A 144,179-nucleotide genomic window follows, 5' to 3' on the forward strand; every position below is an offset into this window, starting at 1 on the left:
ATTTCACTTGCGAAATTGGCACGTAAACTGTAATCTGTAGGCTTTAGACCTGTAGCAACTGCAAACGATAAGGACGTAGTTGCAAGCGTCTCCTTAATATTCTTCACACAGACAGTTGCACTGTACAGATTCAGTCTTTATTAAAACACAAAAAAAACTTTCTGCTCTCTAGTCTACATCTTTTCTGCTTGCTCTTTCTAACGGTAGACAGAAGAAACAATGCATGTACATGCGTGCGTACAAAACTGTTTGAGTTGCTCTTTCATTTGATATAATATTTATAATTGTAAGTTAATTGTAATAGATACTACAAAATTTCAAAACCCAAATATTAATTTTGAAACACGCTGCATTACTTCAAATTGTGTCATCCTATATTCATGTCTTTTATATACATGTCATCAGGGCCGGTCCTAGTCAATTTGTCGCCCCATGCAATGGATTAATTTGCCGCCTTCCCCTTTCTCCAGAAAGAACAAATCTTAAAAGTCATGATTTTAAGTATGCTACTCCAGCATGAACAACAAAGGTGAGGGTAAGTGCAGTTGCACTCAGAATGGCTTAAATACTTACTAAAAATGCAATCCCGTTGTGTCTTTTTTTTTTCAAAAAAAATATTAATCTATTACGTTAGTGAAAGATAAAGCAAACACACCTGCAGAGGAAAAATGGTAATCCTTTTTATAGAATTCACTATCGAGCTTCGATCTCAATGTATCAGTTTGCAATTCCAGTGCAACTAGCTCTTTTATCTTTATTTCTTAATTTCTCTTCAATATCTGTTAACATTTTTTTTAAAAAACTTGTTTCTACCTTCACTGATAAGGAACTTGTTTGTGACAAAAACAAGACTAGTTGTCATATCAAAACTGTGATAACTTACTAACTGGAACAGATATTCACTACTATTCGAGAACTAAATTCTTCCATTTGGCAACAATCAAGCAATTTGTGCTGGAATTTATTTAACCATTTGCTTTAGCATTGTCCATGTGGCCTTGACCAAATGCAAACTAAACATAATTTATGAATGTAGTATTCAAATAGAAGGTCAGCTTAGTAAATGTAACTACCATCATCATGAAGTCTGTTTCCAACAAGAAATATTTAATTTAAATAATATACTTGTGACAGATTTTACCGGACCATCCAAACTTGCCGCTCCACGCAAATGCACATGTTGCATATATGGTAGAGCCAGCATATCATATATATCTAGTCCACAAGTTATTTATATATGACATTTAGAAAAATACTATTAGGCAAATTAGTATTAGTTTTTACCTTTAGACAAGTTATTTGAATTTTATACTGTTCGTGACATTATTTTCGTACTTATTAAAGGCCTGCTTTCACGAAAAAACAAAATTTCATTTCTTCTTTTATTTCTTAGTTGATATTGATGAAAACTGCTGAAACCCGAATTGTTAATAGGTATGGCATTCATGTAAATTGTAAAATGTTTGTAGCGTATCAGTATCTAGCGTTTAATTCATGTTGCATTTTACGGTGATTATGCCTACATAAAAATATTTAATACTTAAACAGACGTAAGATGCATTAGAAATGCCTATTTGAAAAAAAACGAAATTTAGAAAAAAAAACGAGAGGCAATGTTTTTTTTCTAAAAAAAACGTACATTTCTGAAAAAATACGAACGGTTTTTTTTCTATTTACAACACTAAGTAGGAGTATCTAACACAATGGTAGGCGTATAATACTTTCAGGAAGATCTAGTAACATTTTAAATATGGTTATCACATTTCCTTCAAAGTAAATATTTACAATGTCGCTTGTAAATAATAATCTATAAGATCATTCTGTGAACTCAGTCAAGCTATACTTTTAATAATAATAATAATAATAATAATAATAATAATAATAATAATAATAATAATAATAATAATAATAATAGGGGTTTTAAAGAAAAGACTGTATATTGACAATCGCAAATTTAAATGAGCATTACTCTGTCTTAAGAAAGTGTGTGAGTAAATGAATATATATATATATATATATATATATATACAAAAGTACTTCTGTATGCGACGTTTTGTATTTAAATTTATAGCACTAATACCAAAAGCAATTAACACTGTTACATTTCAAAGAATCGAATAGCTTGAGACAATAACTTTGCAATCGTAATTTATGAGTCAGTGGTTCGAGTCTATCTCAGATACTGATATTTGCTCGTTAGCAGAATTAATTTCTGTATTTTATTCCTTCCGTTACTCCTTGGCATAATCTTTCTTTACATCAGGTGCTGAAAAATTGTGATCTCAAATGAAGGTAATTATGTAGTGAACCTCGGACGACACTGTAAGAAAGTTAGGGCGAATTACGCGTCATCCAAAGGCTACAAGCTGTCTGAAACAACATAAAATGATATATAAACCTATATAGCTTGAAATATGTAACCTATCATAAGCGATCCAAATAATTACTTAGGGACTAGTATGAGGGATACCGAGATGCCCATGTTTTGAGAGTTCCACGGTACATAATTATAATGAATGTCTGAACATGAATGGGTAGACAATTTTTAAGGTACCCTAGCTAGATATATAATAATTTTCTAGTAGATAATATTTTAAAAAATTAAATAATTTCATTTCTGTGTGAGTAATCGCAAATTAGTAGTATTACTTATAATTTCAACGTAATTTTCATCCATGTAATATTAGATTTTTTTTTTTAAAAAAAAAGATATGCAACTACACGTATTTTCTGTTTAAATTACAATTTTTCTTAAGTGAAACCCGATTTCTATCTTATAATTTACTGATGTTGTTAACATTTATTTATTAATTTGTCCCTATTTACGATGTTGAACACTTGCTCCTTTTACTTTCGAGTGATGACAGGAGAAAAAAATACGGTGATTGTGAAACCAAGTCGAATTCGAGATTTCAATGAATTTACACGTTTTATGGCCACTACACAATGAAAAAAAAATGACCTTTTGATGGCTGCCTGTCTTTTCGTCCGTTCGTCCTGATGTACGCTCGCCTAGAGGCCATACTGTTCAGTGTATCTGGACCAAATTTTGAACTTAAGTTTTTTTTTTTTTTTTTTTAAGGGAGATTCTCCAGAGGTGTTTGCAGACCCCCTACTACAGTGGTCGGAGTGAGGTGGTATGCGGTGGTATGTCATACCGCCTCTGGTTTTTGAGTGATGAAGACATACCACTTCTGGTTTGTCAGTGATCAAGACATACCGTCACTGGAGAGTAGATGTTCAAATACCTTAAATAAATTCATTTTTACGCACAGTAATTGATTAACAGCTTTGCACGTAAAAAGATTTTATTTCTTACGTAAAAATAATTTCTAAGTTGACAACACCGATATTTTTGTTTTCTTTTTCTTATTTTTATTTTTAAAATGAGGTGTCTTCAAAGAAGTTCATCTAGTTTATATTTTGATGTGTCATATGCAGGGCCGCCCACAGGGGGGATGTATGGCGCAAGCTGCGCCATTGAAAAAAATTTTGGGGGGGATTTTACTCTACTTTCGAACTAGCAATTTTACTGTCGGAATAGCATTAAAACACGATTTTGAGAAGCTAATTTTCAAAAATTTTCCGGGGTGAACCCCCGTACACCCTGCTTCGATACTCGATGAATGAAATACCGCGCAAGTAGCCATATGAAAGGAAAGCTTGCTTCGTTTTAACAGAGAAGGGGCGCCCACAGGAGGGATGAATGGCGCAAATTGTGCCATCGAGAAAAAAATTGGGGGGAATAAAAAAATTGGGGAAGAATTTTACTCTAATGTCGAATAAGTAATTTTGCTGCCGTCAGAATAACATTGGAACACGATGCGATTTTTTTTAAAAAATCTCGAGAATGAATCCCCCTACCACCTGCTTAGAAACTCTATGAATGAAGTATCGCGCAAGTTGCTATATGAAAGGATGGGCTGGTCGGTTTATCGCTTTGTGTAGGTAATTTACCCATTTTCTGCTGGGAGCATTTATTTATTTCTTATTTATACCATGTACGACACTTAATAAGTAATGCTGTTCAATTGCTACATGATGTATAATAAATGAATTAATGATAATATTTTGTATAGTTTTCTGTTTGTGCGATTACATTTTCCAGGGCCTGCGGGAAACTGAAAACCAGCTCAAAAGTGGCATCACTTTGGGGGGGGGGCAGTGCGCCATCAGCTTTGGAGGGGGATGGGCACCCCTGGTCATATGGATTTTGTTTGTGTGTGTGTGTATGTCGTCTTACCTTAATGCATATAAATGTCATGTTTTGGGTATGGATGAATTTAGGGATTGTCTGCTGTGGGAGGCGGATCTTCCAGGAGACGAGTGGAGGGTCCGGTTTTCCCGCGGAAATTGTTAATATAAAAACATCAGTTCTTGAGCATTTTCGTGTATAATTCTCTATAATACAATATAAGATATTTTATTTTTATTTTTTATTTTTTTTTGAGAAAGTTGTTGGTAGGGGATCATAGTCTCTCATGTCTCCCCCTGTAACTGCAGAGAAGCTTTTCAATAGTCCTTAGTCATTATGTAAATAGACATGCAATCTTTTAGGCAACATACCCTCACTGTATCTCAACATTTAGATAGCCGGTATGTCGAGTCAAAATCGAAATAAAACATACCGCCTCTGCTTTTTCCCACTTCGAACACTGCCCTACTACCCCCAAAATTAAGGGTAGTCCATTGAAAGGTCAAAATTCTACAACATTGTTAGCGTTTAACGGGGTCAAGGGATGTCCAAAGATGAAACATATATCAATGGATAGGTCTCATTAAGCTGAACAAAATGGTATTCCTGAGCAGTTGCGGATCCAGGATATGATCAAGGGAGGGGCTAAACCATAGTTTGCCGCTTTATCCAGTGTAAAACAGGTTTGAAGTTCATTTTATCCAGTGTATACCTGAGCATCAAGGAGGAGGCTATAGCCCCTATAGGCCCCCTTGGATCCGCCCCTTTTCGTGAGTGTAAAAGATCATGCACAGTTTTCGAGAAAATAATAATAATAATAATAATAATAATAATAATAATAATAATAATAATAATAATAATAATAATAATAATAATAATAATAATAATAATAATAATAATAATACAGAACAAGAACCATGCCGCTTATGGAGGTGAAATTGACCCTGAAACATGCTCTCATCAAATTCTTCATTATGATGTTAGCAAGAAAACAACACGTAGTATAGTTAATGAAATATAGCCCAAAAATTCGTTCATTGCCGGTAGGTTTCAGTCTGTTTGAAGTGATTGTTTATTTATTTATTTATTTATTTATTTATTTTTTTTTTTTTGCAGTATGGTGTATCTAAAAACAGGGTGATAACTAGTAGATTGTATCTATCATTGTTTATCTCCTGCTAATGGTAATACACACAGCCTATTTCTAACAGTAATACATACCATACTTGTAAAAAAAAAAGAAAAATGTGATTTTCTCCAAAATTTTAATTTTCATAAATTAATATTTTATTAACAACTCTATAATGTACATCTATAAAATTTATATAAGTATACTTTTATGTTTTTGTGTTATTATAATTATATTATTTGTATCTGTGTGTGTGTGTGTGTGTGTGTGTGTGTGTGTGTGTATGTGTGTGTAAATTAGGAATGGACAAACTTTTGGAATCTGGATTCCAGAAAATTTATTTCCCGGAATATGGAATTTCATTTTCCGGATTTCGGAAAAATTCCGAATTTTTTCCGAATTTTACCGACATCGGAGTTTTTCGATTTTACTTTCCGGATTCTGGAAAGTAAAACTTCAGAAATTGGTCATCCCTAGTGCAATTAAAATGAAATAAAATATGGAATGGATAAGCCGTTTTCTGGGAAAAGATAGGGTAACTTATTTTTGGAGGTGACTTTTTCTCGATCTGTTTTCTCAAAAATGTCTTAGACAATTTTGTTCATATTCCATAAATAAGTATTCATTAACAAACCTAAAATACGGTATAGTCGTATAGATCATTTTTCATTTAAAAATCCAATAGGGATAGTTTACCCTTCAGGGTGTTTTTGATTTGATTTAATTTTCAGTTTAGCGTCCCTTTCTGCAGCAAGGCTATATGAGACGTAGACCTACAGCTTCGTGGAATCCGAACCATGAGCTCCCACCGGGAATCGAGACTGGGTCTTCCACGCCAGAGGCGCGTACGCTAACCGTTTAGCCACGAGGAAGCTTGGAGTAAGTTTTTCTCGGACAATTTTCTCAAAAGTAACTCAGGCAATCTTGTTCTTATTTAATAAATAAAACTTTCATTAAAATACCCACAATATGGTAAAAAATTGTAAAGAAATCTCAAGAGGTAGTTTACTCTGGATGGAGAGTTTTTTTACGGACGATTTTCTCAAAAATGACTCGACGATTTCGTTTATATTTGATAAATAAAAATTTCATTAACATACCTACAGTATGGTATAAATCAGTTTAATTTTTATTTAAAGAAATCACAATTGGTAGTTTGCTCATGGAGTGAATTTTCTTCGATACAAAGTTTTCCAAGTCCCGGGTTCGATTCCCGGTGGGATCACTCGGTCGAAAAAGTGTAACCCGCTTTTTCAGGCCAGCCACCCTGAATGAGGTTTTCCTGGATTTTTCTCATTCAGACTAGGCAAATGCCGGAGTGATACCTAACTTATAGGTCCCAGGCCGCTTCCTTCCTTCCCTTTCCCCCTATTGTGTGCTCGCCGAGGGACGTCGTCCTTCAAATCGTGAAGGGTTAAATGGCCTTAGATGCCGAAAGCCCAGAAACCTAAATCCTAAATACTAAAGTTTTCCAAAAACACTTGTTATAACTTTGTTCATATTTCGTAAATAAATTTAATAGTAACTACAGCATGATACCATCCAATTTAAGAAGTGAGAACGAGAAAGCTTAGTGCGATGGCCCATACTCTTTATTCTTCCTCATTTTTTTTAGACCATTAAGTTACAAGAAGTATTACTTTGGTATTTTCTTTGAAATGAACTGGAATTTTATTCGTTACATTTTCTGATTTTTTCTGTAAAGCAAGTTAAATTTATTCCATACTTTGTGAAAATTAAATTTTGTTATGTATAATTTCAATATTTAATTAGTTAAATTAAATTGAGATAATATTAAATTTATATGTAGTGTAAATTAATTGAAGAAAGTAAAGGATTTAACCAGACTTTAAAAAGTAACCAGTAAAATTACGTAATTAAAATTGCAGTTCATTTCAAAGAAAACAGAAAAGTAACTTCCCATATAAATCAATGAGTTAATAAAAGTAAAAATTATGTAAAATACTCAACACCATTCAGGAGTAAAAAAATAGAATAATGCATGATATTTGATTAAACAGTTCGATAGTTATTTTTGTGTGGAAACAAGATCGATGGGAAATAATTACTTAATCATTATAAAACATGTACATAAAGAAAAGTAAGCATCCAATTGTTGAAGCGTTAAAGAATTGAAGGCTGCTCTACTACAAAGTGGAATAAAATTTCTAGTTTATTTCCCGTAGTTATACACTTTAGGTTAAAATACGTGGATGATTAATGAATATAATTTATATAAAGTTATTACTGAAATGAGAATGTAAAAGAGAACGGGAAAACCCTAGAAAACTCACAGGCACGATGTTGTCTACAACAAACTCCGTAGCAGGGGATCGAACCAAATACTCTTCGCACCATAGTTAGCACTCTTCGATTTAAAAAAAAAATAACTTCTTTGGCTATTACTTTCTCTTTTTCACCTTTTTCAGGACTACCGGTAACCGGATTCAATTGCGATACGAGCACTGAAACTACGAGAATAGTTAAAAATCCGACTATGCTATACAGAGAAACTTGAAACCCCAATGATTTCGCCTTATGATCATTAACCTAACACAGAGTTTCTCAACCTGGAGGTCCCGAAGGGAAATGAAAAAGACAAATGTAATGCTATAGCATTGAAAAGAATAGTCTTAAAGATTGTTCTAAATTTCTTAGGTATATTTAGATAGACATATATTTATGTTCATACGTATTGCCAAATATAGCAAAAAATGTTAAACTATAGAATGATCCAAAAGTAGGTATATAAACGGCGTGACAAACATCTTGGCATTTGAAGGCGGCGCTTCAAGTTTCCTTTAAATACTGCTAGCAAATGAGATGCCAGCGGTATTTCCACGTTTATTTTGTACACATCCACGTCTATCCCCTGTCACCTGATCGCGCTGTAGATTGTCTGCTTAGCCATAGCCACACCCCTTTACCACTTGGCCAGAGCTTGCATTTTATTCGTTTAGCTGAAATGCCAAGATGTTTGTCACAGGCTTTAGTATCGTACCGATCAGCTCATTTCATTTTATATGATTTCTCATTGTTGTCCATCAGTTAGACTTAGTTTCTTTATTATTTGTTCTTAAGGTGTATTTACATACATCTTAAGTTCAGAAGAGCCGAAGCAAATAAACCCGTAAACTAGAATGTTATACTTGATCAATGCAGAGATGTGTACCTGCTTTTGGGCTACCCTGTATTAAAGAATGGCTTAGAAAGTAATTGGAAATCGGTAAAAAAGAAATACATACTAATATACAAGAAAAATACAACAAAAACAGCATTTTAAAATAAATTCAAAATCAAGTTGTTATATACAATTTTAAGCAATAAGCATAAAACCTTTTACAAACCGGAAATTACTTATGGGGATCACTGGTAAGAGGGTAGGATAAGAAGAGATCGATCGACTACCACTAAACCATCGTGTTCCCAAACTCTACTTGACAGTTGATAGTGATATCGATATAACTGTCAGAAGTTGTATGGATAGTTAGACTTGTGACGTAACATTCACGTGGAAGATAGCTGTTTCGTTAATAATCCAATAATGAGAGATTCGAAATCCGAAAGACTCCACTTCAGCTTTGCAACCTGATTGTCATGTATTTTTCAATATTCTTTCATATGCACGTATTGTGTAAATATAAATCAATTGTATGCGTATATGTTTGATTTACAGATAAAAGAACTGATCAAATAAAATATCCGATCGATTCCATCCTATGCTTAATCTGGAACATTATATTTGGGAACAGATAGTACTGAAGAATAGCTACGACATATAATTTAAAGAAGAAGGAAAGAATCTTAGAAAATAAGATCAAATACATCAGAAATACTTCCATCATTTTTAGGATACTGGAAATTCAATGTCATCAAGAAATCTTATTTAAGAATGGAATATATATATATATATGAGAATAGGATCCTGAGTCAAATATTCGGACCCAAGAGGTACGGCAGGAGTGCCCACAAAGGGGGGCTATGGCGCAAACTGCGTTATTTAAATATTGGGGGGTTAAAAATCTATATAAATATGTTTGAGGGGGTGTAAAAATCAATGGAAAAGATTTTTTTTCATGGAAGAACACCTACGGATAGACAATTGAGGGGGGGCATCATGGACATGAGGGGGATGGGCACCACTGGGGACGGGAATGAGGAATGGCGGAAACATCATAACGAGGAACTATATCGTTTATCAAACATTGTTAGGATCATCAAGTCTAGGAGGCTCAGGTGATGTAGCCAGAATGGAAGAAAGTAGAAACGCTTTCAAAATTTCGACTGGAAACCCAATAGGGGAAAAATACTATAATGTCCTGAAGCGCAGATAGGAAGACAATATTAAGATGGATCTCACATAAATAAAGCAGTAAGCAATTTACTTTATTTTTTTAAAAAAAGCTATTGTTCAATCTAAGAGGAGCAATTTTTTTTCCCGATGGAAGTTCGTATAGTTCGGATTCCACATTAGGCTCTAGATCCGCGACTCATAGACTATAGCCTCGCTGCTGAAGGGGATGCTAAATTCTAGTCTACCCATCCACAACTTGTAGTCCGCGGACCACAGTCTTATAAATGTTGTATAATATATCCCTTAGTCCCATAGGGAATGTCCAATGATGACATTTGTATTGACATCTGTATTCGTCTATATTGATTTCAATAGACGGTGTGCGTCAAGAAGCATATGCCACATTACCCCTTTCCCATATATTCTTCTTGCGCTAATTCCAACACGGTGGCTTTTCAGATGTCTTCCATAATTCACATTGCGCCTACTCAGTGGAGGTCTACATTCATTCCTCATGCCCAACATTTGAACTCAGTCCCTCTATTCGTTTCAAAATTAAAATGGTATTTCTAGACACTTTGCACGTTGTATTTTCGCACTTTACCCTCACTTATCTCCCACCCTGTATACGGTCTGCCACTAAAAACCCTCTATTTCTCTATTTCTTTTGGTGCTGAATCCAGTGCTAGCAATCATTTCCAGCAATTGAATTCACCAAATCGGAATGTTCCCTTGTTAGATGCTTACAATATCCGTCAGAGATAATGTGTATTGTTGTATCTATTTGATAAAGAGGATTTTGAGGCAACTGTAATACCTTTTGCAAGTATTATTTTACATATATATGCAAAAGGTATATATATATATATATATATATATATATATATATATATATATATATATATATATAATACTTGTGAAGTACTTTTATTAATATTAGTACTTCGTTGGCTTGCATTCACATGCCAGCTGAAGTTAGAAAAACACCGTGGCGCTGTTCCTATTTACACATTTCTTCGTTCATTCACCTAGTTCTTTAACATCGCCGCGGTGTTATTTTTACACCGGCTCTATGTCAAACCCAGGTCTGTGTTAACCGCAACTCCGGACTCTTAGTGCTAAAATAACAAACGAAAATGGTAGTAATGCTGGGCCCACTGGCCCGTATTAAAATTAAGTTGTCTCTTAACATATTTTTTTTCTGTGTAGAAACGAAAACATACGTATTTTATCCCGTAAAGGAGCATAGCCTAGTAAAAAATATCATTTATATTTCTAATACTACAATGGATCATCCTTAAATCCTTATTTTCAGTAGGTTATTTTTCATTTGCAGTTATATTCGATATTAATAAATGATATTTAAAAAACACTCTTAGTAATATTATGCAATAGAACTGGCATTTTCACTTATATTCAACGTAAAAGTCCATTTTTGATGTGGGTTTTTTGTCGTAATATATATGAGTTCTATTCTCATCAACGGATTTGCATTTACAAATCTAGATGTATAAGGTTTACTTAGAACCTATCTGCACAATTTCTTAATATTTTATCATCACTTATATGCATCTATATCATTTTAAAAAACAAAAATTATGTCACATTAATTTCGATCAATTTTAATTCATGAAGTTAGATGTTTAACAATTAATAAGAAAAACTACTGGTCACTATGTCTTGTAGAAGCGAACGGAACTTTTTTCCTCAATTTTACATTTACATCACCATACCGTTCACCAATTGCCATTCCAATCAACCGATGTAATCCTTATTATTTCAAGGAAGAATTCGCTTTGCTCAATAATAATAATAATAATAATAATAATAATAATAATAATAATAATAATAATAATAATAATAATAATAATAATAATAATAATAATAATAATATATTTATCTATTTATTTATTTATTTATTGATGACAAAGACCATAGCCGAGGCCAAAATTATCATATATATACAATAATATACAATAAAATATTACGAGAAAAATACAAACAAAACAAAAGAAATTAAAAATACATCAAGTCATCACGACCAAATAAAAAAAATAAGTAAATAAAAATTTTACACATAAGTTTGATACAAACTAAATTATAAAATAAAATTACAACATAACCTTGATTCAATAACTATTAAATTAAGCAGGATGTATTATTAGGAATTTAAATATATTGAACGTAATAAAAATAAACAAATTAGAAAAAGATTTATAATAATACACATGAAAACATAAACAATGTAGGTAAAAGAAAAACAATGAAAATTCAATAGACAATATACCAAACTATGGTGAATTTTGTATATTTATTAAATAAAACATTCCAAATATCGTTTTTTGAGTATTGTAAAATTCGGATCAAATAAATCAATTTTAAGAGATTTTTTTATTTATATTGTCAACACTAATAAATAGTGGAGAACCAACCAATTGATTATTACATAATATGGAACGGTAAACCCTAGACTTGTACAGAGGAACTTTGATATATATATATTCAATTAAATTCACTCTAGCGTGTATTATATAATGAACAAATTTGATTTGCCTTAAATTTCGCCGAACTTCAAGAACTAATAAATCCAGTTTAGCAAGAATCTCCCTATTAGTCATATCGTATAATTTAAATTTATATTTTAACCAAGCCAAGAAAGAAATCTGGACTGACCCTAGAACTTGAGTGATACTAGTAAGATTGCGATTACAGATTAAACTAGCAAATTCCAAACATATGCATGTTGCAATGTCTTTAAAATCTCTAGCAATCCATTTGATGAGTCCCAGATTCCTTGTAGTCTTGAAAACCATGGTAGAAACATGATGATCAAATAGTAACTTAGAATCCATCATAACACCCAAGTCTTTATTGATTGAAACAGGTTGAATTGTATGCTGATTTATTGAGTATGAAAAATACGATACATTTGTTTTCCTAGAGAACGATATAATTTTTATTTTGTTCATGTTCAAGGGGAGTAAATTTTGTACGGACCATTGATAAACCGAGTTAATATCGGCTTGTAATTTAAGGTGATCCTGATTACATACTATTTCTGAAAATATCTTCAGATCATCCGCGTACAGTAAAAAGGGACATTTCAAATAATTAACAATTTCATTGACATATATTAAAAATAATAATGGACCCAAGTTGGATCCTTGAGGAACACCCGAAGAAATCTTGTACACAGATGACTTACAACCCATATATCTAACTACAAATTTACGATCAAACAAGTAGGAAGCGAACCAATGTATCAAAGATTTAGGAATCTCAAAGGAATGAAGTTTCTTAAGAAGAATATGATGGGATATTTTGTCAAAGGTTTTAGCAAAGTCAAAATAGATAGTATCCACTTGACCACGATTATGCACAACAGGAGAAACTAATGTCAAAAATTTATTCAAATTTAGTTCAGTTGATTTACCCTTCAGAAAACCATACTGTTCGAATATAATAGAGTGTTCAACGGAATTATAAAGATAATTGTAAATAAGCTGATCAATATCAAGAATAGAAATAGATCTATAATTAGTTACGAACCTTCCATCAGTTTTCGGAATTGGAGTTACAACAACAGTTTTCTATACATTAGGATAGAAATGAGATGCTAAACTCCAATTAAAAATGATGTTAAAATTGGTGCAATTATTTCAGATATACCTTTAATTATAAAAAGGTATATAATTATTTCAGATATACCGATTGACATCACTAACCTGCATGAGCTCAAAAATTCGACGGTGCACGTCTCAGCCTTGATGGTAAGAACTACAGTATATACCTATGTAATTATATTGATGATCACGACGTTTGACTCTGTCTCTTTACAATACTCTATTGTTGTCTTGTTATCGAGACGAGACGAGATGCGAGTAGTGTCCCTTGTCATGAGCAACATGGCACATAAAGTATTCTGCATTATTGCTTACATTTCTCATGGTTTTTGTTTTCCAGTTTTATCAGACTATGATTTCAAAACGAGTTAAAACGAGCTGGACGAGCGAGCCATTTATCAAACTCGACTCGACTCGAAACTCGACCTCAAAAACAATGATTCGACTCGGAACTCGACTCGAGTCCAGTTTCGAGTCGAGACGAGTTTTAGTTCGAGTCGTACCCATCCCTATTCCTCAGCATCTTATGTTTCCTACATTTATTCGTTTTACTTTATTTTACTCTTTTCAGTCACTTTTACGGTTTATCCACTAACTCTTTAAGAACAGGGATAAGAACACATAAACATTGAGAACAGTTAAAATCACACAGATTCTTCACGTGTTATTTTCTTTCTTGAAGTAAAACAACTAAACATGGTGAAAATGCAGTTTTTTATCCTCCATCTTCTATATGTTATCAAATCTGTAAAACCAAACCAAAGAAAAAACAATATTAACACACGAGCCGCTCAACTTCTTAGCTGCTCATGACATAACAATTGCATGGATCCAAATAACTCTAGTATATCCACAAATCATCATTTGTGATATTTTACCAAAATACGTCATGTCTTTTCCGAAAACCTGATACTTTAGATGTTGTTAATACGCGGAGTTCATTGACCTTGTTACTTATTCACTTACTCTCTTATGATCATCAAAACCTTTAGGGTACTTCAGTAGATATAAAAAGTTGAAATGTAGTATCCAGGCTTGGTTTAGCGTGCAAGTAACAAACAAATAAAAATCATGACAATATTTCCCTCCCCTAATTCCTTATAATGGAGTGTAGTGATTCTTCAACAAAATGACTTGAAATTGAATCAGAAACTTCATAAAATATAAAGAATGTTGTTTCGACCATAAAGTATAAAATATGTTATTTACAATATATTGTTGTACTTAAAGTGTCAAGTTTGTAATAATAATAATAATAATAATAATAATAATAATAATAATAATAATAATAATAATAATAATAATAATAGTAATAATAATAATAACAGAATTACAATACAAATTACGTAAACAATACCTTCCAATAAAAAAAATGATTGCCACGACGTGATTCGAATACGGGGCTTTGCTTTAGGAATTTCCTGCTTTACCATTCTGCCACAAGTTCCTCATACAAAGGTAAGAAAATAAACTGCAGTTATGGAAGATAAAAATAGAACTTTATATTTCTACATGTATTCAAAGAATGTGAAAATAATGTCTGCCGTCTTTTTTTTTCTTTGGATATTAGAAGTTAGGATGAGGGAGAATTGTAATGTAAATCGGAACCATCGTTAAAAATGATGAGGTATCCTCAACTTGAAGAACATTTCGTGATATTTTCCTCATTGACGAAGGTCTATATAACTTGTTTTTGAGCTAAAGAAGGAAATCTCGAGTAAGTCATTGTGACATTCACATAAGCAAAGTCTTATACGAGCATTAGTATCTTGTGTATAGTCCTCCATGAAACGATTTTAACTAGCTCTATTGCTTGAGAATGCAGTTAGTTCAGAACTGATGTCTCTGTCGTTAAAACGCTTCAATGTAAGCCAGTTTTCCAGTTGAAGAAAATGTAAGAAATCGCTAAGGGCAAGGTCGGAGCTGTAAAGGGGATGATTTAATAATTCCCACTGAAATTTTTGAATTGTCTGAACAGTACGAGTATCTGTACATGGGAGGGCGATGTCATATAGAAATATCAGAAAAAATTCACAGCGTAGCATTCCTCTCCTCTGATTTTGTATAGCACGTATAGCAGATTATTCAATATTTTACAATACATATTTGCTGTAATTGTTCGTCCTGGTTCTAAGAATTTCACAAGATTCACATCCCTTTGTTCCCAAAACACGATTGTCATGATTTTTAAAGTGTATGTGTTTGTTTGAAATTCCTTGCTTTAGAAAATAAAACAGAATGCTGCCATTCTATTGACTGCTGCTTCGACTCCCCCGAGACGTACGATATCCAGGTTTCATTCCCCGTCACTATGTCAGAAAATAGGTTATCTCCATCTTCTCCCCAGCGGACCAAAAAGTCACGTGCAGTTGTTATTCTTTGGTCTTTGTGAGTGTTTGTCAGAATTTTCAGCATTCACCTAGCACAAAGTTAGTGATAACTCGGCTTGTTAATCACAATTCGGTGCACTGTTTTCGCAAACACTTCTGGAAACTCTTTGAGGAGTTCAGTTATGAATGGCAATTGGATCGCACTTTATCGTTAGCGTGTTCCACTATATCGATCGTCTGAACACTAGACATACCGCTCTGCTTTGTGAATAATACTGCTATCTAACATAGGTTCAAATCCTGTTCACCCGAATGTTAATTTTTTTACAAAGTGATTGTGAAGAATCGACTTATCATACTGGACAAGCAATACGTAAGAATGTGGAAGCAAACACTTGCATCATGATAGAAACGTTTTACGAATGTTGGTTGGGAAAGGGCAAGGGAATTACCAGAACATTCCAAAGACATCATTGATCTGCAGTATACACTTTTCGTGTTATCGTTCTGAGAAAGAAACACTACACCATTTGTTAAACAGTTTGACTAAAGCAATAAGTAGTGTAGTGGTAGCGTGCTAGACTTCCAAATGGAAAATCTTTATTCGATTCCCCATCAGATAGTACGATTTTTTCGCATAAAATAAACTGGCTGCAAAAAGAGATTCATCTTCTGATGGAGAACTTGCAAAGCATCACTGGTGATAATTTGAGTAAACAGTGTGTGCGTTCTACATCACACACTGCAATGATAAGATGTTTCATATTTATATTCGTCCCCCTCCCTCTCTCTCTTTCTTGATGTTTTCCTATCCTGTCTTTGCATCTTTCACTTCTCCCCCTCTCTCTCTCACGCACACACGCACTTCATATTCCAAAGTTAAAACGGAACAAGAGCTCGATATACTTGGTATGAAGAATCTAATTAACTGGGAACTTCGGCGTCGTGTTTTTCGTGCTCTGGGGATAACATCTCCAGTCCTGGTCACTTCTGACAGAAATACTATTTAAACGCAAAGGAATAAGTAAAATCTCTTTTTTATCCTCTGGGTTACCGAGTCTCAGTCGAATTACGGATTTGAATCCTCGACCCAGTGGTTGTCTACATCATCCGACTGACACGATGATCCGTTTGAGCTCTTAACGTGTTCATTATATCTGTGCAAATTATGTTATATCCGGAAGAGATGGAATCAATGCTGGATGTTCGGAAGAGATAAATTTTCGGAAAAAAATAGAAAATTGGTATCTCTTTGGTTATTTGAAAACAGAATTTTATTTATATTAGTTCGACACAAAATTGGTTTCCATCCTATAACTCAATGTGTTTTATTCACCTTGAAATTTGAAACATGCTACATTTAAGAGGAACATAAACTTTTGCTTTCAAACATTTGTAACTTTTCATTACGATACAGTTTGGACTTTTAATATAGGGAATTTCTGATAGAAATTTAGCAGTAAAATATCATTCTTCAATGTTTTCTTTCTTTCTTTCTTTCTTTTTTTTTCTTTCTTTCTTTCTTTCTTTTTTCTTTCTTTCTTTCTTTCTTTCTTTCTTTCTTTCTTTCTTTTTTCTTCTTTTTTGTTGTTGTTCAGTTTGCATTAATAGTCTGAAATGGAGGATATGACCAACTCTATTTACTGGGTATATTAGAATGTGTTTTTGGACCAGTACGTCCAGTAAACACTACTGAATTTGCAATCGAACCACGCGAAAACAAACAATGTGTGTTAAACTTTTGACATTATCCTAGATGTGTCTCGGAGTTATACAGTTCTGCTGGAAATTGAGTATGCTATCCATTATGAAAGTGACATAATGAATGTTTGAATCATCCTCTATATGTTCGAATACTTCTGAAAAAATATGTGAAAACAAACGTTATTTCTATATTATTGTTGGATTTCTGGAAACGGAACTTTATAATGTTAGGTTCTTTTCTTACTACGTTTGTTCCACCGTTTTATCTGTTCTCCTTTCCTTTTCCTTTTTCTTCTCTTTTTCTTCTCTTTTTCTCTCTCTCTGCTTCATTTTTGAATCTCTGTGTAATAGACATCCATGGGTTTCAACTTTTCATTGTGTGTGTTTCAGTTTCCCCCTACATCAACTTATGAATCTTGTTTCGTCTCGGTTTTGTTATTTCATTTTATCGAAACTAATACATGTGTAGTTTGAAATCAGAATTGCGCTCACGTTGTTAGCTAATTTTAGTATGGGAGAGAAGAAAGAAGGAGAGAGAAGGGGTCTCTTTACCTGACATAGTTATGGGATAAGAAAGTGTATATTGGGTGGCCTAACTGCACGGCGTTAGCTGTCGCAATTTTTTGATGCGGAGTGTACAAATATACGGAATCTTCTTGTTTACTACAGAAATCAGGATGGAGCATACGTTATCCACATGCTACATACGCGCTGCCCTTTGTTGTTACATGGGGTCCCGGGTTCAAACCGTGCTCCCGCCAAGTGAACTTTTAGGTGGACAAACACCGTGTGCGTGGGTTTCCTCAGGGTTCTCCCGTTTCTTCCCACTTTCTTCATTCCACCATTTCATTCATTTCTCATAATCACTGTCTCCTTTAGCCTAACCGGCATAACCGTTGGACGTAAAACTCAAAAATTCCATTTCATTTTCCTTTGATGTTGCATCATGCCGTTGCATGACGTCTGATATCTAATGTTTTCCGTATATCACATGCACATACTTATGTTACATTCCTCAGGTGATACATCTCCATCTTCTCCCCAGCGGACCAAAAAGTCACGTGCAGTTGTTATTCTTTGGTCTTTGTGAGTGTTTGTCAGAATTTTCAGCATTCACCTAGCACAAAGTTAGTGATAACTCGGCTTGTTAATCACAATTCGGTGCACTGTTTTCGCAAACACTTCTGGAAACTCTTTGAGGAGTTCAGTTATGAATGGCAATTGGATCGCACTTTATCGTTAGCGTGTTCCACTATATCGATCGTCTGAACACTAGACATACCGCTCTGCTTTGTGAATAATACTGCTATCTAACATAGGTTCAAATCCTGTTCACCCGAATGTTAATTTTTTTACAAAGTGATTGTGAAGAATCGACTTATCATACTGGACAAGCAATACGTAAGAATGTGGAAGCAAACACTTGCATCATGATAGAAACGTTTTACGAATGTTGGTTGGGAAAGGGCAAGGGAATTACCAGAACATTCCAAAGACATCATTGATCTGCAGTATACACTTTTCGTGTTATCGTTCTGAGAAAGAAACACTACACCATTTGTTAAACAGTTTGACTAAAGCAATAAGTAGTGTAGTGGTAGCGTGCTAGACTTCCAAATGGAAAATCTTTATTCGATTCCCCATCAGATAGTACGATTTTTTCGCATAAAATAAACTGGCTGCAAAAAGAGATTCATCTTCTGATGGAGAACTTGCAAAGCATCACTGGTGATAATTTGAGTAAACAGTGTGTGCGTTCTACATCACACACTGCAATGATAAGATGTTTCATATTTATATTCGTCCCCCTCCCTCTCTCTCTTTCTTGATGTTTTCCTATCCTGTCTTTGCATCTTTCACTTCTCCCCCTCTCTCTCTCACGCACACACGCACTTCATATTCCAAAGTTAAAACGGAACAAGAGCTCGATATACTTGGTATGAAGAATCTAATTAACTGGGAACTTCGGCGTCGTGTTTTTCGTGCTCTGGGGATAACATCTCCAGTCCTGGTCACTTCTGACAGAAATACTATTTAAACGCAAAGGAATAAGTAAAATCTCTTTTTTATCCTCTGGGTTACCGAGTCTCAGTCGAATTACGGATTTGAATCCTCGACCCAGTGGTTGTCTACATCATCCGACTGACACGATGATCCGTTTGAGCTCTTAACGTGTTCATTATATCTGTGCAAATTATGTTATATCCGGAAGAGATGGAATCAATGCTGGATGTTCGGAAGAGATAAATTTTCGGAAAAAAATAGAAAATTGGTATCTCTTTGGTTATTTGAAAACAGAATTTTATTTATATTAGTTCGACACAAAATTGGTTTCCATCCTATAACTCAATGTGTTTTATTCACCTTGAAATTTGAAACATGCTACATTTAAGAGGAACATAAACTTTTGCTTTCAAACATTTGTAACTTTTCATTACGATACAGTTTGGACTTTTAATATAGGGAATTTCTGATAGAAATTTAGCAGTAAAATATCATTCTTCAATGTTTTCTTTCTTTCTTTCTTTCTTTCTTTCTTTCTTTTTTTTTTCTTTCTTTCTTTCTTTTTTCTTTCTTTCTTTCTTTCTTTCTTTCTTTCTTTCTTTCTTTCTTTCTTTCTTTCTTTCTTTTTTCTTCTTTTTTGTTGTTGTTCAGTTTGCATTAATAGTCTGAAATGGAGGATATGACCAACTCTATTTACTGGGTATATTAGAATGTGTTTTTGGACCAGTACGTCCAGTAAACACTACTGAATTTGCAATCGAACCACGCGAAAACAAACAATGTGTGTTAAACTTTTGACATTATCCTAGATGTGTCTCGGAGTTATACAGTTCTGCTGGAAATTGAGTATGCTATCCATTATGAAAGTGACATAATGAATGTTTGAATCATCCTCTATATGTTCGAATACTTCTGAAAAAATATGTGAAAACAAACGTTATTTCTATATTATTGTTGGATTTCTGGAAACGGAACTTTATAATGTTAGGTTCTTTTCTTACTACGTTTGAATTCCACCGTTTTATCTGTTCTCCTTTCCTTTTCCTTTTTCTTCTCTTTTTCTTCTCTTTTTCTTCTCTTTTTCTCTCTCTCTGCTTCATTTTTGAATCTCTGTGTAATAGACATCCATGGGTTTCAACTTTTCATTGTGTGTGTTTCAGTTTCCCCCTACATCAACTTATGAATCTTGTTTCGTCTCGGTTTTGTTATTTCATTTTATCGAAACTAATACATGTGTAGTTTGAAATCAGAATTGCGCTCACGTTGTTAGCTAATTTTAGTATGGGAGAGAAGAAAGAAGGAGAGAGAAGGGGTCTCTTTACCTGACATAGTTATGGGATAAGAAAGTGTATATTGGGTGGCCTAACTGCACGGCGTTAGCTGTCGCAATTTTTTGATGCGGAGTGTACAAATATACGGAATCTTCTTGTTTACTACAGAAATCAGGATGGAGCATACGTTATCCACATGCTACATACGCGCTGCCCTTTGTTGTTACATGGGGTCCCGGGTTCAAACCGTGCTCCCGCCAAGTGAACTTTTAGGTGGACAAACACCGTGTGCGTGGGTTTCCTCAGGGTTCTCCCGTTTCTTCCCACTTTCTTCATTCCACCATTTCATTCATTTCTCATAATCACTGTCTCCTTTAGCCTAACCGGCATAACCGTTGGACGTAAAACTCAGTTATTCCATTTCATTTTCCTTTGATGTTGCATCATGCCGTTGCATGACGTCTGATATCTAATGTTTTCCGTATATCACATGCACATACTTATGTTACATTCCTCAGGTATATGTTATATACGTCCATATGTATGTGAGATCCTGACCGCTTATATTGTTTCATACGGAAAGTACGTATAGATGGTACACTTATACATATAAAACATGCGTTTTCAGTTATACGTCTGCCAAAAACTACACGAATATGGATGCACGCGAGACGAGACGAGACGAGAAATGGAAAAGTCTCGTATCGTCTCGTAGCCTCAAATGTTGGTTCCGTCTCGCATAACATTTTGAGTCTCATCTCGCGTCTCGCACGAGACTTTCTCGCATGGTCTCGCATTCTCGCATATATTCTGGGTCAAAATTTTGCAATGTGTTATTCTATGGCTGTTAATGAATGATGATGTGATATTCTGTCCGAAGGCAGGTATTTGACCTAAAAGTTTCTTGGCAAGGTGAATCCATAGTGGTTTGCCATTGCTTTCCATGTAATGAATGTTCATAACATCCTAAGGAGACGGAACCTAGAGTTCAACATGGTATCCGAACTTGTGTCCCCTCCACTCCAAATTAATAGAAAAGTTGTGCTGGAATTGCCCAAATCACTTTTTTGTTCCTAGAGGCATTAACGCTCAACTTAGAAAACTCAATAAATGTAAAATCACTAAATATACTCGTACAATTAAATGTAATCCATAAATGTTGCGAGACTGCGAGAAGTCTCGCGAGACTTCTCGTGCAAGACTTAACCGAATCTCGTCTAGCGTCTCGTCTCGCATGCTTTAGTCTCGTCTCGCATGAAATTTTCACCCTCGTCTCGTGTCTTGTCTCGCAAATGCGAGACGAGACTTCTCGGGTCTCGCGTGCATCCCTATACATGAATTACGCATGTAACATATCTTTTTAAGTACGCCACCTATATTTTTCTCAGCGTAAGGGTCTCTGATTTCCATTGAGAGCTATAGGAGTTTGTGGTCAGCAATATAGTTTTCGTGAGTTTCCTCGGGGATTCTCCCGTTTCCTCTCACATTATCATTCCACTAATTATTTGATAAAAAAATATTTTCTTTAATGATCTCTCCCCTGTCATAGCTTAAAGGGCTAAAGTGGGTAGTAAAACTACAGATCTAATTTCGGTTTAATTCTAAGATTTCAATATGAGAATTAGAGAAGTCCCTTTAATTATTTTCCTGCTTGTTGATAATTTCATCTCTCAAAATTCTTTCCCATTTAGCAAAACAGAGAGCGTTTTATTAATACCATCCGCCATTTGTATCTTTCACCTCAGATCATAATTTTCTTACTAATAAATCTCAAATTTTTCAATATAATCCAGACCTCTCTTAACCGTAGAATCACGTTGGTGTTCCTATTAACATCAGCATTTACTGATTTGTAACTACAGAATACATAAAGTAATAGTAATTAAAATGAGAAAGTAAAGATAAAAGCTGTTATCACTAAGATTTGATTTCGACTTATATAGAGTTCGACTTTGTAATATTTGTACTAGTAGGTTCATGGTATGAAACATATAGATGTGTTATTAATGAATTTGTGAATAGAGCTTGAAATAATTAGAAGATAGAAGGGCAGAAAAAGGGGTACTGGAAAAATCCTATCTCTTTCGTAGTCATATATATGTATAAAACTGGATTCTTGCATCTCGGGATAAGCACAGGCCATATATATATATATTTTTTAAACGCAATAACATGTCAACAATGTCTCTTTGTTGTCACTATATGGCCAGTTTGCAGTGATGTGCTGTGTAGTTTTGCAGTTAATTAATATGTGTTGTTAAGAACTTTGAAAACAAAGAAAAGAGATAGAGAGAGAGAGGAAAGAATTTTACTTAGGTAATATCGGATTTTCAAGAAAACATCTCTCTCCCAACTTTTACTATTTTGTGAGATTATAAAATAAAAATTGTTCTATCATGAAGAAAATTGCTTTTTGATGTAAAAAATAATTCATTTCGATAATATATTATTTGCTTATCATTTTTTTAAACTTTTTGTAACAAACTGCGACGCGTTACCGCGTACCTACTCTTTAAGTTTATTTGATAGAGAGAGAGAGAGAGAGAGAGAGAGAGAGAAGAAATGATGAACAGAAAATAACTATCGGGAAGAGCTTTTGATTATAACTGACGAAATTAATTAAGAAAAAAGAAAAAAGATCTAGAATAGAATTTAAATTTCTTTATCTTTTGTTCTTTTCAGTTAGCCATACTACTTTTCTTTTATTCTGATTGGCATATGATATATCCTGACTTCGATTCTCCACTGGAGTTAATAATGTAATTCAAATCTCACATTAACATATGTACCACTGTTGCCAAGACGTCACGACTAAAATGGTCTTGCTCTTGAAAGTAATTTTGGTTCATCCCGTTAAATTGTCTCCCAATGGACAGCTGACCTTACCTCTTTTTTTTTCTTCATGGCTTGTATACCGTCTTCTCTCTGACGTCAAGCACGAAACAAAATTTGAACTTTATTGATCAATAAACGACGCAGAAAATGGGGACAATACAGACCAGGGACAGGAATTGAATAAAAATATGCGCAGCACACACACATATATACCCATATTCATGTCTATATAAAGCAAATGGAAATGTCAGATGTGGTACATTACTCTCAGCAAGTGCACCATAAGAAAGAATTATAATCGAGATTTACTGTTCCGTCTTCGAACTTACTTCTGAGTGTATTGTGAACGTAGCTCCCATACTCTCTCGCTCTCTCTCTCTCTCTGTATATACCCATATAGTTACTGAAGTTGCCTATGAGACGAGACGAGACAGAGTTCTTTCAATAAAAACATACACGGCTTCCGAGACGAGATACAATTTTCAGGAGACATTACAGCCTCAACTCTTGCCTCGTAAACAATTCTAATGGTTACCAAATATAAAGTAAACATTCCATACTGATAACTATAATTTCTCTGCGTTACTAACAATCAACATAGTATAACTACAGATAACACTTCAAAATATCTTTGTAAATTTTTGACGCGATGCTATGAGACAGAACTACATTTCCCTTTCTTTTTTTTTCTAATTTTGAAGCTTGTTTGAGAGAAAAAAAAAAAAAACATTTAGACCATAAAAACTTCTAACTTGATTTTGTCAGTTCTTTGTAATCCGTTATAGATTTTCAAATAAACAAAAATTTATGTATTGAAAGACATTTAGAATACTAGGATAATGTTAGATATAACGCTTTTCTTTAGAACTAAAGACACTGGTAGGCTTGCATTTAAGTTTTTACCAATAATAATAATAATAATAATAATAATAATAATAATAATAATAATAATAATAATAATAATAATAATAATAATAATAATAATAATAATAATAATAACATTTTATAGTGTATACTATTGTGCTTAATATAGGGGCTACTCGTATACACCGCTGAATGGAGACATGAATTTATTTCATGATTACAACCTCCAAAAATTAATTTTCAAAACGTACTTGTCTGGGTCAATATAAAAGTTTGAAAGGTCCTGGTACGACAGAATGAAAGTAGTGATTACATGTGTTAAGGTTTGAATTCCACACTATAACCGTAATAATAGTTAATCCCAATCTCAATTGCCTTTTATTTTAGAGGCTAAATCTACATTGATAATTCACGTAAGCAATTATCTATCTTGACCAAGAGTCTTATAAAATAGAGGATCTGCAACAAAATTTTGAAGGCATACGTCACAGTTTCGCCACCTCTACTCTGCCCACTCCGCCCAATAGGATCGCAATGTTTTGAGCCAACAAACAGGGCGGAAACAAAAGTAGCCAATCAGACGATGGCAGAAACGAGAGCAGCCAATCAGACGTGCCGATGCTTGTTTGCTTTTTGGCTTCACCGATATAATAGGATGAAGATACATATGGGCAGATCCTCTATTTATAACATCCTTGATCTTGACACTAATCAACAACAATATCAATACATAATTATCACAGACTCAAGTCGCAACATCTTTCAAATTCATTATCTAGTGATCCTGACTAATAGCCACGTTGCCCATATCCCTTATGTTTACTTTCCAACAATATGTATTTAATCTCTTTCTGGACATCAATCAATTGAGGCCGAAGAACAGTTGGCACCATGTAAATTAAAAAAAAAAAAAAATCACACAACAAAAAAATTACGGTAGTGTTAAAAGAACTCGATTTTAACACATCAGTGGTATTAGTATGGCCACCAGTTAGCGTTTAATTTTAACATCAAGGGTCGGGTGTTGAGGTTAACACAGGCCAGATATTACCGGTTTCCCACAAAGTCGATGTTAAATTAGTCGGCGGTGTTAGTCCTGCAGTGTATAAATAACATCATGGTAGTTTTAAAGAATTAGATGGATGAACGTACGAACGAACGTGGAAATAGGAATGTTGCCATGGTATTATTTTAATACATACACTGTGTTAGTAGTAGCATTGTACCCAAGACGAGACGAGACAATTTTAGAGACAAAATTCGAGACGAGACAAGAGTTATAGAAGCAGATACAATTTTCGAGAGGAGATGTCGTTTTCACGACACATTTTTAAGATGAAACAGCCTCAACTTTTGTATCGTGTTCTAGTTGATAGCAGCTACCATGGTGAATGCAAACCCTTGGTGTACTAATTTTGATGACTATAGACCCTATTATTCGTTACTAAGCTGCAGCGTCTTTCATATGCTAAAGATTAATAATTAATTATTACTATTCACTCAATTCTAAATTTTCTTTAACGCTGCTAAAATTATATTATTTTTTAAAGTTTATTCCGTTTTGTAGGAAGTTACGGTACATGAGAAAACCTGAATCACTTCTCTTCCATTTGTATTTTTCTCATGGGGAACATTGGTGAGCAATGGGTATGAAAAGCCCGGATTTCCATTTGGAGAAGCTAGCTATCACCTAAATAAGTATATCCTTAGAATCACTAATGTTCTTATTAGATTTTGAATGAACGTGAAACGCATTAGATTAAATAATCAAGCAGACTGAAGTTAACAGAGCACAGGTTGTAAGCTGTAGGAGTATACACTAGGGAGCCGTTCATAAGAGTATGTCGCACAAACATGCATAGAAACAGGTGTAAAGACTGTACGAATTCCTGCGAGAAGTAAGAAGACATAAATATCCGACGTTGGCTTAAAATAAGAAAGGAACGCATACAAAGTGACAGTGCTCACATGACTATTTTTCACTTTAAAAAGAAAGAAAAAAAATCGGCGAGGAAGGAATTCAAGGTATTTTTCACTCGTACATAAGTCTCTTGCTTTCTTTCTCTGTTTTTTTCTCGCTGACTGTTAAAGAGTGTGATGTCGAAGAACGTGATCGATCCTCAGCGGCCACGAAAACAATGTAGCACGGACTCCAAGGAATCAAAACATGTTTACAGCTTCTGGCCTGTTTATTGCGTCTGTTACCATCACTGCTTGCGAAAACAAGACTCTCTCGATTAAAAGAGGCCCAGTTGACAGATTTTGACGTTGCTCGGCAATTATTCATCATAGACAATAAAATGGAGGGTGAAATGTTTTGACTCCTGATAGCCAAATAAAGAGAGCCGACCAGTCGCTTTATAAACTTACATGCATAATTGTTTTCTTTGTTGTGTGAGCATATATTCAGAAGGGCTTGTTTACAAGAACCATTAAAGTTAGTTCACCAGGAGCGGGGTATTTAATTATTAGTATTATCATTTGAGAAAGCTGACAATAGCAGGCGAGAAGCCACGAAATGCTGAAACAGCTAAAGAAAACAAAGGGCAATGGTTATTCATTATTCATTAGCACACTGCTTATCTACGTTACGTTCCCCCCTTTTTTCACGAAGTTCTTACTGTATCTCCTACCTATTTAGCGTCACACACATTTCATCTTTAGTTTTTTTCTAATTATTTTTTGGGAATAAACTTGGAACATAAAATAAAAAAGAGAAATTAAAATCTGACAAAAAAAAATGTATTTGAAACCTTTTGTAACAAATTAGGCAATATATCATTAGGCCTGTCAGAATCATTGCTTTCATAAGAGGGAAGGCAATGATGTAGAAACGAAACTGTGACAGAAGGTTGTTAATAAAAGGCTTTCATTTTGATCAAATTTTGATTTTTTACTTAAATTAGGGCCAGGGCTGATCCCCGGGATAGAGTTGGGGTGAAGGAGGTAACAATTTCCCCAAAAAGGCTCAGGTACTCAGTTGATTTTGTTATATACATACCACTCTTACTTTCGTTATCTATACTAGGGATGGCCTGAAAATTTCGGATACGGGTAACCTGATTTGAAGAATACCCGGTTCCGGATCCAGTCAGAATCGGATACTCGGTTCTAGAAACAAGAACCAGATATCCGGATCCAGAATTTAGAATCGGTACCCGGTTCCAGAACCAAGAATCGAGTATCCGCATCCAGAACCCAGAATCGGTTAGTCGGATCAAGAACTGAGAATTGAGTACCTAGATCCAGATCCCAGACTCCGAGATTAGAATTACCAATTCTAGGAGATACTATCTGGTTCGCTTCACTTCCTAAATTTTTAATGTTTATTACTTCTAAGTTATTCGCTAAAATTCAAAAAGTAGGGATATGCTCAGTAAAGACGCTCTGAATAAACTTATAGTTCGCCAGAAGAAATAGCTCTTCAGTGACGTCGCTGAAGTAGGGCCTATTATTATTATTATTATTATTATTATTATTATTATTATTATTATTATTATTATTATTATTATTATTATTATTATTATTATTATCAGGCACGTAGCCTGGATTTCGTAATGGGCGGGTAACATGAAATACTGAAGACCCAAGAGCTCGATCAATCTAAACTATTTTACTGGTAACATATATTGGTTTGTTAGGACAATAAAATGAGGATATCTTAGTAAGTATTTTAATAACAAACTATGAAGAAATCTCGAGTAAAAGAATATTTTAAAAAGTATTGAAAAAGATTTTGCAATATCTACGTTCCTTCATCTGTTCATTCAAATATTTTCCTTTCATTATGTCCTCAATTATTATAAAAAGTACATATCCAATAATGTTGTACAAAATATTTTTTAATATCTACGTTCCTTTCACTGTTGGATCAAATGTTAACAGAACTTTGTTTCCACGTAACTTTTTTTGTGTTTATTATTCCGTCAACTACTGTCCCAAATGACAAGTTAAAGGAGCAGTAGAAAACTGTTTCTAAAATAACATGTTTGATACTACAGAGAATCGATGACGAAAAATGATGATAAAAAATGTCTACATTATTACAGAATGGAGCTGTTTTCAAAAGCTTGATATTTCCCTCACTAGTAGCAGAAATTCTGAAATTCCTTAACTTTTCTAGAAATTTAAACTTTTGACGGTTATTCTTCATTTTCTCATTTCTTTTTGTTTCATCCTTCCTTAACTTTGTTATTCTTGATTTCGAAGGGGGGTTCCGGATCCCCCGGGGCTGCGTGCCTGTTATTATTATTATTATTATCTATTAAAATGCTAGGTTTATATGTTTGTCTCCAAAGAAAACTTTATATGTTTGTGTGAGCTCCTCCGTGGCTAAGTGGTTAGCGTACGCGCCTTTGGCGTGGGAGACCCGGGTTCGATTCCCGGCTGGAGCTCATGTGGTTCGGATTCCACGTTAATCAGTAGGTCCACGTCTCATATAGCCTCGCTGCTGAAAGGGACGCTAAACTAAAATCAACTCAACTCAATTTATATGTTTGTCTCCAATCTTTTTGACAATGGGATCTCGAAAATCACAAGTGTTAGAAACGTCAATTTTCGCTGGTCGATTCCAAATTTTGTATAGATTGTCCAGTTCAAATTGAATATTTAAAAAACGTGGCCGATATTTTTATTACATTTTTTTTGGGGCACACTGGAAGTGTTGAAATTTTAAAAAAGTAACGCATCATATCCTATGAGTTATACATTTCAACATATCGTTGTATACAGAGGTTGTATATCTCTCAGGCGTTACTTTCATGGCCAAATGATAATGAAAAACGAAGGATAGTCATTTCTCCAGTCTAAGACGAATCTTTATTGTTTGGAGTATTTTGCCAAATGAACATCATATATCACTGACATAAATATTTTGTGTGTGTAATGTATTTGCTTATTACGTACTGCATGCAAGAAGAAAGAAAACACTGGTTATACATGAATTAGAAACAACAAGCGGAAATAGGCTCAAATCTTGCAAACGGTGCAAGATATTGAAATCTCCCCTTTATGGTGCCCATTACTGATTTTTATCAAGATGTCAAGATAAAGGAACATGTTCAGATGTTGTGAGGAATGACAATGCTCATTTGTGAATGATGCGTTGTGTAGAGAGCGCAGATTCAGCTAGTCTATATATTAAAATGCTAGGTTTATATGTTTCTTCCCAATCTTTTCAACAATGAGATCTCGAAAACCACACGTGCTAGAAACGTGCCGTTTTCGCTGGTCGATTCCAAATTTTGTGTAGATTGTCCAGTTCTCATTCAAATTTTCAAAAACCGTGTCGTTATTGTTGTATTCAACATTTTAGGGGCCGTTTTGATCCCATAATATTAACATTGTTGCAGGCCGAAACTACGGTGTTAGGCAATCAGTAGAGAAGTTACGTATGGCAGGTTGACGGACATTGCAGGCGCTTTGCTTAAATCTGAATGGCAAAACCTATTGCATGCTGGCAACTTCAAAAGGCTTCACAAGACGCAATGAGGTGTACTCGGACGGATATGGATTTATTAGAAAAAAATAATTCCACTTGATATCGTGTTACTTCTACAAATTTGCTACAAGCTCCCTATCATCTATACATAGCAATTCACTTCTTTTGTGAATCTCTTATCCTTTACTTGTGTGAATGAGACATGCACAGTGGGAAGGAGGTTTATGGTCATAATAGAACTATGACCTAAGTAGGCAGCATAGTGTCAGCTAGTTCTTGATTAAAATATTAACTCTGAGATTTCTAAGGTAGTGTTTTGTAATTCGTGTTTCATTATATCCTTTAGTGTTTATTCTTTTTACTTATTCATATATTAATATACACTGTCTAAACTTAAAATTAACTTCATTTCGAGGGGAACACGGTGGTAGAGCGATTACTTCTCGTGCATGAGGCAGAGGTGGAGTGGGTCAGTGGGTCAAGTAGGTCAAGTTTTCTTAGCGGGTCAGTGGGTCGTAAGTCAACAGCATGAAACCCACTGTGACCACCAACCACCGTGACCTGCTGCAACCCACCACCCACCATGACCCACTGCGACCCACCGACTCAGTCTGATCTACCGACTTACTTTGCTCACTGCATTGTAGACAGTATCTTCTGAAGACTGGTAAATTTGCCTGTGTTTTACTTTTAAGACCTTCCTTCATTTCCCTTCCTTTTCCATTTGTTTCTGTCTTCATACCTGAGGTGAGTATAACTAAATAAAAAAAAAGAACTTCAGGCACTTTTGGATATTAATATTTGTAATTGTAAGAATAGGACTTATACTACTACTTGGCTTTCGAGGCCTGTCAGTTTTTAGATGAGCTAAGTACTAGAAAAAATACATTTTTGAATTACTGTAGTATATAAATTATTATACAAAAAATTGAATGTAACTATGTGTGCCTGATCATCACGGCCAAATTACAAAGTCAAATGATGACTTTTGGTATATAGTTAGGCCTTAATCTAAACTGGGATGTTATATTGCTTTCATTATAATACATATCCTAAGGAGGTAGTGAGGATCCGAAATTTTGAAGAAAGAAAAAAAAAAGTATCTCGCAAGCCGTTAAACTTACGGAGCTGAAATTCAGTGTATTAACTCGTTATTGAAAATAAACAGAATGTATCCTAGCATTTTTTAAAATTCTCCTTTATGGGGGGGGGGGGGGGACACTTTCTATACATGGAAAATTGGTAGTGAGTTGGTTTGTAAAAGTGATCGAAAACGATGGATATTAGTTAAGAAAAAATTCAGGAACAAAAAATACAGTGCTTCGCTTCATATATCCATTGCTTTTTACTATAATAATTGCTGAGGCTTATGTTTATTATATGGAGCGCTTACAGCACAGGACAATCAATCCAAGTTGTGAGAAAAATAGACATAAAATTTGTACTGTAAGCTTAATTACACGGAAATTTTAAGTTTGGATTGTACGCATAATTATATGGAAAAATTTACACTTTTTTTCTTTTACTGGTCTACTTACCTTTATTTGGAACTTCCAAATTTCATTCTTTTTTCCACTGAAGAGTATCGATAATTCAACAAGGAAATAATTATACTATGATAATTTAATTGAAATTCATCGTAATTTGGCACATGACAAACAGCAGTGTAGTAATTGAAGGGGAAGAAGGAGGGAAATTCCCATTCAACTCTGAACACTTCCCCGGAACCTTGTTCCCTTTTGCTTTCTAGATGGGAGGGAACTTGGTAATGACATCAAACCTTCATGTGTAATTACAAAGAACAAAATTATAAACAAATAAGAAATCATCAGTTTATCAGGCTTTAATTGATAATTTATGCAAGATTCCCTATCGAAGGTGTGGTAGAATGAAGTTTCTGTTCTCCATGAGTCGACATTGCCAATTGACATGGTCGATATGGAAAAGATGTATGGTGATAGAGAGGTGATACTTCTTGCTGTGTATTTCAAAATTGACCGAGAAAAATCGTTATCAGACTTAAGTCTAACAAGCAGATTGTCGATGAGAAGTTGCAGGAATTTCTACGTCGGGTAGAAGTATTATCAATTTCCACGACAGAGTGCGAACGGGGATTTCCCCTTATGAATTTTCAGATGACTGATGTTAGAAATACACTAAGTCCACAAACATTGTCTAAATCGTTGTTCATCAATGTTAATGGGCCACCACTAGACAAGCCCAAAGTAGACGAGCTAGTTATTTCTTGGTTGAAGAATGGATTTTATTCCGCTGCGGATAAAGTTGCCAACTCTGGAAAATAAAAAAACCGGCACCCCCAAAATTCCTCATAATATAGGTCTAAGTGTCAAGTATCTCTGTTGGGACCAGGGGAGGCAGGATGGGCAATTGCTTCCCCGTCCCTCCGAAGAGTTTGAGGAATACGTATACTTTAATCAATTCTCTACTAGTACAAAACGTGAAAGTCTTATGTCGGTAGTGCACTTGCGCCCCTTCAAGCGAAGTCTGAAATGACGCCCGTGATTCGGACCCACCTATAGCAAGGAAATATACTATCGTGAACAAAAGTACATTAGCACCTGTATGCTCCATATCATTAGTACATTCACTAATAATCTTAGTAGATACATTGTGCTATAAATGAGAAACTGAAATTGGCATTGATCATTTTATTGCATTTGTCAGTAACTGACACTTCTTTAAAATCATCGAAACAGATGAACAAAAGTATATTAATCTTTACTTGACAATTTTGGATTTGGAAAATGAAATTTATTCTTTAAAGTTATACTTCAATGACAGGAAATTCCTTTAAGAGGTTATTTTTTACTCTCAATAAATGTATAAAATTTCTTACAAGTCAATTTCAATTTTTCCCTGATACAGTCGCTATCATCTCTTTAAAATTGTCTAAACAGATGAGCAAAATATGTTAATCTTTGATAGATGGTGAAAGTTTTGGATTTACAGAATGAAAGTTACTTTTTAAATCCATACTTCGAACTAGATACATATGTGAAAGACCGGCCATAAAGGGCTTGGTAAGAAGATTGACCGGTCACCGGCTTTAATAAAAATAACAGCAATATATCCGTGAAAAACCGGCCAGTTGCCAACCCTAGCTACGGATGATTTACTACGAAAAAGTTCTGGAGGCCAACAGAAAATAAACCCGATTTCAGATTTGTTTAAGTTGGCAAATTACGAGTTATGAAAAATGTATACTTGTATTACTAATGGCTTATTTGTGTTATTCAACTTCGTACCTAATTTTGAATAAGTCTCTTCTTTGCTTTTCATAAACTAGAAGGTAAACTACTTTGAATAAATATTCATAATAATTGCAATTATGCTGTGCATATTTGTAACTTAAATTTAACGTGGTGTTTTAGTGATTACACGAATTACAATTATGGGCATACTTTATGAAGATGCTCTCACAGAGGGTACCCGAGTACCTTTATACGTTATGAAAAACTGATTTTTCCAAGTCTTTTGTGAGGAAAAAAAACTGTGAACTGAGAAATCATAACCTTTTCCATATTGTACAGGGGTATTTTCCTGCTAATATAAGTTTCTTTTGGAATGCGTTGAGAAATTAACACTTGCAAGAATACTCTCTTAGTACAAGTATATTTTAGGCACATACTAATTTTCCCCAGTTCGAAGTGCTTCAATTTCCTCACTGACAAACACTTTACCATTTTATATCGTAAAGGTCAGATCCACCGTTATTGTAACAGAGTGCTGCTTGAGTGATTGATCGTAGAAATTCAAACTCCGATTAGTGACAATTTCACAGTCTTGTTTTATTACAAGTGTAAACTCTTTAGTCAGTACAGAAGAGGCCGTGAATCGTGTTCAGAGTTGATGACGATGGATTTCGGTGAGTCAGAGTAGGTCACAGTGGATGAGAGTGGTTCATGATGGTGGTGGTTCATGGTGAGTCAGAGTGGGTCATGGTGGGTCAGTTGGTCATGGGTCAAGTTTTCATTGACCCACACCAACTCTGGCATGGGGCCCCTACCTCGATCCCCGGCCAAGTAAGTCTGTAGTGGACAACATCGTGTTCGTGGGTTTTCGCAGGGTACTCCTGTTTCCTCTTACTTTCTCATTCCATCACATATTGCATCATCATTCACTTGCCTTAATCATCCTCTCCCTTAACCTAAAGGGCTAAATTGTGGGACGTTAAACTGAAAGATTTCATTTCATTTTCACCTCATGTTTTATTCTGTGTGATTAAGAATTAATTTCAATTCCAGGCAAATACTCAATAACTCTTAATTCTCCCAATCTTCTCTCCTTTTATAGATTTGTGATGTATTCCTAAATATATAAAAGTAACCAAGAAATTTCTGTCGGTTTTTGTGGAGGTCTGTGTTCAATTGGCCCTCACACCGTCAGTTGAATGTGAATGGAAATAAGGTGAAGGTCAGTTATTGGTGTGTGTATATCCAACATACTACCTGGTTGCGGAAATTCAGTTACAGAGTGAACATGGGACCTCCACAGAGAGTCATAAGGGCGGGCTTGTATGCTCTACGAGTTCAAACTAGAGTCAAACGCCGCTGCAGCGGTACGGAAGATATACCAGGCCTTTGATGAGGGTGTCGTGAGTATGCGGACAGTGCAACGGTGGTTTAACAAGTTAAAGGACGGTGACGAAACACTCGAAGACGCACCACAAAAGATCAACAACGGGTACAAAATAAAGATCTTTAGGCAGCGTTTGAGGCGTACAGTGGCCGAACATGTCAGGAAGCGGGACTAAAATTCAGTGTGAGTGGAAAAACCATTCGGCACCACCTCAATCAACTTGGGAGCACAACAAATTGGGTCGATGGGTCCCACATGTTTTGATTCCAAGACAGAAGACAAGCGAACAGACACCTTCGTTTCCTTGCTGTCTCATCTGAGAAAGGAGCCATTTAGTCATTTCGGAACAGGGTGTTGACATGTGATGAGAAGTGGGTCTTGTACGAATCTCCACGGCGCCGTCATCATTGGTTAGCATCCATGTACCGGATTCTAAATAGCCGAATCCAGCACTGCACTAGAAGAAGGTCCTCCTGTCTGTTTGGTGAACTGCTCGCTGCATCATGCATCAGGAATTGCTACCAGCTGGTCAGAGCGTCAATGCAACTGTGTACTGTCAGCAGTTGAGCCGTGTTCAAGAAAAACTCAAAACTCTGTATTCAGCACTTTTGAATCGCAAAGGAGTCCTCCTGTCACAGGACAGCGCTAAGCCTCACCTGGCTAGGATGACCCGGGGCACCATTCTACGCCTTGGATGGGAAACAAAGTTGCATCCGCCATACTCCCTTGATATTGTTCCATCGATTATCACCTGTTTCATTCTTTGGACAATCACCTTAGAGGACACCAGTTCATATCCCTAGTAGAGGTGCAAAATGTACTAGATACCATAGCTACAGGACCAGTCAAGTTCTACCGCGATTGAATCCATGGCGTTCCAGAACGTTGACAGAAGGTCGATGCTGCTGGGGACCATTTTTGATGTTCCAGGTACGTTCTAAATGACAAATCGATGTTGGAAGGTAGAGGGTGAAAAAGCGACAGAACTTTCTTGGTTATCTTTATTAGGGTTGCGCACGAGTCGAGACACTTTGTAAAATTCGAGACGAGCTGAGACAAACTTATTTCTCGACTCGAATGTTTTGAAAATCTTCTTATAATTTTTAATAGTATTTTGAAGAAAGTATTCACTCAGGAGCAGCCTTGAAACCAATTCCAGCATTTATTACTTTAGAAATGTACAGAACGCATAAACTTAATAGTTAATCTTTCGAGATCAAGATTTAATTTTCAGCTCAATTCAGTTAATTAGTGAAGTGGTGGCCTTGTGTAGAAGGGGAAGGCGCGCGATCTACGTATCTGAGTTTGACGGTGGGCAGGTTGTAATGGCCCGGAGACTGAGCACGAGAATATCGGAAACTGCAAGACATGTTGGGTATTCGAGTAGCGCTGTTGTGAGTGTCTTCAACAAGTGGCGACACCAAGGAGAAAAGAAGTCCATACGTCGATTGGTTGGATTTCCCTGACCTCGTTACAGATGTTGGACGTCATAGGCTGGGCAGACTGGTAAAACAGGACAGGCAGCGAAATGTGACGGAACTAGAATCTGACTTTAATGCTGGGCAAAGAATAAGTGTGTTTGAACACAGAGTGCACCGAACACTCCTAACGGTGGGCCTCCGCAGCCGACGACCCATCCATGTGCGAATGTTAACACCACGTCATCGGCAACTACGACTGAAATGAACACGTGACCATCGCCACTGGACCTTGGCGCAGAGCGTTGCGTTGTCTGATGAATCCCGATACCTTCTTCATCATGACGATAGGAGGGTATGAATCCGTTGTGTTCCAAGGGAACAGCTCCTTGACACCTGTAGTACAGGGCGGAGAGAAGCTGGCGGCTGCTTAATTATACCCTATGCTTTGGGGAACATTCACGTGAGCAACCATATGTCTAGTGGAGCTCAAGAAAGGCACCATGACGGCCGGGCCGTATCGCACATTGCTTGCAGACTGCGTACATCCCTTCATTATGACCATATTTCCCAACGGTAGTGGCATTTTTCGACAAGATAATGCACCATGTCCCAAGGGCAGAGGTGTGATGGAGTGGTTCGAGGAACACAGGAGTGAGTTCCAAGTGATGTGCTGGGCCGCAAATCGCAGGATCTGAATCCAGTCGAACACATCTGGGATGTGATTGAGCGTGACGTCAGAACGCATCATCGTTCCCTTCCCCGGAATTTACGGGAATTAGGTAACCTGGGTGTGCACATGTGGTGCCAACTCTCTCCAGCGATCTACCAAGGATCATTGCGTCCACGCCAAGACGCGTCGCCGTTGTTATGCGTGCCAAAGGTGGACATACTGAGAATTAGGTAGGTAGTCATAATGTTATGGCTTATGTGTGCGTATATTTTATCTAGTATATTTTGTCTCGACTCGAATTTCGTGACGTCTTGTCTAGAATTCGAGTCGAGTCAGACAGAAATTGTCGAGTCGAGACAGAAACATATTTTGCAGTCGAGACAAGAATAGAGACATCATTTTCTCTAGACGAGTCGATACAGGCATAAATCTCGACTCGCCTCGACTCTTGTGCATCCCTAACCTTTATTATATCTTATGTCTTCGGGAGGACTTTTGGTAAATTTTGAAAATCATTGCTCAAATAACTCTTTAATACGATAAATTCGCTAAATGTAAGAATTTTTCTTTAACATCTTAAAATCAACCATTAATGAATATAATCCAACTATCAGACTGAGTGAATAAGCACTTCAAGCACTTCAAGCACTTAAGTTTCCATCCACTAACTGCCTAAGTTGTACCATTCCTTAAATTAGGGCTTCACTACATCATAGCTTCAAACTAATGAGCTGAACACTTCTAAACGCCTGTCAAGCAGCTCTATTTTACTGTCGTCATAAATTGTTCCTTGTATTCATTCTTCAATCTTCTGCAGTTTTAGATATTGGATTTTTATTGCTACGATGTTTTCAGAGATACCATACGATGTTGTTCTTATTCCATAACTTTCAAACAAGTAATATTTCTTTTATTTAGCACAGGTCTGTTCTATATTTTCCTTGTGTCTTCCACGAGTAATGATCTTTAAAATATCTCAGGACTTCTGTTCTCCTGCAAAGAAAAGAACAAGATATTCTTCATCCAAAGCAAAGTAGAAAGGTTGGTGCAGGCAGAAGTTGCTTGAAAGCCCCACAACCTCGTCAAGGTCTCTACCTCTATGAGGGCCTACTTTTGACTGGAGAGGGACGTAAGATCATATGCACTATACGATCTTATGCCGGAGAACCAGATTCTAGCAACTTCCTTGATATTTCACTTAGCAAATCCTTTGGAATTCCTTTAATGCTAAAGATTTGCTGCGATACTTTATCAAGTAGCTTGTTAAAGTGGATGATGATGAGATGAAGCGAAAGGGAATTCTAATAATTTTTTTGGTATTTCAGGATGCAAACCCTTTGGTATTCTTTGAATCCCAAAGATTTTGCTGCGATACACTACCAAAGAATTTGTTGTTATCAGAAAAAAAGGGGAACAGAGAATGATAAAGTAGAAGGATGCTAATGTGTGTGTGTGTTGAAGTTGAGAAAATAAGGAAATTTGAAAGAAAGTGTTAGTGTAAGCAATGAAGGAAAATGAAAATAAATGAATAAAATGCTGCTATGGTTATAAAGGAACATTGTTGTATATAATTACATATATATTTGTAATTATTGTTTTATACTATTGTTAATTTATTCAATGATTAGAGCAACGATTAACTTAATGTATTGATTCTTTTCGTGTGTTCTAACATAAAAACACACATTCTTAAGAGGTTTGTGATTGATCTCTTGCTGTGTTCCTAGTATTTCTGAGACAAATTTCGCACCAACGAAACAAAATTTTCCCTTTTCAAGTTAAATCTCTCGTAGTTTGTAAATGGTGGTATTTCTGCATTTATGACAACTAGTTTAAGCATGCTTATAAAGAAATGCATTTCTATTGTATTTGTAAAATGACATATTCTACAAATAGTCATTGTAAAATGACATATGACTAAAACACTATATCAGGTAGTCTAAAATGTATTGAGACTTTTGCACACGAAATGGCTTCTGTGTACTAAATTTCAGAGTATAGGAGTCGCAGTGGGTCATACCCAGGCTTGTCAACCATACGATAGTTTATCGAGATATACGGTCATTTAAGCCCAAATGATATATACGATAATGCTCTTACAATAATAGGTGAATATACGATAATTTTAGAACGCACACGTTTTTGCAGCCTTTAAATGAGCAAATAAATTGAAGATGTACACTAAATAATAATAAAACACACAGACTAATTTTTTTAACAGTCATTTTCGATCAAATAAATCGATAACGATTTGCGAATTGGCAAATGGCAACCCTGCATCAATTCTTTAAATTCAACTATGTTGAGAATGGGATGGAAATGTTGTTGTTCAAAATACAGTAGTGTTAAAAAAACTGAGGACAGTGACGCCGATTTAGAGTTGGAAACTGAAGATTGCTTATTAAGTTTATTCTATATGATTAGTAGTATTACACTTGTTTCTACATCACATGCATAACGAATATACGATTTTTTGTAATATACGATAATTTTAGATACGAAAATTGATAATTTTATTGTTTGATGTTGGTAACTCTGGCCAGACTTAAAGTCATTTGCCAGCTGCTAGTCTATATATTAAAATGCTATGATAATAATTAAAAAAAATTTTTTAATGCTAGCCCTTGGTCTAGCTACCATGTAGAGGGCTACACCCTCTATTAGGAAATGGTTGTAAAGGAAATGAAAGAAATTGAGGTTATTGGCGTTGGGCTAAGAGTTTTTTTCTTTATTTATCACTTTATATTCTAGGTCATTATAGTCTTTGCGACTATAATAATTTTATAGGTGAGGTAATTAACAAAATATACATAGGTACAAATAGAATAATTACAGTTACAAAACAATATGATACGAAACAATATTGTGGGAAAGAATTTAAGTCTGTATAAATGAGTATGAAATATGAAATGACGTGCGATAAACGCCACAGCACATAGGCACTGTTGATAAAGGCAAATGCGGGTTATCTTCTGCCTAGGGGCGACGCTAGGCCAATGTAGACAGAGGAGGCCCTGTTAGATGACAGAGGGGTTACTGTGCTTGATATGACAGGTAGATATGCGGAAGATGGACATGAAGGCGATGATCTTGCACAAGTGCGAAGTCTGGATGATTAGGCGGTAGAGTATAGCAATAGAGTCAAAAGAGTAAATTGAGAGGGAGATAGTAGTATCGTGGCCGAAAAAAAATGAAAGGGCGAGGTAATGCATGGTTTCGAAAAGCAGTGGTTGTTCTTGTTGGAACCGAATGGTGATGAAATTTCGGCGGAGAGAGTCAATATGATAAAGCAATATAGGAAAGGTTATGAGAGAGTACAAGTAACGAGTCGGACTAGGAAAAGAAATACGATGAGCGATTCGAAAGGCATGGCCCTCGAGGGTTGCCAGTTGAAGTAGAATGAAGGTGGAGCTGATATCCAGGCAGTGAACCCATAGGCCAGGATGGGACGGAGAAAAACCTTATACGTATTTAGAACGATGTGCGATGTAAGTCTCCATATCGTGCCAGTCAGACGTTTTAGGAGATTGAGGCGGTTATAGACTAGTTATAACGTAGTTCAGATGAGGAGTCTACGTAAGATGTTGATCAAATATAATGCCGAGATAAGTTACTGTTCTGCTGAGACGAATTAGTGAATTCTGTATGGAGAGAGAGAGAAGTGATGGATATCTGTGAAGCGTTTGCGTGATGGAAGACAAACTATGGCCTGTGTTTTTGTAGCATTTATAGTGAACTTCCATTTTCGACACCACTGAGAGAAACGATCAATTGATTCTCCTAATATTAGGTTGATATGTCTGATGGTACGGCCGAGTGCAAGGAAGGCGGTATCATCGGAATATTGAAAGATATGAACGTATGCGGGCAGAGTTGGGAAGTCGGAAACGAATAACAAGTAGAGTAAAAGGGACAGAGATGATCCTTGAGGGACACCTAAGTGTAGAAATATTTGATGAGATAAATGAGATATTGTTAATATTAACATAGGTAATGCGGCAAATCAAAACGTGATAGCTAAAACGGATGTATGAAGTTGGTAGTTTAAGTTTGATGAGTTTGAAGATGAGGGCGAGATGCCAGACTTTGTCAAATGCTTTTTCTATGTCAGAAAGCACAAGACAGGATGAACGTACAGAATTATAATGATTTGGGATAAGGGTGCTTAGGCGTTGGAGCTGATCATTGATGGAGTATGACGGGCAGAAACCGGCTTTGAAAGATGGGATTAGACTGCGTACACGGAGATAAGGATGGAGCCCATTGTCAAGAATGCGTTCAAGTACTTTGCTAAAAGTTGAAGTGAGTTATATAGGGCGATAGGAGGATACGGCGCTGGGTGGTTTATTCGGTTTTAGGAACATAACCGTTTTAGACATCTTCAATTCGGCAGGAAAAAAGCCTGTTCGAAGGATGAAAGCGAAGATAGAGGCTAATAAAAGGAGGAGTTACGGCGGACTTTCCTTGATATGGCGATATGTAATTGAATCAAAACCTGGAGCAGAGTTTCGTTTAGTCTGGACAACGGAAGTGATCGGCAACAGTGATGGGAGAAGTGAGTTCATTAGGCGGCAATGTATGACTGGCACTCGGTTGGAAGAGAGGACTCGCTGTGTTGACTTTACGACTGGATGAGAAAAAATATGATCAGAGGGTTGAGGGGTGAAGATGTCTTGGAGGTAGTCGGCAAACGCATTCGCCTTGTCCTGATCAGAAGCAGCTTGACTGTTTTTGATGAGTGGGTAAGAGGTTTTGCTGAATTTACCACAAAGCGCATTGAAACGTTTCCTGTAACGTGATGGATGAGTTGTATCGGCGAGAGTGTTACAAGTTTTAATCCATTGGCGCTTTTTGTACGCTTCAAGATAGCTTTTTACGGAACGTTGGAGCTGATTGTGAAGGCGTAGAGCTTCAGGATTTCGTGTCTGGACGTAGTCACGATATGCTTGACGGGAGCGTTTGATCTGAGCGAGGTAGTGCGTAGGCAATTTAGGTTATTAGAGGGTGGAACTGGCAGTTGGAATGTACAATTCAGATGCACGGGTGATCTCGGAAGTGATTGTAGTAACGTGTGCAGATAGTTCGTCAGATGATATAGGAGGGTGGAGATCTGCAACAGCAGTGGTAAGGTATGCACGATATTTACCCCAATGGGCTTTATCAATGCGAGGGGTTCGGAGTGGTGGAGGTGCATTTTGCGGTCGAGCAGTGCCAAGATGATACAAAAGATTGATCGTTTGCCCGTAGGGCTGGAACTCTATTGCCATGACGAATGAGTGTGTAGCCAGGAATTTTACAGATGGTGGATTTTGTGATAAAGGTCTCGTTCAGTAAAAAGACAGATGCGTGCTCTTCGAGTAACAGTGCTTCGAATAGAAGTTTATTGGTAGGTAATGAGCGAATATTCATGAAAAGGAAGACTAAATCCATGATGATGAGTAAGTTAAACAGTTGTTTCTTGACGTGATGTATGAAAATGAACATAATTGTTGGTGTAGGTGGCGTAGAAATTGACGTTGAAGACAAATTTAGCTGCTTTGGTAATCTGTTGTAGAATATGATTGCGTTGAAAGGGATTAATGTTTTGTAGGGTGAGAGTGAGAAATTGAAGAAGCTGTTGTATATTAACTGGATCTGTGGTTTGGAGATTGGTTGGAGGGGAAGAGTCTGGCATACGGAGCGGGACGACTAAATCAGAATGTTGTTAGTCAGGATGAAGTTTATTCTTGCATTTATAACTATAGGCCGGATGTTGGTCGTGGCAAGTGGGACATTCATTTGGCTGTTGAAGATTGTTGCAAAGATGCGTATGATGTCCTGTGCAATGTCCACAGACTGGCGGATTTTTGCAATTAACCGTATTGTGATCATTGTATATTTGATAGTTTTCACATCGCACAGGAAGAGGAACTGCAGTGCGTGAAGGTTCAACCCTGTGACGACGTTTGTAAATGTATGCGCCAGTGGTGAGCAATGTATCGATCGTATTTTGTGAAGAGGTGAGAACGCGTACCATGTATGTTGCTCCTTGATTATTCCGTATGCGGATGACTCTGTGAATGTTCTGTCGCTCATGTTTAAGTTCTTCATGAATTTCGGTGTCGGTGTATGTCGGGTCAACGCTCCGGATGACAACAGACAGATATGGTGGGCATTTTGGTGGCGGTGCTTGTTTCTGACGTGCAGAGGAGAGAAATGTAAGAGTGGCGTTTTTTCCAAAGATCTCAAACATGGCCTTGTTTCTGACGGTGATAGCGAACTGCGGGTCTATGGACTTTAAGATGTAACCATTATGAGTCTTGATGGTTTCTGCTAGTGGAATACTTGGTAGATATTTCCTGAGTTGAAATGTGATGAACTTCTCATTGCTGTACTTCGTGTCATAATTTTGAAATAGGAATGAATGAAGAATGTGGCGATTATGAGGCTGATTATTGGTGAAAGATGCTTGAGAATTGATATTGGTTTTATTGCTATTGTTATCGGCTGCATCCATATCAGAATTTTCTAAAATATCGTCTCTGTGTTGCTTCTTCGACTGGTGTCGAGGCTGCTTGATGGTATCAGTATATAGTTGTGTGGTACGTAAGGACCTTGACCGGGTGGAGACATTCGAAGCTGTTGAAGCAGTAGAGTTGCCGGATATGGTTCGCTGCCGGTTACCAGTATCCTTCCGCTTGACCACCTCCGTACTCGAAGCGGACGGAGTGACAAATACCGGAGGAAGACCACCGTGCCGTCCATCCACCATTGGTCCAGAAGCAGTTTGATCAGCCAAAGCGGAGACCGTTAGGTTTTCGGAGAGCTGTGATACATTAAGATGAGTCGCTGATCAGATGAGTGATGAATATGAATGAAGATAGGACAACCCGTTTGGATAGTTGTCCAGGAGGAGCGACTCCTCTGGCTTGATCCGTAGATCCGGACGCCCTTGGCTTGATAAGTCTGGCGGACAGATCTCTAGAAAGAATCAGAGGAAGAGACCCAGGATATGGAAAAGGAAGGATAACTCAAAATTCGTCACCATAAACAAGGTAACGCTTCAGAGCAAGCTCTGAGATAGTCGACCGGGATTAAAAACGCCTGAGCTCCAATCTATAACTTTGGATTTCAAATCTTTCACTTACGGTTATGTGTGATTTTACGTTTATTAGAGAAAAAACATTTTAAGTGTGTGTACTTTAAATAAATTATTTAAATACATCTTTTTCGTAAAATTTATGTTTGAAAATTATTGTTCAAAGCCTTTGTATTTTAATAAGCTTTCTTCAAAATCAATGCAAATAAACTGTGCTGCCATCTTTGGAGTTCTTATAGATATATGTTTGTGGACGTTTATATGTTTGTGGCCAATATTTCGACAATAAGATCTCGGGAACTACAAACTCTAAAAAGATGATGTTTTCACTGATCGATTGGAAATTTTGCTTAGATGCTCCACTTCTCATTGAATATTTAAAAATAATTGACCATTATTTCTTTATTACATTTTTAAGGGTACACAGGAAGTATTGAAATTAAAAAGAACTAAAGCATAATATCCTACGCGTTATACATTCCACACCACATTGTTGTATATTGGGGTTGTATATGTCTCAGGCGTTCGTTTCGTGGCCAAATAATCATGAAAAAAGAAGGATAATCATTTCTCCAGTCTAAGATGAATTTTTACTTTGGAGTGATTTGAATAAGTAAACTATATATAACTGACACTATAATTAATTATGTATGTAATGTATTTGCTTATTAGTACATATTGCATGCAAGAAGAAAGAATACACTTATCATGCATGAATTGGAAACTTCAACCGGAAGTAGGCTCAAATCTTGCAAACGGTCCGAGATATTGAAAACATACTCGAAAAAAAACTCCCTTTTATAGTATCCTTTGCCGAATTTTTTTCACTACGTCTTTAATTTTTGTCTGTAAAGGGACATGAATAGATGTTGTGAGGAATGGCAAGGAGATTCATCCTCATATGCGAATGATGCGCTGTGTAGAGAGCGCAGGTTCAGCTAGTCTATATATTTAACTACTAGGTTTATGTTTGTCCCCCAATCATTTCGACAATGAGGTCTTGAAAACCACACGTGGTAGAAACGTGCAGTTTTCGCTAGTCAATTTCAAATTTTATGTAGATTGTCCCGTTCTCATTCAAATTTTCAAAAACCGTGTCGTTATTGTTCTATTCACCATTTTAGAGGCCGTTTTGAGTCCACAAGATTAACATTGTTCCAGGCCGAGACTATGGTGTTATGCAACCAGTAGAGAATATACGTAAGGCGGGTTGACGAACACTGCAGGCGCTTTACTTAAATCTGAATGGCAAAACCTATTGCATGCTGGCAACTTCAAAGGCTTCAAGAGACGCAATGAGGCGTATCGGACAGATAAGAATTTATTCAAAAAATCTACTTGATATCGTGTTACTTATACAAATTTGCTACAAACTCACCCCCATATCTATGCATAGCAATTCACTTACTTTGTGAGTCTCCTATTTTTTACTTGTGTGAGTAAGGAGACATGCACAGTGTGAAGAAAATGCATAGTCATAACAGAACGATTCGCTGAGTAGACAGCGCAGGTTCAGCTAGTATTAAAATGCTAGGTTTATATGTTTGTCTCCAATCATTTTGACAATGAGATCTCGAAACCACAAGTGCTAGAAACGTACCGTTTTCACTAGTCGATTCCAAATTTTGTGTAGGTTATCCAGTTCTATTTGAATATTCAAAAACATGGACGTTATTTCTTTATTACATTTTTGTGGTACACTGGAAATGCTGACCTTTTAAAAAAGTAAACATCATATCCTACGAGTTATATGTCCCAACACAACATCTTTGTTTACAGGAAGTGTATACCTTTCAGGCGTTGTTTCATGTCAAATGGTAATTAAAAAGATTGTTTTGCCCAATGAACACCATATCTCACTGACATGATAATTAAATGTATGTGTAATGTATTTGCTTATTACACACTGTATGCAAGAAGAAAGAAAACACTTATCATACATGAATTAGAAACTCCAACCGGAAGTGGGCTCAAATCTTGCAAACGGTGCGAGATATTGAAAAAAAATAATTGAAAAAAATCTCCCCTTTATGGCATCCCTTGCCGATTTTTATCAAGATGTCTTTCACTTGTGTCTGTAAAGGGACATGTACAAATGTTGTGAGGAAGACAAGGAGATTCATGGTCATATGTTAATGATGCACTGTGTAGAGAGCGCAGGTCGGCTAGTTATTTTTCTTCTTCTTCTTCTTCTTCTTCTTCTTCTTCTTCTTCTTATTATTATTATTATTATTATTATTATTATTATTATTATTATTATTATTATTATTATTATTGTATAATTCATTGGGAAGTTTTAGGAGTAGGGTGCAATTTTTCAAGGACATTTTTTATTTACGAAGGTAATACTTGTAACATCAATTTACACCCACAATTCATCCCATCTACATTTGATCCCGTCCTGAAAATATATAGAGAACCAGCAAATGCAACCTATCTGTCAACTGAAATGTAAAATGAACTTATATCATGTAGTAGTGTGGCAGTGAAGGGAACTATTTCAGCTGAGAAATTCAGCGTTATAGCAGATGAAACCCGCGATATTAGTATCAATGAACAGCTAGATGTATGTATAAGATATGTTAACACGTTAACTGCCGGCCAAATTTAGCTGGTTGGGCCCCAGGCGCCATTGGTGCAGTATTATGTAACTCTCACTGAAATATTCATTGCTTGTTATAATCCTCCTCCCATAAAGTTAGTAAGCCAAAAAAAAAAAAAAAAATCACAGGCCAATAGTTAGGGTATACTTTACGTGCGCCGTGATGGTCCCAAAGCACGAATAACTAGGTTTAGTTGTGAGCCAACGGCTGGGAATAGAGTCATAAACTCAATATTACAATGTTGGTTCCATCGGACCAACGCAGCGCAGTAGGAAAGTTGACTGTTGGGCCCATCGGCCCAACACCGCAGCCAACGTGTTAAAGATGATGCACCAGTGAAACATTTTTAAAAATTCGTAAAACTTAAAATTCTACAATATCAATAGCTTTTGTAAACGACTTCTTTGATTTGAGAGTAAGACGGTAAGGGTATGTGTGTGTGTAAGTGAGGCTTATGATGGTCGTTATTAGAGGGCATATTTCAGAAGTTCAAGCTATTTTGAGAGAATATCCTAATTGGACCTATACAAATTTTCCGGCCATCAGGTTAATCTGCTATTATACTTGCAGTAGACAGTAGCGAAAAGGCGGGTAATTACGGTGTACTGCACTTCCCTCGCAACCCTCCTGTGCATGTGCTCCTCAACACCTTGTCACAATATAAATCTAGATAAATTTCAACAATCCGATTATTTTATTCTTTTTAATGAAATTCTTAGTGTTGGAATATTCAAACTATTACGGACGAAAATTCAAAACGAATTTCTTTCATTATTGCGCCAACGCATATTGTAAAACTCAAACTCATCATTCTCTGTAAATATTTCAAACAACAGGAAAAGATCGTGAATTTGTAGTAATTAAAGTCTTTCTTCACAGCATATGTAAAATGAAAATTCATTGAAATTTATACTAAAACGAAATAAAGGCATGCATAAAATAAGTTTTTCATTATTATTTTCTCTTGTGTTAAAAATATCCCCCATCAGGGAGTGGTAGAAAGCCCGCGACTAGGGTAGGTACGGAAAGATCAAGTGTGCGTGTTTCGTCCGATCAGCACTTTTTTTTATAACATATACATACATTGGCATCAAGATACACTGGCAACCTTGTACGGCGACGGTCACTGCCGTAATTATCCGCCTCTTTGCTACTGTCTACTGCAAGTACAACGTTAAAATTCTATTTAGCTTCGACGATCAATGATTGAAGCCAATAGACTTGCTAAATCAATTATTGTTTGAGGACTGTTTAATTTGACTTCTATTATTATTATTATTATTATTATTATTATTATTATTATTATTATTATTATTATTATTATTATTATTATTATTATTATTATTATTATTATTATTATTATTGATCATCATGTTTCTACCATCGTATCTAAAGCTAGAAGGAATCTGGGACTTATCAAATGGGTTTGCCAAAGATTTTAAAGACATTGCAACACGTAAAATCTTATATTGCGCTTATGTTCGATCCCATTTGGAATTTTCTAGTTTAATTTGGAATCGCAATCTTACTAGTATCACTCAAGTTCTTGAGTCAGTCCAGATTTCTTTCCTGGCTTGGCTAAAATATAAATTCAAATTACATGAGATGACTAATAGGGAGATTCTTGCTAAGCTTGATTTATTAGTTCTTGAAGTCAGGAGAAATCTAAGACAAATAAGATTTATTCATGATATAATACATATTAGAGTGAATTTAATTGAATATTTATATAAAGTTCCTCAGTATAATTCTAGGGTTTACCGATCTATATTATGTAACAATAAATTGGTTGGTTCTTCACTATTTATTAGTGTTGTAATATAAATAAAAAATCTCTCAAAATTGATCTATTTGATTTGAATTTTTCTTTAGTTAAAAAACAATATTCGGAATATTTTACTTAGAATATATAAAATTCATCATGGTTTGGTTTATTGTCTATTGAATTCTTATTGTCTTTGTTTTATGTGCCTTGTTATATCTATTTATGTGTATTCTTATATATTTTTTTGTAATTCATTCATTTTTATTATTTTCATTATATTTTACTTCTTAATAATACATCATGGTTGATTCAATAGCTATTTAATTGAGGTTAGGTTGTAACTTTACTTTACAATTTAGCTTGTATTAAGCACTTGTGCTAATTTTTTATTTTGTATTTAGTCGAGATGATTTGATGTATTTTTAATTTACTTATTTTGTTTTAATTGTATTTACTTTGTAATCTTTCATTGTATATTATTTTACATTATGACCATTTTGGCCCCAGCTGTGGTCTTTACTATCAATAAATTCAAATTATTGTTATTATTATTATTATTATTATTATTATTATTATTATTATTATTATTATTATTATACTTTTGCACTACTTCGTCTTGCTAATTAAATCTTCGTTCAAAGTGCTCCCCTCAAAACGTTGCGTCAGTAGACTCGGGCCTAAGTGGTAAATCCAACTCTGCCTAGTCGTCTATTATGTTTCGTTCTTTGTATATTAGTCATTTATGTTAACCATCAGATTTTCAGCCAGCCCTTATGTCAAATCAATAATTTCCGGATCTACGGTTACAACTATTATTATTATTATTATTATTATTATTATTATTATTATTATTATTATTATTATTATTATTATTATTATTATTATTACGTAACGGGACTTATAATATTGTTTATACTCTTAGTACGTTCGTCCGTTACTCCCACGATAACTCTTGGACAAATGTCAAATTTTTACATTCTGTTTTTGCAATAGATGTATGGAGCGATTATGGTATCTCGTCCGAATTCGTTCATGGAGACGATTGATCAACCGGACGTGGTAAAAATCAACCATTTCCGGTTTTAACGTTGTCATTATAGAGCAAAAACCGTAATATATAGCGGGAAGGGGTTTTCTCAAATCGATTAAGCGTTCCATGAGAAACTTCCATGTCCATCCTTAATACTGTATTAAAACCGGAAGTGGTAGAAATCCAGTACGATTTCCGGTTTCAATATTAATCTATTTAGAGAACAATCGATAAGAGAGTGAGTTCGATTTCCTTGGAATCGAATTAAAGTAATAAGAATAGTTCGCATCTTCTCTCTTAACACTTTATTGAAATCGGTTGTGGCTAGGGTTGCCAACTCTGGAAATAAAAAAACCGGCACACATCAACATTCCCTATGATATAGGTCTAAGTGTGAAGTATCTCTGTTCGGACCCATTTATGGGAAGGAAATGTACTATCGTGAACAAAAGTGCATTAGCATCTGTATTCTACATATCATCAGTACATTCACTATTAAGGCTATAGATATATTGTGCTATAAATGAAAAACTAAAATCGGCACTGATCATTTTGTAGTATTTAACAGTAACTCCGACTTCTTTAAAATTATCAAAACAGATGAACAAAAGTATATTAATCTTTACATAACGATTTTGGATTTGGAAAATGAAATTTATTCTTTAAACTTATACTTCAACTACAGAAAGTCCTTTTTCACTCTCAATAAATTTATAAAATTCCTTACAAGTAAATTTCAAATTTTCCCTGATGCAGTCCCCGTCATCTCTTTAAAATTATCTAAACACATGAGCAAAATATATTAATCGTTGATAGATGGTGAAAGGTGACAGTTTTAGATTTACAGAATGAAAGTTACTTTCTAAAGCTATACTTTGAACTTGATGGAATTGCTTCGAACTAGATGCAAATTTGAAAAAAACCGGTCATAAAAGGACTGGTAAGAAGTTTGTACTGGTCACCGGCTTTTATCAAAATAACAGTAATATTTCCAGCCAGGCCGGTGAAAAACCGGCCAGTTGGCAACCCTAGTAGTGGCAGAAATAACCATTTCCGGTTTCAGTGTTGATCGCCATAAAATAAAGATGGTAATAGATAGAGAAAAGTATTTTTGTAATCGATTTAGCATTTCAAAAATGTGTACTGTCTCGTTTCTTAACCTTGTATTCAAACCCGAAGTGGCATAAATTAGGTACTTCCGGTTTAAACGTTGATTACTATAAGGTATAAACGGTAATAGGTACTGAGAAGTTGTTTTCTGTAATGAATTGTGTTCCAAGAATAATATTCCATCTCTACTCTAATCTCTTAACTAAAACGAAACGTAGTATACATATGCCATTTTTGGTTTCTATACTAATTTAAAAAAAAAAAAAAAGATATTAGCGCGCTCCTCTTTATTGTCTTTAGCAGAATTATGTATTATGTATTATTATTATTATTATTATTATTATTAATAATAATAATAATAATAATAATAATAATAATAATAATAATAATAATAATAATAATAATAATAATAAATCATTAAGGAAAGAAGTAAAGGACTGAAATATGTTGTTGACAAAACCAAACTATATTGATGGGATTCTTTGTGGCTAAGTGCTCAGAACTTTGCTGCCCTTGCAGGAGCCGGGCAGCAGAACTTCATTTTGTCTGCACACAGATCACGATACAAAGTATGATACGGGCCAGTTTGCAATCTCATTAAGGTGGATCACTAGGTGTTCCCAATGCTATGCTAAACGCTGCTTAAATAGTGTGGCGTTACCAGATAGTGTCGAGTGTTTACTGATGCCAGATAATAAAGGAAGTAATCATGGAATTCTGCTTGGATACTTACTAGAGAAATTAGTTTTGGACCCTTACCGCAATTTCCCTTCTCGAACTGCAACGCTAGAATCCAGGAATTTTCTTATTGTGACTACTTTAGTAAACGTACAAATTTGGTAACAACGCATTATGGCGTTCTGCGCAAGCTTCGTCTCAAAATCTATTTCCTTAAATATAAATTAATATTTAAATAAAATATGAAACATAACACGATAAACGGTCAAACAATATATCTATTTCGTAATAAGATCGTTACTTTAAAATACTTTACCCATACAAATAAACATTTCGTAAAACTGAGCACTTCTAGTAAGATCTTACAGCAAGTGCCATCTTGTGTGCTCATTGTAAAACGAATCAAATATTTTCTTTTATTTGTTACATTTTTGGATATCAGGAGAGAGAGTCAAATGAATCCGTGTCTTGTGCTGTAGCTGAAGCATTACTGTATCTTATAGTACAATATTTATAGTGTGTAGCGTTTCATTGCGCAGTAATTAAGACAATGAGCTAAAATATATATTGACTTCCGGGTAGTGATCCACCTTAATAGCATAGGATGCACAGACATTCTTTTTTTCCCTCTACGTTTCTTCTTTTGAGCAGCAAAATAAGACGAAGTGCTTGCTTACTATTAACAGCCATTTCTCAAAGTGGAATAACTTGAGACGTTGGAAATGCTTCTACGAACTATATGAACCGGATAGTCGCCGAATGGACACTGAAATCTAGAACCATGAACGGGTATATGTGTTTTCCTGCATTTTCCATATATTTCTACGTGTCCTGACAACACCATTCATAACTTGGGCAATAAAAGAAGGGGGGACAGAAAAGAACAAGAAGCCTCGGTATCTGCTATCGGTTGCCTGTCTTTTCACAAGCAGTGACGCAGCAAAGTCACGTCACTCAGTGACCACGTGAGAAGGCAGCATTAGATTTGTGACAGTATAAATATTATGAGAGGACGTAACTTATGTGTGAAGTACAAACTACTTGTGGACAATGTTATTTTTCAGAAAGAAAGATTATCGAGAAATTGATTAGTAGTACTGTGTGTAGCGTGTAGCCCTACTGTAGAAGTGTAAGACACCAGTAGGTTGGTCTTATTATTACATAAATATTTACTTTGATTAAAAATCATGACTAAATGCAAGTGCACCAAAAAACTATATCAGGGGTATACATAGGTAGAAATAAAATGTGCTAAATACATTTTTCAGTTTTCTTAGTAAACGAAAAGAAAGTGTCGCCCTTCTGCTTCAGAACTGTTGAACAATTCTTTTTGTTTAGTGGTCACTACTGAAATGATGAATGAAATCTACAACTAAAAAAAAAAAAAAAAAAAAAAAAGTTCTTAAAAAAATGGATTTAGCACGTTTTACTTTAACCCTGGTACTACAAAAGTGCCACAACTCAAAAAAAAAGTTAGTTTTGAGTAAATCACATTTGAAAATGTTGGTAATAAATTCACTGTAATGTTATTCACTAGTGAAACTAACGCTCTCGTGCAGCTTCTGGAAAAGCTAGGGCCATGATTCTTATATTGCCCGATAGACGGCAGGTTCACTAATCCGAATATATACATAACTTAAAATTGACAATTTTTGAGTTGTGGCACTTTTGTAGCAAGGATGCGATATGGTGTTTTCTAATGTCATATTTTTACGTTGGTATATTAGTACGTGAAAATTGGATTTCCGTTTCAGGGAAATTTCTTAATAAAATCACAGATTTTTTAGATTGTTAGTTTTATTTATTTTTAGAATGGAAACCAGTTAAACAGTTGTGAACAGTAATTTTTTCATATTAGGAAAATAATATCCTATTTTTAAATAAATTCAAAAACATGTTTCATTATGTAATAAGATTTGTCAGTTCTTATGTAAACATTAGATTTATAATGTTTTACAAATTAAAATGTATTGTAAGAAAACTCAAAGGAGAGACGACAATAACTTCAGCGAAGTACTTTAAAATAATTATGAGTTCTAGATTTTCAAGCTATTTATCCAAATAATAACGGGTCAAAAGTTTATATATTTTATTTCGGCCTCCTCCCAAATGGAAGAATCTAGCTACGTCAATGTAGCTCCTTTTTAAATAATAATAATAGTAATAGTAATAATACGTTTGCAAACGAAATATCGTATAATTTAATGAACAGTCGTTATGGTGTCACCCATCACACACTCATCGTATCCCCTAGCAATGTGTTTGGAATGAGGTTCTTTATTTTATCCCCATATAATCATCAGCTGTAGCTACCTTTTTATTTCATTCATAAAGACAAAAAATCATTAACGAGGAACTGAAACAACAGGAGGAAGTGGAGTGGGAGGAATAGCCCGTTGGCAAATAGTTGTGCTGTACATACGTGAGATGGGTTGTGTGGGAGTTATGAGAAAGAGAGAATGTAATGGTAGTGCAACTAATGAGAATTGAGTTAGCGTACGATGAGATGAGAATACAGTAATGAGTAAACCATGCTCTTACGCGACTTACACACAAACCAGCAGGCACCGGAAAGCAGAGAATGAACAGGCTTGGGAACTGAAGCTCAAATTCCAAATGACACTAACAGAAACAGGTGTAAAGTATTTACGTGCATGATAGCATACCGTTATATGTTTACGTCGAGGATTACAAAGTCACCCTCTCAGAATATAAAAGAGTTTTAAAAATGTCCAGATTTTTATCGCCTTTCCATAGAACTGGAGTAAAATAAAAGTAAGAATGTTTTTTTTTTTCAAAAGAAACAAACCAAACATATTTTTGCTCATTCATATAATGTTTCTATTGCGTGCTTGCGGTTTCCATGTACGTTACAATACGCCACTTGCGTGTGTGTGTGTGAAAGTATTTGAATGCAATTTCTTCCCTCTCTTTTTTTCCTGGAGTCAACAACCCTTGATGCGAAATCTCTTTTCCACCCTCACATACTCGTGAACCGAACAAGTTTGCACGTGATATCTGCTGACACAACGTCGATATAGGGATAATAGACGTGATACACGCACACACGAAATACAATTACGATTTGCAACTTTGAAAAGACCAGGGAGCGAGAGAAAGCATTGCCCTGTATGAAACAGATATGAAATATACGCTATGTATTTACTCCCCCACTCCGAACTGTGTCAGCGCACCAGAAGGTACTGTTTCCCTTTCCACTATTCATATACAGTAGTAGTAGCTTATAGCGCTGCTCTCGTTCAATTTAACGCAGTTTAGCTTCAATGAAAATGTTGTTTATTAATGAGTCTATTTTATTTGGCGTTTTCATCTAACTAATATTCTTTTTTTCTTTGCCATACTGCACAGGGACGTACGGTATAATGGAACATACACTGGATTATTCCACGTGTGATGTCCCATGGCCATCCTAATTTTATTCCCAAGTTTGTCGAATGAAATTCCCTCATGCTCCCTTAGATTCCCTTCCCCTACACCACAGATGCATTATCCAGATAGCCACCATTATTTTAGGTAACACTTGATCCCCAACCTGCCTAATGAGATTGCCCGTAACACTGTTTCATCAAACAGCAAAAAAGGGCGCTGTTTTGTGACAGATAGAACCTGGCCAAAGTTCTGCTTCTAATACTGTATTGATAAGAGTATTAAAGTGCTTAACAATAAGGAAGGTGGTGAGAATGACCTTGCATGTAGAAGGGCGGGGGGAGAAAGCATTAGATATGCTATTGACTTCCTTCTAACAATCGGTAAAACTTTTTTTTGGAAAAAGTGTGAGAAGTCAGTCTAGTTTAAACAGAAAAATCTTTTGAGCAAGTGAATTTGGAATGTGTTGGGAAAAATTGTTGTGGAATCACAAATTCATAGGATGTTTGTATATGAATGAATGAATAGAAGTAGAGTAGAAGGAGAGAATTAACTTAAAGCAATGTAACTGACAAGAAACAATGTTTTTCCTAAGAAGAGCTCGATATAGAGAATGATGTTTTAGTAGGAGAATAATGAAGTGAATTAGCTTTGCAAATTGGGATTCTATACAGAATTTGAATCGAAAATAACAGAATGTTAGAAAAAGTTCTGAAGAATATGGGATACAGATTTATATTAAAAACACGAAACAATCATGATTGAGAACAATGGCGTTCGTCAAGGGGAGAGGGATTCAAACTCACAGGTTTACATAATTTCAAGTATACATTTTAAAATATGGTAAAGGTTTATTTTTGCATACTATGTTGCTCATATTTAAAAGGATAATCATACCTGTTGTGCTGTGTAATTGCGAAACATGGTTGCTCACTCTGAGGGAATAATGTAGGCTGAAAGTATTTGAGAATAAAATCCTGAGACAAATATTCGGACCCAAGAGGAATGGCAATGCAGAAAATTCATAACGAGGAACTGCATGGTTTATATCATTTACTAAACATTGTTAGGGTCATCAAGTCAAGTCTAGGAGGTTCAGGTAGGCCGATCATGTAGCCAGAATGGGAGAAAGTAGGAATGCTTTCAAAGCTTTAACTGAAAATCCAATCAGAAAAGGCTTAGGAGAAGATGGGAAGACAATTATATAGAAACATATTTGTCCTAGACCATAACTACGTATCGCTGATTTAATCAACTTGAGATGACGGTCTTTGGAATCTACTATACATGCCAGCTTTAGTGTAAATAGCTCAATAGTTTTTTCTCATTTCTTATGATTCTGAAGGGTTATTGACCTTAAGAGAATATGGTTAAACACAGTCGAAAGCGGAAGGAACTCTCGGTTAGAGACCATTTCCTTTCGTAATAAATAAAACAATTGTGGTTACGAAGTAAGGTGAATATATCTATAAGTGGTAATCGCAACATATTTGTAGATGTTACAATTAATAGCGACTAATACTATGGTTAAATCGAAGTATAATGTAAGTAATTAAATATTTCAATATGTTGTACTCCAATTATCAGTTTGTCCAAATTATACTTCTTCATAAGAAAATTTATTATTTTTACAGAATTATAATCATATGTAAAAGTAAAAACGAAAATAAAGGAGAAACTAATCACAAATGAACATTAGTAATCCCAAGTTATTTTAGGTAATAGGTCATTCGAAGGTGGAAGGGAGGTCTCCTCTTACCGATTCAGTAATAGTTTTATATAATTAAAGGTAAAGGAGTTATTCTGTTAGCCCGTAAGCGTAGGTGTACTCTCGTACAGAAAACACGTAAGACTTATTTAATTTTCTCTACAGGAACCTACAGTATGCAGTGATGATGTCGAATTGACAAGAAAGTGTATAAAAACAGACACATGTGCCGCCAATGGTACAAAGCTGTTGCCTGATTGGGCAGTGAGGTCAGATACATACTTTATTTAATTCGGAGACATGAGAGATAAAAAACACCTCTCATATTCTGGCTAGATAATAGTCTGATACTTGAATTACATTTGTTATCTTCAGATGAATTTGTGCCAAGTAGCCCCAGACGAAAGGGGCTCCTAGGACTCACTACCCTAATTTCTAAGCTATTCTAAACTAATTTTTTATGTCACTACTGCAAATTATTTAAGTAACCGTAACTAAGAAATAACTAAAAGGGAACGACTGTCTGATAACACTCTGTTGTAATTTTTAAAATAAGAAGTTCGTTGTCGGTTCGAGGACCCTCCCCCCCTCTTAGGTTTCCTAGAATTAATAAGAGATAATTGTATGATACTGTACTTTTGTTATTCTTATCAGTTCTAGAAAGTTTTGTTTCCTTATATAGTATTTCCTTTCTTTTTTTTTTTTTTAAAAAAAGATCTTTCATGAACAATGGTACATTGAAAAGTCATTTAAGTTGCTAGGCTTCGATGTGCCTGCAATAGTATACTATGCCTGGACTTTCAAAGGTTCATTCGTTAGACTTGAAGATAAATAATTTTGTTCTTATATGGAAAATGCAACTTTAATTTCGCGTCATCTTATAAAATACGTCGAATAAATATGAAATGGTGATGTCGCGGTACACCCCAGGGCCGCTCCTCAATGGGGCCTGGGGCCCAACTTTAAAATTTTAAATGGAAACATGGGGCGAGTGACACTTCGTTCGATAGATCTTTAAAAACCAAAAAACGATGTGGCAAAAGATTTTTCATATCGGTCACCGTATTCAAAATGGCCGCCAAGATATGTTGCCTATATCAGATAAACATCCAGTAGCACTAATATGAAAACGGTTGAACATTAAATGAATCAAACAAAAGCTCAAATAGGAAAGCTATGGGGCACATCGAATGGTGTTGTCGCGGTGGCCCCTAGGGCCGCCTTTCATGGGGGTCCAGGGCCAAACTTTAAAATTTTAAACGGAAACATGGAGCGAGTGATACTTCGTTCGATAGATCTTCAAACATTAAACAGAGTTGTGACAAAAGATTTTTCATATCGGTTGTCATATTCAAAATGGTCGCTAAGGCATGACGCCTATATCAGATTAAGCGTCTAGTACCACTAATATGAAAGCGGTTGGAAATAAATGAACAGAACAAAAAGTGAAACAGGAAAATGACATAAAGCACGTCGAATGATGTCGTGGTGACCTCCAGGGCCGCCTTTCATGGGGGCCCAGGGCCCAACTTCAAAATTGTCAATGGAAAACACATAGGTCAACTGATATCTCGTTTGATAGATCTTTAAAAACTAAAAAGTGTTGTGGTAAAAGATTTTTCATATCGGTCACCGTATTCAAAATGGACGCCAGGACGTGGTACCTGTATCAGATAAAACGTCTAGTACCACTAATATGAAAACGGTTGGAGATAAATGAACAGATAAAACTCGTATAGGAAATCACATAGGGTATTAATCATTCCACGCCTCGAGAATAATCCAACAGAGAAAAATATTATTGAAGTATAAGTGACATAATCCTAAAGAGGAAATCTAATTCTTAGAAAATTATATTTTCGATCTCCCTCCGTAAGTGGATGAAGCGGAAATGAATGATAAAATCTCAAATGAGAATCCCACTTTTACTTGCAATAGGTATGGTTTACCTGAAACACTTGGGTGTACAAGTGACTGGTACTGTAATGAACCAATATTATGCAGACGACTTTTGTGCAAAACCAAAGTTTGTACAAGTTGTTCTAAAATTGCATTGTTCGACAAATTGGTTTCGCATTTCAGTTGATTCATTTTTGTACAAATCATTGCCTGCAATCAAAATGGAAGGTAACATTTAACAAGAATTTTACCTACTTTTTTCCATTACAGACATCTATCTGTTATAAAAACACATGTCAGATAATTTTGTTTTGTAGATACAATTTACAAAAACTAAGATTCTCATTTGCAATTTTACCGTTCCTTCGCGTTCCACTCCATCCACTTACGGAGGACGTTGGAACGATGATTTTCTAGGGACTAAATTTCCTCCTTTGCATTATGGCACTTTTACTCTAATCATCTTCTCCTTTCTTGCAACATTTCAGAGCCCTGGAATGATAAATACTCTTTGTGATTTTCTATAGGAGTTTTATTCTGTTCATCCGTTATTATCTTCAACCGTTTACATATTAGGGTACTGGACGTTTTATCTGATACAGGCACCATGTCTTGGCGGCCAGTTTGAAAACGGTGACCCATATGAACAATCCTTTGCCAATGCTGTTTAGTGTATGAAGATCTATCAAACGAGGTATCACTTGACCCATATTTCCATTTAAAATTTCTAAGTTGGGCCTGGGCCCCCATGAAAGGCGGCCCTGAGGGCACCGCGACAACATCATTCGATTTGTCCCATGGCGTTCCTATTTGAGTTTTAGTTTGGTTCATTTATGTTCAACCATTTTCATATTAGTGCTACTGGACGTTTATCTGATACAGGTAACATATCTTGGCGGCCATTTTGAATACTGTGACCGATATGAAAAATCTTTTGCCACATCGCTTTTTAGTTTTTAAAGATCTATCGAACGAGGTGTCACTCGCCCCATGTTTCTATTTAAAATTTTAAAATTGGGCGCCGGGCCTCCTTAAAGAGCGGCTCTGGGGGAGGGGGGCACCGCGACATCACCATTCGATTTTCCCCATGGTATTTCCTATTTGTGTTTTTGTTCAGTTCATTTATGTTCAACCGTTTTCGAGAGATTTCCATGGAAAGATTAAAATGGGGCACCCTGTATATATATAGGTAGGTAGGTACGACACTAGCAATAGTATTTTAGAAAAATAGGCACGAGTCCACTACACTTTCCTACTCAGTTCAAAGTAACACATAAATGACACAGAAACCGTTTATTATAACATTCATTGAAATTATCTTACAAATACGCAACGCATTTAGGGAAGGAAAGTATATTATCATACTGTAGGTTATTAATGACATACTGATTTATGAAGTATCAACAAATTCCTCATCATATATATATATGTCATCCTTTTAATGAATTACTCTGCTTAGGTATTCTTAAGACAAACGAATATCTACATATTTGGTTATTAGGGCAAAAGTTTAAACGAAATTGCTAGAACTGATTTAGAGACATTAGTGCTAAAAGAACTTATATCATCAATAAACTATCCTTGTTTGGATATTTGTGCAAGGAATAAATAGTATTAAATTAGAAGAACATTATTAACTTCAAAGCCTTAACGATGTTAAATAGCTACGCCATGTTTATTTACCCATTGATTTATAAGGGTAATTATGCTTCTGCTGTCTGAAATTATGTGTAATTTTTAATTATAATGACATTTTTATTGATTTCATCTGCGAGGCTAATTAAATGTTCCTTATTTTTTTTTAAATGAATTTGGATTATATATAAATGTAATAATACTTAAATGAAATTCGTTTCTTAATATTAAAATTATTAATTTCAAAAATTAATTTTCAAATTAAACCGTTAAAATTAAAAATTCATTTCAAAGAAAACAAAAAGAATTCCGCATATAAATCAGCCGGCTAAAGAAAAAAAGAAAAAAAGGTACACTGTCAATGAACTATCATCAAAATCCTCAGAGTACTTTTTGATAAAGCTATGTAAACAAAATTTATATGAACAGTTAACTACTCTGTTTGGGTTTTCTAAGATAAACAAATGTCTACATATTAGGATTATTTAAAAAATGCTAGAACGAATTTTGACATGTGTAATAATTTACAAAATTTGGAAGAGAAACACTGGGTCACTTTTCTGTTTACGGGGGTTGGAAATCATAGTTGCTTACTATTTGTTTTCTTTTCTACCCGGTCTTGAAAAATTATTTTCCAAGATAGGCAAGAAACCATTAGAGACAATTTCCTATTCCATACTATTAATATGTGATATAGCGCATGCTCGACATTGGGGCGAGACGCGACCCAGGGTGGTAGAAATGTGTTTCGGTGACAGGAACATATTGCACATTCTAGTATTCTGTCAACAGATAAATGCAACACTCCCTCTAATGATACTTCCTCCATTACATAGCATGGTTGAGCAATTAACCAGTAAATCGGAATCTTTAGTACAACACGCTTCTCACTAAATAATGATTAACGTGATCATATACGTCATGAAGATGTTCAAACTGATGGCTTGTAATTAATTATTATAGGAACATTTTTTAAAACAGAAAAAGAACCAATTTTTTTAATATTTCAGGCAATATAATAAATTCTGGACAATAAGAACATTTGTAGAAACAAAATGTTACACATAATTAGTCATAAGAAGATATTATTATGTTCTTGAGCACTTCCCCTACACATTTTGGCAGTAGCGAAGAAGATGGAAATGTGAAAAGATTTAATATGAAATTTCGCTCAGTTGGTAAAATACAGTGGGCGAAGTTTTGTAATATTTCCAAAATGTTTCCTGAGGAAGGTATATGCAATAATCTGAGAGAGTAATGAGATGCAGAGTAAATGTTTGTCCAGCATACTATATTGATGAAAGCAAATTTTTCAAGTTATTTATAATTGGTCTGAAAACAAAAACATTTTTCCTCTAGAAAATGTTAATGCGAAGCGCTTTATTAATGTATTTTGTAAGGTACGACACTTTTCGCAATAATTATAGTCAATTTAAAGAAATACATTCAATTTTTGTCTAAAAACAAATTAGTACAATAATGAAAGAAAATAGTCCATGCACTTTTTGCTTGTTTTATTTATTATACAGAGCACTTAATTTTAATATTCATATTCAGAAATATGCTCCCAATAATGAAACTTTTTCACAAATGAAAGAAATAAAGTATTACAAATGTCCACTGGTTTTCTTTAAATATTGATTCAGTTTGTTTTCGGAAAATGTTTGAAATATTTTATGCATTGAAAATGTATCAAACTATGCTATGCATAAGTGTTGGAGGTCTAATAGAGCGGCTTTGCCCATCCTTCCCCACCTCTATTGACAGGTACCAGAGCAAAAACGATAAGAAATATCAAAAAGCGGGTTTTTGCAATCGATTTCGTCCCAAAGAATAGTTTCTATCTCCTCCACTAACACACTATTCAAATCAGAAGTGGTTTAAAAAAGACATTTCCGCCATTTTTGTTTTTTGCGAAGGATTCATCGTCTCAACACAACATAACATTGCTGTCCACAACTTTATCAAAACCGGAAGAGGTTCAAATTTACTATTACTTCCGGTTTCAATACTGATTTCCATTGAGCAAAAAGAGTAAGAGATATCGAGATGTGGTTTCTTGCAATCGATTCAGCGTCCTAGTATACCCAAGTTCCATCTTTTCCGTTAACCATCTATTCAAACCGGAAGCTGTTCAAATTAACCATTTCTAGTTTTAACATTTATCCTTATAGAACAGAAACGATAATAGATAGCCACAAATGCTTTTTGCAAGTGATACAGCGTCTCAAGAGTATTGCAACTCGCAACACTATATAGAAACCGGAAGTGACTGAATTTACTAATAGGCACTACTTCTGTGTTTCAATACTGATTTTCATAGAGAGAGAAAAAAATGTAGGAAACGTCGAGAAGCCTGTTTTTGCAATCAATTCATCGTCCCAAGAATATGCTCTATCTTATCTCTTAATCCTCTATTCAAATAGGAAGCAGTTGAAATTGACTATTACTCGTTTCAACATTTATCGCCATAGAACAAAAGCAATCAATGATAGCTTTTTGATGTAGATTCAACGTCCGAGAAACAGGTCCTATCTTTGATCTTATTAATGTATTGCAACCAGTAGTTATAAATATACTACTTCAAGTTTGAGTATTGAATTCACGTAGTTTGCCGTTGTTTCACACTGTAAAACGAAACTTACTTGTTGTGAATATTGTCACCCTACAAAGTACATTAGAAAGTAAGAGAATACGTGCTGCTATCTGTTGGCGATAGTAGAGCCTTTACACTCATCTTAATTATTATAAACAATAAGTTTTCATAGTTCTCATGAACGATAGCTAAAGATGGTAGTAGGGTTCCAGATTTTTCAAAGAAGGAGAAAGAAGGAAGACGTGTGTTGTTCAGAATGTATATATAACAAACATATTTGTTTTCATATAGCAACGTACAAAAAATTTAATTGAAAACTGGGACAGTTTTCTTAAAGGTAATAGCAACATACAAACCACACAAACTAAGCATATTGCACAAATCTTTATTGTATATTAATTGTATTTTAATGAACACTGCATTTCTTAACAAGCCAACGCGTTAAAATTAGATGTTGAAAGTTGAAATAACTGAAAGGAGCACCGTGTACGTAAGCAAGAGTGATAAAGGCATAATACATAGATATATTGTGGGATAGGAATATAAGTGGCACCCTGCAAACAGAAGGAAATCACATTTTACTTGATTTTCATTCATATTATAAAAGAAGTTTTGGCTAACAAAAAGGTTTAATTACACTAAAGACAAATGCTATAAATTGGGAACTGCGAGTGTAAAATTAGCCAAAATTATAACTAAGTGCTAAACTGAATTTATACTGGCTAAACACCATGTGAAAAAAGTTTATTTAGCCATAAAATGGCTAAATTGGCGAACACTTTTACTGCTGGTTCAAAATTTGAGATTTAACTTTTGTCGTGTTGACAACGGATTTTTATTAAACCTAGCGTGGAATTCTCTGTGCCGTTCTTTAATTAAATTTCCACCACAATCATAAGCATGCAGATTCTCTCTTCTTTCGTAAATTTACGACTAGCTATACCACACCAAGATAAAGGTTACTTACTATGAACAGACACACACAACAACAGTCTTCTGCTTACTTGTTTATGTTACTCCCTACTTTCAACACTGGCTACTCGCTATTCAGCAGGCTCTGTACAAGTTGTTCTAACGCTCAGCACAGTTTGAACACTTACCTTGAATTCTAGCAATATATTTTAAATATTAGTTCTTAGAATTAAATGTACAATTTCTATTAGAAGAAACTGACTTTTGGGTCATCCTGTATATCAGCCAAAAAATCATGTGTATCATTTTTAGCTTTTGGTTTTAAAAAAATATTATTATTATTATTATTAATATTATTATTATTATTATTATTATTATTATTATTATTATTATTATTATTATTATTATTATTATTATTATTATTATTATTATTATTATTATTATTATTATTATTATTATTATTATTATTTCATGTCTTGAATATGAAGATAAACCGTACACTAATGATGTGGTAAAACATGTATGAACTATTTCGATAAATAAACATGAAAAAAGGGACGGTTGTCAAAAACATCGAATAAGGATCGAATATCGGATGAACACTTAAATAGTAATGGCGTTCCGAGGTGCCGACAACGAATAACATACCAAATATTATCTGTCATTCAATTCCGATATCTTGCTCCGTCATCCAAATAAAATAATATCCAATATGTTCATTCATTTCATATATCTACATCATGTCCTTCGTTTGCTCATAGTATCCTCCCACTCTCTGCATGTACAAATTCTTATCAATTTAATGAAAATATTTGAAGGTTTCTGGGTTGGCAACGGTCAGACGGCGACATCAGCGTTGAGCTGTTGGTGATGTTATGTTTGGGCAAACTTGATACTGTGCGAAGAGCAGTAGAACAGTAATATGCAGTGAACTGAACAGACAGTGATAGTATAAAATGGACGTTCTCTCTGATTTCCAAAGGGGGCAAGTTGTTGGTGATTGGTTATGTGATGTTAGTATGACGAAAGTAACAAGTGTGTAGTTGCGAGGGACAGTGTCCAAAGTCATGACGGCATACAAATCTTGCTGCAAAACAACATGAACGAAGAGGCACACTGATTGGAAGAAAATCCTCAGTGACAGATCACGTCGAGTATTAAAGTGGATTGTCACTCAGAATCGTCGTGCGATTGCGTGCAGGTAACGAAGGAACTCAAGCAACACGTCTCACAGCCTGTGTCGACGATCATAGTCTGCCACAAATTTCATGACATAGACATACAGAGCGATTGCACGGGAGAAACAGCTGATAAAGGATCATCACGTTTTAGCACGACGTCAATGGTGCATAAACTGCTGATGACTGGAAATCTATGATATAGTTCGACGAGTCATCGTTTGCTTTATTTCAAACACGAGCCATGCTTATGTGTGGTAAACGCTCAAAGAAGGGTGCGTTCCGCAGTGTCTCCGCACAATCGTGAAACACATCAGCGGTTCTGTTATGCTGTAGGCCTCAATATCCTTGTTTTCAGTTAATCCTGTGTTGTTACTTATCGGTCGTGTCAATCTCGTGATTATGCCGTCAGTTTAAGGAGGCATGTGCATTCTACGGTCTGGATTTATTTCCAGGCAATGATACCATAATCCACAATGGGAATGCTTCTATTCACACAGCTCGAGCTGTTGTGACGCGGTTTGAAGCCACTGCAGTGGTATTTATATTTGTGGAACAATGGGATGAACATGAATACGTCCATAGACCAGCTTAATTCCCGGACCTGAAGATAATTGAACATCTGTAGTCCGTTTTGGAGATAGAAGTTGGGACAGATTTCCGCCCCATTCTCTCTCACGGAAGTGAGTGATGCACTTCCTACCGTTCACAATTTCCATGGCTCCATTCCAAGTGGCGTCAGAACTGTTCTGAGATCGAAAGGTTGTTTAACGTCATGTAAATTGCACTTTTTACAAGTGTTTCCATTAGAATGATAAACATATGTAAAAGCTAGAGAACTATAGTAACAACAATTTACAACAAGAAAGACAAAGAAACTAATGGTGATTTATTAGTTCTTCAAATTAGCAATCCTAGAGCTCCTTCGTGGCTAAGCTGTTAGCGTACGCGCCTTAGGCGTAGGACACCCCGGTTTGATTCCCGGCGGGAGCTCATGTGGTTCGGATTCCATGATAATCAGTAGCTTCCGTCTCATATAGCCTCGCTGCAGAAAAGGACGTTAAACTTAAAATCAACTCAACTCAACTCAAATTAGCAATCCATAAGACCAGTAAGATGTCCTTCACCTTCATGATATAGGCCTATAAAAATTCATCTTTTTGCTTGAACAAAAAGCTCCAGCTTGTGAATCTTGCGCAAATTCTTTAAACCTTCACTAGTTTATACAAAACTGCCACCTTGCCATTTTCATGTAACATATTACTTGGTCATTCTTGCACTGATGACAAGAGGAATGTACCAAGCTTGATTGTAAGATAGTTATGTAATTTCTTAGAATCAGTAAAGTAGAGGAAGAGAAACCAATTGTATTGCTTGTGTGCTTCTATACAATTTCTGTTGTGCTCGTTGTTTGTAAAACTACAGGATAATTTGCAAATGACAATCAATTAACTTAAATCACTCGGAAGAAATCATTGTCAACATCATTATTCGTTAATTCGTTACTCTGTGAATTTGTCTTAGCGTTGGTGACTTTTATTTTAATTATGGGATACAAATTTAAGAGAGAGAAAACAGTTTTGATATAGTAACATGCAGAATATGCTTTCTTTCATCTTTCTTGTTCTGATGGGAATCAGGCAAGAGAAATCTCTCATTCACATCAGAATCTAGATATTGCGTTCAAATAATGTTTCTGAGAGGGACAGGGGAAAGAGAGAAATAGCATTTTAAAGCATCACTTTGTGTGAGAGAAAAAAAAATACACATTGACTGGAATTAACATTTCATTACACCACGTATTGACGTAATGCTCATTTAAGACAAAAATTTCTTTACTTTGCGAAATTATCTTATTTAAGCTACATTGAAACAAACTTCTTGGCCGAAATTAAAAATTTGTTTCTGCACATAACACGGCAGTTAAATTTAACCACAGAAAACACAGGAGGTAGAAATTAGTGGTCTATATCTTCAAAATAAGTCTAAACATATTTAGGGAAGGGATAAAATAATTGTAACAAGCAGTGTTTTGAATGGTTTAATCTTTATACGGTATTATCACAGCGTGTACCTAATTGAAGCTAATGTATACAAAACGAAATGTAAATAATACCCAATGCAAAGTAAATAACGCGCATTAATAACTTTGCTGTCGGGATGTTGATTATAATTATTTTCTGTGTTTTATGAAGGTGCCAAGTAGGAAAACTATTTACTGGAGAATCTTTGCATTCTAATTTATTTATAACCTTTTGTTAAAAATACTGATCTCCTCTTGTTATATTAAAATAAACAATTATAATTTGTTGATATTACTCTTATTCGTTCGTTTATAGTCTGAACTTTTCATTTTACGAAATAAACCTCCCTTTAAAATCACCTTATCGTTAAGTCGAGAACGAAATCTTTGTGCTGATATTATTAAAATGAAGAAAAAAGCCTCAACGGCAGTTCATTCAGTGCAATTAAAGTATTAAAAAGAATCAAAACTACCTCAATGTGACTAAAATATCAATAGGTTTTGCCATTCAGATTTAAGCAATGCGCCTGCAATGTCCATCAACCCGCCATATGTAACTTCTCTACTGGTTGCCTAACACCGTTGTCTCGGCCTGCAACAATGTTAATTTTATGGGATCAAAACGGCCCCTAAAATGTTGAATAGAACAATGACACGGTTTTTGAAAATTTGAATGAGAACTGAACGATCTACAGAAAATTTGGAATCGACCGAAGAAAACGGCACGTTTCTAGCACGTGTATTTTTCGAGATCTCATTGTTAAAAGGATTGGGAACAAACATATAAACCTAGCATTTTAATATATACAGTAGACCAGCAGCTGGCAAATGACTTTAAGTCTGGCCAGAGTTGCCAACCTCAGACAACAAAATTATCAATTTTCGTATCTAAAATTATCGTATATCACAAAAAAATCATATATTTGTAATAATAGTAAAAACAAGTATAATACTACTAATAATATACAATAAACTTATTTACCAATCTTCAGTTTCCAACTCTAAATCGTTGTCACTGTCCTCAATTCTTTTCTTTTTTAATCCTTATTAACATAACTGTACTTTGAACAACAATAATATTTCCATCCTCTCCTAAACATAGTTGAATTTAAAGAATTGATGCAGAGTTTCCATTTCTCAATTCGCAAATCGTTATCGATTTATTTGATGGAAAATAACTATTAAAAACTCAGTCTGTGTATTTTATTATTATTTTCTGTACATCTGCAATTTATTTGCTCATTCAAAGACTGCAAAAACATGTGCGTTCTAAAATTACCGTATATTCACCTATTGTGTTAAGGGCATTATCGTATATATCATTAAGGCTTAAATGACCGTATATCTCGATAAATTATCGTATGGTTGGTAAGCCTGGGTCTGACCCACTGTGATTCATATACCCTGAGATTTTGCACACAGATGCCATTTCGTGTGCAAAAAGACTCAATACATTTTAGACTACCTGATATAGTGTTTTAGTGAATATGTTATTTTACAAATACGATAGAAATGCGTTTCTTTATAAGCACGCGCAAACTAGTTGTCATAAATGCAGAAATACCACCACCATTTACAACCTATGTGAGATTTAACTTTAAATGGAAAATTTTGTTTCTTGGTGCGAAATTTGTCTCAGAAATACTAGGAGCACTGCAAGAGATTAATCACAAACCTCGTAAGAATGTGTATTTTTATGTCAGAACACACGAGAAGAACCAACACATTTTTATTGCTCTAATACTTGAATAAATTAACAACAATAGTGATAAAACAACAGTTACAAAACATGTCGATTTAAGAGCAAAAAATACGTAAAATAAAAATATTCAACAATGTTCCTTTATAACTATAGCAGCATTTTATTCATTTATATTCATTTTCCCTCATTGCTTACACTAAAATTTTGTTTCAAATTTCCTTATTTTGAAACGAAATGAAATATTTGAGTTTTACGTCCCACGGTTATGCCGGTTAGGCTAAAGGAGACGCTGATGATGAGAGATGAGTGAAATGGTTGAATGAAGAAAGTGGGAGGAAACGGGAGAATTCCGAGAAAATCCACGCACACGTTGTTTGCCCACTACAAAGTTCACTTGACGGGGGCTGGGATCGAACCCAGGACCTCTAGCACCAGAGGTGAACGCGTACCACTGAGCCACCGCGGCCCCTCCGTAGTTTCGGTTTGCAACAATGTTAATCTTACGGGCTCAAAACGACGCCTAAAATGTTGAATAGAACAATAACAACACAGATTTTGAAAATTTGAATGACAACTGGACAATCTACACAAAATTTGGAATCGACCGTTTCTAGCAGTTGTGGTTTCCGAGATCTCATTGTGGAAAGGATTGGAGACATACATAAACCTAGCATTTTAATATATAGACTAGTTGAACCTACGCTCTCTACACAGCGCATCATTCACATATGAGCATGAATCTCCTTGTTATTTCTCACATCGGTACATGTCCCTTTACAGACAAAAGTTAAAGACGTATTGATAAAAATTGGCAACAGATACCAACCACAAAGGGGAGATTTTGTCGATTAATTTTTCAATATCTCGCACCATGTGCAAGATTTGAGCCTACTTCCGGTTGGAGTTTTTAATTCACGTATGATCAGTGTTTTCTTTCTTCTTGCATGCAGTATGTAATAAGCAAACACATTACACACACAATTAATTATAATGTCAATGATATATAGTGTTCATTGGGCAAAACACTCTAAACAATAAAGATTCAACTTACCGTTAGAGTAGAGAAATGGTTATCCTTCGTTTTTCATTATCATTTGGCCATGAAACATACACCCGAGAGGTTTGCAACCTCTGTATACAATTATGTGGTGTTGGAATGTATAATGTGTAGAATATGATGCTTTAGTTTTTTCTTTTTTTGATTTCAACACTTCCAGTGTACCCGTAAAAATGTAATAAAGAAATAATGGCCATGTTTTTTTAATTTTTCAATTAGAACTGGACAATCTACACAAAATTTGCAATCGAACAGTGAAAACGTTATCTTTCTAGAGCCTGTAGTTTCCGAGATCTCATTGTCGAAAGGATTGGCTACAAACATATAAACGGCCACAAACGTATAGTTTAAAAGAACTCCAAAGATGGCAGCACAATTCATTTGCATTGATTTTGGAAAAGGCTATTAAAATACAAAGGCTTTGAAGAATATTTTTTTAAAAATAAACTTTATATGATAAAGGTATAAAGGTAAATAAATTATAATTTATTTAAAGTACACATAGTTTAAAGTATTTGTTTCTCTTAAACGTGAAATCACAAATAACCGTAAATCAAAAGTTTGAAATCAAAGGTTATATAGGTTGGAGCTCAGGCGCTTTTGTTGCTATTGTGGCACTTTAACAGATAGATAATTGAATGTGTAGACTTCCTCTGTAAAGATTGATGGAAAAGAGAGACTTCTTTGTAAGGTGCGGAGAGATGAAGAAATGGAACTTAGATTAAAATGATTTGGCTTGAGTGAGGTTTGTATTATCGACCATCCCTAATATCCATAAAAAAAAAAAAAAAAAAAAAATCAACAAAAGCTCGGAATCCTTTTACCGTATATACTCGTATCTAAGACTCCCTCGAATCTAAGACGCACCCCCATTTTTAAACTTCAAAAGTGGTGTTAATTTCTTGTATTTTATTCTAACAAGTAAAACGCATCCTGTATATTGAATGAGGCAACTCAGAATTCGACAGTACGCGCATCCTCCATTTTATACCTCAAATTTTGGGAGAAAAAGTGCGTCTTAGATCGTTTCCATTTTCTTTTTCATTTTGTTCTACCAAAAATTTAACTTACTCCTTGTTTTAATACATTTTATGAAAGTACTTTTGTAAAGAAGTTTTTATCGTATAATTTCCTAAGAACATTATTTAAAAAAATAAAATTCATTCAGAATTCTTGTTAAAGGATATAAATACAATAGTTTCTAACTCTTCCATCAAAGAGACCACTAATGGACTAGAATCAGCACCGAGGCACTCTGTGATGTATTGAAATAAAATTTTAATTAATTAACTAATATTACCTACTATGTACGCAATCTAAATACGTTGGAAGAAGCTACATATTTTACGAAAAACGAGAAGATAAGCTAAAGCGTGTAAGTTCATGTTATATAGTTATTGGGTTTACGTTTATACACATTTTAGAGCTCTAGTTAGTATAGAAATGCGTGAAGCTAAGTTGCAAGATTTGATTCCAACAAACAAACAAATAAAAAGATAATCTATTAAAAGCATTGTAAAAACATATATCATATTTTTTATGTTGATGAGTAATAACGCTTTAGAATCTCTTCTTTGATGCTTTTCCTATATCTGCGTTGTTTTTCATTTTTACAAGAACATTTTCTTCATTGTTGAATTAATAAATATAACATTTAATTAAACAAAGAAAAATCCTTGGCGTTCTTTCCTTGCATATTTTTTAAAATTTTGACACTACAAGGTAATTCCATTATTTCAAGACACTCGTGTGCAAGCTTAGCTTTCGTGTTCCAGATTAATTATATAATTCATGAAGAGTTACGTTTCAAGATGTCCGGGCGTTCCAGTGGTGTCGTGTATGTAGCCGATCTTCGAATTCCAGATGGGCGTGCATACATGATGGATATCATCGCAGGGGGTAGGCTTCACGCAGGCTTTCTTTCAGATAATGTCTTTATTTTACTCATTCATCGTTTTTCACATGCATATTTTATTGTTTAGTGCCTCCCACATTCTTGTTTTTAATATCAGTGTGAAACTTATAGAATGAAAATGATTTGCTTTAAACATGGTAAAACTGGCTGGTTAGGTAAAATCACGGAAACTCACAATGTCATTGCCTTTTTTAACTATAAAATATCTTTCCTGTGCTAGACTGCACAATTAGCAAGGAGACTACTACATACGGGCTTGTGGCTCGTAGATTCGATCCTATGTTGGCAAACATTAATTTTTAAACTGGCGTTACCTTGTTCATCCGCAAGGTGAAATTATGCTGTAACCCATTACTGGTGTTAGTTTGGTTATTTAACTATTATCCTACAAGAGCCTTAAAGTCATATACAGTGAGTTTCAAAACAATACCGACAACGTTTGGGAGGTGATTCCTGACACCAAGACAAGACAAAAAATGTAGACCAGCCTGAGTGCACAAATGCTTCCTTTTACTGCTATAGGCTGCCAAAAACATGAGAAAATGAACTTTAAAGGTTCATAGCTCCGACACTATGGGATCTACAGTAGTCGAATCAAGACTTCAATTTGGAAGTAATTTATGTGCCATATCCAAAAATACATGTTTCAGAATCCTAAGGTATTCTCGCAACAATTTTTATAGAGAGATATATAACAATCTATCTAAAATATTAAAAAAGAAAAAAAAAACAGACAGAATAATGAAAGTTTTATTTACATTCTTTAAATTTTGTTTTCCTATTACAATTATTTACAAATACTTACAACATTCAGAATGCATTACTTAATGTTGTTGATCTTTCATATTTCCACCAGTAATTTACGATATGCATATCTTGATTTTTTCACAATGTTATTATGATATTGATGCAAATAATACAAATCACCAAATACATCAATATGTAATTCATTCAATGGTGGACATTGTTTACTTTCAATATCAATAATCTTATCTAATGCAAAGTTTCTTATCCAAATGGATTTCTCTGCACCTTTACATTAAAAGGTTACATCTTGTAAACATTGATATACAAAATTCGTATGTTTGATACAGTATCTCTGTTGTTGTTATTCCGAATTAGTTCTGAAATTCATAATTAACTAATTCACTTGTTTTTGACAACCTAATGATATCATGACATTTAATTAGTGATTTTATAAAAGCAATAGAAATTTATTGTCATCACACGCTCTCAAACAAAATTCACTAATAATAAAATCTTTATCTAAAAAGTTAAAACCTTGAATGTTGATTATGAACTGATTCACTTATGGTAAAATTTCACATAAAAGGCATATTGGAAAATAAAATAATTTGTCCAATAAATTCTGTAGTAACTCAGGAGTTGTGCATACAAAGTTTGTGACTGAGATTTCACCATGTTCTTGTTCAAACACTTTATACAATTCAAGAAACGTATTATCATAGGATAAATACTTCACGGCATATGAGCTAATATTATGAAGATTCACCGGATTCAGTTATAAGTATATATTAATATTTTTATAGTTTAAAAATACATTTCCACTAATATTGTCATTAATATATAGAATACACATACCATCACCAGAATACCTGTTCACTATATACATATTCTCTGTTTGAACTTTTAGAAATTCACACTTTGTAACTTACAAAAATCACACTCAATTTTCTTCGCACTGACCAAATAGATTGTACTTCTTATGCTAATGCATATACATACATACGAGTGCTAATATGTATAAACCTATATACAGAATGTCTGAAAAATAGATCTATTCGACAGAAATTGAAGAATAGATTTCTTATAGTTAAATAAGAAAAAAGTTGTCATCATTCAGGGCCAAAAATGCTAAGTTTCTGAAGTACTACAGGGTTTGTTTCTGTTAAATACTTTACTGACATAAAGATATATTAATATTTGATACTGTTTCATACATCCTTTAATTATTTTATAAATATGAGTTCTACTTCAACAATTTATAGATTTAGAATATGTGTTGTAGCAGTTTCTCGTGAGTTACATGTAAAATTACATCGGTAAACTTTTAGATGTTAGAACTTTTTTTTTTTAAAAAAAAGTATAAATATTTGCATCAAAGTTTTGTGTCATTTATCAGTGAATTTCTCAAATTTGTACTCTATGTAAATCAACAATATTTGGATATGCTTAAATCAGCAATATTTGGATATGTTTAGTCAAATGGTTTGATAAATTATTTCTGTCGTTTGATCTTTATAGTAAGACTGACAAAGTTGCGAATATATGTATGGGAGCATGAGACAAGCAATAAAATATTTATAAATGGATTTATGAATTAATTGATATTCTCGTTAAGTATTTAGCGTCACTTTCCGACAATGGAAATACTTGTTTCTCGTGTTATAGAATCTGACTTGAACTTGTTTCAAAATTGGAAACTGTATTTGAACCTGTCATCTAGAATATCTCTAGAACGAACTATGATAAATTTTGGAACTTATAACCGTTGTTTTCGTGTTTTCAGTACATACAAGTGCAATATTGATAAATATGCAATGTAACATTTCTAATAGTTTCCTTTTTCTATCGATTATTGAGCAATGATGTTTTATCATATATAAATACATATATATATATTCAAAATGTTCGAAGGTTTCAACAGGAGAAAACAGCATTTACAAATTATTTTTAATAGTTTTGTTCAACAATAGCGTAAAATAATTAAATAGAAAGCAAAAACTCTTAAATATGGACTAACTTTCTTCCATTATCAATACTGATACAAAGGAATTTAGGGGAATTCGTACTCCTGAACGCTTAACCTTGAAATTTCTCTCTGAAGAGCAGGGCTTTCGTCGATTTAGACCCACTTATGAAACAATTTATCAAATCTTATCCAGTTCTTACCTGCTCTGAAATTATTATAGACATCCAGCTTCTTTAACAACCTTCTTACATAAGCCAGCAAATGAGCCTTAATGAAGTTAGTGGTATCATACTGATGTCACATGCGGCATATAGTCAAGATCTTGCCCCTTCCGATTACTACCTTTTTCGTTTCATGACGTACTTCTTGAATCCAAGATGCTTCAACAACCAGCAGGAGGTGGAAAGTGACTGACTTCTGTGCCTCTATGGACAAGACGCGGTATCGATGTAGAATCGAGGAACTGGGAGAAAGGTAGTTGCAGACAGTCTAATAGGAAGAGCTATACTTTGAGTGTTAACTTGCTTTCATTATCCTGTAGTAAATATAGGTATATTGTGCACTAGAATATTGCAAGACTTATGACTTATCCTTGTACGTCTCCCCCGGGAAATCTCATGCACCCTAAAATCCGCCTGTGGGCATCCATGTCCAACTCTATATCAAAGTTTGCGAATAGTACTCCCAGAAGATAGAAGGAATTCTGGGACAAAGAGCACAAAGATAAACCGTAAAAATGCTTTCGTCGTACAATTCAACTAGATTAGGCTATTATAAAATCAAGGTTATAATATGTTTTTCCAATGCTAAAATACATTAAATATTAACATAGGAAGAAATGACTGTAACAAACACGATATGTTAGAGCAGAGCCGTAGCTAAGGGGGTCGAGCGGGGCGGTCGCCCGGGCGCTGATAGCAAGGGGGCGCCGAACGAGCAAGAAGAAAGGTGTCGGAGAAGAGTAAACAACACGGCGCCCCATAAAAGAATTGGCGCCCTATTAAATCAATATTATTGTCAGTTTGAAAAAAGTAAATATTTGTTAAAAATTTTCTTGCTCGCTCCGCTCGCAACCCAAGTTTTTCAATAAGAGGCACAACAAGTTTTTACTTATTAGTGAAACAAAGTTATTGTAAATGACGATGTGATATACAAGGTGTCAAATAATGACTTGTAGTGCACGCAGGAGCGTTTTCAAAATCGGAAACGGTCAAGTCTGAAATACGTGTTCAACGTTGTGATGGCAATACCCAATTGAATTAATCACGATGATGAGAATGAAGATATGAAAATGAGAAGAGTGAAGAGACACACACAAGCTGCTGTTTGCGCGGGAATATTAAAAATGAAGGTAAACAAGGGGAATAATAACATATTCGAAATCATAGAGTAGGGGCTAAATGGGTCAGAACTTAACCCAATGAATTTCGTCTTTTTCAAAGATTAATCACTACCTGTGATTATGTTTATTCCATTAACATATGAAATGCTTCCAATTTGAATGAATTTATTTTGATCATTTTTCCAACTCCCTGTATCGCCAGGATATGTTTTTTGTGCATACCTATCAGTTGTGCTCTGTTTTATCTATCTACATACACACATCTATCTACAGAACATAAACCCCAATTTCCCTTATATTTCACAAACTATTTTTTACCGTAAAAGAACTAACTATCTCTATGGGCTATAGAACCCAGAGGTTCAATGCCGCATTCACAAAACCTATCCAATGATCTGTCCTTAAACAACTGAATCCAGTTTCTGTTTTGTATTTCCTATTTATGCGAGATTCATCTTAATATTGTCCTTCCATCTGCGTCTAGATCTTCCTAATGGACGTTTTCCGACTGAATTTCCAGTCAAAACTTTGAAAGCGTTCCTACTTTCTTTCATTCTCCCTAATAACGTGCCGTCGTAGATTTAATGACTCGAACAATGTGTGGTAAAGGGTGTAAATTCCGCCACTTCCAATTGCCGTTCCTCTTGGGTCCGAATATTCGTCTCAGGATTTTATTCTCAAATACTTTCAGTTTGCATTCTTCCCTTAAAGTAAGCGACTATGTTTCGCAATAATACGGACATATATGATTATCGTTCTATATATTTTGAACTTCAAATTCCTCGACAGGATTCGCGACGACAAAAAAATTTGAATTGAACAATAACACGAATTCCCTGCTTTCAGTCGATATTTAATTTCTTTGTGGATATGATTTTGATCTGTTAATATTGATCCTAGATACTTGAAAGTATCCACTTTATGGAAAATATTATTTGATACTTTGAAGCATCCATAATTTGCAGTATTACGACCCCAGTGAACCTCCATGTATTTAGTTTTTTCTGCATTCACTTCTAAATCTGCAAGCATTTAATATTGTGTCTGCACTTCTTGCTATTGTTCTCCTATCATCTGCTATCAGATTTACATCATTAGCATACGCCATAACCTGGTGAATACCATTCTGTTCTACGCCCTGATTGCTATTTGATTTTCCTTATAGCGTACTTAAAAATAAAGTTGGATAGTACTAACAACACATCTCCTTGTTTCATGCCATTCTCGACGAGGAAGCTCGTGGACAAGAATTTTCCTACTCGGACTTTACTTTGGGATTCGTCTAAACATATCTAACTAGCTTTTTCGGTATTCCAAATTCTGCAAGAATATTGTATATTTATTTCCTACTAGAATCGGAAGCCTTTCTAAAATCAATAATAAATAATTGACGTATTATATTCCCATTTCTTTTCGAGTAAACCTATTTGTCGAATGATAAATATCTGATCCATAGTTGATTGATTCCGTCTAAATCCACACGGATCATCTCCAATAATTTCAACCGCGTATGGGATCAATATTGCCAATAAAATGTTTGAGAGGATTTTGTAAGATGCTGACACAAGAGAAATGCCTCGATAATTATTATGTTGTTGCTTTTCTTCTGAATTGGAACAATGATTCATTTTTTTCACTTTTGTGATAATTACTCGTTGTTCTAGATAAGGAGAATGAGTTTGTGTATCTTGTTCCACAATTTAACCTCTAGCTAAAAGTAACTCAGCCAGAATTTTGTCTACACCCTGAGATTTGTGTTCCTTTAATTTCTTTATAACAGTTTCTACTTCTGTTCTACTAGGCTCTGAAATTTATGGTTCTGCTGTGCATTTCCCTTTCCCCATGAACTAGTTTTTGGCTGAGTTAAACAAATCCTCAAAGAAATGTTTCCATCTGTTCAAGATGTTATCTGTATCAGTAAGAATTGTTCCGTCGTCTCTCTATAATATTTACGCGCGAGGTTGATACCCTTTCTTAAATTTGTTAATGCCCTTGAACATGTCTCGATTTTTTCTTTCACTATTATTTTCAAGTTCATTAATGTAAGCTTTCAAAAAAAAAAATCGTGTTTCTCTCTTCTAAACATTTTGGAAGTTCTCCGTCTGATGCCACCGAAATTTAGTGTAATTATATGGTTCGGATTTTATAGCCAATGCAGTTTCGCCTAGTTTTCCTTGTCCGTTAGTTTGGTGCATTCTTGGTAAACCATGATTTGTTCCTACGTATTTCCGCGTGCCCCAATTTTTCTCTTGTTGAAATTTTAATGCTATTGAGCCCAAGTATCCTTAACATTAGTGCTCTCAAAACGTTCTAAAAACGAGAATCTATTAAACTTCAATTCGATATTTCCCTCTCGCCTGGTTCTCCTCCAAATTTCTTTAAACTAAAACGCTCCGTTTTCAGATGTTGAATATTCTCTTTATTCAACGCTAGTCTCTCTCTCGTGTTATCGCTGCTACCAGATAGTGATCAGTGTCACAGTCGGGTCCTCCGACCGAGAGAACATCAATTATGTTGGACTTTCTTCTTTCTACTAAAATGTGATCAATTTGATTGTGTGTTCTTCCATCTAGCAAGGTCCATGTGTATTTATGAACGTCGCGAAATATGAATTTTGTATTCTTCGCGATAAGGTTTTTGGATGTTCCAAAGTTCATGAAACTAACGCCATTGCCATTACTTTCCTTATACAGACTTTCTTTCCCTATAACCGGTTTGAAAATATCCTGTTACCCTACTTTCGCATTGAAATTCTCTAATAGAATTTTCATATGGTACCGCGGGACTTGGTCGAATACCCGTGATATTTCTTAAAAAGTGTCTTTTATTTCGTCATCCTTATCTTCTGTTGGGGTACATTTAAAACAATAATATCACACCACCGACTCTTAAAAGTAATCAAAGAAACTCTATCATTTTATTCAACAAATTCAACCCGTTTAATTGCTGAAATTAAAAGAATCGGAATTAAAATAATAATTGTGTGGTCACATACAGAATAAATTTACAAAAGTTTACAATTATTACTGGAAATTAATGCTGCCCCCCCCCCCCCATTTCGAACATTAAAAAAAACACACACACAGTTTCTAATGTATTGAAATTACATTTCTTATCTATAGTACGAATGAAACGTTACAAATAGTTATAATGTAAATTTCCGTAACTGATCTCCAAGCGAATCTGTATATTAACCAAAGGTAGTTTTGTTGTCAAGTTTAACAAAAAGTCCAAAATACACCTATTGAAAACAACTCTTATTTGTAAAAGAATACAATTAATGATCGCTTTTAGCTGTTGCAATGGTCTGTCCAAGCAGCTTTATTAAAAAAATCAACATAGTATAAAACAAAACCTGCTTCTCTTATACGCAAAAAGAAAAGGAGGGTAAAGCTTGGTATGGTGAGTGTAGAGGGGCGCCAAATTATACTTGGCCCCGGGCACCGAAATCTCTAGCTACAGCTCTGTGTCAGTCAAATTCTGTTTTTTGATTCGTGTACGTGGTCTCGCGATCGACCCCGGTTGGAGAGCACATAAACTTAATGTTACAATCACTCACTTTCATTAATCACCGTTTCCTTAAGCGTAAAGGGAGGGTTAAACTAAGAAAAATAATTTTAATTTCATTTTGTTTCTTTTTTCTTTCTCTGTTTTCTTTTAATTTTCGGGTAAAACGTTCCTTTTCTTTAGTATGTTTGGTAGTTTTATTTCTTCATCCCCACTTAGTTATTCATTATACATATTAGTCATCCTGCTACTTCGACACAAATCCTTTTCTGTCACTGGTCATGCTTCGCTCCTATATAAGTAAGAATATGTACCGTGATGATAAATCCAATGAAGTGTTTATTCAAAGCCATCATGGGATGAGCGAGAATTCGCTTCAGTTACGCACCTTGTTTCGTTTCCATTCAGACACAGCAAGATAGTGGTAGACAGACAGACACCCAGCCGGCCAGTTCGGTCCTTTAGGGTGAAAGAAAAGTAGGGTTCTCTCTTCGCTTGTTGCATGCATTGCGTAGCCCAGACAGACGAGACAAGACTTGCAGGGCAGCTGGAAGGAAATCGGCGTAGAAAGCAAACGAGCAACCAAAACCTGTGGCTGACTCAAATGTTCTTCTGCCATTATACCATGCGTGCCGTATGTGTTATTTGTGTGAGTGTGTGAATAGGTGCGTGAGTGAGCCACTTGGCACTATATTTGGGTGTCTGGTTGGCTAGCCTGGAGCATCTGTTACTTTTTCAGAAGAGATAGAAACTGTAAAAGCTTTTCCTCAAACTTAAAGCCTAGAGAAATAAGAATGGATGTATAGAGAAAGGGAAAGCAACGGAATTGACGCATTTGCTCCAAAAGTTTCCGACAATATCTCCTCATCTCCGAGCCAAATTGTCCAGCCATGTATCTTTCTAAATAGGGTGACCAGACGGTTTCTTTCCCTCAGACAGACGCCCCATTTTCAGACTTACACAAAGTCCATTGCTTCAGCCTATATTTTCAAATCAAAGCCAGTCCTCCTCCCCTTTTCATTTTATGTAAACTATACAGCATATATATATATATACATTCCATTCCACTGTTGTAACGATCAATACTAAACAAAGCAATAAAAAGCGTAAAAACAAACACACTGCATAAACGATTCTGTTATGAAATTTGATGCTGTAACAACTCTTTTTGCGTTCTGGCAAATGAAATAATCTACAAATATTCCTTTCAAGAAGTGATACTAGCGTTGGAATAATGCCATTGAATTGTCCAAAGCTGTATCTGATTTTTTTCTTTAATTTATTACGTCTGATGCGGGAGAACAATACAAGAACAGAGCACAAGAGAATAAATTTCTTGAACCCAAAGAGGAGAGAGAGATAACAGAACAATTTTCTGTTTATTGTGAAATTTTCAGTTTTTTTTTTCTAAGTTTATCGTAATAACCATTAGCTTGTATTTAGCCTTAGCATCACTATTTACGTTTTTTTTTTTTTTTTTTTTAAATCACAAGAATAAGCTCAGACATAATCTTCAGAAACTTTCTGTAATAAAAGCAGCATACCTTTTATATTTAAAGTGAATCTAAATTACAGTTGAGAATGTACATAATATTGTAATAACAAATGATAAGAAACAATATCTTTCATAAGTACAAATGTTGTTATATAATATATTATAAGGTTGTCCACCAGACAAGATGAAACATAATTTTCGTGATGAGACCAGACACTTTTTGATACAAGACATCACTTTCACAACCTCTTTTCAAGGCGGGACACCCTCAACTCATGACATAGGGAGTAATGTTGTTCTAAAATTTTTACATGATATATAGCCTACGATGTTTTGTGAACATCTATGAAGGTAACCAAGAAAGTTCTGTCGCTTTTTCACCCACTACCTTCCAACATCGATATGCCACCTAAGACGACCTGTAAGATCAAAAATAGTCTCCATCAGCATCGACGGCATTCTGCCAACGTTCTGGAAGGCCATGAATTCCATCGCGGTAGATCTTGGTGAGCTGTGAAGCGAAGAAGGTATCAAATGCATTTTGCACCTTACTAGGGATTTGAACTGACGTCCTCTAAGGTGATTGTCCAACAAATGGAACAGATGATAATCGGATGGTGCAATGTCAGGGCAGTACGGCGGATGCAATAGTCTTTCTCATCCAAGACGTAGAATGGTGCCCCGGGCCATCATAACCTCGTGGGGCTTAACGTTGTCCTGTAACACGAAGACCACTTTGTGATTCAGAAATGCTGGCTCTAGAGTTTTCAGTTTTTCTTGAACACGGCTCAACTGCTAACAGTACACAGTTGTATTGATGCTCTGACCAGCTGGTAGCAGTTCCCGATGCATGATGCCGCGAGCAGTCCACCAAACACACAAAAGGATCTTCTGGTGCAATGCTTGTTTCGGCTGTTTTTGAACCGGTTCATGGGATGCTAACCAATGATGATAGCGCCGTGAAGCTTCGTACAGGACCCACTTCTCATCACATGTCAACAGCTTGTCCAGAAATGGCTAAATGGTTCCTTTCTCAGACCAGGCAGCAAAGAAACACAGGTGTCTGCTCTCGTGGCCTTCTGGACCGAAGTGAAATCATGAGGGACCCACCGACCCAACTTGTAGTGTTTCCAAGTTGATGGAGGTGTTGCCGAATGGTTTCTTCACTCACCTGAATTGTAGTTTTCTCACATGTTTAGCCACTGTTTGCCTGAATACCTTTATTTTGTACATATGTTGGTTTTCCGGCACGTCGTGCGTCTTCAAGTATTTCATCACAGTCCTTAAACTTGTTAAACCACCGCTGCGCTGTCTGCGTAGTCACGGCACCCTCACCAAAGGCCTGGAATATCTTCCGCCCCGCTACAGCGGCGTTTGACTCTTATTTGAACTCGTATAGCATACACCCTTATGACGCTCTATGGAGGTTCAATGTTCACTCTGTTCTTACGCAAGTTCATGGTGTAACTGAACTGCAATAACTAGGTAGTACGTTGAATATACCGACACCAAGAACTGACCTTCGCCTTATCTCCATTCGCATTCAACTCACGGTGTGCGGGCCAATGTAACACAGATCTCCACAAATAGCCACAGAACTTTCTTGGTTATCTTTATATAATTGCCATAAAAGAAAATAGAGGGGAATAAAAAAAAACACTTTAAAACATATATTCCATTAAAATATAAAGGTTGAGATGCTGTTTTGTCCTGTAAAAGCATTTTATGCTATTTTCTTGATGATATTACTTGGATAAATTACTCAATGAATAACATAAATGGGCGCACGAGAACCAACACACTGCGGAAAGCAACAGAGAAAATCGCGTCTGATGTACTGTATAAGAAGAAACTAATATAATTATGGTGAAGAGTAGTGTGGAAGTATGAATATCACAGTTGAACGAAGCTTTCGTAGCGATATTCACTGATCAAAATAACGCAAACTTCGACAGAGTTCACATAATCTCTACATTTTCTACATTTTTCTTTTTGTTCCTTTCTCTCTCTTTCTCTTTTGTGATTCTTCCTCGTGGCTATGTAGTTTGCGTCTATGACTTCGATGCAGGGAACCTGGGTTCGATTTCTTGGAGAAGCTCATATGGTACAGATTCCACATTAAGCTGTATAGTCAAAAGAGTTAGCGTAAAAATATTTCATTTCCGGACACCAGTATGATATTTTGCACTGTGCTTATATAGATATCAAAGATTAAAAAACTGCCGGCCGTACCGAGAGCCATAGGTCCGTTTAAATGATCATATCTTCATTTCCAATTATAATATTGTGATGTTTCAATACACCATTTGGAATATCTTTAATTAAGCTACAAAAAAGTTCATTAAAAAAAAAAAAAAAACACGAATGGTTAAGTTATAGCGGCGGAAATTTCGAAGTGAGTGATATATTGGCGAATATTTCAGGAAAACTCTCTCTAAAACGAGTTCAATGTTTTTTTTTTTAAACATTTCCACAATATGCATTTTTAGAGATAATGAGATGCTGCTGTGCATGAATCTGAATGTTTTCAAGTCGAATTTCGCTTTTTTATGGACGAAATCCAATATGGCTATTGTATAAATTTGTTTTCCGTGTAACATATCATCTCCTAGGTTTCCGGGATCAAGAAATCCATTTGCGAACTCCGAATAGCAATTCAACTACCGGAAATGGCCCAAACCACCATGAAAACTGAATGGTGGCCAAATTCGACAAGATTCGACATATGTTGGAGTGTGAGGTATCGTTTCCATGATTTCGAGGCCAAGGATTTCATTGCTATTTCTTAATTCCGTTTCTGACACCGGAAATGCTAAAAAAAAAAAAAAAAAAAATCAAGCTGGCTCTCAAAAATGACTCGATTTATGGAGAAAAAATTTACAATCAAAAGCAATAGCACAGCTTCCTTCTGAGAATGTGCTTAATACATCATTGATGGCCCATGTCATTCTCCCTCGATTGCTCTTCCCTTACACAATCGAGACCCCGCCCGTACCCCTAAAACCTCCTCTTAAATTATAGACAAAATCCTGTAATCTTTTCGTACACCATTTGAAAGTTCTTGAATTAAGACACAAAGGAGGTCATCCAACTTTTTTTTTTTTTTTTGTGTGTGTGTGTGTGTCAGACGAACGTCAGAATTAATTCGGTAGCAATTTGAAACAGTGAAAAAATAACGTACGCGTACCTTCTATGGTTGTTTTAATCTCTACATTGAGCCTTATAGTTACAAAACAAAGTATAATCTAAATCAGATTTCAGCACCAACAATTACACCTCCCCAGGGACGGATCCAGGACCGACTTCTGGTGGGGTTGTCATACTGCTACAAAGGGCTCCAAACTTTGGGATGGGTTTTATTTATATATATAAAATAAGAAAGTTTCCTCTTCTAGGGGGGGGGGCGATCGCCCCCCTGGATCAACCCCTGCACCTCCCTTTGACTTGCATGATGTTAAGTCTTCTAGCTTGTCCATAGCGATCTCGGCTTTAGTTGACCAGAGGGGCTCGTAGTTTTCTCACTTACTTCCAAATTTTTACCGCTATGACTTAACCTTCGTGTTACAAGAAAAAAGATACTGAACTTATTGTAGCTTAATTGAAGATCTTTCAAACGGTGTATTGAAACGTCAAATATCATGATTGGTAATGGAGATACGATCATTTAAACAGACCTGTGCCTCTCGACACGGCAGCCATTTTGATTATGTTCATCAAGGGTTCATGATTTCTGATTCCAGTGAGTTTTCAAGTCCTTCATATATACATAACCATTGTGCAAAATAACACAATGGTGTCTGGAAAGGAAACATTTTGGTGATATTTGCATTAACTTCACCAATTAGTAGGTTTACGTCTCATGTATCCTCGATCCTGAACGAGATACTAGATCCAATTATCTAATCACCTTGTCTCTTATGAAAGCGTTTGCGTCTCTAAATTTTGAAATTTCTTCTAGGCAATGCTTCGTAAGCGAAGGATTGTACAGCAAGCTTTCCAGCATCACTGATTTTCCCAATTTTACACAAACGTTTGCTGCTGCCTTTGCTCCATGCTGAAAACACGACGAATTAATGCGCAGCTTGTAGCACTATCCTGCTGCTTGACGCCTGGCCGAAACGTGTCGAAACTTACTTCAGTCACCCGTTAGATATATTTCCTCGCGGCGCTTTCAAACCTTTAACTGGAAGTCCAATCGAAAAACGACCATTAGGAAGACCTAGGCGCAGATGGGAGGACAATATTATGATGGATCTCGCAGATATAGGAATACAAAGTAGAGACTGGATCCAGTTGGTTAAGGATAGAAGTCAATGGGAAGCTTTTGTGAACGCGGCAATGAACCTCCGGGTTCCATAGGCCATAGAGTTAGTTAGTTAGATGTTGTCTTTAGTGATGTAAGCCGTTTCGCCTTGCTAAAAAAAATATCAATCCAGAGGGTTATTTCGGAACTCAACTTGCATTATTTTTAGGACACTGTAGTGCTGAAGATGTTATTTTCTAATGGTCTAGGTTTTCAAGACACCTCACATCCATCAATGTGATTGAAGAATCCATATCCTTACTGGGGACAGAAGCTTCATCCCCTTGTACGAATATATACAGTATTTTTTACTATATTCGTAACACTAATCATTTAAATGCCTTACCTTCTTACAGCAATTATCTCCTTCTTACACTTTTCACTCGATTTTCTTGTATATTATAGCTTATTATAGGTTGCTTTATAGCTTGGATATATTCTACATGTATAAATGAAACAAAACTAAAGCTGAGTGAAGCTTCACGAAAATATTAAGCTTAATGGATTAAGAAACGCCGAAAGGAGGTACCGATGAATTGGATAAGCGGATTTATGATTCATGAGTTATGAAATTCAGTATGATACTGGACAAAATAGGATGGAAAGAGTTAAAAAGAAAATAACTAAGAACACAAACACATTGCCGTGTGGGCAAGTGTCCAAAATTCAGAACAGATGTGCAAATAATTGGAGAAAGTAGTTAACAAACACCTAATTAGAAAGGGTAAATTTTGAACAAGTTAATGTAAAAAAGGAAAGGAGAAAATAATTGGCTATGGGAAAGCTGAGTGTGATCTTTCTTCACTATCTGCTTACATTTAAGTTAATCTTGGATTAATCTTCCACAATATTTTGATGAAGGTGATGTTACATTCCCGAAATTGTACAATAATATTATTAATACACAGTATTTGGTCAGTTTTATTTATACATGTCACTTCTCTTCTGTTTTTTTTTAATTGATAAGTAACAATATGAGAGATGACAATTAGAATCCTTAGTGACACAATGCTGTGTAGTTTTGTCTAAAAACCTTTCCACCCATCTTTATTTAAAAGCCCTGTGTTCTTATCCATAGATGAATTTAAACAAATGCAAGTTTGCTCTGGATAAAAAAATGCATTATAATTTCTTGTATACAGTTGCTAAAATATAGCATGTGATGGGCCGGCGATATGATTTTTTTTTTTTTAAGTAGTTCGGTTCCAACGCACAAGTTTAGTATCGAAACAAAGCTCTTCTTAAAACTGATTAGCAGAAAGTTTCTGCAGTCCTAAGTTTTAATCCGAGCAGGAAAACCCCAATCAGAAATAGTAACTCAGCTAATAACCAATCTGGAAGATCTTAGTTTTACAGGGTAGCGTTGGCCTTGGCCAAAACTAAACTTCAGATAGATGGCAATCTTTATTTTGTCGAAGACTTAATAGTCACCAACCTAAGATGTATTTCTCCAGGCAGCAAATTAAAGCGTTGGTTTCTTTGTATAGTGACGGCAATTATGTACTTTCCTAAACTATATAAATTTCACGAGTCAGGTGCGTGAACTATGTTTATAAGAAGAAATAAGACAACGTACAAACTTCAAGAGAACTCGTTTCTGGAACTCGTTGCATCTTACTTAACATAAATAATTGTCTACCAACAACTGGGAGGACGAGAATCAGAACCAGATACTGGTAAGATATCTAGAATGTTGCCTAGGTACTTGGTTACGGCCTAAAGGATGTAAGAGGTTGGGTATTAGACCTTTATAGGAACTGGTCCAACCAAGAAACTACTTGGTCCAAAACGATTGGGATAGTCTACTATCCGAAGTTTAGGGTGTTACCTTGATAGTAGGCCGTGAACCAAACAGGTTAAGGTGTAGATTTGGTATCTGGCTATTAGGAGAAAAAGTCGCGCTGTCTACTCACAGGCAGCTTGGCATTATTTACAAGACCGCAGTTTAGCCAAGATTCTGATAGATCAAGTTCACACGTGACTCAACTGAAAACCAAAGCCATGGTAGTGACTAATACCTACTTATGGAAATGCATCCACCAGACCGCTCAGTTGAAAGGTGGCTATGGTTTCACTGACTTCTGTTCGTAAATACTCGGGCATCTTTTTATAGGAATGCACCACCCAGAATTTCGTTTCTACTAAGGCAAAAGATTAGGGTAAGGAATACCTAGGAACTGACTCTCTAGGATCGGACGTGCATCACTAATGGCAGGACCTGGTAAAGCACGATTCTGAGTGTGATCCTATAGAAGGTGGTCTAAAATGACTATCTTTGGATCAATTATAATCGGTGGTCGGAAAAACCCGAGTAATAAAAGCTTCTGATATATTCGGAAAGGGTCTTCCGTTATCTAGAAACCCTGTAATTGACGCTCATCATGAAAGAAATATACAAGCGGGCAGAATTGTGTTATCAGTAGAGGCAGTGCATTGCACTTGCACAGTTGTGTAGGGAAGGGAGCAGTGTCTTTACTAAAGGTTTCTGCTCACTCAACTCGGGATATCTTTCATATATTTCATTGTTACAATGGTTATACATAGTAGTTATAACCTTGAGTATAAAAGCAAAAAGAAATATATACATATTTAAATTATATTATTCTCAAATTAAGAGCACATAATAAAAAGTAGCTCATAAAAGTAACAAATTAATAACACACAAAATAATAACTCATAAAAGTAACAATATTTAAAAAACAGTCACAAAACCTAAGAGTAAAAATAAAACAAACATCCATTTAAACAAATCTAATACCAAATAGTAATAATATTACTAATAGTGGTCGCTATAGAAACAGTTTTTTATACATAAACTTATGAATCTAGTCAATATAGTGGTTATACGATGGGGGAGACGAAGAAAGGAGTGCATATGTAAATTACTAAGAGAGTTCAAGAAAGGTCAACGGGCAAGAGTTCAAGATTTAACGAGCTCTTCTGTTGATTACAAGACCGTCTGTATTCAATAAGAGAATTAGAAAAGAACGACATATTATTTCATAAGAATAATATTAACAAATATTATTCAATTACAAATAACGAAAAATGTAAAAATAAACGATAAATCAGCATGGGGGATTAGAAAGAGAAGTACTCGATTGGCTCTGGGAAGAATGGGCGTGTCCTCCTTTCATTTTCTGCTTATAGTATTAAGTTATTCTTGATCTTCATAACTTGTTTGATGAAGTGGTTACAATGCCTAAACTGTAACACAAGTGTTACTAATATATATTTAGTGCTTTTGTCATTTTATTTTGTTAACACTGTAGAATGTTTCCAAAGTTCTAATGGTAATGAAGGTAGTTCAAAAGTAAAAAAAAAAAAAAAGTATATGTAAGTTTGTATCGAAACTGCGTACAGATACAGTATATATAAAATCAGCAAATAGGTGTTTTTCATTTCTCGGAAAATCGGTTCTTAGAAGCAAAAGCCTCCGCCCAAAATTTGAAAATCAACGCCAAGAGCGCAAAAAGAAATAGATCAAAACGAACGGAATTGCGCACAAATAGAGTAGACGTAAGATAAGGAAATCGTGTTTCGTATTTTCCTTGACGAAATAGTCAGGTGTGGCAGAGGTCCTTCCAAACTTCTTACCACGAAATGTGGAAATTAGTAATGAAGAAGTAGCTAAAGTACATGCAGGATTGCAGCGTAACTGCGTGCAGAGACAGATACTTACACCAACAGAAAGTGTATTTTTTTTCTGCGAAAAAATAATTCTTAGGGACACTAGTTCTCGAAAAAAAAAATGTGGCAGTGACCAACAAAACGGAGAAGAGAAGAAGATGAAAGCAATTCAAATATATATAGAGCGGATGAAAGGAAAAAGCATCAAGGACATAGTTCGTAGTGCGGCATACACACCTAGGTTCAAACCAATTTAGTTACTGCACTTCGTGAAATATTTTAGCTCATAATTTTGTCAGTTATTAGTCATTCTCTGCTACTTAGAGGCGTAGCTAGGTTGAAGAAGCAGTCTTCCAATTGACCGCAAAAAATTTAAATTGATTTTCATTGTATGCAATGTTAGAAATGAACCAATATACACCAATATGTAATTCCATCACTTCTTTATCCGATTAATTTTCTTAGCAGCACCTTTAGAAGTGAAAATTCAATACTGATACATTAATTTCGTTCATATCGATTTAAAATTCCAGAATGAATTAGCCATTACCATATTTTCATCGAGTTTAAGAAAAAGAGAAAGAAGGAACTGCGAATTTATTTGTCAATACAAACAATACTTTTTTCTTTCCTGTTGATGGGTCCATTTAGTTGTAGTGCGACATCTTCAAATTTGAATTTTAACTAGCTCACAATTTTGTCCAATTTTTGTTCAACCAAGAAAAAAATTGTACAGTTCAAATGAACAAAAGAGGGTCATATCAATGTTTGGGCCACTTCGGTCACCTGTGGTGCGATATCTTCATATTCGAATTAGAAGATGTCGCATTGCAGATTATCGAAATGGTCAAATTTTGAAATGGCCCTCTCTCGTTTATTTGAACGATAAAATTTTTTGTTGCTTGGACAAAAATGGACAAAAATTTGACAAAATTCTGAGCTAGTTAAAATTCAAATTTGAAGATGTCACACTATAACTAAATGGACCCCTCTGCTTATTGTTGGTTGAAAGGGTTCAACTTACTACAGATAAAGAGCCCAAGAGTAAAATAACTTTCATCGTTGTATTCAAGTAGAATGTTTTATTTTGGTGTGTTTTTTAAAAATATTTTCGATCGACTAGTAAAAAAAGAAAAAGATCAACTATAGAACGGTTTGTTTATGAAATTAATTGTTGAGCCCATTAAAATACATCATACATTAATGTATCCTTTATATACTTACCTTTAATAAATATAATGAAGAAGTGTACATATACCTTTTACACAACTTTTAATATGTCTGCCTAACTCACTCAATCAAACTATTTATTTTTAGTTGTCCTGACAACGACATTCCAAAATCCTATTATTTAAAAACATTTGAATATATTTTTATAGACATTATATCTAACTTATTTCTTTTTTTCCTCTTTTTCTAATAGGATAATCAGCCTAGTACATATTTAAAATACCTTACGGCTCAAAATTACAAGTTAATAATCGTTACAAGTAAAAAAATATACAACATACCGTTGTAAGCCCTTATCTTATGTCTTATTCACAAATACTGAAACACTGAAAGCGATCGAAAGAGCAGAGGCAGTGAGTGCTACTGAATAATTTGTTTAAAGAGTATAAGCATGAACTGTCAGAAACTGAAACTAAGCAAGTGAATACGTTGGACAAGCTTTTAACTATAATGCGTAAATTAAATTAATTAAAAAGCGTAAAAGTGAATTACGACCATCAAATTCCAGTGATTTGTGTGATTATGTTGCGAGAAACAAAAGTGATGGTCCAAGTGAGCTAACATCAGTAGTTGAAGTGAGAGTAGTAAAGAAGGTTTCCCAGCTTACTGGATGAAAGAACAATTGATGCAGAAATTAAAGAAAAACGAATAGTTAGTTATTCTTGACAGAAAAACTCGAGTATTCAGTTTGTAGGAATATCGGGTAAGTACACACAAATCAAGGTCAAAAATTATTTAAAGAATGGAGAAAGTGTAATGTGTCTTGTTTTAGTGACGGTAAATATAAACGACAACAGTCTATAAGGAAACAAAATCTACGGTCGCATTATTATGATAAACCTAGGGCAGACGTTAGTACAACTTTTGTTTTTATCTTATAACACAATTGTAACGGATAAACTTCTTCAGTTTGCGTTCATATATTACTTAAGTATTGTACTATTCATGTGATAAATATAATTCATTTTTCAAAACACACAGAAAACTTATTATTGCGAATATGCTGAACATATCCATTTGCCTCGAGGTTACCATGCAACTCATCAACTGTGTGCGAAGATGCGGAGAAAAGCAAGTGAAGGGAAACTGCAAAAATTTACTGCAGTACAGAAAAAACAAATATCATGAACACACATGTCGTGTTGTCAGAACCATGGGCGGCGATTAGGGGGGGGGCAAAGGGGGGCAGTTGCCCCCCACTTTTCTGAAATGGTCTATTAATGTATATAGTTTCAAGCAGGGAAAGTTGTATATTAACATTGATATACAAATATTCAGATCATGTCTTGCCCCCCCCCCACTTTTAACGTCCAATCGCCGCCACTGGTCAGAACTGTATGCATTAGCAAAGCTTAATCGCTCTTTCTCCAAGTAACCAGCTCTTTTGGACTTGCTGTCGTTGAATGGTTCTGATGCAGGACTAATTTTGCAGTCCATCCTGACATAATGAAACATATAGCTGAATCAATGCAATGTAAGTTAATTTCTGAATTCTCGAATATGATTTAAAAATAGACTTGATATTCAATGAATCTACTACTATAAGTAGGGAAGAAGATTTGGTTATTTCAATAGAACAGTGTTTCCTGACCTTACTTGGTGGTGAGAGTGCTAGTACTATATTAAACTCAATGTTAGGGGCTTTACAGGACCCTGAAATAAGCCAGGGATTTCTAGCGAGAACCTTATTTCCTTTGCTAAACAGGGTGCATCAGTTATGTTGGAATGGAAGAACAGGTTTTCTAAATTGTCACTGAAAATGTTTCCGGACATTCTGCTTTAACATTGCAGCAACCATCATGTGGAACTTGCAGTTTACGATGTAATTGAAGAAATTACTTAAATTAATCACATGAAACTCTTGAAAAAAAAAAAAAATGAAATGAAATCTTTAAGTTTTACGTCCCACGGTTATGCCGGTTAGGCTAAAGGAGACGGTGATTATGAAAGATGAGTGAAATGGTGGAATGAAGAAAGTGAGAGGAAACGGGAGAACCCCGAGAAAACCCACGAGCACGGTGGAAACTCTTCTTATTAGTAAACTTTAATCATTGTATTCGACATCACTAAAAAATAAAGTGTTGATAGATAACCTGTGCGCATTCGGTAAGTATGATATTAAAATTAATCGGTTGTGTGCTTGGAGTTTGATGGGTAGCATCAAGTACTAGATCTGTACTAGTTGTATGACAAGACTACTAAACATTAGTGGATCATTTTGATCTAGCCAGTAACGAACCAAAAAGAGTCGGTAAAGAAAGCGCTATCTACAGTGGTTTAAGTATGATATATAACGGACAATGCTTTCGTGGAGTATGGGTCTTTTATTTGATGAGTTGATGGAACTGGAAAATCTGTCGTTAGAACATCAAAAACGTTCTACTACACTTTTACGTGCCCATAATCTCTTAAAGCAGAAGTGCAGAGTGTTAGAATCTATGGATTCTGATTCCTAATCTGGTGAATATTTTCAAATTTCCTAAAAAATATTGGAAGAAGATTGCTTTCAGAACGTTATTTTATATGCAGGGAAGTCAGTTGAATAAAACAAAGCCAATTCTGCCTAAATCTGACTAAAAACATGAAAGTGAGAATCTTTACAATTCAAGCATCGCATTTTTCACTAGTAGGGAAATCATAAACCAGAACTAATACACAGAAGTGATTCATAAATTGGAAATTCTAAGTAACATGAAGTAGCCTCTCATCACCTAGGCATGCTTTTCAGTGACAATGCAATTAGATATTATCGTACGTTTTTTTTTTAAAGGATCGCAAAGACAACCCAGCAATGCATTCAAGGATTTATAGAAGTGTTGATATCACGTTGAAAGACAATTGCGATTTACAAGACACTACTTCCTATTGCAAACATACTAATTGTGTCTATAGTAGAGTGAGAATGAATTTTCAGTTGTATGAACGATATTTTGACACCTACAAGAAACTCAGTAACCTTGAACACAGTGTCACATCTAGTGTTTTTGAATACCATCGAATACCATTGCATTACCATTGAAAAACTTTTAATCTCAGGAACTTGTCTGATTTTGGATTGGGAAAGGAAGACATCGTGCAGATATTGCAGCAACTCGATCTCGACTCTCTGAACAGAAAACAGAAACTGATTCGCCTGCAATAGATGTCCGGAAGCATTGCACTGGCTTGTACAGAGAAAGTAAGTATTGTTTATTAAATTTTGTCATAATAACTTTGATTTATATCACAAAATAAATACTTAACATCCTTGTAAAAGTAATTCTTTAAAATTTAATGCGGTGTAGTGCAGATGGGCGCATGAAAGTTAGAGATGATGAGAGAAAGGAGTCGGTGTGAACCTATATGCTTATATTGAACGTACCATCCCGATGTTTATGTGGTGTGACTGAGGCTTAATAGAAAACCCAAGTCAACATGGCAGAATCTCCCGAATGAAAAGTCAACGCTCTATCACATTATTATTATTATTATTATTATTATTATTATTATTATTATTATTATTATTATTATTATTATTATTATTATTATTATTATCTTATACGAGCGATAAATTTTTGGATTGTCTGCTTTAATGCTAACATTCGATATTTATTGAATATGTATGAATAGTGAAATACAAAAATATGATACTTCTCATTTTCCAATTCGACCACTAATTGTAAGCTCTACGTGGGTGTTATAAAGTACATAGAAGAAACTAAGAATGAGTAATTACACGCAAAACTGTCATAAAGCAGAGTAATTACTCATTCAAACGTTCTGGACTTAAGTTTGTGTTAAAACTATAACATTTTTTGTGGGTGATGCAGTATATACTTTAGCCGTATCTTCTGTTATAAGGTTAGGCCTACGACACTCTAACTTGATCAAATTTAAACCAGAATATAAAACCGCACACCACGCAAAATATTACTAAACTTATTACAAGATAAGCTTTTTAATACGTATTAAGCTTTTCACAGAAGCTGTTATGAATACTAACATATACAGTATAATACTTTTAGGCATTATAAACTTATTACAACTTCGAAAAAGCTACAAACTAAAACATCATTAACTATTGTTTTATCTTCTTTTAATCATATTTTATCTCCGAACCGTATGAATGCTTCATTATAAATCATGCCTTTACTTCTTTTCCTTCTCATCTTTCTATACCCACTTAATTCGTTTTCTTTCTCCTCTTTTCCTTTTCGGAGATCGCTGCCACATTTCTCTGGTGAGGGCTCGTGTCCCCAAGTACTGTATTTCCGCAGAAAATAATAATACGAAAAGCTTCCTCTTACTTTAAGTGTATTGTCTCTGTACTGTACACAGTTTCATTATAATGCTATACGTACTTTAGCTACTTCTGAATACCTTCATTATCAATTTTATTATTTCGTTGTGATAAGTTTGGCCAGGGGTGTAGCCAGCAGGTTTGTGTAGGAGGGCCCGTCGTTTTTGAGGGGGGCCAGCTACAATGTATAAAGCCCAAAAAAAAAAAAAAAAGTGTTGCTGCTAGTGTTTTTGAAGCCTGAAAGAAAGGAAAATTTTGGTTTTCTTCTGGAAAACTAAAAACATTATTTTAGCTTCTTCTTCTTCTTCTTCTTCTTCTTCTTCTTCTTCTTCTTCTTCTTCTTCTTCTTCTTATTATTATTATTATTATTATTATTATTATTATTATTATTATTATCCATAAATTATATTCAAGACAGTCTTTATTATGCTTAATCAAGAACTACTGCCCGGGACCAAACGCTATATTTTGTGCATAACTATAAAGGTAACCAAGAAAGTTCTGTCCCTTTTCGTGGAGGTCTGTGTTCAATTGGACCTTCACCGTGAGTTGAATGCGAGTGGGGATAAGGCAAACGTCAGTTGTTGGTGTGGGTATATCCAACATACTACCTGGTTGTGGCAATTCAGACACACCGTGAACTGCGTAAAGACAGAGGGAACATGGGACATCCACAGAGCGTCATAAGAGCATGTATACTAAACGAATTCAAATGGAGGTCAAACGACGCTGTAGCGGGACAGAAGATATGCCAGGCCTTTGGTGAGGGTGTCGTGACGACGCGGACATTGCAGCGATGATTTAACAAGTTTAAGGACGATGACGAAACACCCGTAAACACCACGTGCCAAAAGACCAACACATGTACAAAGAGGAACTCGGACTACAATTCAGTGTGTGGAGAAACCATTCAGCAGCACATCCATCAACTTGTGAAGCACTACAAGTTGGGTCAATGGGTCTCACATATTTTGACTCCGGGCTTGAAGGCAACGCGGCAGTCGCCTGTGTTTATTTACTGTTTCGGAGCCATTTCTGTGATTTCGGAGTCGTTGACATGTGATAAAAAGTGTGTCCTATACGAAGCTCCACGGCGCCGTCATCATTGGTTAGCATCCCATGAACCGATTTCAAAACAGCACTGTACCAGAATAAAGTCCTTCTGTGTGTTTGGTGCATCGTGCATCGGGAACTGCTACCAGCTGGTCAGAGTATCAATGCAACTGTGTAGTGTCAGCAGTTGAGCTGTGTTCAACAAAAAACTCAAAACTCTGGAGCCATCGCTTCTTAATTGCAAATGGGTCCTCGTTTACGGGACAACGCTAAGTCCCACGTGGCTAGGATGACTCAGGACACCATTTTCCGCCTTGGATGGGAAACAATATTGCAACCACTATATTCCCCGGGTATTGCACCTTCCGATTGTCACCTGTTCCATTCTTTGAACAATAACCTTAGAGGACGCCAGTTCAAATCCCTAGTAAAAGTCCAAAATGCACGTGATACTTTCTTCGTTTCACGGCCCACCAAGTTCTACCGCGATGGTTTCCATGGCCTTCCAGAACGTTTTCAGAAGGTCGTTGATGCTGATGGGGACTATTTTTGATCTTCCAGGTTAGGTGACATATCAATGTTCGAAGGTGGTGAGAGAAAAAGCAACAAACTTTTCTTGGTTACCTTTATATTTAAATTTAAGACCTTGTATACAGAACCTATCGACACAAGATTGATTTTATTTGAAATTTCACTTAATTTCTTTATGGTTTCCTGACAAAAAATATTTATTTATTATTCGTGATTTAAAAAAAACATGATTATTTTATTACACTGAGTAGAAATATAAGAGAGAGCGAATGAAATCCAAATTGAATAAAAGCATTGTTTCTCACCAAATTTTCCATCCTCTATGTCTTTTAAAACACTTGTTAAAGCATATGAAATATACTGTACTTACAAATCAGTTTAGTACCTTTGTTTTATGACTGTATGTGTAGTATCTTGTTAAAACGTTTGTCTTCAAACCGTCAAATATAAATCGCAGTAAATTGTGTAATCTGCTGTCACAAAAAGTGTCCTATTTTTCGATCGGTATAAGGAAGAGATACTATACTATTTTTCGATCGGTATGGAAAAACAATATTTCTCCATACTATTTTTACTATAAATTATTAATTGTCAATAAACTTTATTACTTTTAAATGAATGAAGCCAGATAATTTTACTATGATGTTTTAAAAGCTGGTCATTTGGGGGGGCCAGGAAACATTTGGGGGGCCCGGCCCCGATGGTCCCCCCTTGGCTACACCCCTGAGTTTGGCGGGACCTCTGTCCCACTCAAATGCTTTATATGTACCATGAAATCTTCGTAAAAATTCTGCATTTTTTATTAAACGTAGTGAAGTTGATAAAAGATAAGGCAATGAAAATCTATAATAATAATAATAATAATAATAATAATAATAATAATAATAATAATAATAATAATAATAATAATAATAATAATAATAATAATAATAATAAAGCAACTAGGCCTATCGTTCGCTTCTATAAAAATTTCATAAAGGTCTTAAAAAATGGTTACAGAATTGGTCAGCCTAAAAGGAAAAAAAGTCTCACTTTTCGACAATTTCTGTCCGTTAAACGATAATACTATTGTAAAATATTCTATGGATAGTAAAAACACAATATCGGTTATAAAGATATTCGTCGATTATTACACAGTAAGTACGGTATTAAAAGCTTATTGTGCTGCGTTGGCTGTATGGAGTGTTATGATCTGGTGCGGTAGCACCTACGATCTTTCCTTGTTCTACAAATTCTAGAACACACGAACTGAATGAAATGCCGTGTATTATGTCAGCAACCACCACACACAAGTTTACACATACTCATTGATCGATAAGTGTTGAGGCTGGAATGCAGCGTGCAGAGACAGAAGCTCAGAACGTTCTCTTATATGTGGAAAAGTCTCTTCTCTGATTTCAACTGATTTCAAAATACTTCAAATAAAATTGATGGAATAAAATATTATTATTATTATGTCGCTACTTTTGATCCTAGTTTTACTCAATACTTAAAAAATCATTTCAACTTCCCATTACTTAAAAGCACATAGGACAGGAAATTAGTTACCTATCGTTGAATTTAACTTAACATCAGTTAACACAGCCTTTGATCTGGATTCTATTTGAAAATGATTCCATGATTTGTTGTAGGTGTGTCTTATCATCTGTGGTGTCACGAAAGCGATCTCATTTTATATAGATGAATTCGAAGTTTTTCTACTCACGGTAAAAGGTCATGCAAATGAAGATAAATAAATAATTATAATATTTTGAGTTTTAATTACTTTAGGATTCATACATGAAGTAACTTTTAATATAGCTAAGATGTTATAATTTTTTTGCGAATAAATTTCTTGTTTTTGTAAAGATTGTTTGTTGACCTGTAAGTAAAGTTACCAACGTTTTCCTGTAAAAAGAAAGGAGACCTTTTGACTAATTTACTGCTATTATAAATAAATGAAATATGCTTAGTTTCAAAACATTTTAGTACGCAAAACAGCTATAAGATATTTGCAGAGTACACAGTTTCGTACTTCAAGCTGTACGTATTTATTTACAATTTTGGTAGCAGCCTGAATTTTGGGATTTTACCTTACATAATTTATTAATTATCTACAAGTGTAATTAAACCTAAATTACGTTGATTGGCATTATCAAATCATTTGTTATTCATACAAGAAAAATGTATCCTGTATTATCATTTTACTGTCATTTTAGTTTCTTTCTTTCAATAAGAAATTTTTTAAAAAATGTGCCAAAAATTGTGGAAACTGCAGTTGGGAGTTGGTAAACCTACCTGACACTGTTGGCAGTAATAAAGAAATATTTTCTCTAAACAACAAATCTCTTTAACACTATTATAACATAATTGTTATTTTAAACTCACTCCTGTAGGAAGTGTTGAATAGTATTAGCCATCCGTTACGAAGAGCGATTAAAGATGAAAAAAAAAAGAAAGAAAGAAAGAAAGGTTTCTGAAAGGTGAGGTTAAAGAAAAGACGTCAGTTACAAATGAATGTTGAAATGATTATGAAATCGTAAGATGGAAGAAAACTAAAGTACCCTGTGAAACCTTATGAACACAAGTATTCCGCACAGTGCACGCACATTGTTTAGGACTGCCTAATAATATTAGGTTTGGCGGATAACCCTGTTTTTTATGACCATATTCTCGGATTTATTTGGGTGATTAAAATAGTTAACATTCTCTAATACTCTTCTTTCTACGTCACATTTTTAGGTTTTGCGTGTTTTGTTGATCTTTCAAATTATGATATGATAAATATCGGAAGTCGTATAGAACTGCTATGTCTGTCAACAAGCATCAGAGCAAAAACGGTATGAGATATCGAGAAGCGGTGTTTAGGAATTGATTCAGCATCCCATAAATAGGTTTCATCTCGTACGTTATTGTTGTATTTATTGTATTCGGAATTGATAGAAATCAATAACTTCTGGTTTCCACTTTGATCACTATCAGCATAGAACAGCGTTTCCCAACCTTTTTCAACTTGCGGCACACTACAGTTCCAACTTGAATGCTCGCGGCGCACTCATATATATATATATATATATATATATATATATATATATATATATATATATATATATATATATATTGTATAAAGTACCGTTTTTTGTGATTACTGATCTCCTCACAGAGAAGAAAGCTCCATCAGTGGTTTTCCTTCTTAGTAAATCATCATGCTTATTTTTCATTTTAATTTGAAAATAGAAAACAATTGCAATGGAATATAGGACTCAGGTTTTTAAAAATACGCTTTGGTTTTCGAAAACTGTATCCAATCTTTCACTTAGAAGGAAGATCACTAAATAATGAACGAACAAACAAATCTCTTGTACTTTTAAAACACAAATGTAGGTAATTTGTGGGCATGTTTGCTTTGTCGAAAGGATCGTATGATATTTTAAAATTTCAAGTTACGAAATAGTCTGCTACAATAAAGAAGCAATCATAGTCATAACTAGGGCCCGGATAATTATGTACTAAAAACAATGAAAATATGTACATATATATGTACATAAAATCTCAATAATATGTAATAAAACCCTTCCAAAAGAGCAAAATATGTAAAATGAAAATACCAGCATTTTCTATTACGTTTTCTACATTTGATGTGGTAAATACAATATTTATTCAATTACAATGTTTACTATCTGTTACTTTTCCAGCATGATCTCCGCAATACTAAGAAACAGAATGAGTTTCAAATTTTCAGTCAGAAAACTTATCTTGTTATCGCGTATAAAAGAGTTTCTATGCACTAAATGGTCGTTTCGCTTCACACAAAGTCTTGCTGCATATTTATACTTACAGAAATCATCCAAAGGTCGTTCAACTGTACATTACGGGAGAATTCTAGAACACTGGCCTGCTACCTGTACAACATATAGTAACCTACCATAACATAGCCTAACCTCTCTAATCTCTAATTAATCTTAATTAACCTTATTTAGAAAGGAATTTTTACGAAAACTTTGTTTATGCCATTGTACATCTAATTAGCGTCCAGCGTTATAGAACCTTCCCGTACATTACACACTCAAAACATTTTAGTAAAAAATATCGTGAAGAACAAAAGATTCTCAATTAATCTTTTCACTATTTCAACAGTCGATCTCCGTAACAGTAAGGAACGAAAATGTGTTTCAAATTTTCAAACACAAAACCTCTCCTGGTATCACGCAACAGAGCTTTTTATTGACTGAACGATCGTTCAACATTACACGAATTAATTGGTGCATACTTAAACTTGCACAAATCAGAAGGTGCGTGTTCAATAGCCACGACATGGATTTAGCTTCACTTAACACTCCAGTAATAGCATAAATTGTCTTATAGCCTGGATTTTTCTCCAAAACGAAAGCTATCTTCTTATTCAATGCATCCCCAACCGGTCTTTTCACACCTAGCAGAGAAGCAACTGTTGAGCGAACAATTTCAAGATTGTCTGAAAGGGTAGATGATGATCTCTACAAGGATTAAATAGTACTACTGAGACATGAAAAATTGCTCTGAATGTAGGAAATATCATGCTTCAACTTCCCGTCATCAAACATTTGTTTCGCATTTTCTATGGAAGATGCATCTTCAGAATAAAAATGTAACACTTGTTTCACTGCATCAAAGTTCGTAACATCGTAACATACAACATCAATCTAGCTTCCCCACCTCGTTAGTACCGGCTGAGGAGGAAGAGGTAGTTCAGGGAACAGTTCTTTAAATTTCTCAACTCTACTGGGAGCCTTCAAAAATACCTTCTTTGTATTTGAAATTAATGCATCCACTTGTGAAAATCTAGAACGAACAAATTTTGCAACACGATGAAATTCGTGGGCAAGACAAGTTAGATGTAACAGCTTCGGATACAATACTTGCAAAGCTTCTGCAGTTTTGCACATGTACGGTGCTGCATCAGTCACTAGAAGGAAGACATTGTTATGCTTGATACCATCAGGCCACAAAAGTCCCATAGCATCATTAAAGAGTTTTGCATCGCGGCAACAAATCACTAGTTAACAGGATAGGCTAGCTGACTTAATTATCTTTCAACAAACCTATTACAACATTACCAACACGTCACCCCTCTACATCAGTTGTTTCGTCAATTGACACCCAAATAGGACCATCATCGTTTTCCCCACGAATCGAGTTCATTCTTTCCACATATAAATCAGGCACGTAATGCTTTCTGATTGTAGATTCATCTGGAACTGTTTTGTGTGTGTATTGTTGCAGAAATTCACGAAGTAATGTATTGTTTAGTTTCCAAATAGGGGTATCAGCACATACCTTAGCACGGCACAGATCACTTGAAAACTGAGACTTTCGTGGCCCTGGACTACTTTGAGCTTGAGATTAACTTACTAGCAACTGCTTTTGTGGTTTAGGTTTTGAAGCTTGGGTCTGATGGCGTGATGTGAATACACAACTTGGGAATGTTGAGCGCATGAGACACCCTTCTCACAAACCTGGCAATAAAGCACTTTTCCATCGGTGGAAAAATGCTCAAACTCTTCCGTGAAATGCTTAAGCCTTATTGACGACGGGGTTTTGTCCTTTGGCATCTTGGAAACAGGATTTGCTGACAGCACAGGAGATTAAATATTCAATAAAATAGCTCACACTTTCCCTACGGCATGCGTTGTGGCGGCAGGCGCTTCACTTTTGTCAATCAAGAGTCCAGCCTTACCAATTGCGTGAATGCAAACTTCCCCATCTGATTTAATATTTTTCGCCGAAGGAAAATATTACTGGGGCGAGTTTGCGACAAAAACACGATAGGCAATCGTAAAGCCGCGTCGCGATAGTAATTCGATTGAATTATTAATCTCACGTAAGGATGTGAGCACTACTACCGCGACCGAGAGTATACGATTGCTAATCAAATCAGGTTGTTTCCAACTCTCTCTATCAATCCGCCAAACTACGCTGCAATACTATTTTAAAAGGGTGAAACGCAGTGAAATAATAAATAAATAAGTAAATAAATAAAAATTAAAAATTAAAAATAAAGCAAGCACTTTAAATTCAAAGACAGGTGAGTGTTTTCTTCTTTTCAAAGTCTATTGTTGAACAGTTTTTGTACGAAAAATCCCTATAAAACATGAAAATACCAAGAAATATGTAAAATTATGTGCTCATGAGTAAAATATGTAATTATATGTACATAAATGTAAAATATGTAAATATATGTACTTTCAAATGGGTGGTTTTAGGCACTATGGGTCACAAATGACATTATTACCCTGATTTGGTATAAAAATATAACCCCTACAAAAATATGTAATTAAATAATTATCCGGGCCCTAGTCATAACAATAACAAATACTTTTTTCAACATTAAAAATGTGCAGAAAAGTAACACAGTATGAAACTTATAATTTATTAACATGGTTCATATACATTACAATTTTTAAATATTAATAAAATTCTGTTTTCGAAATACAATCTGTGTAGCAGTGATGTATGTATGTACAATAATATATTACAATTACAGTAATTTTTCCCATTGTACAGGTTCATACTGTGAAATACAAATAGGCAATAATGTGAAATACAAATAGGCTATACATTTTTCCTATCTCTTGCAATTTGGTTGCATAGAATTAATAATTTTGTTTCAATTTCCTCGCGGCACACCAGCGGCCCATTCGCGGCATACCGGTTGGGAAACGCTGCCATAGAAGGAAAACAGTAACAAATAGCGACAAGTTAGTTTTTTTTTTTTTAAATTGAATCGATGTGAGGAAAAGATACAATTTTCACCCACAGGGATGTGGTTAAAACTAAAAGTGGTACAGCACGCTCGATAGAAATTGATATAAGATTTTGCTATTGAAATTGCCAAAACACGTTGTTTTGTAGGTGCATATGCAACCCAACTTACGTCCCAGAGTGATTAATTACGTCTGGTTTTCAATTCCTCCCGTTTCTCTTGCCTTGTCTAAGGCAGTCATCGTCAACTCATTGCTGCAGTAACGTAGTATACTCATTATATTCAGACAGAAATTCGACTGGAGCGATTTTTGAATCGATTGTTACAATGCGTGAATCAGACTTACAACGTTAAAGAAATTCAAGCCAGTTTTATTGCGTTTGAGAAGCATTTCCAAACAAAGCAGGTTTATTCTGAAAAAGACAGTATTAACTGCTGTATAAACTCAAGAAGAAACGTATGTTACTGCCTACAATTACTAAACATATATGTCCAATCAAAGACACGGGTGAAAAATCAAAAGCATGAATATAATTGAAAAGGATGAAAAAAGGCGTGTGTGGGTACACATCTTTCCCTGGTAGCGAATAAAGGCAAGCTTAACTAGATTTGTGTAATATCTAGACTCTAGAGCTTGTTCCAATGACTTATTTGGATTTGAGTTTAGTGTTACGATCAGCAGCAAAGCAATAGGAGACGTGGACCTATAGCTTAATCTTGGATCCGAATTATATGAGCTTCCGCCAAAAATCGAACCCAGGTCTCCTACGACAAAGGCGTGTATTCTACCTACATAGCTACGAGGGAGCTTATTGTTAGGCTGTTTCGTTAAAAACTCCTTTAGGGTCATTAATGAACAATGTTTAGTTCATATCATGTTTTCTCTAGAAAATAAATGAAAAGTATTTATGTCGCTCCGTCATAAAATCAAGTACACATTTCTTGGTTTCCGATCTTTGCTACTTCGAACTTTTTCATTTTTAAATCCGGTCAAATGGGATTAATATTACTGAAAATGTGTTAAATTCTTTTTTGAATTTATTTGAGTTTAATTCCTTTTTGCTGGTATTATTTTAATGCTTCCATATACCTGCTCATTCATTACTGTGTGTGCTTATTATTATTATTATTATTATTATTATTATTATTATTATTATTATTATTATTATTATTATTATTATTATTAGTGTTGCCCACGAGACGATAAATTTCTCAAGTCTCGTGCTCACATTATTTTACCCAAGTCATAGATCTCAAACACTGTTTTAGTGTTACAAGGTTCACAGTAAAACACTATAAATTAATAAAGTGATCGTACAAACATAATAGGGTCGTACTAAGTTAACCCGCCACTTTCATTACTGAAAATCGTGAAAAATTAAAGTTATTGTACAAGACTGAAATTTTGCCTTATATTAGCTTATGATTCAAAGAAACAAGTGCACTATATGATTCCATGAAATATCTCGTACGTCGGTGGGTATACGCACGTCTTTGTGTGCTTGTTTTGAAAATTGTAAGGGAGGTCACACTTTCATGATCGAATTAATTTCCAATCAAAAAATGGATAATAATTATGATCCATTTTTGTCAATATTTTTGTGATATCTTTTGAGCATTTAATTCAAATTTATATAAAAAATTGATGTAGATTGTCAATAAAATGTAAAAATCCATTGTTTTTTTTTTAGAAAAAAGAGAAATTTAATAGTGAATTAGATTACTTACTGGAGTTAATATCGTTGCCAGTGGACCGATTGCATTTTTTTACAGTAAAGGTTTGCAAACCAATTAACTAAAACAGTAGAACATTATTAGAAATGTAAAAGCCCAATTTATATTAATTATATTTCTTTTGTGACCTCCCGTTACAACGTGACCGATGTTACAATGCTTGTGACATCCTGTTACTTACCTGTGACCGCTGTTACTTCGACAGTGACATTGATACATATCCATGATTATCGTAACTTTATCAGGTGAGTAGGTCTGTTCACAAGAAGTATTTTACTACCTAATAAAACGTTGAACTGTATATGTTAAATATTTTCTGCATATATTTTTCTCATTAGTTACAATAGTGAAGTACTACAAATTAGTTTGTCTTCAAAATATTGCTCTCCAAAGTTAGTGATGCATTAAGAGATTAAAATGAAAGGCTACTTGTTTCTTAAATAAAATAAAATAAGTTTAAACAGAATACAAAAACCTTTGTTCTAAACACTTTCGCAGCTAACATGGCAACTTCATCTTTTTACCGTCCTTTAGTCTAACTTAGAAGAATTACAAAGCAGAACACATTTAGGAAATGCATAATGAAATATTCGCTTCTTTGGTGTCATGACTTTCACTGGGGGATCTATTATAGCCTTCACATCACTTAAGCGATAAGGTAGTGTATCCTTTTTCTTAGGCCAACTGAACTGTCCGGGTCCTGAATAGTGCATTACATTTACATGTATCACATTACAGCTGTCCAATTTAGTAATAGTCCCAGGGTACAATATTCCATCGAGCTTCACAATTACCCATTGTCTAATGACTAGCTCTTCTTCGGTTGTACTCTCTTTTCTTTTCAAGTTCATCTTCTGTCATTTTTGCACGTCTTCTACGTCGCCCCTCTCGATCCTTCCTTGTTTTTTCTTCAAGTGCCGAACCACTAAGATTCCTTCTTTGCCTGACTTTCTTCTGTGAAAGAAGATTTTCATTTCGATCGTGTAAATACCTCCGTAGGGTGGATTCTGATTTTGAAGATGTTGGAGTCTGAACATCCATCGCTATATAGGAAGTAAAAAGAAACAAATACCTGTAAAGCAGTGGTTTCAAATTTTAACTTATAAAACGTATTCGTTTAAAAATACTGATCATCGTCTGAAAAGATCTACAAAACATCGTAGCGTAATCAGTGTTTTGCAGAATAATTCCAGCAAACTAGAAGCAGGCCCTTTTTCCTACCATACACTGTAGGACAAAAAATAAAATATCGAACTGAACGCAGCGTCTTGATCCTTTGTTTAGGAAAATTATGGAAAATCTTCATTCCATTCTGTAATAGTACAATACTACGAACTCTGATGCGTTATTAAATTATACTTTCAATTAATATTACATGTACTCACAATAAAATATTAAAAGTGCTATTCTTAGAAGGACCTAAATCAGTTTTCAGTGACCTCCGCTTCTGTCTGTATTTTACTCCACAAAAGGCCGAATGGTTTCCTAAACTTATTTGTATTTAAAAGAAAGTAAAGCAATCAATAAGATTCTAAAACATGGTAAGAGGTAAACACAAGCCTCTAATCCATCTCGTATCTTAAATATTTCTAAGAGACTTTTCATTACTCTTTGCAATCTTTAATTCTGTAGTTTTATATAGCTTGATCATTAGAAAGAATCTTCTAATTGAAACATGAAGTATCGGCGGTCACGCATGTAACAGCGGTCATTTTTTTGTATCGTCGGTCACGCAAAAAAGTAGCCAATTCGTGACCGCTGTTACAGTGACCGCCGTTTCATTTTCGGGCTATAGCTTCAGCTATCGTTCTCACGTGAGCTTAATCGTTCTGCCCTCTTCAGTAATGTTAGTATTATGAATGCGATTTAAAAAATAGTAGTTTAATTTACATACAGGTATCAACTTATTCTTTGAATCAGGCGACCGTTGTTAGTTTTCAAAAGTCATGCCTGAAATTTTTAATATATTTTGCACTTACCTGCGTAATTGATTGCTTATCTGCTCGATTCAGCTGCAGTCACTAATCACACGCGCCATCTTCCTTCACTACAAATTGTTGCCAGTTCTGAACAGTTTTCGTGCGGTGAGTAATGACATCGCTTTATGGTATGACCTCCGTTACACAGAAATATCGAGACATGACTTTGGAGGTCTGTGCTATCCACATAAATTGCTTGCGGAGATTCAATGGTACATAAGTTTATATTTCTATATGTTTAGTAAACTGTGACATCAAAAGAATATACTTTCAATTTAATGTTTAATTTTAATAAGGTGCAGAATATCCTATTTTGTGTATCGGGACACGTGACCTCCGTTACATTTCGTAGGTTTATAGCTTCACAATATAGAGTTCGGAAATATTATTTGTCATTCACTTGTCTGTAAAGATAAGGAAAACAATGGGGATTGTCAATCAACGCAAATCTACTTTACTTTACAATTCAGTAATCCTATGGAAGCCTAGGACTGAAAGTGGCGGGTTAACTTAGTACGACCCAACGCAAGTCATTACACAATATACTACAATAACAAATATGGTTTAAATATTGTTATATCACACCGTGATGTGAACCTCTCGTAATGCGAAAGGATTTGGATAACGAAATCAAGAAGAAAATCAAGACATGAATTTACAAAACAAACGAAATGAGAAAAGAGTTTCGAGAATCGAAACGAGAAAACCTTATTTTTTATCTCATCTGGTCCTTTGGGCAAAACTTTTTATTATTTAAGTTTTACTGAAATAGGAGTTTCTTCCGTTATGTCTGATGGATGATCTAATTCTTCTTATAGCTTCGATGCTGAGAAACACTGAAAGAAACTAACCAATCAACCACTGCTGCAGACTTAAGGGTGTTGGTTCAACTAGTTTTTACGAGCTTTCCCTGATGTGATGGGGGGCTTCGTACTTTAGTGGCTAGAGCGTTGTGAGGCAAACGGGGAAGTCACGTGAATTAAGATGTGATGGTCACTAAACGACGTGACAAACATCTTGGCATTTGAAGGCGGCGCTCTAAGTTCCTTTTAAATGTTGCTAGCAAATGAGAGGCCAGCGGTATTGCCACGTTTATTTTGTACACATCCACGTCTATCCTCTGCCACCTGATCGCGCTGTAGTTCGTCTGCTTAGGCATAGCCACACCCCTTAGTACTCGGCAACATCGCGCCAGAGCTTGCATTTTATTCGTTTAGCTGAAATGCCAAGATGTTTGTCAAATGCTTTAGGTCTAGAAGGCTCCTGATTTGCCTGACAGTCATGACGACGTGACACACTGATCACGTGTTCTCTCGCTAGTAGTCTGGATGTAGTTTCTCCAGTTTCTGACGTCGTTGGTGCGTGCTTAGACCTGTGATGGGCTATGACGCCAGTGGTTATATTATAATTCCTCTGATGTACATGGGTTAGAATTCGATCCCCGACTGGAGTAAAAATTCTTGGAATTGATTCAGCATCGTGCGGTAATTGGAAGCCCCTTGAACTAAGAGGCAGAATATATCGACTTACAAATCGAGATATAACAGCGGTGGGAGATAACAAGCTGACCACACATCACTCAACACATCTGCATAATAATAATATCTCAGGGGTGTAATGTCATGAAGTTTAGTTTTTGACAAATTTTAATTGATCTATTAATAAAATCTGTGTTGTATTTTTCGAATACACATAAATATTGATTTATTGAAATATATAGGAATTCAAAAAGGAAAAGGGAATGAATGAAATTGGCTTTTACGTCTCTTGTCTCCTTCCTTATTTTGTAGAGTTTCATGACGTGACTGTCTTCGCTTTTTTTATATAAATGAGCGTGGACGGCCACGTGTAACAAGGGCACAACAACGAGATTATAAGAAGGGGGAGAAAATAAAAAGAGATTAATTGTGGAAGACTTGTTGGTAACATTCGCATGCACGGAAAGCTTGGGTGAAAAATTAGAACGCTTATAATCAAATGCAAAGAGTGCGCAGAGAAGGGAGTCAAAGACCCTGATTACATGGAATCAGAAAAAAAAAGGAGGGAAGACAGATCAAATTTTAATTCCCTCTCATTACTGGGAAGGGTAGGTAATTAACGAGGTATTTGAGGACGATATTAAAGAGTAGCTTAGCAGAATGAAATGGCGAATTTACACAGTGATGTTCCATAATACGTTGATCTTTTAAGGCTCAAATGTCCAGTGTTTCTATTTTTTCTTGGAGGCAAGGAAGGTTGTTCAAATCTCAGTATAACTAGATAAGCTAAAAATAGCTTTCACATTGATCAAGAGTCTATTTCAGAGAAGCAAATGTGTAGTATTAATGACAATTATATCAAATTGAGGTCAAGTGTTAATTATTTAGTCAACTACAGTATAAAGTGTATCCCGATAACTCAATAACTTGAAATTCCATCGAAAATTCAGAGTTAAATAAAGTCATGCGAAAGAAAGATACTACATACTTTTCTTGTTTTCAAAGCCGATTTTTTAACCACGCAAGAATTTTCCCTAGAAAGAAAGAAAACAAAGAAACAAAGAACTTTTATGATTTAATTCAGTATTGGCTTTTATTTTCGCAAAAAATACTAAAGTAGTCAGCTTATGTTTGTTTTTGGTTTGAATATAGTGTCTGTTCTCAGCACCGAGGGTATATTACAGGGGTAGACCTACAGTTTAAGACTACATGTACTGTTTATATAATATGTATTTGGGGAAATTATGTTGGCAGAAATTTTAGTGTATTGATAAGAAGCACATTACTGAGGTAATGTTTACTCACTGCTTGCATTTTTTTCTTTTTTGTACCAGACTTAATGATATAAAGTGCTCGTTGGAAATTAAAAGTCACTTCTGATCCAGCATGAACGTTGGACATATCGTAACCAGGGCTCAAGCAGACTCACGCAAGTTTACTATTCTCCTTCACTAATCATCAGGGGTAGGATTTATATGTATTAACACCTGGCTTTATATTTACATACATATGGATTAAATTTGGCATAACATGGCATAAAATATGGACTAACATATGTGTAAATAATAATAATAATAATAATAATAATAATAATAATAATAATAATAATAATAATAATAATAATAATAATAATAATAATAATAATAATAATAATAATAATAATAATAATTATTATTATTATTATTATTATTATTATTATTATTATTATTATTATTATTATTATTATTATTATTATTATTATTATTATAGTACAATTCGTGCACTTGAATACTTTTCTCTTTTATTCATATTGCGTTACTCTTCGGAAGTATGTTTCCAACAATAAAACTCTCAGAACAATCAAAGAAATATAACATCACAAAAGTGAACAGATTATCTTCTAATTGCTGATTCAATCTGTCTTTGGACAAAACTTGAATATTAATCTTTTGAAGTTGATTAAATAATTGTGAATATTATCGGTCCTTACAAAATATTGGAAAAATAGGATATATGTGCTGCCATCCATTGGTCATTAGCGATCTTTTAAGCTAACCTTAAACGCTCCAGTTTTCATACTGAATATTACTGGTAGACTCCTATACGCTAGAGGGGGTTCTTTCACTTGTAAGTGCTAGCTATAACTGGAAGAGCTTTGGTTTATCGCGAAATGGGCGTATCCTATCACCTTTCTGAGAAAAGACATTAGCAACTGGCTTAAAGAATGACGGCCTTGGCGGGAGATTTGTTGTGAGAGCAATAGTGCTGAGCTGATCGCAAGCTGTTCCAACCAATTATAAACTGACAGGAGAAGGACTTCGGTCATTCACATCAGCTATATCCTGATTATATACTCAATTTTCAGATAGGGTAATAGTGATGTCTAGTATAGCCTAGAAGAGCAGATTTGGGGCTCTTGTCTCAAAAAGTATATTTGTTGCTATTGGAAGATCTCTGTCTCGTCTCGTCTCGAGGCAACACTAGTGGTATCATTATACCACTCACCGTAGTCCTACGGTCAACCCGGGAGAGATGCTTTAAATGTGGCTCATTATCTCAAACTAGCTCGAGTCTGTCACCGAATTTATTTTTGGGTAATCTATACCGTTTTCTAGAAGTGTGTATGTATATTTTTAAAATTTTGTTTTGATACTATAGTTTTCCGTATTTTGTATTAAAGTTATTTGTTAGTTATCGTATAATTACTAAAAAAAAAAGTTCGAATTTGACTTCAAATGGTACTTATTGTACCGTCACCAAGCGGATGTAGCACAGTCATTGATGTTATTGTTTCGTAATCAGGAAGCTCCGAGTTTACATCCCGCGGCCGATATCATGTTTAATATTTTTCCAAGCAGGTGTCGGGATCGTACCTTTAAATGTAGGCCCCGGTCTATTTCCTTTGAATGCCTTTTTCACTATTAATATTATTATTATTATTATTATTATTATTATTATTATTATTATTATTATTATTATTATTATTATTATTATTATTATTATTATTATTATTACATTATAAATTTCCTCCTGAGATTGTATCTGAAAATTTGACAGATAAATAAATAAATTTTATTGTTTAACAGCGACAGAGATAGAATATACATATTTGTGCTGTGGTCAACACCACAGAATTCGAATCGATAAGTTCAAAATGGAATAAACTAAACTAAAATAAAGGGAACAAGCATTGACTCAGTGTTAGGGGTGCATTGCATATACACTGATGACTCCCCGTCCCTCTATCCCTTCTTACAGTTTCCGATCATTGGAGAGAGCGATGCAAAGCCACCTGCTTCCTTTTATAGTAAAGGAGACTGTTCTTCTGTTAACGGTCTTCAATTGTCCTCAAGTAACCCCGGATAATATGTTCATTTGGTGCAGAGGGTAGAAGTGCGTGCACATGCGTATACGTTTCCTTTCTCTAAGAAAAAAACCCATATACACATATGACATATATGATACAGCAAGTGCGTGAGTATATATGTGTGTGTGTGTGGAAGGACAAAAGGAAAATATAAAGGCATATTAGAGAATAAAGAAAGAGCAAGAACAGCTGCAGAGAAAAGATGCTGGTGCGTCCTCAGGAACGAAATAAGGTGAAGCTGATACGTCGGGAGTCACCTTTGACAGCCAACGAACGTTCTAAAGGAGAGAAAACTCAGAAAGAGGCTTGAACACCTGCCTCCAACACCCGAACGAAATGGCACAAAAAAGTAAGAGAAAAAACCGTGGCTGCTTGCCAGACGAAAATGGGTGCAGAGTTGCCAAGGTCCACGTAAGAGAAAGAAATGCATTTATGAACGGAATACGAGATGAAATTACTCACTTTGCTGAATCGTTACTTACTTTGTTGAAGGTCACATTAGTAAGCAAGTCCCATTGCACTGGTTGCGGAAATTTATTTTGTTCCAGCTCCGTTTGAGTGTTACTAAGTCTGATTAAATCTGAAAATCGTGTTAAGACATTGACGAACGAATCAGCTTGTTGTAAACCATCGTCAATTTGATCCCCTTTATTTTAAATTAAAACTTTTTCTACACAATTCTGAACTGAGAGGACCAAGTTTTTTATGCTACGGAATTTCTAAAATTTTCAATTCATTCTAATCTAATTGAATAATACCATAGATATAGTTGAAATTCTAGTGGTGAAGCGTAATCGTACAAGCAGGGTAAGTTCAAAGGAAACAGCAATATACAGATAGTTTTCTATTTCATTTATACAGTTAGACCTTGATAGCTCGAATTTTCTCATATTCCCTTGAACTCCCCTTAACATTCAATGTTGAAATAACCTCCGTAAGTCGAATGTTTAAAAATTAAGAACCTCTATAAGTGGAATTTTAAGGGTTTCATAATCATATTTAAAAATCTCGATAGCTCGAACTTCCGTATCTGCGAACCTCTACGATTCGAAGTTTTTACCTCTGTAAGTCGACTTTCTCTTGACATGACCTCGATAAATCTAAGCTATATCCCTATGCTTTTACGTAGTTGTTATTGTTGCTAGTCCTGTCATTGTTGCTAATGTATGCTGTAATTGTGTTTTACTCATGTCTAGTATTTTATTTTTACGAGTCATCTTATTTACTTTAAGGAATTTTTACAACTTCGAGTTATTATATAGAGGTTGAATGAATAAAACTTCGAGTTATAGAGGCTATATAGTTACTTTTCGTGGGAAGCGCAGAACCTCAGTTTCTCGAATTTTTGTTTTCTTGATAACTCGAACATTGATTACTCTAAAAACTCGATAACTCGAATTTTTCTGTATTCCCTTCACCTTCGAGTTATCGAGGTCTCACTGTATATGCAATAACATAAACGTTATCAGAGGTAGACGAACGCTACTAGTTTGTAAAAATGTAAAGAACATTTTGAGAAGCTGCAGTAAGGAATGAAATGTGTAGTCAATGACAATATACAGGATTGAATGCTGCATATCGCGCTATTATTTTGTCGCAGTTCTTTACGTTGGATTGGAATAAATATATGAATAAAAGTTATAAACAGTAATCAACACCTCAAACAATATTCGAAAATTAAAACGTAAACACAAACATTCAGTGGTGATTTCAGAAGATTTGACCCCGGGCAGTTAAGGAGAACTTTGAATACACGAGGGAGAAAAAAAAGTACTCGGAATATACTAATAATTCATATTACTCATGAATGAAAATAGATTTCTGCAGTCCCCTCCCCCCTCCACCTCTAAAATAATCACTGTAAGCAATAATTACTATGATTAAAGGTCGTTAAACTGCAAGGTTTGTTAAACGAAAAATCGGAATTTACACCTTAATAGTATTGTCGCTAAAATTCTAAGGGTCTTTCATATGTATCAGCCATTTCTTGTTGTGTGTATTTTATGTTCTCAGGCAATACTTAGGTTATAAAGACAGGGCCTACTACCGGGGCGTGAATGCAGTGCCGTTGGCGGGGGCACAGACCAACATGCACGATATTCTCACAGTATAGGAATATGCTTTTGCCCATAATTCTCTCTCACTGGCAAGACAGCTGGATTACGGGACGACACCGGTTGCGGTGTAAATATAAGTTAATCCAATCTAGTCTTTGTAATATGTCAAAATAATAATGTGCGGCACACTGGTCTTCCATGATAATTTAGGGATAATTTTGCAATACACCCTTGTACCCTTGTTCCTGCGCTCCTGAACATTATTAATTTAAAAATATGTTAAAATTCTTTGATTAGGTAACGGATAATATACCGTAATTTCCTCTTACGACTTGTCACTTAAGTTTAGTAGAATGAAAAAGAAACAAACTGTTAAGTCAAATTTTGGAACATATCAGAGGAGGACTTCAGGTATAGTATTTATTCTATTTGCAGTGAGGTCATTCATACTGATTTCGCTGGTGATGGCAAAGAATAGATATGCAGGTTCAGTGATCTGCAATCGTTTACGTACTCCAAGCGCGCATCCCAGAAAATTTGTTTGGGGCCGGGGCAAAGTATTACAAGTCACTACGTCTATGTAGTATTGAATGGGCATTATTATGATAAGTAATTGTAAAATACTTCCACCTATATTTTTAGAAAACGTAATAGAGCTAAATTATTTTTATAACAGAAAGAATACAGATGAAATGTAAGGTCAAATTTTCATGCTACACAATCATTTCCCTGTTAAACAAATATAGTTTTATGGAGGAAGGGTACAAACGTATGTTGAATTGTGAAGTTTTGGGGGCTCCAGACCCGGTGGACCCTCTCCGTGGATGCGCGCTTGACGTACTCCCATATACTTTATTATCATACATCTTTAATTTCATCCTAATTTCCTAGAAATTTTTGTTTATAATGTAACGAAATGAAATCTTTTCAGTTTTACCTCCTCCATTACGCCTTGTAGGCTAAAGGAGACGGTCATGATCATAAATGAATGAAATAGTGGAATGAGGAAAGTGGGAGGAAACGGGGGAACACCAAGAAAAACTCACGCACACGGTGTTTGTTCATTACAAAGCCCACTTGGCGCGAACCAGGGACCCACATGCACCACCAGATGCTCTGTAACTGAACCACCACTCAAGTCCTCTTCATACATCACATTCTTTCCTTTTTACGCTCCAAACTGTAGACCTGATTGTTTTTCTTTCATTTATATTTTTAAATACTGTAATAATATTTTCACCAAAGTTTTGGATACATGAAACCAACTAAAGAAACATAGACTTATATATTTACAAGTAGTAGGTGTCACTGTTAGGAAAATCTTTCAGCTTTACGTCCCAAGGTTATGCTGTGTAGGCTAAAGAAGACGGTGATGATGAGAAATGAATGTAATGGTGGCATGAATAAAGTGGGAGAAAATGGACGAACCCCAGGGAATCCACGCACACGGCGTTTGTCCACCACAAAGTTCACTTGGCCCGAGCTTGAATCGAACCAAAGACTCCATGCATCAGAGGTGAACATTCTGCCATTGAACCACGGCGCGGCTCCCGTGTGTCACTGTCTGAAGAAATCAACTAATCACATTTTGAGCTGTATCCTTAACCATATTGTATATTGTCTTGCTAGTGTTAAAATGAGAAACTTCATTATTTAATCTATGTACTTCAATACCAGTTTAATCTTAATATGTGGCGTAGTTGTCGTACTCCATTAACTTTTAGGATTACAATTTTTAAAAAAATACACATGAGGACTTACACTCACTCACCCATAGCAAATGGGAACACGTGGTTCAATCAGCACAAGAGAAGAAGACACATAGAAATTCCCAATAGATGGCGCAAGATATCAGATTAACTATGTTATGATTCAGAACAGGTATCAGAATAGCTTAAACAACGTGAAGACCCTTTCTGGATTCGATATTTTCTCTGATCATAATAGTGTGCTCGCTGAAGTGGATATTCAATTGAAAAATGTAGGCAGAAGAAAAAGTAAGCAATAAGATGTTAAAAACTGAAAAGTTGAAAAACGAGTAAGTAAGAAATCTTTCCGTTGAGAAATTCGAAGGAAAATGCTCAAACGAAGAAAGAATAGTTGCAAGTAGTAGCAGACGGTGGAAACATATTAAACTTTGCATTCCAGCAGGGTATACCCTACAGAACAAGTAGTAGGCTACCGCGAACACAAAACTGCTATAAGAAATCATAGGGTTACAGACCAGATATTGCACAAAATGAGGGAAAGGAAGTCATAGAAACAGGTTGATACAGAAGAGAGCAGAAAAATGTACAGGAAGTTAAACAACAATTTGCGAAGGCAAACAGACAGAGCAAGGGAAGAGTTTTACAAAAGAAAAATGCAAGAACATAGAGGAATTAGAAAGAGTTGAGAGATATGAGGAAATCTATGGAACTTCGGAGGAAACAGGGGATATTACCACGGCAATAGAAAATAAGAATGGGAAGGTAGTAAGCGACAGAAGTGGAGCCGTAGGGAGATTGAAAGAATATGTTGGACTTATATTCGAGTAGGGCTTGATCATGTGGCCTAGATGTTGAACTAGAAAATGAAGTAGATGAGAATGATAAAGAGTTTAGTATTCTTCGGGATGAGTTTGAAAAAGCTAGGAATGGAAAGGCAACCGGGATAGATAATATATCAATCGAATTCATTAAGAATATGGGAGACAATGACAAGAAAGAATTGTTCCGACTTTGCAATGAAATATAACTATATGAAACAGCAGAGTTGCCAAAATACTTCCTGAAGACGATCATGATACCAATGGCTAAGAAATCGAATCCAAAGAGATGTGAAAATTACAGATCTATTAGTCTCATATCTCAGAAACCAAAAATTTCGCTTCGAATCCTGAACAGAAAGTTATATGGAAGAACAAATGAAAAAGTTGAAGATAAACAGTTCAGGTTTAGGAGATGTAAGTGGACAAGAGATGCAATTAGATTATTAATGGTGATCGGTGAAGGGTTTATAGGAAAAGGCGAATGTAGCATTTATTGATCTAGAAAAGGTTTTGGACCGCGTGAATTGGGAATTGTTTTTGGAAGTTCTAAAGAAGGTTGTGTTGGAATGGGGAGATCGAAGACTCATAAGATGCTTATTTCTGAACAAACAAGTCAGTGTTGGAATGAATAGGAGAGGAAATGACAGAACGGAATGCAATTGGAAGGAGCGTTCGAAAGGGTTGCTGGAAAGTAAGATAGAAGAGATGTTCGAGGAAGATCAATTTGGATTCCGGAAAGAAAAAGGCACCAGGGATGCTATTGAGTCAGCGCCGGAACTTAGATTTTTTCTGTGAAGGGGGAGGGGGCAAGCATTAAAATTTTGGCCCCTAGAAAAAGTTTTTGGGCCCTCCCGCAAAATTCGAAAATAAGCCCCTTCTTTCTCTTATTCTTTGTGACCCCTCGTAGCCTGTGGGCCTTCCCGCATGCCTCTGGGCCCGTTCCATGCATGACAAACTAATAAAGGGGACAATATTAAGAAATCTTAAAGCCATACGAATAAATATTATTTCCAAGGCCCCCTAATAGTAGATATTTTTTACTGAAATGGGCCCACGGCTCATTATTGTTTTATTTACCTTTTGTGTGCTGTTTTGTTTATGTAATGTAGAGAACCTGTTTGATGCTTCATTTATAATTTCATGTTCGTATAGTATATGAAGCAAGAAAATTTTGTCTTAAAGTGGGACCCCCTCGAACGATGTGAAACTTCCCTGAGGAGGAAGTTGCTCCCCTGCCCCCACAAGTTACGGCCCTGTATTAGGTTGATCAGAATTATATCGGAACGAGTTCTTGACGTAAAGAAAGAGTTGTATTTGTGTTCCGTCGACTGGCAAAAAACTTTCGACCTGGTCAATTGGACCAAACTTCTGAAAATACTTAAAGAAATCGGAGTCAACTGGAGAGATCGACGGCTCATTTGCAACCTGTACATATTTCAAAGAATGAAATTGCACTTGAATGAAGGAAAAACCAATAATGTGGATATTGGAAGAGGAAAATGAAAATGAAATGAAATTTTTGAGTTTTACGTCCCACGGTTATGCCGGTTAGGCTAAAGGAGACGGTGATGATGAGAAATGAATGAAATGGTGGAATGAAGAAAGTCGGAGGAAACAGGAGAACCCCGAGAAAACCCACGCACATGGTGTTTGTCCACCACAAAGTTCACGTGGCGGGAGCAGGGTTTGAACCCGAGACCCCTAGCACCAGAGGTGAACGCTCTACCACTGAGTCACCACGGCCCCAAGATTGGAAGAGGAGTCAGACAAGGATGTAGTATGTCATCCCAATTATTCAATATTTACAGTGAATGTTTAATGAAGGAAATGTTAGTGGGAATTGGAGATTTCAAGAGAGCAGGGCAGATCATTAGCAAGATCAAGTTTGCAGATGATACGGTTATTATAGCTAGAACTGTGGAAAGACTACAGGAGATGTTTGACAAAATAGTTGACACTGGGAAATTGTATGGAATGGAAATCAACATCGAAAAGTCGAAAGTCATGAAAATATCCATAGATGGAAATGCACCCTTACGGGTCAGAGTAGAACAAAGGGAACTTGAAGAAGTCGATCATTTCAAGTATCTGCGAAGTATTTTTACGAAAGACGCTCACTGCACCAAAGAGATCAGGCCAAAAATTGCTATAGCCAAAGAAGCATTCAACGAGAAAAGATCACTCTTAATTAACAGGTTTACTATTGGACTAAGAAACAAGTTGGTCAAGTGTGTATATGGAGTAGGGTGGAGCGAAAAAATCAAGGTTGTCCAATTAAATAGCACTAGGTGTCAAAAGTTGTGTATTTACTAGTCGTGAATACACATTCGTGATTTTTGTACCTCATCTTCATTCCACGCAAGAGCCTTAAATGTTTGCAACTTTTATGAAAATTTGATTTTTTTTTGCATGAATTAGTATGCCTTCATCACTAAAAAACCAGAGGCGGTATGGCATACCACGGCATACCGTCTCACTTCGACCACTGTATATATGTGTAGTATTTGCAAAGCAACTTCTGCTGGTGAGTGTTCACCAAATTTTGATTCAAGAAGTCTTAAAAAATTATCTTATGCAAGATGGATCACTACTGCCAACAGAGTACTTTTAGTGTACATAAGCACTACTGACTCATCTTGAGAACTTGAAGGACCTGGTTACACTCATAATGAAAGTGTATACTCCGATGTGGTTTTGCATTAAATGTAACGCTACTTTCAAGGATGCTCCTGTGAACTTAAATAGTACTTATTATAGCCTTTTCACAGTATTAAACAACGAACTGAAGCTCATTGTAGATAGGACAATTCATCGCAAGTTTCTTCGCGCATCCGGAGACTTTATTGGTATCTATGCCTCCGATGATCGAAAACATATTCAAGGTCTAGCTATGCGTAGAATCCTTCACGCAAGGTCAAAGACTCAAACCAAACACGTTCTGCACGCAAGTTCAGTATTCCAGCAACACGCTTTAGTACTCAGGATTACACTGACCTGATCAACTTGGCAGGAACGTGAAGTAACCGATCCATCCCTGACCAGCCTTTTGTCGGAGAAGGATCTACAGAAATAAGTAACAGAAGATTCATCTCTCCCTCCGTCTGTTTTCAACTTGCCATGTCATACCCAAGCAGTCGAGAGGTGCGTTGAAACTGTTACCGAAGCTCCGTCTGAAGTGTGTGGTCTTAGCACGAGATGGATTTATCAGAGCAAGACTTTTGGATAGGTCAATTATGCCCACATTCGAAACAAAATCTGAATTCAAACCAACGAGTTAATTTCCAAAGGTAGGGTGGATGGGCGGAACTCTACATGCAGCCACTTTCTCCAGGTGAGTTCTGGGTGGTTCTGGGAACCAGCAGAGAGCTGCATATAAAAAACAATTTCAATACAAAATTGTTAAATTTGCATAATGTATCTTAATATTATCCTCAATGTAGTTTTAGATAATACTGTGAAACTGCATTTTAAAACTTGCTGAAAGTAACGAAGATGAAGGAAAAATATTTTAAAACATTATACTAGTCACTCACAAGGCTTGACATCTAGTAGTATATTATTTCGCAGTTCTTGGAAATTGTCAGTGTCTTCAATGAATTTGAGATTTACCGTATAAATTTAAAAAAAAGAATTAAGGCCCTTGCAGGTAATAACATAAAGCACGAAAATTATTTTAAAATCATGAGTGTTATGGTAGTGAACACAACTCTTTCTTAAGCTAGTGTGAAGTTATTTGGCGGATTTTAAAATCTTTTTAATATTTTAACTGAAATTTCTAAATTTTCCATAAAAACTGCAAAATTTCAGGCTCTTGTGGGGAATGAATGTGCAACTTATTTTAAAAATCATGAATGGTGTAGTCAATCTAGTCATTATGCAACCTTTGTCATTATGCAATCTAGTCATTATGCAACAGGATTCCGTTGGCCAACTTTCCCGGACGTTGTTCTGCAATGGCATCTCTCAAACGATACAGGGAGGCAGCGTAGGTATCATCCGTGACTGTTGTCTTGTGAGACATGTACTCCACCCGCCGAAGTTCCTCGGAATTCCAGAAAATGATCCCCATGATCTTCCCCACGGAAGACTGTGTGAGATCTCCCCACGGAAGAACTTCTCCGGGGCGGGGAATCATGGTGTTTTCACTGCATGGACTCATACTTGCTCTCAGGATCCCAATGGTGGATCCAGGTTTGGTTCCCTGTCACCAGTTGAGCTCGGAATTTGTCCTGGTCGTCCTCAAAGAAGTCCAACAACTCTTGGGACAGCTGCATCTTGCACTGCTTCTGTGCAGATGTGAGTATTCTGGGGACTCAATGAGCACAGATCTTTGACATGCCCAAACAGTCATACAGAATGGTCAGAACGGATCCTTTGGGATGTGCAACATGCTGCTGCAATCTCGGCGACCTTCATATGGCGATCCTGCAGGATCATGTCCTCAACTTTGCGGAACATTTCCGTGGTGACTGCATAAGCGGGTCTCCCGGAGAGGGGGCATCCTCAATGAACTCTCGTCCCCACTTGAATTGCTTTAACCAGCATTCTACCTGGAATTCTGACGATGCTGCATCCCAGTATACTTTCCAGTCGCTCGTGAATCTCCTTTGATTCGTTCCCTTTCTTTTAGTGAGAAACTTGATGACCAAGTAGTGCTCCAACTTCTGCAAATCATTGTTCGAGGCGTCACACAAATATTCGCTATGCGGCGTATCACAAACATTCTCTTCACGGCCACTGCATTGCTCCGGCTGACCTCAAATTGCGCAGCGGGGTTTCCAACAGTGGCCTTGGCGTGCGTGTCAGGCGTCATGTTCCGCCCCCTCTTCCTGTCCAAGTAGATAACTTATTGGACGCCCTATATATATATTAACCTAAATAATCCACAGAGGTGCCAAAAAGCAGAATACTTAATAATAATAATAATAATTTCATATTTTGTAGGAAACTTTATTTCTGCAATAAAAAAAGTGTATTTTTGCGAAAGCAGCGATAGTTTTAGCAAAACTAACGTAAACTAACGATGTAGATGTATAAACGATAAATTCAGTAGGTGGAGGGAACTTCACGAACGTACATATGTATTCAATGAACAGTAAATAATTCGAAGTTCATTTAGACTGATAATAACTTTGAAATAAAATCTTTGGTAAACTTTCATGGCGACTGCACTGAATCAGAAGATATAAAAAAAAAATGTAACCTACAAGTGCAGTTGCCAGCTTTTGCTGCAACTGAACTATTTACTGATTGAAAACAAAAGACCCTTTGTACGTACTTCAAACAAGTTGCTGAAATTATTTTTGGTCTCTTCGTCACAACTTGCTTGACAGATATAGGTTACAGAGCATACGTGCTGTACAGACCTTTTAGCTGCACTCGACCGTAAGACGTTCAAGTCACCAAAACTTGGCAACCTTATACTTGATTTTGGATCAGTACAAAGAGCTCAAGGTAAAAAACACTAAGTGATTTGCATTAAAAAGAAAAATAAATTAGAACTATTAAGTATATTAAGAAATTTGCTGATAGCAAGTTTAAACTTTAAAAAAAAAATCCTTAGTAATTTCGCTCTATTTGATTTGGAGCATACTTTTTGTGTGTGCGTAACGAAACGTATCCGTGTATATACTAGACACGGAGTTTTATTGTCGAAATCAACAAAATAACACGAACTGTAATATACCCGAATGAGAACTTTGGGTTATAGTCTATCAGGTTGTTAGGCAATTTATCGAACATTTTTAAAGTGAAAATGTGCATCAGAATAAAATTTTAAGTAGGTCTATTGTTCACGTAAATAATTGTTTGAAAGATGTACATATAAGGTAATCGAAATTCGAAGTTACAGGGAAGGGTACATCTTGGATTCAGCTCTTCATAAGAGGATTATATCTATTTGTATTAGCATATTGATGGAACGAGGTCACTGGGTACACACTCTGCCAAACACTTTGTTAAGTGTTTTAACTAGTGCTACTTGAAATTAAAATATACATACCACATAAACATCAAAATTCAAATACTGTTTATCATTGAAATATCTCTTTAAAATTCATTTAAATTAAGAACTACATCGCAGGTGTGCATCGGGAACGACTTTTACATAAGCTTCACTATCCATTCGTATTAATGAAATTGAAAGATGGGTACACATATGTATGGGTGTTCATTTATATTGTAAGTATTCCTACCTATAAAATCATTTCAATATAATTTTTCAAAGATATTTTTCGAAGCACCACACATGTTCTCTCCTCCACTTCAAACATTGCTTTGCAGACTTCAAATATATATCTATTCTAGACCATGTAGGATTTATGTAGAATTTATGTGGTTAGAAGTACGCCTTCATTGCTATATAATTATCATACGCACCCTCGGCACTCGAGACGTGGGTTCGATTACGAGTGGGAAGTAATACGGTTTGCGTTACGTCTCTTATAGTCTCACATCAACGTCTCATATAGTCTCGATGTTCAAATGGGACGTTAAACTCCAAAACAGGCAATACGTAGCTACTTCTAGTTCTATATTTATAAATATAATTTACAGATAACTCGTTAAGCTGTAGGTGAAATTAAAATTTTGAAGTTTGATAAGTTATTAGGAAAATGAAAAGAGACTTATAAACACCTTTGTTCCTTAACTGTGGTATTCAATATATCTAGAAAGAGTAAAACAAATACTTAGCTTTCTGAGTTAGTTTGAAGTTTTGGTATAAAATTTAGAAAGACATGTACTAACACACACAATACCACATGATTGTTGAGTATGAAAGTTGGTTATTTGTAACTATATGGAAAGTGTGTTTGGAATTCAGCACATGCTCAATCGGTTGCATTAAATTAGGGTGACAAGATTTAGACGATAGAAAAACAGCACACTCGGCAAACTGGCATAACTTGACAATCCATCTAGGTTTTGTTATTGTTATGACGTTATTCATGTCAGTAAGGATAAAGGCGTTTAACTATGCTGAAAACATCTGAAGAATACAATGGAATAGAGTCTGGAACCGAAAATATCAAATCTATTCGTCGACGCATGAAAAGTTATTGAATATCGAAGAATGGATTTTTTACTATGGATCCATTTGTTCGAAAAATATAAAATTTATTTTACAAAATTTCGAAATTTTTCCAAATGAAGACTTAACTATGCAGTTTAAGAACACGCAAAAATTATAGTATTACGTAACTACGAGCTAAAAATGGGTCGACTTTGCATCCCGTTTGCATTATTCACGGAACACCGAACACTTTTCTTAAAAAAAAAAAAAAAAAAAAGACAAAGGACGAACTCATTAAAAAAAGCCGGATGTCTTGTTACCCTAGACGAAGTTAATATTCTGTGGTAATTGTTGAATGTTTAGTTGAAGTTGCACTGGCCACAATGTAGATGGGTTTGGAATATTAGATCCATTGTAGAAAATAGCATCCTCTGTTGTGATTTATGATTATTGTATTATAGCTAATGTGGTTAGTTTAATTGATGGTTGAGTGGAAACCCTGTATACATACAGAAGTGACAATTAATTGGAATGAAGTGAGTTATCGAGAAGTTGACAATGTATTGTCTTTACCTAGTTCGATACGATTAGCGTGCAATTCAATTGAGACTTTAATATACAACTGATCATACACCTCTTATTACTATACTGTATTCTAGCAGCAGTAGTCAGTATTTACCACCTATCACGACTGTTCTATAAACTACTAATAACTGAAGTCAGAAAATGGCATGTCAACCTTTATCATGTTAAAAACAGTACCTTTCTGTGTCAGGAGAATAACGTTCGAAACCTCTTAAGTAACCTATCTGGCTGCGCCACTCATTAAAAAGAAAATTTTTGCTGATATAAACACAGTGTATTATAAAATACATAATTCCAAAATTTTCTTTGTATTGATAATTTATATTTATTATTAATATACATTTTCTGGCGTAGTCTACACAGTCGTCCTCTTCTCAGGAGAGGATGTTGAATTTACTTCCTTATTCTGTACGAATTTCAGTCCCAAGCAATATGGATGAGTTTGTAAATCTGAAACAAAAGAATTATATACCTCTATAATCGGAAACACACTTAATTGTTTGCATACTTCCACAAAACATACAAACACCAAATTTTGCATACTTGTTCGTCATGGGATGTGAGTAATGGGAAAATTCCGATATCACGAAAAAGGCGACATTTTCCATGTAAATGAAGTGTCGAAATTTTTCGTCGTTTCGAAATGCTGGTTTTTAGAGTAGTTCCGCACACCATAGAAACGTCATATTTTGTCAGGCAGTGAAGCTAGGAACATAGTTTATGATAGAAAAAAGAGCATTAAAATTCGTTTTCGTTTCGCGGCGCAAATCGAAAAAATGTGAAATTTGTAATGGCTGGATGTAGGACGTTGAAATTTCGAGGTGATGTTTATTCTGATGCGTAGTTTGCGAATCCGCCCTTAAACTTGAAAGAAATAGTCATGTTCAGTGTAAGAAAGTACTAGGAATGTTATAAGGGGGCGTCTAATTCTACACAACTTGTAGACATGGTGGAATCACGAAATTGCGTTCAGGTGTGTAGATTACCCCGCATGTGAGAGGAAAAATTCGACATGTTGGAAAAGTCGCCATCTTCGATTCAAAATGGCGGCTCAAAAATTTGTAACCATGAAAATTGTAAGTTGTGCTCTTGGTAGGTAAGCCAGGTTTCGCTATGTTATTAAGGACGTAGTTCAGTTTAAGTGAAGAAACAAATCATTGGAGAAGTCGCCATCTTGAATGCAAAATTGCCATATTTTTGAATTGCCTTCATTTGGACTCTTATGTGGTATATTGAGGAGAATAAAACAAATAAAATTCAACGTAGTAAGTTAGCTCCGCGGTAAAGTGTCTGCTTTCTGAGTAGCAGGTCTGGGTTCGATTCCCCGCCGAACCTTGTTTTATCTTACGTTTTTTTTCTTATCACGTTGCTTCGTTTTATCAAAATAGTTTCTGTTGGCATTGCGTGAACAAAATATTTTCGTTATTACAGACATAGACGAAAAGAATATATTTATACACTAACTGTTGATATCGTCTCGAAACTAGGCAGTATGTTCGTGTGAAGCTTCGAGACGATACTCAACTATTTAGAAAGAAACATATGTAGCTTTAGAGATGGGGCAACACCAGTGTTTCTTTCAGAAACAATGTTCCTGAGGATCACAGTTAGTATTCCCAGGGGCACTGCTCATAGTATTCTATTTATTATTCTATTATACACGTATTATTTGGTCTCCTGCGGGGGCACTCTAAGAGCCCCAAGGAGGCAGTGTACCCCCAAAAACATTTTGGAAAAAAACATTGAGCATCATTTGCACGATATAGTATACAGACGAGACAAAAATACATTTTGTCTCGCGAGGATAGCGTGTGCTTCGAACCGGAAATAATTGCAAACAATCTCCCTTTTTATACTGATCGTTTAGATAGATGCGTATACCAAGTTTGAAGTCTATACCACAACTGAAAAAGTATAAGATTATAACTTTTAAGGAAATACACACACACACACACACACACACACACATATATATATATATATATATATATATATACGCACCTTTTGACAATTTTCTCGTTGGCAGCGTATATAGTTATAATATACGGGATACGTGGAAAAGTGCCTCTTTCGGTTCAGTAGTTTGTTTACAGGACCGGTTGGAGTGAAATGCGTTTTATAAAAGACTCAACCTTATAGGCAAACAATATATGCTATAAAAATAAATTTTCAAAGTAAGAAAAAGTGAGAAAAAGATCGTTAGGAATCTAACCCAGGTCTCTTGTCCAGTAGGCTCACGTCAATCCCCTACTCTACCGATTTCCTTAGATTTTCGACTTCGTTCTTACCGCTCACATAATACTGGTACGTTGCGGCCCCGATCTGTGGGGAATTATATACCTCTATAATCGGAAACACACTTAATTGTTTGCATACTTCCACAAAACATACAAACACCAAATTTTGCATACTTGTTCGTCATGGGATGTGAGTAATGGGAAAATTCCGATATCACGAAAAAGGCGACATTTTCCATGTAAATGAAGTGTCGAAATTTTTCGTCGTTTCGAAATGCTGGTTTTTAGAGTAGTTCCGCACACCATAGAAACGTCATATTTTGTCAGGCAGTGAAGCTAGGAACATAGTTTATGATAGAAAAAAGAGCATTAAAATTCGTTTTCGTTTCGCGGCGCAAATCGAAAAAATGTGAAATTTGTAATGGCTGGATGTAGGACGTTGAAATTTCGAGGTGATGTTTATTCTGATGCGTAGTTTGCGAATCCGCCCTTAAACTTGAAAGAAATAGTCATGTTCAGTGTAAGAAAGTACTAGGAATGTTATAAGGGTGCGTCTAATTCTACACAACTTGTAGACATGGTGGAATCACGAAATTGCGTTCAGGTGTGTAGATTACCCCGCATGTGAGGGGAAAAATTCGACATGTTGGAAAAGTCGCCATCTTCGATTCAAAATGGCGGCTCAAAAATTTGTAACCATGAAAATTGTAAGTTGTGCTCTTGGTAGGTAAGCCAGGTTTCGCTATGTTATTAAGGACGTAGTTCAGTTTAAGTGAAGAAACAAATCATTGGAGAAGTCGCCATCTTGAATGCAAAATTGCCATATTTTTGAATTGCCTTCATTTGGACTCTTATGTGGTATATTGAGGAGAATAAAACAAATAAAATTCAACGTAGTAAGTTAGCTCCGCGGTAAAGTGTCTGCTTTCTGAGTAGCAGGTCTGGGTTCGATTCCCCGCCGAACCTTGTTTTATCTTACGTTTTTTTTCTTATCACGTTGCTTCGTTTTATCAAAATAGTTTCTGTTGGAATTGCGTGAACAAAATATTTTCGTTATTACAGACATAGACGAAAAGAATATATTTATACACTAACTGTTGATATCGTCTCGAAACTAGGCAGTATGTTCGTGTGAAGCTTCGAGACGATACTCAACTATTTAGAAAGAAACATATGTAGCTTTAGAGATGGGGCAACACCAGTGTTTCTTTCAGAAACAATGTTCCTGAGGATCACAGTTAGTATTCCCAGGGGCACTGCTCATAGTATTCTATTTATTATTCTATTATACACGTATTATTTGGTCTCCTGCGGGGGCACTCTAAGAGCCCCAAGGAGGCAGTGTACCCCCAAAAACATTTTGGAAAAAAACATTGAGCATCATTTGCACGATATAGTATACAGACGAGACAAAAATACATTTTGTCTCGCGAGGATAGTGTGTGCTTCGAACCGGAAATAATTGCAAACAATCTCCCTTTTTATACTGATCGTTTAGATAGATGCGTATACCAAGTTTGAAGTCTATACCACAACTGAAAAAGTATAAGATTATAACTTTTAAGGAAATACACACACACACACACATATATATATATATATATCTATATATATACGCACTTTTGACAATTTTCTCGTTGGCAGCGTATATAGTTATAATATACGGGATACGTGGAAAAGTGCCTCTTTCGGTTCAGTAGTTTGTTTACAGGACCGGTTGGAGTGAAATGCGTTTTATAAAAGACTCAACCTTATAGGCAAACAATATATGCTATAAAAATAAATTTTCAAAGTAAGAAAAAGTGAGAAAAAGATCGTTAGGAATCTAACCCAGGTCTCTTGTCCAGTAGGCTCACGTCAATCCCCTACACTACCGATTTCCTTAGATTTTCCACTTCGTTCTTACCGCTCACATAATACTGGTACGTTGCGGCCCGGATCTGTGGGGATTTATATACCTCTATAATCGGAAACACACTTAATTGTTTGCATACTTCCACAAAACATACAAACACCAAATTTTGCATACTTGTTCGTCATGGGATGTGAGTAATGGGAAAATTCCGATATCACGAAAAAGGCGACATTTTCCATGTAAATGAAGTGTCGAAATTTTTCGTCGTTTCGAAATGCTGGTTTCTAGAGTAGTTCCGCACACCATAGAAACGTCATATTTTGTCAGGCAGTGAAGCTAGGAACATAGTTTATGATAGAAAAAAGAGCATTAAAATTCGTTTTCGTTTCGCGGCGCAAATCGAAAAAATGTGAAATTTGTAATGGCTGGATGTAGGACGTTGAAATTTCGAGGTGATGTTTATTCTGATGCGTAGTTTGCGAATCCGCCCTTAAACTTGAAAGAAATAGTCATGTTCAGTGTAAGAAAGTACTAGGAATGTTATAAGGGTGCGTCTAATTCTACACAACTTGTAGACATGGTGGAATCACGAAATTGCGTTCAGGTGTGTAGATTACCCCGCATGTGAGGGGAAAAATTCGACATGTTGGAAAAGTCGCCATCTTCGATTCAAAATGGCGGCTCAAAAATTTGTAACCATGAAAATTGTAAGTTGTGCTCTTGGTAGGTAAGCCAGGTTTCGCTATGTTATTAAGGACGTAGTTCAGTTTAAGTGAAGAAACAAATCATTGGAGAAGTCGCCATCTTGAATGCAAAATTGCCATATTTTTGAATTGCCTTCATTTGGACTCTTATGTGGTATATTGAGGAGAATAAAACAAATAAAATTCAACGTAGTAAGTTAGCTTCGCGGTAAAGTGTCTGCTTTCTGAGTAGCAGGTCTGTGTTCGATTCCCCGCCGAACCTTGTTTTATCTTACGTTTTTTTTCTTATCGCGTTGCTTCGTTTTATCAAAATAGTTTCTGTTGGCATTGCGTGAACAAAATATTTTCGTTATTACAGACATAGACGAAAAGAATATATTTATACACTAACTGTTGATATCGTCTCGAAACTAGGCAGTATGTTCGTGTGAAGCTTCGAGACGATACTCAACTATTTAGAAAGAAACATATGTAGCTTTAGAGATGGGGCAACACCAGTGTTTCTTTCAGAAACAATGTTCCTGAGGATCACAGTTAGTATTCCCAGGGGCACTGCTCATAGTATTCTATTTATTATTCTATTATACACGTATTATTTGGTCTCCTGCGGGGGCACTCTAAGAGCCCCAAGGAGGCAGTGTACCCCCAAAAACATTTTGGAAAAAAACATTGAGCATCATTTGCACGATATAGTATACAGACGAGACAAAAATACATTTTGTCTCGCGAGGATAGTGTGTGCTTCGAACCGGAAATAATTGCAAACAATCTCCCTTTTTATACTGATCGTTTAGATAGATGCGTATACCAAGTTTGAAGTCTATACCACAACTGAAAAAGTATAAGATTATAACTTTTAAGGAAATACACACACACACACACACACACATATATATATATATATATATATATATATATATATATATATACGCACCTTTTGACAATTTTCTCGTTGGCAGCGTATATAGTTATAATATACGGGATACGTGGAAAAGTGCCTCTTTCGGTTCAGTAGTTTGTTTACAGGACCGGTTGGAGTGAAATGCGTTTTATAAAAGACTCAACCTTATAGGCAAACAATATATGCTATAAAAATAAATTTTCAAAGTAAGAAAAAGTGAGAAAAAGATCGTTAGGAATCGAACCCAGGTCTCCTGTCCAGTAGGCTCACGTCAATCCCCTACACTACCGATTTCCTTAGATTTTCGACTTCGTTCTTACCGCTCACATAATACTGGTACGTTGCGGCCCGGATCTGTGGGGAATTATTATATACCTCTATAATCGGAAACACACTTAATTGTTTGCATACTTCCACAAAACATACAAACACCAAATTTTGCATACTTGTTCGTCATGGGATGTGAGTAATGGGAAAATTCCGATATCACGAAAAAGGCGACATTTTCCATGTAAATGAAGTGTCGAAATTTTTCGTCGTTTCGAAATGCTGGTTTTTAGAGTAGTTCCGCACACCATAGAAACGTCATATTTTGTCAGGCAGTGAAGCTAGGAACATAGTTTATGATAGAAAAAAGAGCATTAAAATTCGTTTTCGTTTCGCGGCGCAAATCGAAAAAATGTGAAATTTGTAATGGCTGGATGTAGGACGTTGAAATTTCGAGGTGATGTTTATTCTGATGCGTAGTTTGCGAATCCGCCCTTAAACTTGAAAGAAATAGTCATGTTCAGTGTAAGAAAGTACTAGGAATGTTATAAGGGTGCGTCTAATTCTACACAACTTGTAGACATGGTGGAATCACGAAATTGCGTTCAGGTGTGTAGATTACCCCGCATGTGAGGGGAAAAATTCGACATGTTGGAAAAGTCGCCATCTTCGATTCAAAATGGCGGCTCAAAAATTTGTAACCATGAAAATTGTAAGTTGTGCTCTTGGTAGGTAAGCCAGGTTTCGCTATGTTATTAAGGACGTAGTTCAGTTTAAGTGAAGAAACAAATCATTGGAGAAGTCGCCATCTTGAATGCAAAATTGCCATATTTTTGAATTGCCTTCATTTGGACTCTTATGTGGTATATTGAGGAGAATAAAACAAATAAAATTCAACGTAGTAAGTTAGCTCCGCGGTAAAGTGTCTGCTTTCTGAGTAGCAGGTCTGGGTTCGATTCCCCGCCGAACCTTGTTTTATCTTACGTTTTTTTTCTTATCACGTTGCTTCGTTTTATCAAAATAGTTTCTGTTGGCATTGCGTGAACAAAATATTTTCGTTATTACAGACATAGACGAAAAGAATATATTTATACACTAACTGTTGATATCGTCTCGAAACTAGGCAGTATGTTCGTGTGAAGCTTCGAGACGATACTCAACTATTTAGAAAGAAACATATGTAGCTTTAGAGATGGGGCAACACCAGTGTTTCTTTCAGAAACAATGTTCCTGAGGATCACAGTTAGTATTCCCAGGGGCACTGCTCATAGTATTCTATTTATTATTCTATTATACACGTATTATTTGGTCTCCTGCGGGGGCACTCTAAGAGCCCCAAGGAGGCAGTGTACCCCCAAAAACATTTTGGAAAAAAACATTGAGCATCATTTGCACGATATAGTATACAGACGAGACAAAAATACATTTTGTCTCGCGAGGATAGTGTGTGCTTCGAACCGGAAATAATTGCAAACAATCTCCCTTTTTATACTGATCGTTTAGATAGATGCGTATACCAAGTTTGAAGTTTATACCACAACTGAAAAAGTATAAGATTATAACTTTTAAGGAAATACACACACACACACACACACACATATATATATATATATATATATATATATATATATATATATATATATATATATATATATATATATATATATATATATACGCACCTTTTGACAATTTTCTCGTTGGCAGCGTATATAGTTATAATATACGGGATACGTGGAAAAGTGCCTCTTTCGGTTCAGTAGTTTGTTTACAGGACCGGTTGGAGTGAAATGCGTTTTATAAAAGACTCAACCTTATAGGCAAACAATATATGCTATAAAAATAAATTTTCAGAGTAAGAAAAAGTGAGAAAAAGGTCGTTAGGAATCGATCCCAGGTCTCTTGTCCAGTAGGCTCACGTCAATCCCCTACTCTACCGATTTCCTTAGATTTTAGACTTCGTTCTTACCGCTCACATAATACTGGTACGTTGCGGCCCGGATCTGTGGGGAATTATATACCTCTATAATCGGAAACACACTTAATTGTTTGCATACTTCCACAAAACATACAAACACCAAATTTTGCATACTTGTTCGTCATGGGATGTGAGTAATGGGAAAATTCCGATATCACGAAAAAGGCGACATTTTCCATGTAAATGAAGTGTCGAAATTTTTCGTCGTTTCGAAATGCTGGTTTTTAGAGTAGTTCCGCACACCATAGAAACGTCATATTTTGTCAGGCAGTGAAGCTAGGAACATAGTTTATGATAGAAAAAAGAGCATTAAAATTCGTTTTCGTTTCGCGGCGCAAATCGAAAAAATGTGAAATTTGTAATGGCTGGATGTAGGACGTTGAAATTTCGAGGTGATGTTTATTCTGATGCGTAGTTTGCGAATCCGCCCTTAAACTTGAAAGAAATAGTCATGTTCAGTGTAAGAAAGTACTAGGAATGTTATAAGGGGGCGTCTAATTCTACACAACTTGTAGACATGGTGGAATCACGAAATTGCGTTCAGGTGTGTAGATTACCCCGCATGTGAGGGGAAAAATTCGACATGTTGGAAAAGTCGCCATCTTCGATTCAAAATGGCGGCTCAAAAATTTGTAACCATGAAAATTGTAAGTTGTGCTCTTGGTAGGTAAGCCAGGTTTCGCTATGTTATTAAGGACGTAGTTCAGTTTAAGTGAAGAAACAAATCATTGGAGAAGTCGCCATCTTGAATGCAAAATTGCCATATTTTTGAATTGCCTTCATTTGGACTCTTATGTGGTATATTGAGGAGAATAAAACAAATAAAATTCAACGTAGTAAGTTAGCTCCGCGGTAAAGTGTCTGCTTTCTGAGTAGCAGGTCTGGGTTCGATTCCCCGCCGAACCTTGTTTTATCTTACGTTTTTTTTCTTATCACGTTGCTTCGTTTTATCAAAATAGTTTCTGTTGGCATTGCGTGAACAAAATATTTTCGTTATTACATAGACGAAAAGAATATATTTATACACTAACTGTTGATATCGTCTCGAAACTAGGCAGTATGTTCGTGTGAAGCTTCGAGACGATACTCAACTATTTAGAAAGAAACATATGTAGCTTTAGAGATGGGGCAACACCAGTGTTTCTTTCAGAAACAATGTTCCTGAGGATCACAGTTAGTATTCCCAGGGGCACTGCTCATAGTATTCTATTTATTATTCTATTATACACGTATTATTTGGTCTCCTGCGGGGGCACTCTAAGAGCCCCAAGGAGGCAGTGTACCCCCAAAAACATTTTGGAAAAAAACATTGAGCATCATTTGCACGATATAGTATACAGACGAGACAAAAATACATTTTGTCTCGCGAGGATAGTGTGTGCTTCGAACCGGAAATAATTGCAAACAATCTCCCTTTTTATACTGATCGTTTAGATAGATGCGTATACCAAGTTTGAAGTCTATACCACAACTGAAAAAGTATAAGATTATAACTTTTAAGGAAATACACACACACACACACACACACACACACACACACATATATATATATATATATCTATATATATACGCACCTTTTGACAATTTTCTCGTTGGCAGCGTATATAGTTATAATATACGGGATACGTGGAAAAGTGCCTCTTTCGGTTCAGTAGTTTGTTTACAGGACCGGTTGGAGTGAAATGCGTTTTATAAAAGACTCAACCTTATAGGCAAACAATATATGCTATAAAAATAAATTTTCAAAGTAAGAAAAAGTGAGAAAAAGATCGTTAGGAATCGAACCCAGGTCTCCTGTCCAGTAGGCTCACGTCAATCCCCTACACTACCGATTTCCTTAGATTTTCGACTTCGTTCTTACCGCTCACATAATACTGGTACGTTGCGGCCCGGATCTGTGGGGAATTATATACCTCTATAATCGGAAACACACTTAATTGTTTGCATACTTCCACAAAACATACAAACACCAAATTTTGCATACTTGTTCGTCATGGGATGTGAGTAATGGGAAAATTCCGATATCACGAAAAAGGCGAAATTTTCCATGTAAATGAAGTGTCGAAATTTTTCGTCGTTTCGAAATGCTGGTTTTTAGAGTAGTTCCGCACACCATAGAAACGTCATATTTTGTCAGGCAGTGAAGCTAGGAACATAGTTTATGATAGAAAAAAGAGCATTAAAATTCTTTTTCGTTTCGCGGCGCAAATCGAAAAAATGTGAAATTTGTAATGGCTGGATGTAGGACGTTGAAATTTCGAGGTGATGTTTATTCTGATGCGTAGTTTGCGAATCCGCCCTTAAACTTGAAAGAAATAGTCATGTTCAGTGTAAGAAAGTACTAGGAATGTTATAAGGGTGCGTCTAATTCTACACAACTTGTAGACATGGTGGAATCACGAAATTGCGTTCAGGTGTGTAGATTACCCCGCATGTGAGGGGAAAAATTCGACATGTTGGAAAAGTCGCCATCTTCGATTCAAAATGGCGGCTCAAAAATTTGTAACTATGAAAATTGTAAGTTGTGCTCTTGGTAGGTAAGCCAGGTTTCGCTATGTTATTAAGGACGTAGTTCAGTTTAAGTGAAGAAACAAATCATTGGAGAAGTCGCCATCTTGAATGCAAAATTGCCATATTTTTGAATTGCCTTCATTTGGACTCTTATGTGGTATATTGAGGAGAATAAAACAAATAAAATTCAACGTAGTAAGTTAGCTCCGCGGTAAAGTGTCTGCTTTCTGAGTAGCAGGTCTGGGTTCGATTCCCCGCCGAACCTTGTTTTATCTTACGTTTTTTTTCTTATCACGTTGCTTCGTTTTATCAAAATAGTTTCTGTTGGCATTGCGTGAACAAAATATTTTCGTTATTACAGACATAGACGAAAAGAATATATTTATACACTAACTGTTGATATCGTCTCGAAACTAGGCAGTATGTTCGTGTGAAGCTTCGAGACGATACTCAACTATTTAGAAAGAAACATATGTAGCTTTAGAGATGGGGCAACACCAGTGTTTCTTTCAGAAACAATGTTCCTGAGGATCACAGTTAGTATTCCCAGGGGCACTGCTCATAGTATTCTATTTATTATTCTATTATACACGTATTATTTGGTCTCCTGCGGGGGCACTCTAAGAGCCCCAAGGAGGCAGTGTACCCCCAAAAACATTTTGGAAAAAAACATTGAGCATCATTTGCACGATATAGTATACAGACGAGACAAAAATACATTTTGTCTCGCGAGGATAGTGTGTGCTTCGAACCGGAAATAATTGCAAACAATCTCCCTTTTTATACTGATCGTTTAGATAGATGCGTATACCAAGTTTGAAGTCTATACCACAACTGAAAAAGTATAAGATTATAACTTTTAAGGAAATACACACACACACACACACATATATATATATATATATATCTATATATATACGCACCTTTTGACAATTTTCTCGTTGGCAGCGTATATAGTTATAATATACGGGATACGTGGAAAAGTGCCTCTTTCGGTTCAGTAGTTTGTTTACAGGACCGGTTGGAGTGAAATGCGTTTTATAAAAGACTCAACCTTATAGGCAAACAATATATGCTATAAAAATAAATTTTCAAAGTAAGAAAAAGTGAGAAAAAGATCGTTAGGAATCGAACCCAGGTCTCCTGCCCAGTAGGCTCACGTCAATCCCCTACACTACCGATTTCCTTAGATTTTCGACTTCGTTCTTACCGCTCACATAATACTGGTACGTTGCGGCCCCGATCTGTGGGGAATTACACCTCTAAAATCGGAATAGTGATCGGGTTATATATGCGTTTTTAGTATCATTAAGGAAATGATGTCTTGTTTTTTAATTGTAATAAGAAATGAGAAAGACACCATTCTAATACACTGTTATACTACTATGCAAAAAGTGGTTTGTTTAAAATGCTATAAACAAATTTTTAAAAGCCTCCAATAATATTCATATTCTAAATTACTTAGTTAATAATCGTCTTCATTGAAAATATGAGAGTAAAGATACACGAAGACTCTATGTAATTGCCCTTCGTATATAAACATTTCAAAAAGTCTTGCTGCCCAGTAAGTACATTTTTTACCAAAGGACACCATTATAATAAGATGTACTACGTTACACTGCAAAAACTAGTGTTGAATCAAATGTTATGAACTAATGTTTAAAAAGCCTTAACAAAATTCATTTTTATAAATTACCTACAAATTGCAGTGTTTATTGAAAATACAAGACGAGAGATACAGGTTGACTGCAAGAAATTGTCCATTAAATATGAAATATTTGAAAAAGTCTTGCTGCAGATAATATGTACAACTATGCCCAAGGTTTCCAGTATGATCCACTGTACTACATTACAGTACAAAAGTAGTGTTCACTCATATGCTATGAAAAAAATTTAAATAATTTCCAACAATATTCATATTTGTAAATTACCTAGTAAATTGTAGTCTTCATTGTAAATACAAGAATAAATATAGAGGAAGCCTGAAATATTTTCGCACTCTTATATCACAGATGTGAATTACTTTTAGTGCAGGTAGTATGTACAATTAACAACAGGGACACTATTATAATACATTGTACGTACTAAATTACACTGCAAAACATAATATTTAAAAGGGTGGAAAAATTCACATTTGTAAACAGTGAGTGTTTTCGGAAAATGAAAGGTTTAATTGGTAGGCTATTGCAAGACAGTTTCCGCTGTTTATGTTTCAGAAAAAAAATCTGTTATTGTCTCTAACATGTATAGATGTGCGCAAAGTGTATATAATTAGCCATGTATATGATTGCCAGAATAGAAGTAGTAATAGAGTTCTTTCTTATAAATTGTGTGTTTGCTGTCCAAAGTTAAATGGAAGAAATAATACCGGTTCAATTGAAGTATGTGTTGGTAACAGGTGTGTGCTCTAAAGGGAAGTTAATTCCTCAAGGAATAGTTTTCTAGAACTTGACACCTTATGGCAAAGCCATGACCAGGGGTCTGGGGGCGTAGCCCCCAGCGAGCTTTAGCGAGTATATCATATTAAATCAAAATTGATTAATTTTTTACGAATGTTATCGTGGAAAATTGTTTTGTTACCGCATTATGTAACGCTATCTTTCTCGTTGGGGTTAAATTTTCTCCAGTAACTTTGTCCGATTTCAACTCGAAGTAACTAAGCTAAATGGAAAAATGAAATCTTTGCGTTTTACGTCCCACGGTTATGCCGGTTAGGCTAAAGGAGACGGTGATGATGAGTAATGAATGAAATGGTGGAATGAAGAAAGTGGGAGGAAACGGGAGAACCCCGAGGAAACCCACGCACACGGTGTTTGTCCACCACAAAGTTCACTTGGCGGGGGCTGGGATCGAACCCGAGACCCCAAGCACCAGAGGTGAACGCTCTACCACTGAGCCACCGCGGCCCTAAGCTAAATGGAAAACGTTAAAGGAGATACATATCGTTCAACAAAACCCAACATTTTCCCTTTCGGTGTATTTTGTATTCTCAATAATACAAACCAATCTAATATGAACTACACACATTACTGGAGACTGGTCATAGAATTTACGAAATGTAACTTGTGTGCTTTGACATTATGTTGCATCTGGGTATAAAGCGACTTAATGAGATTTTGAGATCCCCATAGAGTACTCTCTTTTCAGCTTTCATATCTTCCTACAGTTGCTAGAAGTTCTTGTAAGGAGTTCATAAATGATACACGTAGTTGTTATGTAACGTTAGTCCAGAAATATAATTTTTGCTAAGCTCTCTTGCTTTCCATTGAAAATGGAGAAAATAAGCAGCATTCGTTTTAGAACTTTTAAGAAAAGTGAAAAAAGAACTGGACCCAAGCAGCATTTGGCTACAATATTCAGTTAGGGAATGAAATTTTGTGTGAAATTAATTTCTTGTTTTTTTTTTTTTTTTTTTTTTGTCGTAAAAATTAAAGGTTTACTTTGTAGACTGCATAATTCCAATTCTCCGTTTCGTGACGATGTTAAATACAGGGTTTGTATGATAAGTAATGAGACCAGGTCTGGAAACATTGTTTTATTGATCTGATCTGTACAGGGACTTAAAAGCTTTCGAAGTACTCTCCTCTTGCGTCGATGCACTTCTGCAATCGATGTTTCCACGCTGCAAACGCCCCCTGGAAGTCAGCAGCCGGCATGTCCTTTAGAAATGTGGTCACGGCTGCTTGGATGGCTGTGACGTCTGCAAAACGGGTTCCTTTCAAGCGTGGCTTCAGCTTCGGGAAGAGGAAGAAGTCGGCCGGGCTCACATCTGGGCTGTAGGGTGGTTGTGGAAGGACTTCCACCCCAATCCGGGTCAAAAAGGAGGTCACTAAGAAGGCGGTGTGGGCAGGGGCATTGTCGTGATGCAACTTCCACCGGCTAGCGATCGCCGGTCTTTTCCGCTTGACGCTCCTGTGCAGTCTCTCAAGGACTTGTTTGTAGAAGGCGGCGTTGACGGCTTGTCCTTGGGGTACAAACTCCTTGTGGACCACCCCCACATTGTCAAAAAAAACAATCAACATTGTTTTCACCTTTGACTTCGACATTCTGGCCTTCTTGGGGCGCGGGGACGCAGGAGTGTGCCACTCCGCGCTTTGACGTTTCGTTTCAGGGTCGTACTGGAACACCCACGACTCGTCACCTGTTATGACGTCATCTTCAAAGTTAGGGTCACTGTTCATGAGGTTCAACAGTTCCTGACAACAATCAACACGTCGTTGCTTTTGTTCGTCAGTCAACACTCGCGGCACCAGTTTCGCACAGATTTTTCTCATTCCCAATTGTTCCGTCACAATCTTGTGCACTGTTGTGTGGTTCATATCGAGTTCATCAGCAATCAATCTCAACGATAATCGACGGTCTGAGTTCAGGAGATCCCTCACTTTTGCCACAGTTTCGTCCGTAGTCACTGTTGTCGGGCGTCCAGCCCTCTCCAGATCCTCAACGCTTTCCCGGCCGTTCCGGAACGCACTGTGCCAACGAAACACCTGGGCTTTGGATAGGGCTTCCTCTTTGTAGGCCTCCGTGATGAGAGAAAGCGTCTGAGTAGCCGTTTTCCCCAGGCGAACGCAAAATTTGATCGCATAACGCTGTTCGATGGAACCCTCCATGTTTGTTGATTTTCCGCCGTGACAAGAATGTTCACAAGGGCTTTGTTCAAGGCTTGTCCGCGCTCCACTAAGGCTCGGAGCCAACTGACGCGCGGTGCGTTGCTTTGCTCGGACCCCCCCCTACATCCTCCATCACCGACAAACCCGCTCCAGCGACACGCGCGCCGCGGCGCGGCGAGTCTCATTACTTATCATACAGACCTTGTAGAATACTGGATATGGACGAATTCAAAATCTAGAGGACAATGTTAGCACTCTTTATTACAAACTTATCATGTTGTCTTGATTCCTTGTTAACCACTTTTTAAATAATATTTTTGTTTATTTTGTACTGTTTAATACAAAATAAATACAAATTTTATTTAAAAAGTAGTTAACAAGGAACCAAGACAACATGATAAGTCATCAATTACCGTTGAGTTCATTTTTCTAGTCGCTACCTTAACCTAGGTTTTTGGGTAATTCATATTCTGGCGACCAGTGTTGCCAGACACAGCAAGCATAATTACACACACCTTCCGTCCAAATTGCACAATTTTACATACAAGCTGGAAGACAGTGCACACAACATTACACAATACATAACTACCTATCTATATGTATATTATGTCTAATTACGTACATACCTATACGTACACTCATGTCCAAAATGATTGTCGCATATCTATAACAGGCTTGTTGTGCGAATATATTTGGATAATGATATCGCAGGATACATTTAACACTCTTACTATGTGTATAATCGGCAGAGACATGTATGTGGTAACTTTCATGTCAAAAGATCTGTAAATAAGAACTATATAACGAAAAAAAACTTTTCTTGTCCATTTAGCAACATTTTGATGTACTCATTCTAATTTTCATATTTATATTTTTTTCTATAAAATTTAGCACAAATATACATTTCCCGATTATACACAGAGTAACAGTACTAGAAGTACCTTGCGAGTTTATTATCCACTTATATTCACACAACACGACCATTATAGACAGTGGCGTATTTAGGGGGGTGGCTTCCGGGCTTAAGCCCCCCCCGAAATCTTACTTAGTATAGTAAAGTAAATGAAATATCTTGCAGAATTTTCACATTTCCAGGCAAAGCCCCCCCCCCGAAAGTTAGCAAAGCCCCTCCCGAAACAAAATCGTAAATACGCCACTGATTATAGATATGCGACAATCATTTTGGACATGAGTGTACGTAGACCAGCCATTGTTCGGGGATTCAGCGCTTGATTTACTATTATTATTATTATTATTATTATTATTATTATTATTATTATTATTATTATTATTATTATTATTATTATTATTATTATTATTATTATTATTATTATTGTAAAACCGCCACCTTCACGCCCATTGTCACTTTCATTTTACTTTCAACCATGCGCCCCGACTACGTAGGTGCTCCAGGGCTCCGGCACCCACGGCGCACCCACAATATTTTTAGCTTGAACCCGGGTTTGACCAGTTTCTCTTGCGTTTAAATCAGTCGTGTTACCGACTGTGCTAGGGCAGCCCCAATTTATCCTTATAGTACCGATATATTTTATTTTCTCACAGCCTTTATGACAATGTTCATAAAATATTTTAACTTAAAGTAAATCAATCAAACATCGCGACTTCCCTGAAAACATATAGGCTAATATGACCCGCCATTGATATGCACCCACATAAATCTTGGAAAGTCTGCGCCATTGCTTTCAATGTATTTAATGTTTTTAATTGGACATCGGCCACTCTGTCGTTCATCTGTTTGCAAAATGGCATTTTCTTCACAAGTGGTGAGAAGACAAGACTTCTTACCACCTCCGCCTCATGTTTTGGCCAACATTGAGGGTCAACATTCATTCATATTGCTTGCTTGAACAAAGCGTCTTTGCTTGGGGATGTCATGACACCCGCCTCTGAAAAACAAGAAGTGAGGTACCAAGGAAGCAAGATAGGTTTTATCATACTGTAGAGAAAATAACAAGAGAGTAACAATAATAACAAATAACTTGTTATTTTCTCTGTGGTTTTATTGCGCTTGCCTGGAGTCAGGCGTTGGAGCTCGTAGTTTTTAGAAGGCAATTTTCAGAAAAAAAAAAAGGTGGAAATAATGAATATTTGAATGAAAGGAACTTCGTAAAGTCATCAATGATCCAAATTTTTAATTGTGCCAAATTACACACAAAATGCACACAGATTGGCATTACACACAAAATGCACAAACAGGCCAAAATTGCACACATTTTGTGCAATTACACACACATTGGCAACGCTGCTGGCGACACTGTTATTTCTATGGATGACAACAATGAAAATAATTTTGATTCGTATTTTCGGGTGGAGAATATCATTGTCTATAATTGTGGTAAGTTACATTTCATTATCTCTTTCCAAAAGAGGCAAAAGAAAAACGGTTAGCTTTTATATCATTTTTAGCACTCTACCCTCTTAACCACCGGTTTACCTTTCGCTGAGTACTTTTTTTTTTTTTTTTTTTTTTTTTTAACTTCTTGAATATTTAATCCTCGATGAGAATATTTTTGTACAATCTGTAGCTACATACGTGCTATTCAATATACGAGTATGCACTCATTTTTAGAAATATCTGAAAAAAAATAAAAAAAACATGTTATTCAGCAATATTAGAAAATGCAAGTGCTATTAATGAATTGCATAGAGAAGGTACGCATATCATAATATTTATCGTTAATATACAACACGCTTAGTTACTGAGTGACTTACTTTTCCATACCAAGCAGGTTTCATGCTGTGTCTTTTGTTGGTAGTAAAAACACAGCAAGCGCTTGCATGAATATGGAGTCCACAGTGTACAATTATTACAATAGTTGACAATATATTTCTCTTTCATTTTGACAAGCAAAAATATTTATAAAAGCGACATCTGTTTTAATTGGTTTTACCGCGCGATTATGTGTGTTTAACTAATTACCTAATCAACGAAACTCTATATACTGTATAAATATATCAATATTTGTTGTATCGAACGAGGCATAAGAGTGATATTAGAATAATAATACCGTGCACGGAAGATTTATTTTCTTTAATATGTGCACGTGTGTAGAAGTAAATACTTTTCCCCTTATACACGGAATCCATATTTGAGAGAAATGATAACAAATATGGCGGTAAACTGCAATAGTTCTCAGTATATCAACGAGTGCAATGCAAATGAAAACGTTGTATCGGTGGAACAAGTATCAACATACAAGTTACTGTTCAACTGCCACAGAAACGTTGATTATTTCGTTTCTCCATTGTTAGTGATAACAATCATTGTAATTGTGATCAACTATGTGATGTTTACGAAAAGAGGACTCACCTACGTGTGCACGAGGGAGCCGAATAATAGATATGGTTGATGGGGGAAGGGTGGAAAAATAATTAAACCGGAAATAGCCGGTGAGAGCTAATTTAAATGATGTAAATAATGAATCCCCAAGAGATTGGAATGGAAGGCAATATTATGATTACATTTTACATTCTGTGCAAACGCTTTCCAACTTTTAATCATCTTTCAATTGCCACGGACGAGCAAATATTAATTTTCATCGATTTCTTGTGATGAATTTTTTTTCCCTAAATACATTGAACTAGAACATGATTCTTACGATTGATTAATTTGTGCAGTACGTTATACCATAACTAAATTTCAACTTATTTTAATGAGAAATCAATTTTCTCTTTTATACATAGGCCTAATGTCATGAGTGTCAGTGACGTGTGTCTTCAATGGACAGGTCTACTTTTCAAGAAATAATATTATATCCACACTTAAATTAATGCTTGGTGTAAACAAGTGTATGTATTGTAACGTAAGCGTTCTAGAATTTCATTGCCCAATACTCTGATATTGATGCTAGTTTGAGTGTTAGGATGCTTAAAAAAATAATTTTTCGAATTTTTTTGGTAACATTACTCAAAGGAAGTGCTTTCGACCTACTTTTATTATATTTTTTCTTCTTTCACGTTATATATTACGCAATTTATAAAATGTACTATACATTTAACTAATGTTGAATACCGTGGAATACATATAACATTGGTGAATTTGATTACACTCAGCATCAATTTAATATAAAGCTTATAAAGATATGGCAAAGCTAAGTAGGCGCGTATTTATGATGCATAGGGGACGAGGAATTTCAAAAGATTTTGAAAGACTTAAAAAGGCAAGAAAAGACGTACGTTATATTTCGTACTGACATTGAAATTTTTATAGATCTAATATCAGTTGTTTCAAAGCATAATGACTTTGAAAAATTGTGTTCGCAGAACAAAACGAAAAGGCTGAAACTTCTATTTACCATTGTTTACAATGAGAATTAGCGCGCCAAATGCTTTTCCAAGGTTAAATCTATGAGTATCCCATTTTTTGGTGATTATTCCTCAATGATATGCCCGATTGGGACATCCGATCCCTTACGACACTTAGCGGACGCTCTCGAATCGCCACATCAAATTTGATTAAGAATGGTTCAGGCATTTCGGAGTATCCGGAAAACGAACTCTTTACATCGAGTAAAGAGAAGTTTCGCTCCAACAATATCCAAAATAAAAATTTCAATCGATTCTGCCGTTTTCACGTGATTCGATGACAAACAAGATGACATTCAATTTCATATAGGCCTAGACCCTAATAGGTAGGTTATTTCTTGATTTGTGTTTCTTCTGTTTGAAGAAAACGATTAGAAGTAGCCTAGTCATAATTATCTAAAATTTTTAGTTTTATTTTTATTTCCTTTTATCAGTAATGCAGGTGCGCCTGTCAATATCAGAATCGGACCACAATATTAACCTATATATATGTATGAACTAAAAATATTAATGGGAAGCATAGGATAAAATCAAAAGGAAGACTAAACATATGTGTATCTGTAGCAAACACCTGCGTGTCTAGTCCGTAACATAAACGATAAGGTAAAACAATATCGCTTTGTTACTCTTTAAAGTGTGACGTTCTTATAATGTATTACAACCTGTACCCAAATTAGAATATATTGTGGTCAGGATTTTGTATACTTTATTCTTATTAGAAATATTATCACATGAATGCGCTTTTCTTAGACTCAACAAATAAAATTATATTAGTTTTGTCAATAAGGGTAGTTCTGAGAGCTTCCTCGTGCTAAGCGGTTAGCATAAGCGCCTTTGGCGTGGGAGATCTAGGTTCGATTCTCGGAAGGAGCTCACGTGGTTCGGATTGCACGTTAAGCTGTAGGTCACGTTTTATATAGCCTCGTTGCTGAAAGAGATGCTAAAGTGAAAATCAAATCAAAATAGAATAGTTGAAAATAACATTATTATACTAACGAAAGAGTAGCTGTGCAGCTTATCCAGTGTATATCGGGCAGGCCGAGCGCGCCCGAATACAAAATACGATATTTGTCAACCCTTGGTCTATATTGTATTGAGTGTGTCAGTGAAAAAAAATAAAATAAAATAAAATTTTTGAACATTTTTCTTTGTTACTTCAAATTGATTGCCTGCATAATTTTGCTGTCATAAATAGTGTAATGAAATGATGGAGAGAAAGAATAGAGTATAAAATTTGATTAATCAGTGCTTGAAAAATTATATGTGCAGGTATCCAGAAGTCAAACGAACCATTTATATTTTAAGTCTAGTTTGTGTTTAATATTATATTTTCAGTATTGATTTGTTTCTATGACAAAAGCAGAACTTTTGACGCTTGTTCAATGCTAATTGAAAAATAATTTTACTTATGTTATTTAAAAATTAAAAAAAAAAAAAAATGGAATCGGTCGCGTAAGAAAGAACTGCGAGACATGTTATTAAGATAATTATTAAGCATAAGATGTCCGGTCTGAATCAGAAATGTAATCACAGTGATGAGGTGACCGTCTGAGAGGAGGACTAGAGTTGCCTATGAGACAAGACAGGATTTTAGTGACAAGATACGAGATAACACTTTCATGATCCTTTTTAGAGACAAGAGGGTTCCAAATCTCGTGTTATGGGCAACACTAAGGAACACACTTATCAAATAGCTTATATTCTCGCTAGATAGACGAAGCTATTCTTTGTACTTAGCGAAAATTGCTTATTTTAACAACTTTAACATGTTTAAAGTAGGATTTTATAGATCAGCCTAAGGAGACTCGTAGCTTCATGTACGCTGTAAATTCACCTTCTATTCTGTAAGGTACGAGGGTGAGTGCCTCCAAGGCGATATCTTTATTTGTGTTTGACAGATAGCATCGACACAGGTATCAGTGGAAAGCTTGCAATGTCAGCCATAAATGGTGGTATCATTTTTCAACATAGTCCTCATTACGGGCAACACACTTGTGCCAACGCGAAACAAGGTTTTTCATGCCGTCGGCGAAGAATTGTGGTGGCTGCTGGCGACACCATTGCGGAACTGCTGCTGCCATCTCCGCGTCACAACTGAAGCGTTGGCCTTTAAGAGTCTTCATCCCGGCGAAATTAAAATGCCGCTAATTTTACAGTAATTATGTGATATCTTCAAATAGATAAAAGATAATTGAAATATGGAACAAAAGCGCCCTAGACAATATTATTTTGCGTGAGGTACCGTTATCACAAGTCACCTAGTGGCTTTCTGTTTTCAGCTGTTGAGAAACGCGAAAATAAATGCCGATTTTCAAAATGGCTCGAAATCGAAAGCAGATAAGTGAGTCGTGATAACGTTATCTCATGTAAAATAATATTGTCTAGGGCGCTCTTGTTCCACATTTCGATTATCTTTTATCTATTTGAAGATATCACATAATTACTGTAAAATTAGCGGTATTTTAATTTCGCCGGGATGAAGACTCTTAAGGTGATCTTTAAGTTTGGGAAAGAGTCAAAAGTCGCAGAGTGCAAGAGCCGGACTATAGGAAGAATGTCAATAATACTTTGCCAGCAGATGAGACGAATTTTTTTTTTTTTTTTTTTTTTTTT

This window comes from Thermobia domestica, chromosome 2 (genome assembly GCF_964235325.1).
Source record: "Thermobia domestica chromosome 2, izTheDome1.hap1.1, whole genome shotgun sequence".
Taxonomy (NCBI): Eukaryota; Metazoa; Arthropoda; class Insecta; order Zygentoma; family Lepismatidae; genus Thermobia; species Thermobia domestica.